The sequence below is a fragment of the Bactrocera neohumeralis genome, chromosome 4 (genome assembly GCF_024586455.1).
Source record: "Bactrocera neohumeralis isolate Rockhampton chromosome 4, APGP_CSIRO_Bneo_wtdbg2-racon-allhic-juicebox.fasta_v2, whole genome shotgun sequence".
Taxonomy (NCBI): Eukaryota; Metazoa; Arthropoda; class Insecta; order Diptera; family Tephritidae; genus Bactrocera; species Bactrocera neohumeralis.
In genome coordinates this window covers 70899194-71005702 of record NC_065921.1, presented here as the reverse complement: position 1 = coordinate 71005702, position 106509 = coordinate 70899194, and the positions used below count along the sequence as shown (strand labels likewise).

General features: G+C 40.6%; 2 protein-coding genes across 2 annotated transcripts; one reads left to right on the top strand and one right to left on the bottom strand.

Annotated features, from left to right (window-relative positions):
* Window positions 1–30087: 30087 nt before the first annotated feature.
* On the top strand, window positions 30088–95500 carry LOC126756082 (uncharacterized). Its single transcript, XM_050468907.1, has 10 exons — window positions 30088–30641; window positions 41789–42212; window positions 86348–86433; window positions 86738–86969; window positions 87090–87286; window positions 87382–87626; window positions 90352–90591; window positions 90653–90786; window positions 91194–91331; window positions 93211–95500. The coding sequence occupies exons 2-10, from the start codon at window positions 41905–41907 to the stop codon at window positions 93386–93388; spliced, it is 1758 nt and encodes a 585-aa protein (XP_050324864.1). The 5' UTR covers window positions 30088–30641; window positions 41789–41904; the 3' UTR covers window positions 93389–95500.
* LOC126757438 (uncharacterized) lies at window positions 66426–74267 on the bottom strand. The gene is made up of 5 exons (XM_050471352.1): window positions 74099–74267; window positions 69276–69352; window positions 68279–69214; window positions 66901–67837; window positions 66426–66835 (listed from the first exon to the last, which is right to left on the bottom strand). Exons 1-5 carry the CDS (start codon window positions 74265–74267, stop codon window positions 66426–66428), a joined length of 2529 nt encoding a protein of 842 aa, XP_050327309.1.
* Window positions 95501–106509: the final 11009 nt, after the last annotated feature.

Below are 106509 nucleotides of genomic sequence, written 5' to 3'. Positions count from 1 at the left end.
GTCGAAAAAAGTTGGCTTTTCGGGTTGAATTTACTCAAATCAGCCGCATCGGATTCCGAAATAATTTAGAAAACAAATAGGTTAGGTAAATCTGGTAGGCCAATAAGCCATGCATAGACCTGTTTTGATCCTTTACGTTACCAGATGGAGTTCAGTACAACAGGTACAAGAGGAGTAGTCATCGTTTAGAATGCCTGAGTTTGACGCGAATTTTAACAGACTCTGACACCTCAGTATCGATACCACCTGTATCACAGTGTATCATACCGTAGGGTCCCCAGATGCTTACAGCGTGCCCTTGACACTGCGGTATAAGGCCATTTGTTTACCTGGTGCCCTGCTTTAGACATTTCCTGCAGTCTTCACCATTTGTCAGCCTCAGCCTGCGAGCGTGTGTCACCACCAGACAGCGACTAGTCATAATTCCTATCATGTACCTACAGTCTCATCTATCGAGTGCTTATAAGAATTTTGTGTACTTCTGATCTACCGTTTTGCACATGACTTTAGCAGTTCCATCGGGTTTTGATTCTCTTTACCATGCTTCTGTCGAGATAGTCATATAGACTGAGTGGGTTTCCACTATTTCATTGCCTTCGATTCTTTATCTTTATAAAAAAAGCGAAATTCTTGGCTTTAACGTTAAATTATTTGCCTGAAAACCGGATGTCTAAAAAAGTAACCTTTTATATTCCTTATGTGCCAGCTTAGGTTTATGTGAAAAAGTGATTTGCAACAATCTGACGCTGTTCTTGCTTCCCACCTTTCCACATGTTTCGTCTTTCCTGTCAAATACATAGGCAAACTTAACGTTACATTTCAATTAAAAAAGCTCCAAGGACTCCACTGTGCTCTTTGCTATTTACATATGACAACTAAAGAATGAATGCCTGCATATAAATGTAAGCACACACACACATACATAAAGACTCATGCAAATCTGTACCATGAGCAAAGCATCCTCGTAGCTTTCATTCTATGCCAATTGCCACTTGTCTGTTATTAGAACACATAATGGCTTAAATGATGTCTATAATGAACGACAACCGGCCTCCTGCCAAACGAACTTAGTCTGAGCTTTATTAAAGTCTCATACAAATGAGTTTAGCCGGTGAGCTGTCTCCTCACACAAGAGCACGTGGGTGATGTTGTTTTGACTCAACGAGCGCTGTGCCATGCCGTTGTATGTATGTACATATGTAAGTAAATCATCGTCGTATTTGCCAAACAGAATGCTGTGTACGTGGAAAATCTGCTGAAGAATATGCACAAAGAAATCATGAGGTGTATAATTTGTAAAGCTTGCAGTTTAAGCTCCAAGGGATGTGCTGCTGTTAAGTCAACCGAAAAATCGAGCACAACTCCTCACACCTGCTAATTTGCATTCGTGATGATGTAAGCCGGCCTATACACGACAGAGCATAAATCTTTTCTGAAAGCATTGTAATCTTCTTTCGTATTCTTGACAGATTTGCATGAGTTCATATTCAGCAAGTTGAGAGAAGTGTCGAGTTTATGTCGGAATCAAATTTCTTAAATACGAAAAATCAGATTTATTTGTTATTTAACTGTCATAATCCAGGTATGATGTGACTGGCTTGTGATAACTGAAGTGCGATACACTCATTTCTGAACCTTCAAAAACGTCTGACCAATTTGACGTTGACTGACCAAAAAAATCACAAAAATCTATTGAGAAATATGTAGGACAGAAATTTTATTAAACACGCTCGGCGGGTATTTATACACAAGGAACGTTCCAAAGTAAACAGGAATTTTAGCCCGCAGGGGGCGTTAGATTAAAAAAGTCCTGTTTACTTGTACATATGTACATTGTATTAATAAATTGAAAATTTTATACAGACTATACTTTTTCTATACTGGTTATAGCTGAGTTAACAACAGCGAGCCAGTCGTTTCTTCTGTTGGCGCCAATTGGGGATTCCAAGCGAGGGTAGGTCCTTCTCCACCTGGTCTTTCCAACGGAGTGGAGGTCTTTCTCTTCCTCTGCTTTCCCCGGCGGGTACTCGTCGAATACTCTCCGAGCTGGAGTGTTTTCATCCATTCGGACGACATGACCTAGCCAGCGTAGCCGCTGCCTCTTAATTCGCTGAACTATGTCAATGTCGTCGTATATCTCATACAGCTCGCCGTGGTCAATACGCAAAGAACCATAAATCGACTCATCAGTTGTTGTCATCGTCCAAGCCTCTGCATCATATAGCAAGAAAGGATTAATGAGTGATGTGTAGAATTTGGTCTTTGTTCGCTGAGAGAGGACTTTACTTCACAATTGCCTACTTAGTCCGAAGTAGCACCTGTTGGCAAGAGTTATTCTGCGTTGAATTTCGAGGCTGACATTGTTGTTGGTGTTAATACTGGTTCCAAGATAGACGAAATTATCCACGACTTCGAAGTAATGACTGTCAACAGTGAAGTGGGAGCCTAGTTGCGAGTGCGATGACCGTTTGTTTGATGACAGGAGAAATTTCGTTTTGCCCTCGTTCACCACTAGACCCATTTGCTTCGCTTCCTTATCAATGTCAATATTGGTTGAGGCCAATGTCAGTGGTGTACACCAGCAGCTATACACTCTTATAGAAGATGCTACCTTCTCTCTTTAGTTTTGCAGCTCTTATTATTTTCTCCAAGAGTAGATTGAGCCTTGTCTGAGAAACCTCCTTTGGTATCGAACGGCTCGGAGAGATCCTTTACGATCCTGATAGAGGTATTGTTATTGTTATGGTATTGTTTTTTCTGCACAGAGACGGGTGCGTATCTTGGTTGCAACAAGAAGTGGCCCGAGGCGATGCTAGGACCTCGGAACCTACGCACATCTAAAACACTGGAAACGTGTCTTCCGTCTATCGCAACATGATCGATCTGATTAGTGGTTTTTCGATCCGGAGACAACCAGGCAACTTGATGAATTTTCTTATACTGGAATCTAGTACTACAGATAACCATTTTTGGGGCCTCCGACGAACTCGACCAGCCTCAACCTATTTAGGGATGTTTCATCATGGAGGCTGAATTTACCGACTATTTTGCCAAAGATACATTCTTTGCCCACCCTGGCGTTAAAGTCGCCAAGCACGATTTTGACATCGAAGGCATCTTTGGTCACATCGTCCTTTTCTTCCGACGAGGCATAGGCGTTAATCAGCGATATACTGAAGAACTTCGCCTTGATGCGGATTGTGGTTAAGCGTTCATTCACCGGGGTCGTGAGCTGCTTGAGCCATATGTAAAAGAATCGCTTCTGGCCACTCCCAAGTGAATGGCAATCAGAGCCCTTTCCTCACTTGCGTGAACTTCTACACATGACTCCATCCTCTAACATCCTTCTCAAAACATTTTTAGTTATAAGATTTTTCAATTACAAATCCCTACATTTCCAATATTTTTCTTCTTTTTCTTGCAAAATTATGACGTCACATCTATCACAGCCAAGCACTGCTCTATTCGAAATAACGATTGCTTACTTACATAAGTATGTATATTTTGACTAAAACCTTCATGTTAAGTAAAGCTGCGTTTTAAATTTTGGCTCCACGGTAGTCGGTGGAGGAGTGCCAATATACGAGTATAAGTATGTATGTATGTATGTGTATATGCAGTTATATTTTAGATTGTATTTTAATTTGTTTTCAATCTTTTTTTCACTTACTTAATTGGAAATAAGTCTACATATATCAGCTCGTCGTCATCGTTGTTGTTGTTCTTGTTGTACACAGCATGCTAAAGTGTGATGCGCAGCGCCACCCAGAAGCTCAAGTTTAAATGCCGAAGATGACGCCACTAAACGAAAACAAAAGGAATCGAACGCACCGAAACCGAAATTGCAAAATCATCAGCGGCGGCGAGCGGTGCGAGTGTAAAAAGTAGTTCATCATCGGCATCATTGACAAGCAGAAGCAGAAGTAGAAATAAACAACCAGAAAACGGCATACGATATGAAGACGCGGCAAAAAAGAGCGCCACAATGCGTCGAGGAACGGTAACAAAACGAAAGTTAAGGCCTGACAGCCGAAAAGGTTAAAATAGCCGGCAGCCACAAAAAGGGCAAATTCAGCGCTGAAGCTCAACGTAAACGCCAAAGGCCACCAATGAATTCCGTAACCCATTAAGCAATAGACTGCGTCCACCCCTCCCCCCCACACACATATGTATGTATGTATGTATGTACTGCTGCAGCACCTTGGACGCCATCTAGACATCTTGCGCAGGTCCTATGTTTACGCCCATTTAGAGTACAATGACCACAGCGCTACAGTTATGGTGCGTCGAACAGTTAACACAACATCATCATACGCGGCAACAGCAGCATAAATAACAACAACCAACAACTGCGTATGCAACAATAACAAAAACGTAGTCATAAATAACAATAACGGTAGAGCAAAAAAATTTTGGAAGTTGCCACATAAATATGCGCAAACATACGGACATAAGTACATACATAAGTACTACGTGTATATGTATACATATTGTTTAATGTTTGTATCGACTCATGTGTACTCATGTATGTATATATACATATATATATATATAGGAATGTGTGTTTGTATATGCTCGCCTCCGTAGGAGCAAACAAACAAAGAAGCCACCTCAGCGATGGACAAATGAAATCAAAGTCAAACTAAGATGAAAGCGAAATTTTTGTGGACCCAAAACTGTAGTACGAGTGAACATTAGGGTGTGGCGCACTGAACAAAATTTGAAGAGTGCAAGAAACTCGAAGATTTGAGTTATCCTCGATTCTTTCTGATACTGTGAAACCAATATTTTTGTTCCGATCTCTGTCTCTTTAGATCGTTAAACCATCAAATACATCCACAGAGGCTCCATGGATTCAAATACCGGTATGAATGTTCATAATGGCTGTGTTCGACCCGCCAAGCGATGAAGAGTAGTGAATCGAACAAACCAGAGATGTTGTTCAAACAAATTGGCTCATAAATAAGTTTGCAGATCTACTGCTCCGGAGTGCAGCCTCCTTCCAAAAAATGACCGTTCACACTGATAGCAGAGCGGCGATACTACCCTTGAACTTATTAACAGTGCGTTCAGGGTTGGTCGAGGAGTGCCTAACCTCATTATTAATAGCATCGAGTGTCTCTGTGATAAAACTGGTATGAGTGCCAGGCCATAGCGGAATCACAGGAAATTGTAAAGCTAATGAGCTGGCAAGGAAAGGCTCCCTAGAACCGCTATCGGTAGAATGGGAGTGGGTCGGTACTCCCGTATCTTCTTATGTTCCACTACTAGACAGCTAGGCTTTGCGTAAGCTTGGCCAGCGCTGAGCCACCACTGGTACATGCGATGTCGCAAAAGCCTTTCGGCTCAAAGTCGATCGCAAGAGATCTAGTGATCTTTTTGCCCTCAGTAAGGCTAGCCTCTCCCTATGTATATGTATCCCGCCTTCACCTGCTTTAATATTTTTCAACGATTAAGACGATACAATCTAACCTACATGCCAGCCGTAATGCTCTCCTCTTAAGTCAGCGGAGTAATTTTCCATCTCCCAATTGTTGATGAAACGCGACAAAATCGATCCATATCCGAAGTGAATGGTTACTGATGATGGATGGTGAGCCACTTACGGGAACGGGTGGCGAAGACGTTCGTGGTCGACCGTTCGCACGACAGTCCTGTCTACGTAACCGGAACGGACCCGGATTCTTTATCCGGTCAAGGACTGTCAACACGGCAGAATTCTGCCGCTACAACAACAACACGTTCGTGGTCGAATTGTGCTTAGTCGGGGTAATAGATTAGCAAGCCCGGATTGACGATCATGAAGGTTTTGCTATGTGTTTGGTTGGATTGGCAGGGAATTCTCTGCTGTGAGCTGCTCCCCTGTGGCCAAACCCTTAATTTGTATTTTTAGTGTACAAATTTGGACCGTATGAAGGAAGCAACCGCTCAGCAATAAAAGTGGAATCTCATCGATAGTGACTCAACTGAAGTTTGTAGTAGACAAGATGGACAAGCGACTTCACATAACCTCACAAAAAATATTCAGCGGTGTTAAATTACACGATCTCGGGCGCCACGATAGGTATAATGTACTTACCAAGACTTGATTGTTTTCGTGGGCTGTATGACATGTAACATCCTTGATTAAATTGATTGTTTTGTTAGATGAATGACTTGTAACCAAATGTCACTCACAATAGCATCATTCAATTTTGGTGCGAAAAAGTCATTAATCATGGCTTTAAAGCTTTTCCATTGACTGTAACATTTTGGCCAACTTCATTTTTGAAGAAATACGCACCAATAATTGCCTCTGTCCATAGAGACACCAAACAGTGACGTTTTTAAGATGTAACGGCGTCTCAACAATGGCTTGTTGATACTCTAAATGCGACAATTTTATCTATTATCCAACAAAAGTGCGCTTCATCGTTGAACGAGGTTTTTCTATGAAAATCGGGATCGGGAGCCCTTTCGTTTTGGCCCATTTTCCGAACGTGCGACGCGAACGACCATAAAGTTCGGCTTCAATTTTTGTACGAGTTGAATTTTGTAAGTCCGCAAGCCAAGAGTTTTACTCAAAAGCTTCCATAAAGTCGAAAGACACAGCTCTAGTTGTTGCGCACGATGACGGATTGTCTTATTCGAATCTTCTTCAATACTCTGCTCCACAGCAGCAGTTCTTCGGTGTGCACTGTACGGCGTCTCTAAGGATGCAAATTATTAACTAGTGTAAACGTAGTGCGAAACCGATCCTTGGCTGAATATGAGACGCAGCGCGTGATGTGCCGTCCGAACCGAGTATAGAACAGCGCGCCAGTCTTTCTTCCTTTTCGCTGTTTGGTGTCATTTGGTTATTCCAAGTGTAGGCAGGTCCTACTCCATTCGGATTGTATGTCTTCCTCGTCCTCTGCTCCACCTGGCGGGTACTGCTTCGAATACTCTCAGAGCTGGAGTGTTTTCATCTGATCGGACGACATAACCTAGCCAGCGTAGTCGCTGTCTCTTAATTCGCTGAACTATGACAATGTCGTCGTTTATTTCGTATAGCTCATCGTTCCCTTGACTGCGCTGTTCCGCAGAACCTCTCTCTTGACAACTCGTAACGTCGACTTATTAAATGTTGCCTCTGCTCTGGGACGACGAGTGACTTATGGCATTTTGATTTTGTTCTAAATGCCGACATAATTGCAAACAAATCGCAACAAAATTTAGTAAAATAGCTTTAAAAATATACGGTACTTATTTGTCTAAGCTCTTATCATGAGAGTTGCTGCCACCCCGAAGAGCTCTACTGGTTTTATTAAAGCTTGTTATTGTGTTGTGTTTATAATCAGACAAGACTTGCACTATCAGCCGCAACTTAAGTCGCACAAGTCGAAAACAAATTACGATCGGCATTGTTGTTCGGCAAAAGGAAAATGGCGACACATTTTGTACACAGAAAAGCGCTGCGCTGAAGTGGGAGCTGAGGTGGCTAAGCGCGTTGAAAAACTTCTGCACCACAAATGTTTTCTTTGTGTGAATTCTCTGCAGAGCTGAGTGTCGCAGCTCGAACTGCTGGCGCACGGACACGTGATTGCGCCAATCCTTTGTTATGCGCCAGCCGAAGTTAGCAAGTACCAAGTGAAAGTGGCACGCCGTTCTAGAAGGGGGAGTAAAGTGTGGCAGCGACGCTGGTGCGATAAAATTATTTGACAAAAGAGTTGCAAACACGGGCAAAACAACATTGCCGAATTCGGCAGCCAAACAGGGTGTCACCGAACTGCGGGCCAAACAAATTGTAATGACAGCGACTTACAAAAAACACACGGCAACAACAAAAGTAACAAAACTTTACATAAAATTTGTCGAAAAAGAAGTGGCACTTCGTTGCCGACAACGGCGAATGCAACGGCATTTGCCAAATAATAACGAGCAGTCACCAGCGACGTTCCCCGCCGCCGTCTGCTTACGTTATGTTACGTTTGCAAGTGTGTGTATGTGTGCATATGTGTGTGTAATTGCTATGCGTTGTGCTTGCTGAATGTTGCACAAAGCATATTGTTGCTAATTTAATGCGCTGTTGTTGTGCATTTCGAATGCCACTTTCAAATTGATAAGCACACACAACGAGCGCCACAGGACGAGGGCGCGGTTGGCGGTAGACAAAGGTGAAGCTCAAATACTACATAATACGCATTCGTTAACCGTTGCCAAACCGAAAGACGGCTCCTGGTGAACCGTTATGGGGGGAGCAGTGTTGTTGAAAGCTCTGCACAGCAGCCACGCAGCGCCTGCTATGCAACAGCGCGAAAGCTTAGGCGGCGGGAGTGGAAGTTTTGGTAGCAGCGACTACGGCAAAATTGCTTTGTATAGCTGTAATCAGCTTAGTCACCCAAAAGGTTTGGGCGTCCTTTTTGGCTTTTATTGCATTTTAGTTGGCAGTGTTTGTGCGGCGCTTTGATTTACTTTTGTGCTTAGGCATTAGGACTAAAGGTGAGTTAGCGAAAAATAGACGCGCTGATGAAAATACTAATACGTAACGGTATTATACACCAATTCCATGTATACGAACGTAATTTAATGCCTTTCGTATTTTACTGAAATTAAAGTTTGTGGACTAACTCAAGTGAGTACACCTCAATTTGCCACCAAGCAAAGGCACGAAAATTGTTCAAGTTGGCGTAAAACTCACAGCTTTTAAAGCGATACTCGCTAATAGAAGGAAGGATAAACTTTTGTTTAACTTTCTGAAGATAATTTGTCAACCAAAACAATTTGGCATACAAGAACTTGAACTTAATCGATCAGTTTGTATGACAGCTATATGCTATAATTGTCCGATATTGGCGCTTCCGACAAAATATCAGCTTCTTGATGAGAAAAGGATGTGTGGAAAATTTTAGATGGATATATCGAAAACTGAGAGACTTCTTCTTTATAGCATAGACACCTCTTGGGCAGTTATAGCCAAGTTTACAACAGCGCGCCAGTCGTCTTCCTTTACGCTGTTTAGGGCCAATTGAAGATTCAAAGTGTAGTTGGGTCCTTCTTCATCTGGTTTTTCCAACGGACGACATGGCTTAGCTAAGCCGCTGTCTCCTAATTCCGTGAACTATGTCTTCGAATATCGTGGAAAAATGACTGTTAACATTACCATATAATAAATAATACCCTTATCGCAGCAGAATCAAAGCTTCAGATCAATATCAGGCCTTGTGGGATTCAACCAGACTACTGTAACGGATTTTATTTCGAAAGACGGGTTCTTTTGCCAGGGAAAATAGGATCTGGTAAGGTCGGAGAGACAACAGTTGCCCAAAACAGGCTCACCTGATTTCTTGTTTAATGAATCGCTTTAAATTCTCTCTACACATTAAAAAGAACCTTAGTGATACGACAGGAGTGATAGCGGATCCATCAACGGTTCAACGGAGGCTCATAGAAGTGGGTTCAACAGCTAACGTCCTGCAAAAAAACACTCTGAGCTAATGAATGAAGATAAACTGCTATGTATAGAAGAAACAACCTGAAGATTGGTTGCTGGAACAGAGTAAGTAACTTTAATATATTAGGTTGTCAAAAAAGTCTTGCGGTATTTTCGCTACTTGGCGCTGAAAGCGCGTAGTTCTAGTTTTATTCGTCGCATCGGGTCATGCTATACCTTTTTGGAAAGCTCATTTCACGTGCTAACACGTGTTTGATTGATTGTCGTTTCTTTTAAGTCGTTCGTGAGTTATAGCGTCGCAAACATGGAGCAAAATAAAGAGAAAATACGCATATTTTTTACTACTACGATAAAGGCAAAAATGCATCTCAAGCCGCCAATAAAATTTGTGCAGTTTATGGACCCGATACAGTTTCCATTTCCACCGCACAACGATGGTTTCAACGTTTTCGTTCTGGTGTAGAGGTGGTCGAAGATGCGCCACGCTCCGGAAGGCCTGTCGTCGAAAATTGCGATAAAATCGCTGAATTGGTCGAAAGAGACCGGCATAGTAGCAGCCGTAGCATCGGTCAAGAGCTGGGCATGAGTCATCAAAAATTCATTTCAATTTCAATAAAAAAAAAATCAATAAAAATACCGCAAGACTTTTTGACAACCCATTATTTGAATAAGATGGTATCCACTACGGAGGACAAGCGAACGGTTCAGCGGAGAATGCCTAAAAGGCACAGTATGCCAGACAGTCAGCAGGATGGTAGGAATTGTTTTTCTTATAAAGGAGTAAAAGGGAATTCATTTAATTGAAGAAAGAGTCAACGGTGAAGCCCATAAAAAAATCCCAGAAATCCCGGAAAAATTGGATACCCTGCACCGAATGTATCAACACCAAAACGACGTTCTCTTTCATCACGACTCTACGTTATGTCGGAGGGCGAACTTCGTAAATAAAGCTTTTTCAGTTCTACTACCTTATCAATCTCATTCGTAACTAATTTTGATCTTCTACCTTGGTTTTCTAGTTCGGGTTTTTATGATTGAAGAAGAAATAAAACACTTGGCAATGCAGTTTGATCAAATTTGAATAAAATTCCTTCCTGAAAAATTTTACAAAAATATTTTTTTTGGCTAATAATTTATTTTGTCGCTTATTAAAAACTCTTCTTTCTTTGCTTGAATTAATATTTAAGCTAATAATTCAATCGTTTCTACTTACCGATTTTATATGCCCAGTATTTTGTAATATAATAAGACGTGCTTCTTTGAGTTAGTCTGATCTTTACCCTATACTACTGGCATTAGTTCTTAGAGTTAATTTTGTATTAGACACGCATCGACTCTTTCGAGTAATTGCAGAAACCCAGTGAATGAATTCGTGCTTCAGAAGATGTTCGTAGGATTTCGACCAAATTTCATACAAAATATTCTCCTATGTGATAGTCCGAAATTAAGGCTCAACTACGGCTGCTTCTGAAAAATTTGTGTTCCAGCAATACTACAATTGAATCCGTGTGTTTTGGCGTCAGATCTACAACAATTTCGAAAGACTGGTGTATAAATATAAAAATAACATGTCGGTGAGCTAACTAAACAGTAGAATTTTTCAACTTTTGAATTACCAAAACATGATCAGATAAAAGCTGTGACCAAAAAGTCGCCAGTAAATGTTAATGGTATTCCAAAAAGCCTAATGAAGCTCTAAAATATTGCTCTAGCAGTTATCTAATCTAATGTCTTGAATATAATGTTGCGTTTCGGATACTATTCTATATCAAGAAAAAAGTCACAGGTCCTTATGAGAGGTAAGTCTAGGAGAGTGGTATGACTTAATAATTGGTCTATAACTGTATTCGGATTCTTTGAAAGTTTATTTATTAAAAACATGTCAAATAGTATTATTATTATTTGTATTATTCAAAGTATCGCTTATTTGTGGCTATAAAATGTTACCATATTTCAGCAAATTTGATGGATTCCATCTCATCGAGACACGTTTGATAGTTTCTGACAATTTCTGATGTGAACAAGTGGTTGTCAAAGGGGGATTTTGGTATGTAAGATGGATGAAGCAAATCTTCCAAGCCACTGTTTTCGAAATAATTTTGAAGCGGTCTTGCAACATGACGTTGAGTGTTGTCTTGATGGAATATTTTTGTTCCATGTTTAGTCGAAAATTTCCGGCAAACGTTCGCTTCAAATTGATTAGTTGTTGCCGGTATCCATCAATGGTTTCATCCGATTTTAGAAGCTCATAATACAACACGCTCTTCTGATCACACCAAATACAGAGCATTATCTAGACGTGATGCATATTCAATTTTGCTGTTAATTTGGCTATTGGCCAGTTACCATTCGATGCGAAAAGAAGAAACGACTGGTGCGCTGTTGTTAACTCGGCTATAATCGCGTAAGCGGTGTCTACGCCAATTAAGAAGAAGAAGGAGATGCATATTCGATGATTGCAAAATCGTCTTTCATTTCTGATATGTAAAATCGTCTTTCAATGTGTATAAGCATCAATTCCAATGGAACCCTATTTCCTTGCTTTTGAATATATCCGACTGCCATTGAACATTTTAAGCGTTCGACTGCTTGTGTGACTCTTAAAGATTCTACCAAATCATTTGTGTTTGGAAACAATCTGTGTAGAGTTTTGTTTCCAATTCCTCATCTTCAAATTTTTGATCGCCCAGGACGTTCCTCGTCTTCCAATTCCCCACTTTTAAATCGTATACGGCACGTTCGCTCAGTTACATTTGGCTGCGATTTTCTTCATATTAAAGTAATGAAGAAGAACTCCTAACAAAAACACTATTTAGGCACAAAGTTCGACACATTTAAGTGAAAAAGTAACAGTACTAGTACATTGACCGATATGTGCGTCATGAAATCGTCGGACAGAAATCAGAACATGCATTATATGGTGGGCTCGAGGAACGCATCCACCAATTTCATAAATTTCTGCCATCTGAGCATATTGCAAAGTGTAAAATACGCAAAAAAAAATAATCCAACGAACTTAAGGTTATTAGCCGTTATTTTACTGTGCAACCTTTTAAGTACCAAGTAATTTATGTTTATTTGTGCGAACAAAAATCCATAAAATTGCAATAATACTGCTGCAAGTCACATTCAACGCATGCCTCATCGCATTTCATCGCACGTCATCATGTCACCAACAGCGCCACCATCATCCACCACCACCACCAACCACGGCCACTGCCAACATCTGATGCCAGAACAAGAACAAGAGCATGTAGAATCACAGTAGCTGTCACAACATAAATGGGCATACATGATTGACATTCTTCGTTGATTGATTGAACAATTCGCCGGCGGGAATGGAGGATCATTCAATCCATCGCTTCCACCTGACAACCGATTACATCAGTGATCGGACCAATGAACGATCAATCGTTGCCTGGCACGGCAACACGGCAGCTGCTTGCTAGCTCTTCAATACTGTATGCATTTACATATGTATGTGTATGTGCATGTGTGTATGTGTTAGTGTGGGAAGGGCGCAATTGTAGGGCAATTTTTTCACGAAGCTGCAAAGCGTAGATAATTGTTGGCAGTACTTTGACTACAAGTACACAATCGCCGGACACGATCGCAATAATTAACGAAACGAAATCTACCGTGGTATCCGATTGCTGAATTACGCAACAAAATTACGAAGCAGTACGCGATGGAGGATGGAGCCACGTGTAAAAGTTCACGCAAGTGAGCATAGTTCTCTGAGCACCATTCACTTTGGAATGGCCAGAAACGATTAAAGATCACGATTTAAGGGCATGCACTCGGAACGTCCGGTCCCTTAATTGGGAAGGTGCCGCTGTCCAGATGGTTGAGGGGTGCGATGGACGGGATAAGGATTGAGACGAGTCCTTCTGGCATTTACTATAGTGGCCATACAAAGCAGGGAAAATGTGGGAGGTGTGGTGGTGTGGGATTCGTGACATTTATCCTCTTTTCTAAGAAATCTAACGCAGAATAACGCTTGCTAACAGCTGCTACTTCGGACTGAATAGGCAATTGAGAAGTAAAGTTTTCTCTCGACGAGCAAAGACCAAATTCTACAAGTCAGTCATCACCAGCATCCTGCTATATGTTGCAAGGGCATGAACGATGATAAAATCTGATGAGTCGGCGTTAAGGGTTTTAGAGAGAAAGGTTCTGCGGAAGTCTTATGGTTCTTTGCACATTCTTCTTCTTCTTAATTGGCGTAGACACCGCTTACGCGATTATAGCCGAGTCAACAACAGCGCGCCAGTCGTTTCTTCTTTTCGCTACGTGGCGCCAATTGCATATTCCAAGCGTAGCCAGGTCCTTCTCCACCTGGTCCTTCCAACGGAGTGGAGGTCTTCCTCTTCCTCTGCTTCCCCCGGCGGGTACAGCGTCGAATACTTTCAGAGCTGGAGTGTTTCCGTCCATTCGGACAACATGACCTATCCAGCGTAGCCGCTGTCTTTTAATTCGCTGAACTATGTCAATGTCGTCGTATATCTCGAACAGCTCATCGTTCCATCGAATGCGATATTCGCTGTGGCCAACGCGCAAAGGACCTTAAATCTTTCGCAGAACTTTACTCTCGAAAACTCGCAACGTCGACTCATCAGTTGTGTACATTGGCAACGGCGAATACCGCAGTCGATGGAACGTTGAGCTATACGAAATATTCGGAGACATTGACTTCGTTGAGCGAATTAAAAGAGCGTCATGTGGTCCGAATGGATAAAAACTCCAGCTCTGAGTTCAGTTTCTTTTATGGTAAATGATCCCTGGTTTTCCTGACTTGACCACCGATTGCGCCGGCTCACCTGTAATGTTTAGCTCCTAGGCAATCGAAACAGTGCTTACCTTCCAACGGATTCGACGATTTCCATTCTTTGTCGATATTTTCGTTAATTGATCTTCCATAGCATGATGGTTGATCTTCGATATTACCGAAACTGAGGCGACGAAATCAATATCGGGTATAATTGACTTACTGTAACAGTACCATAACCAGAAGATCAGAACCATAAAAACCGAATCACATTTTTTTATGCAGAAAAAATTTCTCATTACTGGTAGCCATCTCTGACGCGTATTGAAACAATACTGAGTAAAGTAATCACAAAACTCTCTTAAAGGCTTTTTAGCCCGAAATCTTAGCTTTATAATGGCGTATAAGGTAACCCGATCGCATTTACACACTACGAGACAGCGACTAATACTATTTCTATATGGCTTTCTAAAAGGCTTTCCCGGGGGATGTTCCTGACTTTTCCAACTATTTGTCTCAACTTTAAAATTTCGATATGTGATACCTACTCTTTTTTCGTGAGAGATCAAAAGTAAAGCTTCAGTTTATTTCGGTTTACAATACGGATAAGCTGTCAGCCAAATGTTATGGGAAACATACCTTATAAGGTCCAATTTGGAGCGCAGCCAATTCTCAAAAAACTTTCTGGGGACCGTCTAAAAACGTTAATGTCTAATGTAGTTTGTAGGCCTAAGATATTATTGGTTCAGCTAAGGCTTTGCCACTTTTTCGAGCAGTTTCCTTTCATCCCTTGAAATTATTACTTCGTCGTGAGGAAAGTGCTTCTTGTAGATGATTTGGAGCCCAGTACTACTACCTATTTTTTGATCCCATCAGGATTCGATTGCTGAAAGAAGAACCCTTTGCTCCTTAAAGTACTAGTCAACACCGAATTTAAGTCCTTGAAATCATTGCAGAAAAATGTCGTAGCCTCACTATATGTGGAATGAGGTTTACGGCAAATGATTTTGGATAACCTATGCGGAGGACGTTAGTAACCTATAATCTATGAATTTCATAAAGGAATTGTCAGACTCACTGCAGAGGCTCTTATTTATCGATCTTATGTCCGATCTCGACTATAAAGAAAATATCTCAAGCATTTTAAAAACAATTTTGAGTTCAGTTACATACCACAACTATAAATAAAATACTAAAAGTACCTTTAAAATAATACCTACATACAAATCCTTCTGCGTGAAGATATTCCACTGTGCACTCTTTGTAATTAATGAGTTCAGAAAAATAAAATCATGTAAGTTTGGTGCACACATACATACACACCTAAGTGACTTACATATATTTTTGTCTTGTGACATGGTGACTTGTAAATATCACTCATCAAAGACTTCCCCAGGGAGACAACAAAACCATGTGAATGGCAGTACCTCGCGCATCGCCAAACACCGGATCAGTGAGAGTGATCATTACAAAACACACAACGTTGACGTTGAGCAAGTCAAGTTTGCTATTTTTTGTGTGTGCGTCTTCGTTATTTATTCCTGTTAATATCGGTTTGTTGTGTGGCTGACTGCCGGTGGTCGGTGGTCGGTGGTCACACAAACGAGTGCCATGCGATTATTTGTTTACTTGCATGTTAAGCACTCATCATTGGCGCTTAAATGGTTGCGAATCTATCATCCCAGGACCTAGGGCACTTTACAACACCTTAATGCTGACCAAGTCACATGTGCCACCACCTACTGATGAGTTGCGGTTTGCGCAGGGAATCTGGAGCAAAAACTGCCTAAGGGTATGGGCTCTTAAGAGATCTCGAAGATAAGTTAACGATCAGTGAGAGGAAGTGTGGCAGGCGGGCGGAGCTTTGGAGTTGCAGAACAATATATTTATGTATGTGTATGTGTTTATAGATAGGAATACCTATACCCGTGGGTATAATATGAGTTACAATGGAGTCTTGGAGGTAAGCAATTTTAGTGCTACGACTTAGTTAGTAGGTTTTCGAAATCGTGACTGAAGATCGTTCGACTAATCGACTAAAAAGATCAGGATCGCAACACAGATTGATTTGCAGATGCCTGATTGGCATAGTATATGACCGGAATCGGTCCTCTGCCTCATTTTGGTGAATATAATATGACCTACATTGCGCCAAACCACCGTACAATTTGTTAAATCGACCAAAAAGATCCGGATCGCAAGACAGATTTATTCTCGAATGACTGGTTGCTACTCGTATTGCATATAACCGGAATGGTCCTTTGCCTCATTTCCTTGAATATAAAACGAGCTACATTAGACTAAAGCATGAGATCATTATTCAATCAATCAAAAAGTCGGGATTTTGGGATGCCTGGTTGGCATTGTGTATGATCAGAATTGCTCCTCCGCCTCACTTCGGTTAATATAATATGAGTTTATTGGACCAAACCATCGAACCATTTGTTCAATCAATCAAAAAGATCGGGATCGAAGCACAGATTGATTTCTAATTGGCATCGTATAAGGTGGGAATCGGTTATTTGTCCCATTCCTGTGACTATAATCGGAACTACATCGGATCGAACTACGGGATCATTGCTCAATCAATTAAAAAGACCTGGATCGCAGAATAGAATGATTTTCAGATACTTGGTTGGCATTATATACTTGTATGATCGGAATCCGTCCTCTGCCTCATTTCGGTGAATATGATATGACCTAGCCTGGACCAAATTATCGAACCATTTGATCAATTAATTAAAAAGCTCATGATCGCGATCCAGCTTCCGAATGTTTGCCAATGCTTATGGCCAGAATCGGTCGGTTTTCTGGCAAACTCACCTACAACATCTGTAATAATCATGACCTTTATTAAGTGGCATTGTAGGGGTCATCACAGATCAACTTCCGCAAAGATGCCACGTCCAGTAACTTGGTAAAGTAGTATTTGCAGAAAGTCAGAGCAGGCGTGGAGGAAGGTGAGCGTTAGAATATTAACTTTGTGAATGTCCAGTCGATGGAGACAGGTTATAGTCCATGGCTCTCAATGTTCCAACTTAGAAGACATTAGCCAGTTGGGGTAGAAAAAAATTCAGGCATGTTATTACATCCGCTGGGTTGCTGCCCAAGGCTTAATTGATTACCACTTCGGAGTACACTAGGCCTAATGACAACCTGAGTGCGGCTGCCTGCGCTCTAGCGCTCCTGCGCCTCCCTTTCAAACCCACCAACTTAACAACTAAGTTTTTCTCCAAATACTTTTTGAATTATTTAATTTTTGATCGCGTGAGCTAAGCAAAAATTCGTTAAATGTCTTTAAATGAACCTTCACGGTTCCTCGATATCCCACACTGAGTTCAGTGAAGAAGCATCATACACCGCGACTTCAAGCATACTTACTTTGTTGCGTTTACCGCTGCGGGCTTTTAATATAATGCGGTAATGATATGCTCTTTAGCATCTAATTATATACTTAAAACTCGGCTTCGTCCAAAAAGTGCAAATCTTCAAAAATATTATAAGTTTTGATTTTTTATATACAACAATTTGCCTCGCAAAGCAAAACACATAATTACAGTTGCTGGTGTTAAATTGCGGCAGCTTAACGGTAACTAACTACGCAGCCGAATTTTATATTGAGCGCTCTTTAATTTTAGCGCCGACGAGATTTGTGGGTCGCATGCGAAGAGGAGGAACGTGGCATTCGTAGAGGAGGAACATGGCCATTCGCAGAGGGCGAGTGTGCGACGCTGTAGGCAGCATATCAAAATCCAAATGGGTGCATAATTAAATTGTAACTGCAAAAGGTAGATTGCGGCGTTCGAACCGGTGATAAATTTGGAGGGTATGACATTGGAGTTTTAAGCAGCAAAATTGCAAAAAAATTTATGATCAAAAACTACTAAAAATATTTTATTTAAATTTCGGTGATGTACGATTCCTATGGTATCGGACGAGCGAAGGAACCATAGTGATGATTGTTCGCTTTGTTGGTGTCATGTGACTGGATACAACTAAAACTACAAGCTTCCAATTTCATACCCAAATTTGCAAACAGCTACTTCTTCCACTCCTCATAGGACCGAAATATCAGTGCCCAAACAGCTTGTTACTTTGGAAGACATTCCCAGTACCGAAGAGGATGGTGCAGTAACGAAACCGGATGAAAAGTCAAGTTTTGAGTTTTTAGAAAACAGCAATATGAAATTGTTTTCCCAGGGTGAGCTAAATGATTTGATGAGAGATCCAGAGAGAAACTCTTCCCAAAAAAGTAGCTGAGTGGCTTGGATCAAGGCTAAAAAGCAGGAACTTATTTCTGTTGGAAATGTTTTCCTCTCGCTGTAGATATCCTGAGAAACAGTCCACTTTCTCCTTTGCCCAAAAGAAAGAGATGTTTTATTGAAATAGTATTGATGGCTATATAATAAGGCTATATTTAAGAACTTATTCAATCCACCACAGTGACGGATTTTCATTTATTCTTCAAAAAGATGCGTTAAGGCTTTCCTGTTGGATATTGTTGTTGTTGTTATAGTGGCAGAAAACATTCCTAAAGTAATTTCGAGGAATAATGCCCAGTTAACTGTTCTTCCCCGGAAAAAATCCGGGTGCGGGTCGTGGGAACGGATCTTGTTACTGTTGGTCATCTCATAAACTTCAAGGAAATTTTTAAGAAGCTGAAATTTGTTCCTTGCAAATTAAAATATTGGGTAGTCGAAAAAGTCTTTTCGTATATTCGTTAGAAAAAAGTTACCGGTGTTCAAAAATTAGTGAAAATAATGAAGAAATTCGTTATATTTTAAAATTTTTGTAAAAAAGGGAAGAATGCCACGCAAGCCATCAATGAAATTTATGAAGTTTACGGAGACGATGCTGTACCAGTTCGTGTAGCACAACAATGGTTCGATCGATTCCGTTCTGGAAATTTCGATGTCGAACTATCGTTGAAAAAGTCGATGAAATTATGGAAAAAATTGACCAGGACCGTCACATAAGCAGCCATGACATCGCTAAGGAACTTAACATTCATCATCAAACGGTTTTGAACCATTTAAAAAAGGCTGGCTACAAAAAGAAGCTCGATGTTTGGGTACCACATGAATTGTCTGTGAAAAATTTAATGTACCGAATTAACATCTGCGATTCTTTGCTGAAACGAAATAAAATCGAACCATTTCTGAAGCGAATGGTAACAGGAGACGAAAAGTGAATCAAATACGACAATAATGTGCGAAAAAGATCATGGTCCAAGCGTGGTGAAGCTCAACAAATGGTCGCAAAGTCAGGATTGACGTCTCGAAAGGTTATGCTGAGTGTTTGGTGGGATTGGAAAGCAATCATCCACTATGAGCTGCTTCAGCCTTGTCGAACCATTGATTATACATTTCGCTGTCAACAACTGATAAGTTTAAAGCAAGCAATCGAAAAAAACGGTCAGAACTGATCAATATAAGGGTCTCTTCTATCAGGAAAACGCTAGATCACATACATCTTTGATGCAAAAACTGAGAGAACTTGGCTGGGAAGTTTTGATGTATCCACCATATAGCACTGGCCTTGAACCATCGGACTATTATTCGTTTCCGTCAATGCAGAACTCTCCTGAATTGATAAATGGAGTAAAGTTGGCTTCAAGAGAAGCCTGTGAAAATAACTTGTCTCAGTTTTTCGCCGAGAAACCAGAAATGATTTACACTGATGGAATAATGTCTCTATTGGCGAAATGGCAACAAGTGGTCGACTAAAATGGCACATATTCAGTTAATTTAAGAAATATAGTTCATATAAGAAATAAAAAAAAAATAAGTTGAAGTTTGATTAGAAATACGAAAAGACTTTTTCTTCCTATATTTATTATCATTCGAAAGACATTTTTTGAAATTTTTTCAATTACTTTTTTAATATTATCTCTTTCCAATGTTGGCCGCGGTTACATCTCAGATTATTCATCCATTGAGGCCAAATTTCGCTGACTCGTTCGAGCATTTCGATGGGTAACTGGCGAATGACACACGTCATGTCTTGCTTCAAGACTTGAATCAAAGTGGCTTGTCCGCATTGATGTTTGACTTTACATTATCCCTCAATTTAACGGTGTGATATCACAGGATCTTGTTGGCCAATCGACTGTCCCATAACGTGAAATTAACTGCTCACCAAACTGTTCTCTCCATAAATCCATTGATTGATGAGATGTGTGGGAAGTGGCGCCGTCTTGTTAAAACCAAATAACGCCGATATCACGAGCTTCAATTCCAGGCATCAAATATACTTAGATCACCCATTAGTATTGTCAAAAGAATGTTAAAGGCATTTCAAGCTTTATGTTGCTTAATGAGTCACACGCTATCTTTTCTTTATTTTGATCTCATCTACTCTGCAAACAATTTAAGAGTTCTGAGTGAAGAGGTGAAGGATTTAACCACGTTATGAAGGATATGGTAAAGAGGATAAGTGAAAATATCATGTTAGGGTCATACCCCTAAACGGCCTTTATGTACTGTAATCGTATGTATGTATGTGTGCACTTTATTTAAATGATCTGCTGTTAACATTATGCCACTGCCTGTGTTCGTTCAAAATTACGTATTTAAAAAGTGCCTAAAATAATGTTGATGTTGCATGAATTTGGCTTTGCAACACTCCCACATATATGTACATACATAAAAATATCTGCAAATATACAATATATGATCAGCAAAGTGTGCCGGCCAGCAAATATATGAGCGAGCGAGCGTATTTGCTTTTGCTGACATGTGCAATGGACATTGTTCGAAATGTCATCAGCAAATGCAATCACATTTGACCAAATGGAAACCACTTGGATTGATTGGTTTCACTATGAATTTCGCCATTTCCTCCCCCCACACACACACACACACATTTCCACGCGGCAATTGCATAATCAACGCGTGACCGCATCATCAGCAGCAACCGCAACACACCCACACAGACACACAGGTATGTATCTCTATCATAACGGTTGGCTGACAACGCGAGCCGTTTTGGCTGCCGCAAAAGCGAAAATTGCAATTGACACTAGCAAAGTCAGAGTCGAGTTTTAATTTGTGTCAGAACTCAACAGAACCCAACAAATTGGGGTAGTCGAAAAACGACAGCGGACAGCGGTCGGCGGCCGTTGACGCGCTGATGATGGACAGGTTAGCAAAGCGTTAATGATAGCTGTAATAAAAGCCCGAAAAAAGTGCCGAAAAACCGCAACAAACTTCGCAAAACACATAACGACGAGTAAAACGCGCGGCGCGCTGAGAGGCGAGTTCAGCGGACGGACGGATGGACTGACTGACGAGCCGGAAAAGCCTACCAAAATATTTTGTTTAGTCCAACATTGTGCAAATATCAACAACGAAAGCAAATTTGTACATATGTATGTATATATATAATATATATGTACATATATGCATACTTATATATTCAAATATGCCATGTTAAAGCGCCCGTAGCGCTTTTTTAAGTCGACCTGTATGTGTATCTCATATGTTTGATTGTCTGTGCCGGCGACTTTTGGAATTCACCTGCAACGTAATCATTGTGCTGGAAAAAAGAAACGCCGAAAAAAGAAGAACACCAAATAAAACTGGGGAAAGAAGGCGCAGAACTGCTGAATTGGCACGTAGAAATTCCAGGAAATCCCTTATGCAACGCACGCCCAAGTAAGCGATAGCCAACAAAAACACTGGCTGACTGGGCTGACCGCAAAAAAGGTAAAATTCATTTCAAACACTGTCGCTCCGAAGGTGGCAAATACAACGGAATCGTGTCTGACCGACAGACACATGCACTCGCTTCAGCTGAACTGTAAAATGAGAAGGTGGCAAGTAAGAAAACTCCGAACATGATTAGAAACATATTTAGATACTCGAACATACATACATATGTATATGCGGACAAGAGTCTTTAAGCAACAATATACATATATGTATGTACATACATAAATATATACTAAATACATATATATAAAATAAATAAATAAATATATTTTTTGCATAGAAATATTTTTGCCGAATTTCTAATATATTTATTTAATACCTTTTACACATACGACTGCACTGTTATTACTTAATGTACTTTGTACGCTAAACAGGGTACATTAAGCTTGCCATGAAGTTTGTCAGCAGAAGCTGCGCATTTGTCGGAACCGCTGTTATAGCACCAGATTTAGGTTTAAGGCGCCTCAGAAGGTTAACTCAAATTAGGAGGTCGATCCTAACAGGGATCTCACTTGGACAGCTTAGAACGCTGGAGCGCTGTGTTACCTAAAACTACTATATAACAGCTCATAAGACCCTTAATTGACAAATCGCTTTGAGTCTATCACAAATTTGTTGAGACGGCTAATGTCTGTTTCGGCTTTGTCACTTAGTTCACCGAGATGTTTCATTTTCCCTTGAAAAGTTTGAACAATGGAGAAATAGTGCCTGGATGTCTCAACTTAGTCCTTTCAACTTAACCTTCAAGACTTTTAGACTCATTGTATTAATGCCAATTAGAGCATGTCCAGTATGGGGATTTAAGATTGCAACAAGATGAACTTTGCTAAGGGCAAGTAGTTAAGAAGACCTCCAGCGTTGTGGTCTAGGTCAAAAGCGTCTTGCAGTCGTAGAGAAGTGAGTTGTCGAACCGCTCAGCGCACGCGAGGTCTATTGGTCCAAAGCTAGAACACAATATGCCAATGGAGATCCAACTCGGTCCCATTTCAATGTGAGGGGAGTCCAGTAACCTAAAGCTAAGATTGATGTAGCGATTCATATTGAAAGCTCGACTCCTAGCTTCGACACATGCGTAAAGAAGATCACTGCACCGCTTCTCCAGCGACTGCTCCCTCCTGGGTTTATGAGCAGAGAAAAAGTCGCCACGAATAGCCTCTGGGATACTGAAATCCAAGTTTTGAAGGATTGCAGTTGAAGGAGGGAGAATTTCGGCGTGTCCTTATTCGCACACAATTATTTCTGGTCCGCAGTTCACCTGAGATGTCTATCAGAGCCGCTCTTTGGACACGTTCAAACTTCTTAGCACAGGTAGGTAGACTTTTCGAGCACCCTCCACCAGACGAAGACAGCACAGAACATTAGCTGTATTGGTTTGACTATGGTTTCGTAGAGCCAAAACACCACCCTTGGTTAGAGTTTCCACCTTCCATACAGCAGTTGTATAGCAATCTAAGGCAATCGATCCCTTTCTTACTCTCTCCTCAATATTTGGCTTCCATGAAAGCTTTCTATCAAAGATACTAGATAGATCGCTTTACCAACAGGTTTAAGGCGTGAGTTTCTGAACGAGTGATGAAGCTTTATGGTAAATAACACCTTTTTAGTTTTACTTGGGTTGACGGATAAGATAATTTCACGTTTTAGGCCGATCAATTGGTCAGCAAGATCATGTGATATTCCATCGTTAGACTTTTTCCTCTGGGGTTATGTAAGGTCTGAAGTAAATGCGGTATATCCCGCTTCGATTCACGCCTTGGAGCAAAACATTCGTCAGTTACCAGTCGCTTGAACGAGTCATCGAACTTGGGCTTAGGAGATGGACCATCTGAGACGTAGCCGCGGCCAACATTTGAAAGAGATAATCTTCAAAAAATAAATGCCAAATAATGTTCTTTCGAATGATAATAAACATAATAAACATTCCACATTAAATTTGAAGCTTCTGTGTTATTTCTTTAAAAAAGTAGGGAATCTCGAAATGGATCACCTTCATAACATTGTTCGATCAAGCTCACATGTCAGACGCAACAAAAAGGGAATTTTTGAAAAAAATAAATAAGTTTTATATATCTAATAATACTGGCTAAATTTTAAAAACGGATAACATATGTACATATACATTTAAATTATATTAAATCGCTAAGAGTTTGATTCCAAACTCAAGTATCTGTAATTTTCGTCCGTCGATCGATTCGTTTCACTTAATTATTCTTAGCTTTATATTTGACAAACCAAAATATCTTAGACTTAAGAGTAGATGTGTCTGCATACTTTGTTCTCCAGTTAAGCTATCATCTTACCTCTTAGCGCTACTGACAGACAACTCAGAAGTTTCGTTCATTTGTTGTGACTTTGATGATTCAGTTTTTCTGCTTTTTGGTGTATTGAATTTCATTTCACATTTGCTTGATTATTCGTGACAATTTGGAGATCGCTGCTCATGACAAGTACGATTCTGTGCTGAGCGGAATATGATTCATGAAGTCGAGAGCTAATATGCGTATATGTAGCTGGTTACTTAGGCGATCCCGTTGCTAACGACGTGTGAACATCCGCGCATTTGGCGCTGCACTTACAATAGTGTTGGAATGCTTAGGGATTCTGTAACCGATTATGAAATTTAATTTAATATGGCTTCTAGATTGAGAATCAGTTTATTTATTAAGTATTTATAAAATGAAAAAATTTGCTTGGTCGAACGATTAATATTTAAGGGGCAATTTGGAAATTTTAAAAAGTCAAATTTTTTTCAATTACTATGATTCTTCTTTACTGGCGTAGACACCGCTTACGCGGTTATAGTCGAGTTAACAATAGCGCGGCAGTCCAAGCGAAGCCAGGTCCTTCTCCCCTTGGTCCTTCCAACGAAGTGGAGGTCATCCTCTTCCTCTGCTTCTTCCGGCGGGTACTGCGTCGAATACTTTCAGAGCTGGAGAGTTTTCGTCCATACGCACGAATTCGTCATACAGCTCATCGTTCCATCGAATGCGATATTTGCCATGCGCAAAGGACCATAAATCTTACGCAGAACCTTTCTCTCGGAAGCTCGTAACGTCAACTCTGCAGATGTTGTCATCGTCCATGAATCTGCATATAGCAGGGCGGGGATGTTGATTGACTTGACTTTGTTCGTCGATGACTTCACTTCTCAATTGCCTACTCAGTCCGAAGTAGCACCTGTTGGCAATAGTTATTCTGTATTGGATTTCCAGGTTGACATTGTTGTTGCTGTTAATGCTGGTTCCAAGATAGACAAAATTATCTACAACTTCGAACTACGACTGTTGGATTTGATGACAGGAGATATTTTGTCTTGCCCTCGTTCACTACCCGACCCAGAAACATTATGATAAAACGATTTATGTATAAGGATTGAAATTAGTTTTGGAGTTTAGGTGCCGAGAGAACGCAGCCGGTAGAGCCTTATCTTAAATCTTTAAACGCGTTTATCTCGTAAATACTTTTTTTGATGCGATTGTCACGATATCTTGAGTTCTGATTAGTCAATTTACTTCAAATTTGGCAGGACATGGATTTAAATATTTCAGCATCAGCTTCCATACGAAAGACATTGTCTAACCAGCGCATTCGTTGGATTTTTAAGCACTTAACTATATTCATCTTATAGTATAGCTTTTACAGTTCGTCGATCCATCTTCTTCGATATTCATCGCTCCCGCGGGCGGCTCCTAAGTCTTACGAAGAACAGTTCTCTCGAATGTTTTAGGTGCTTTTTCAGCTCAGCTCTTCATCATCCATATTCCTGCGCCGTAAAATTGGACGGAAATAATGAGAGACTTATAGAGCGTAATTTTATTCGTAGAGAAAGGGATTTGCTCCTTACTTGCCTACAGATCCCAAAGTCGCACCTGTTGGCAAGAGGCCTTCTGCGCTTAATCTCCAGGCTTGAATCGTTTGTAGAATTTATGCTGTGTCCGAGATTTATAAAGACCTTTCCAACTTTATAGCTGCCAACGGTGGCGTAGTTCTCAGACGCGAGGAATCCTTTGTGTAGCCAGGTACTTTGTCTTGCCTTCGTTCGCCACAACACTAATCTCTTTCGCTTCTTTTTCCAGGCTGGAAAATGCAGCACAGATGGCTCTGCTTTTAAGGCGAAGTCAATATTATCTGCGTACCCCAATTGCATTGTACTTTCAAAGTAGAAAGTGCCTCTGCGGTTCTAATTAGTGGCTCGTACCACTTTTTCCAGCATTGCATTGAAGAAGACGCATGAGAGGGAATCAGTCTGCCCAAAACCCCGTATTGATATGGAAGACTCGTAGATATTCTTACGTATTTTGACGGATCTGATGGTTTTACTCAACGTCATTCTACGTAGACGTATTAGTGACGATGGTATACCAAATTTAGACATGGCGCCAAATCAGCGGCTCCTGTCAGTGCTGTCGAAAGCGTCCTTGAAATCGACAAAATTTTGATAGGTATCGAACTGTTTGTCAAGGGTTTTCTCCAGAATTTGCCGTAGTGAAAATTTGGTCTTCGGCGGATTTGTCAGGTTTAAAGTCACACTGTTATGGTCCAATCAGTTTATATACAATGGGCTTCCGTACAATACTGTCGGCAGAACCTTATTGTTAAGAAGGCTGCTCCTACGATAATTTGTACCGACTAAAGACTGCTCGAAACTCAGCCTTCTAGACTAGAAAACTTGAGGTATATCGCTTCATGTAACGGTTTCAATTGCTACAATACAAAAACGAAGATTTGAATAAATAATTTCCAGGTTTAAATTAAAAATATATTAAAAACAATAACGAAATTTAAATTAGTGGCATCTTTACATACATACATACCTGTACATATAAACATACGACCTCTACTTTCGCCTTCGGCCACAAAGCCAAAATATCCTCAACATTATTAGCCTTCTTTAACTTGGCTTTGTTGCTGGTGTTTTTCCTTCAATCTCCTTTTTCGGTTTTTACTACTTCGCGCTACTGCCACTTCGTGACAGCGCTCGAGTTTTTCCGATTATAAAATAGTTTGCAATTTTCTTCATATAAGCCATAATATTATATTATATACATATGTATGTACAAATATGTAAATATACATACATACATGACGTTTTTATTTGCTTTATATATTTTGCCGAATTCGCTCGATTTGCTCGATTGTTGTTCTTCGCCTTTTTTATTGTTTTTGTTCTTTTGATTTTAGCTTTTCTCCGGCACTTTTTTCTTTTGCGTGAAGTCAAAAAACATCAGCAAACACTGCAACGTTGACCGCGCGGTCGGCGTAGACGGCGACAGCCAGCAATGACTTCGGCTGCTGACGCTGCTCAGCCAAAGTTGACGACATTGTGTGCCGTTGTCGATTCGCGTCTTTAGTTTCCTCTTTGTGTGGGACTTCGTCTATTGTTTTGTGTCTGATCTACTTGTGTTTCAATTCCGTACGAGTATTTGCGCTTATGTTGTGCTTGTGTTGTTTGCTGCCACTGTAAGTGGGGACAATGTTATTCCTTGAGTTGTTGCCTTGCACAGTGGTCAGAAATGTTCAAAATTAAAGTTAAATTTCTATTATCTTCTTAATTTAAAATAATAATATTTAAAATTAATCCCCTTTCAATTTGATCACAGTAGTACATCTTACCTGGTACCTGAATCGCTTTCTACAGCCTTGAGGATAGATTCGTAAATCTTACAAATATTATTATGGTAGGAAGTTTAGAAATCGAAAAAGGTATAAAAAACTATACTTCTCCGGTAGTCGAGCGGCTATACTGACATTGAGCTCGCGGACTGAGCGCTCAAAACTAGTAAAGGAGTGTATGACCTCGTATGCAGTATAATCCAGCTACTTCCATATTAGACTTGTTTGAGTGACCGGTCACAGCGGAAACGCTTGGCACTGCAAAGCCGAAAAGCCTGCTACGGATGGCACCCTTATTAAGAGATCTTACTTGATACTGTGACACTGCCTAAGAGATACACGCGTAGTGCTCTTAGCTTTGATGATAAGCACTCTTTGCCAAAGTTACATGGAAGAAGGCGAGGTGGAATCATTTTGCAATTTTCTCATCTTTTGCCCAGCTTTTGTAAGACTGAAATTGAAATATTTCGGTAGATATATGTGTACATATATTTGAAGAACTTAACCAAGTGGCTGGAATTGATATCGAGCGTCTTATTAAATTGGGAATGATGGTGAGTTTGATGAGCTCGAAAGGCTTTGACAATTTATGAGATGATGTACTCCATGGAGGTTTTGGTCCAAGTGAGGTCCATCGATTTTTGCATCAACCTTAAAACCTACCTTTACTTATGTAAGTATGTTTGGTTTATATATATATAAATATGCTATAATAGGATCCACATATTCTGCAGAACTCCATATACATATCTACATACTTCCACTTACTTGATATCACATATGTGTATCTTAAAAAAAAATGTTATGGGAAAATGTGCTGGATATGAATAATTTCTTAGTTTTTGTTTCCATACCAAAACATATCGGAGTCATTAACATTCCATATAACCCAAAGTATTGAAATCATAAGGAATGCTGGAATAATTTAGTCAATGGGAGAGTATCCAACAAACGGACAGATGATAAATAAGATAACTTCAAAAAGTAAAAAATATACATATAATCTCTAACTAAAGATTTCTTGGTCGATTCGGCGCCATGCGCGGCAACTCGGGCTGACGTATGGAGCGACTTGTCGCATTTTACGTCGGAATTCTAAATTGAATGCGTACAAAATATTGTTTAGGCAAGAACTGAAGCCGCTCGACCTTCCCAAGCGACATCACTTCGCTCTATGGGCTCTTGAAAAGTTCCAAGAAGATCCGACGTTTTCGAAACAAATTTTGGTTAGCGATGAGGCACATTTCTGGCTTAATGGGTATGTAAACAAACAAATTTGCCGAATTTGAGACGAAGAGCAAACTGAAAAGATTCAAGGGCTGCCATTTTATACAGAAAAAATAGTGTTTGCTGTGGTTTGTGTCCCGGTGGAATTGGACCAATGATTCCACTTCGTTTCTTCAAAAATGATGCCGATGAGAACGTAACCGTCAATGGCGACCATTATCGCGCCATGATAACCGGCTATTTGATGCCTGAAATTGAAGCTCTTGATCCCTGCGTTTCAAGAAGCCGGCACCATTTTCAAACACATCGCATCAATCAATCAATTTCTTGAGGGAACACTTCGGTGAGCAGATAACTTCACGTTTTGGAGCCGGTCGATCGACCAAGATCGTTTGATATCACATCATTAGACTTTTTCCTGTGGTGATTTGTAAAGTCTAAAATCTATGCGGACAATACCGCTTCGATTCAGACCTTGTAGGAAAACATCGCGCGTCTCATTCTCCAGTTACCAGTCGAAATGATCGAACGAGTCAGTGAAAATTGGACTCAACGGATGGGCCATTTCAGACGTGGCCGCGGCCAACATTTGAAGGAGATAATTTCCAAAAAATAAATGAAAAAGAATGTTCTTACGCATGATAATAAACATTCCCCATCAAATTTGAAGTTCCAGTGTTTTTTCTTTAAAAAAGGAAAGCTAACCTCGAAATGGACCACCCTTAATATTTCCGAAAATAATTTGAATTTTAAAAAGTCCTTTTGTAGACATAATTTTGAATATTTAAACTATGAAAATATGAAGAAAATCATTTTTTGTATTTCTAGACTAGAATACCTTCTTAAAGTTTTAAATAAAAAATACAGTTTGTTTCGGATAAAAGAAGTTAAGTTTACACCAATTAGCAGTTGATTTCCTTCTTCTTAAGAAGTCATCCGCTTACTTTGTTGGTACTCGTTCAGCTTCCCAAAAGAAAAAATATTGAACAGTTCTTTTAATACTTACAACGAGCTGTGGAAGCGCTCTTTATATCACTACTCATTTCGCAATATTAGAAGAACACAGGCCACTGTACTTGCTAGCGCCGTCAGCTGCTGACTGGATGCGTGCTCTAATCGCTTGTTGGTGTTTTTGTTTGTGTGTGTTTTGGCTGTATTCGTTGCCGGCGTCATCGACGTCGTAGTGGTTGTCGCCGCTACGCTGCCGCTGTCAATGGGGCGCGCTGTAGCTGTCGTTGCCGTGGTCGATGTCGGTGTCGGTGCCGTCGTAGTCGTCGTCATTGTCGTTGTCGTCGAGGAGCAGAAATCAAAAAGATTTCGAACGCAAACAGATGCAACGTGCCGCTCACAGCAACTGGTCGCACGTTTTCCCTTAGCGCGAATTATACACACTCGACATTCGTCACTCGACAAATACAGTCGAAGAGTCAGACCGAGTGCGACGTATTGTTGCCGCCTCGTCGCATTGACCAAACGGTATTGTGCTCTGCAGTCGCTTAGCCGCATAGTCTCGTAGTCTCATAGTTGCGGCAGTCGCAATCGTATCGGAAGTGTGTTTAACGTGTTTCGTGGATTTCCGCTCTAACGCGACCACATTGCTTGGCAGCAGCTGTCAATCGAAGTTTCGCGAACTTAAAAGTCAACTACTTTACGGTTTTGTGTATTAATTAAAATTGTGCGTATGGCAAAAGCCTAGAACGTGGTAAAGTGCGAAATAGTGTTGCGTCCATTGTGTGGTGTTTGTGTGTGTGTGCGGGTATTACATTTTGGGCGCGCCGTCATCAGTGTGTCGGGGAATCTGTGTCACCTACCCAGAGGAGTGACGTTTGACGCACGGTCGCCAAAATTGTTGACAACAGAAAAAGAAAGAAAGAAAGCGCTACAGCCAAATCAATGCGAAAACATTGAGGTACGAGAAATCACATTAAGCTGCACGTCAAGTTGTTTTAGGCCTCTGTGAGTCCAGCACTTGCCACCGGTGAACCGTTAAAATCGCCATTCATTAGTGCAACTACTTAAAAGGCGCTGTATGTGTGGTCTTTGTGTGTGGCTTCGTCGCTAAGCCTCGCTCATTAAACTCAACGCTGTAAGGACACATGCACGTATATATATTTCTCCGGTGTGGGTCGGCAGTTGCTCGGTTTGTAGGTGTTCTCTGCAAAGTGTCCTTGTTCGTGTGTGTGTGTGTGTGTGGTTGAGCGCTTGTCGTTTATCACCAGTCATTAGAGTGTACAGTAATATAACCGTTAGTGTAACGTTAGTGTATCGTTAGTGTTGTTGTTGGCCAGTGTTGTTAATTGTCGTTGTTTCTGCTGTTTTACTATAAGCGTTTGTTGTTTGTTGGTGCACAAAATGCAATGTGTCGTTCCGCCAATTGCCACAATTGTCATTTACTTGTGGCAAGTGTTGCATGTGTGACAACGTAATTGAGGTTAATTAGTTGTAAGTTGCGGCAGCCACAGGTGGATGTGCTCTATGTTTGTATATATATATGTATGCAGAACATGGGAGGGTGTATATGCTTTAATTGCTCATAAACATCTTCATACATATATACAAATATATATAAATAGAGAAAAAAATGTCCGAATATATTCACAAACAATCATAAACAGGTATCATATATATAAATATATCAGATTTACCTCTTAAGAGTGTTGTTTGAATATCTGAGTTCACGGCATGGTCCCTTTAGTAGCACTACTCTTCATTGGTTTAACGTCTGTTATAGTCTTTATACCCTCAACGTTCACGTTAAATTGGTCCCAAAGTATGTAACATTCAGTAGAAAACATTAGAGACCCTACATGTAATACTATATATAATACTATATATATGTACATATATATTGTATATACATATAAATGATCAGCGTGATGAGTTGAGTCGATTTGCCCACCATCTGAGTATTTATAGCTCCAATCAGAAACTTTTTTTGAGATAGCGACTTGAAATTTTTTACGCGTTCTTTTCTCACCAAGAGGCTTCTCATTTGTCAGAATTGCTAATGTCGGATCACTATAACTTATAGCTGCCATACAAACTGAACGATCACAATCCAGACCTAGTATAGCAAACTTTTTTATTCGATGAGATAGATTCATGAAATTTGGCACTGATTATTTTCCAAAATAAAAGTACAATCTGCGAAAAAATTGTTGAGATCGGTCAACTATAGCATATAGCTGTCATACAAACTGAACGATCCGAATCAAATGCTTGTATGTAAAACTTTTTCATTTGAAGAGATATCGTGACTAAATTTGGCATGCATAATTTTCCAAGACAACTCTATAATATAGTCATAAATTGTTCAGATCGCACCACTATAACATATAGCTGCCATAGAAACTCACCGATCAAGGTTCTTGTAAGGAACCTATTCTATATATGAAGGGTATCATAGCTTCGTTGCAGCCTAAGTTAACGTTTTTTTTTTCTTATTTGCCCTGTTTAGCACATGTAAATCTACATAAAAGTCTTTAGTACATACATATTTACATGTACGCAGCAAACGCCACACGAGTGTGTGTCTCGTTGCAAGTAATTGGGCGCGTAAAATAGTCGCAGTCGCTTGTCTACCGGCGAATTCGGGTCTATTTTTATGCTTTTTAGTGCTTTTTGTTTTTGGGTTGTTGCTAAAATTTCGCATTTTTGTTGCATGGATTTTACGCAGTTCACAGCACTTGGGCTATCTCACATTGAAAACGCGCATTTCATTAATTACCCAAACGCACTTGACTAAATAGTATTTCTGGTCTAAGATGATGGATTTCAATTTAATTGCACTTGACTGTAAGTGTCGTGCAAAATTATTTACTTGTTCGCAAGCATTCAAATTATGTTTAGATACAAAAAAAAATATATAAATATATATAAATCGATCATTCGATCGAAATAAAGGATCAAGTATCAAGAAACCCATATTTTTGCAATAACTTGAAGGGTTTATTTGGCATAGTTAGAATGATTCGATTTAGCTCATAAATGTACCGTATTTTCAATAGCTTTTTGTTAATTTCTTAACGGCATTTTCGAGAAACCTACGTCTCTATTGGCAGCCAAACTGTTATAATCGATTTTCGCAAGCTTCTCTAGAGACGAATTTTTCATTAGCGAAATCAGTCACTATAGACAGGAACAGCTAGTAATCATTTGGTGTTAGGTCTGGGCTAGAAGGTGGCTACACAAGAACCTTCCAATTCTAAAAAACCTCTCAATCAAGCTCCCGGAGCTTCTAGCGAGCCAATGCTTCTGCTATTAGCCAAAGCTCGCCACGTCTGGACGATTGCTTCTTTTGGTTGGTCTAATTGTTGTCAGTACTAAGCCGAATTAAATGTTAGGTAGTTCGAGCTCGTCAGGTCTAGACGATTAGTTCTTTGGGATAGTCTAAATATTGTCAGTATTAAACCGAATTAAGAGTTAGGTAATTGGTGCTCGCCATGTTTAGACGATTCCTTCTTTGGGATGGTCTAATTGGTGCCAGTATTAATCCGAATTAAGAGTTAGGTCGTTGGAGTGCAACTTACAGTAAATGAATCACTGCCAATTCCACCAAACACAAGGAAAAACCTTCCACACCTTCTATTCTGACCTAACGACCTTGTGAGTCGGCTTATCTCGATTCGACCACGACCGTTTTATATTGACGTAGGCGTAACTGACCCATTCTTCATCACCAGCAGTCATCCGTTTCAGAAATGGTTCAATTTTATAACGATTCAGCAGCGATTCGAAGCTGGAAAATCAGGCCAAGCGGTTTCCTGCCTTGACTCGAGTAACACCGATACAACGAGCTTCCCTTTGTATTTTGTCTTATTTAAATACTTTTAAACGGGTTTAGCTCCGTGACCATCGACAAGCTCTTACACTGTTGTACTCGATGATTTCCTCAGTTTTCTCCTAGTTGAGACATTTTTCTGGTGTTGGTGTAATATTTTGATTCAAGATCGATGTATCATTTTCGAGAGAACTCTCAAAATTAATCCTTAAAAGTGGTGAAGTTTTGACGTTTCGTCGCTCATCAGTAGGTTTTCTAGACTGCTGCCTATGGTCAGTTGGTTTTTCGTTTTGTAATGATACGATGTTTCTGTGATTCGTTGTATGTTCTAACCTAATAACGATCCAGTTTAGAGTAAGTAACTAATATAGTTAACAACAGACGGTTCCCGTAAACTATATTGAGCATTTCGGAAGAGAACTTCACTGGCATATACGAGAATACAACAATTCCTCAGGGAAACAGCACTGCTTCTTCTTGGCATTTTTTCAGTCGCTTTGGTTAAGCGTTTATCTCAACCTTTCGAGAATCCTTCGTATTAAACTAAAAATACCTCTATGCTAAACACTCTCCATGCTGGTGTTGCCAGGGTCTCCTTTTATGATAATTAAAGCGTGGATTGTGTAGTTTAGTCTGTCGAAAAAAATGTTGAATTCTTACATATAAAATATGCGTTTTCCAACCATAAATATTTACCATTTGTATAATTGAAAGTCAGTTGCAATCGTGAAAGCATTAAATATCCGTGTAATTGAGACAGCATAAAACCCACACCCCTGCCACTCCACTACGCTAAATGCCGGGAAAACAGAGCTTTATGCAATAATTCGCATTTAAAACTTTTTCAATAAAAATCTCTCAACTTATCTAATGGAATAAAATAAAAAAATAAAGAAAAGATGGACAAAGTAGGTAGTAAAAAACATGCTGCTTCAATCGCATCAAAACTACGTGGAGCACATTTCACTGCAAACGTTTTCATATGGACATATGTATCCGTATACATACACCCAGCAGGTTAAGTTGGTTTGGTTTAGGGTTTTTAAAATTGGTTAGAGTATTGAGTAGTGCTGAGGATAAAAAGTAAAATGCTTCACTGAAGTATGGTAAATTTCTGGTTTAAATTTCACCGAAGCCGTCCTTAGTTGTTTCTCAAATATTCAAACTGCTCACTTTGAATTTGAATGTTAGCTTAGGTAAGATTAGGTCATAAGGTTTATCTTAAATCGGTTGAAAGACGCTACAGTAATCAGGTAGTCTGCTCCCAACAGAAAACTTCACCTTCTACCTGACTACTTAACTTCGATTAAATTTGGCCGTAGCCGTTCTTTAGCTGTTTTTCAAAAACTCAAACTGCTCACTACGAATTTGACGCTTAGGTTAGGTTAGATTTGGTCGCATGGTTGATCCAAAATTGTTGGAAAGATAGGTAGCCTGAAACTAGAGTTGATAGAGAGCGTCCGAAAAAAGGCTCCACCTTCTACCCTTCCACGTAACTTCGATCCATTCGCGAAAAAGCTCCCTCTAGCTCTTCTCTACCCGCTTCGCCCGGCCACTGAATCCATCGAAGTAGGTGCCGCCAGTTGCAGGTTTCGCGTTGATTTAGATTGTAAGGAAGGCAATCGATAGTGGATAATTTCAATTTGTCTTGCCCGGAGCCCTTATATACACCGCTTGCCTAAGGCTACTGGCAGCTTTCGCCTCAAAGCTATGTCTACTGGTACGCAATTTGACTCTTTAAAGACTGTTGAATAATATTTTCGAGTCTTTCGTACGTTCTAACTTCGTTGGTGTCTACTCAGTCAATGTAAATGTTATGGAGTTGGGTTTTAGGTAATATTCATAATATTGGATTTAATTATAGAAAACATATTTTCTCTCAGTTATCAAATTCTTCTTTATTCTTATTATCTTCCAATTATGATCAATAAGACGGGATTCATTTAGAAGGTGAAACAATCTCCTTCTCATTTGCCGGAACGACCGATATCGGATTGATATACCATATAGGTGCCATAAAAACTGAAAGTCGGAATCAAGTTCATATAGAAAGCTTTTTTATTTGATGAGGTATCTTCACGAAATTTATCATAGCCTAAGACAATGCTGCAATCTCTGAAGAAATTGTTCAGATCGAACAACTACAGCATATAGCTGTCATGTAAACTGAGCGATCCGAATAAAGCGAAGCTTAACTACATCGCACCAATGTGGTCGCCTGGATGCAGTGAAACGCAGACGAGGAAGCTTTACACTTGTCAGAATACTGCACTCCGAACTACAACAGAATGCCTCTTGATGTCTCCTATCGAACATCTACACAGTGAGGCCTGTATGCTCCCAGTTAAGAAGCATAGTGAACTCCTCTCCAAGCAGTTACTGTGAGGTGCTTTTGTAGAAATCATCCCTGAAATCACTTACTTGCAGCGGAACCGCTTCTTAGAGGCATAAAGAGATCATTCCTAAACTACGTCGACGACACCAAACAATACACCGACCAGACTTCGAACGCAACTTACTTCCGACAAGTACTGACCGCGCCACTCACAGTGGAGCCATCAACACCTTCACCGACTCCCTGTCAGTGAATGGCGTACTTGGAGTCAAACCACTACCCATTGTAAGAGCTGGAGTTGCCGGGAGAAACGAGAGTGACCCTTGCGCAGCTTCGTTCTGGATAATGTAGCAGGTTAAACTCCTTTTTATCCAGAATAGACCCCGATATATCTATTATACGTCTTGGGTGCAATAAGTCTCCGCATGACACTGGCGACCTCCTTGCATCCGCCTCTAACCCCACTTATCTGACACCCCTCTCCTTTTGGTCAGACTCCGTTGAAAAAGCACGTTTCTTGGGCCTACCGTTGGAAGACGTCGACGACAATGGTGATTATGCACCGAGTCTCGTTTCCGCTTCTTGCTTTTCAAACACGCACTGCTTTTATACAGCATCTCAGCATTGTAGAATGGAGCTCATTTCGTATCCGTCCAAATGAAACCAGTTGAGGACTGCTGCATACTTAGTAAGATTACTAGGTCTGGCTTATCTAGCCGCTAATGCGCAAGCACACACATACGCGAGTATGTCTGTGTTTAAGCAACCATTTGGCAAATAACTTTTTGCGGCGATTTGAAAAGAAAAACCCCAAATTTAACGCATCAGCAACGGCAATGCACCATTAAAAAATTTCGGTAATTTCCATTATCAATTACAACTGCACACACACATACACACACGCTCAGCAGTGCAAACATGCTCAACTACAACCGTATGAGATGAGTAGAAGCATTCATATGTGTGTTGGTGTGAATGTGTATTTGGCTTGCGGAAACGCTAAAAGCCAAAAGCGGATACAACTTTTTCACGAATTGGACTTTTTGAAAAAGTTTCTCGCAGCGCTGACGCAAAAACGAGCAGCAAGTTTGGGGCAGCTGTGCTAGGTGCCGGGGCAGCGCGAGACGCCGAGGCTAAAAAGTGACTGAGTGTTGCAAGTGCTGCTAGCGCATGCATGTTCGACGTTTCAATTGTTGGTTTGCGCGGTGGAAGCCAACCATGAACCCCGTTTGCCGGTTACATGTGTGACACACACATACATATGCATGTAAGTATGCATGCAGTTGTGCAGCTGGAAGCATGTATGCGGTTACCAAATTACATCTATTGCAAGCATGCATTGAGCGGTGAACTGGCCGCACATGGCCCAAGGCGCAAAGGATTGCCACTTTTAGGGCGATCGGGTGTATGAGCAGGAGGGGCGGCAGGTGGCTTCGGCGTTGGATTCGCAGGCAGCCATCAACATGCTCGCCTTAGGAGCATAAACGATGACACAGGAATCAGAGCAGATGCTGCAAGTATGCAAGTATGCCGCAATTGTTGGCTTCGTGTCGGCCATAGTGAGCCATAGTGATGAGTTCAGCTCCTAGGGGTTAAAGGGTTGATGGATTGTGCCGAACAAATAACTGTAATGTACTTCAAATGGTTTTGTTTGTTGATGCTTACACGCTACTTATGCCGTTATGCATTTTTCCGTATGGCGAATTCGAAGAATTTTTCTAGTTTGGTCTGGAATTTGATACCCCTGTTTATGCTGAAATTGACAAAAACTAAAAGGTTTATCCATTAAGGTATTCTTATGCAAATCACAGCATTGTTATATACATATATGTATGTAAATAGCTGTACAGTTATGAACGTGAATGGGAAAAGGTTTAGTTGGTGTGGAGGCTTTAATCTCTGGTATACGGACGGTCCAAAATGGCTTGAGGTGGAAAGATGGAGGTATACTCCCAGGCTATTGATATCTCTCTATATTTTCGTCAACCGAAGTCAGTCAGCAATTTTCAAGCGGAAATTATAGGTATAGAAATTATAGGTACAGAGAACAGAACAGTGTTCTATTGAACAACTGCGGCAGGATACGGAAAGCCAGGCTACATTATTAGTCTAAACGTCGCCCAAGATCATTTCAAGCTTAGCAAACAAATGTAGAAAAGCATTAAGCTCACTGACTGGTTAACTCCACTTGTCAATAATTTATGTTTCCGGTCACGGCAATGAAAAAACGGACGATTTGGCTAAGAATGCCATGCAGAGATATTCCGCGTCTGCTAGGAACGATCAAGAGGGAGCTCAATACACAATTTGAACAAATAGCTGAGATTAGTTAGAAAAAAGCAGCTTAGCGAAAGTGATATGACCCAATTCTGACAAGGCAGAAACTAAGGAGTTATTATATAGGTCCATAAAAAGTATACACAGGCTTACAGCTACCAACGGGGTATTGGCGGGAGATCTTCCTATAATAACATGCCAAACTCGGTGGGAGTAAAGAAACGGTGCTGCGCTACCTCTCCACAAAAACTATAATGGAGATAAGTAGTTTCATTAAGGATGCTAAATGACCTGAAAACAACAATTAAACGTGGTATCAATATATAAAGGTAGCATGATAGACTATCAAACTGGCGCATCTTGCACGAATTGATCCCGAAGAGGCTGCACTCTTACCTGACCACCTGAACAGTTATGAATAAAATGAGCAGCTGTATATTTTGATAGAACTTGGTGCCCGTGTTTCTTAGCAGTTGGAGCCGATGGACAGAAACTGAGCATTACCACGCCTGCAAAATACATTAAGTGAAACATTATTAAATAGTTAAAAGAGAGAAAAAGTTGTTGAAGTGGACGAAGGGGTTAAAGAATTTATGCACCCATAATTTGGCGAAAAGCACACAAAGGATCAATCCAGTATGCGACGGTGCGTTATCGTGGTGCAGAAAACAAGGGTTGTCGGCCCGTTATTCTGGCCTCTTTTTACAAGTAGCTTCGCGCATGCGACGCATAACACTTAAATAGTATTCCTTGTTGACATTTCGGCCGGTCGGAAGGGCCGGGGGTGGACCATTCCTCGATAATCGAAGAAAATTTTCAAGTTAACCTTGATTTTTGACCTGCTTTGAGTTATTTCGTTCATTCGGCCGATTGATCATCTGTTTCTGGGTCATAAGCATAGATCTTGGATCTCATCGCCAGTAATAGTTCCATCCTGGTAGTCGGTAGGCGGATTTCGCACACGACCTTCTTTTTCGAAAAAAGTTATTGATTTTGGAACCAAAATCTTAGTCTCAAATTATCTTACAAATTGGTTTTCACTGATCCTTTCGATAATCCAGCGATGCCAGTAAGACCTCTGACTGCCAATCATTTATTTTCAGGTAACAATTTCTTTACTTTACGTGACGTGGTTAGTCATCAATGGGTTCTTGACGTTCTTTGAGTAATTTTTACCAATCCAAACACTTGCTCGCGACAAACAATTATCACCGAAAGCCTTTTCCAACATTCTGACTCTTAGAGCTTTTGTGTGAGTTTCTATCGCAAATATTGGTCAATATATGAGAACGGTTTCTTGTTCCAAGTATTAATAAAATCGAGTGGGTACTACCTGTTGGCTCTATACAACCTAATATAAGGAATTTTAAACTTCCGATGGGATTCCTACCATATAGATCGACAAATTGTCTGATATCATAGCAGAGCAAACATAAGATCTTCTACTAATATAGGTTAGAGTTGAAAACTGGTGAAACCGATTTACGAATTACCCCATCCTAAATAGTATAAACATATGTACATTCTGTCAAGAAAGTATCGGGGATTCTTCATTTTTCCCTTTCATCTCTCGCTTATATGGAAGACAGGTACATCTTTTTTCTGGGTTTGTATAACTGTCCTTAATTATGATGCCAAAAATTAGCGCAATCTGTCAACCAGTGTGTTTAAAGCAGCTGTTTATGTCAGTCGACCTCAGTAGTGTTTGTCGAATTTTACAAAATTTTCTAACGTATTTGTGTTAAATTTTGGCCAAACACTCAACAAATATCATTGAATAGGTACCAATCTCCCTGATTTAGCTCCATGTGACTTTTACTTTTCTTCACACTGAAATATCCACTTCGGGGAATACGCTTCAACTCAATTCAAGACATCAAAACAAATTCGACGCGAGAGTTGAAGGCCATCCCGGAAAGTGCCTATAACAAAATGTTTTGACGATTAGGAGAAACGTTGGCACAGGTGCATCGCTTCAAATGCATGTTACTTTGTAGGCGATAAAATAAACTTGGATAATGATTGAAAATTTTTTCGCTTTATTTATAAATTCCCGATACTTTCTTGACAGGAGTAAATTATTGTTGTTACTGTAGAGCACTTTCTGTGTACATAATATAATTTAATTGAGGTTAACACCCCCACCAAAGGTCTAATGTGCTCTTCTGTGTAATATTTATGTATGTAAAATTTGGAGTTATCTTAAGGCATCTTTATCGTCCATCTCTTCCAACGGGGCGTGGGCGAAAATTAGTGTTATGTCGAAAAATTTTGCTCTGATGCGGATTATGGCTTGAGGCTCATCCACCGAAGTGAATGCCAGGATTCGACAGTTGAGTCTGTCTCTCACCACAAATCCCACATCGAATTTAGTAGATGTCAGAAGGACCTACTATCTCCGTTCTTCGGTCCATAGTATCCAGGGTTCGCTGCGAGGACGCAAGAGTAGAAATTGGTAGTCATACAACTGTAACTGCTTACCCAGAGGCATAGAATATTGCCTATGGAATTAGTTTAATTCCAGAAGTAAATGCAGTTAGCTCAGATCTTCACATAGTTCCAATATACCAGATGTAGGGAGTTCTGAAATTTCTGCAGACTTTCCACCACTTATATAGGTCATACCTACTACCAAATACCGTACACCCCCATCTCCTTCTTTTGGATCCACCACTGAGTTTTGTATTTCTTGGTTAATTAATATACAATACAAAAATTTTTGATGGAAAAGTGGGTAACTAACTTTAAGGAAATGTTCAATTAAAATGTAATGCCCCAAAAAATTGCTGACGAACGGACAGTGACACAACTTCGCACTGCCACAACGAGAGCTTCTATAGCAACTAATACAAATAAAGCTCGCTTTATTTCGCAAACTTTATTTATACATCGAAAATAAAAAATTTCTAATAGCTCGAGCAAGCCATTACCATCATCAAGCAATCAAGAAGCGCTCGAATTGAACCCGAAAATAGATTGCTCTCTAAAGTCGAGTTAATTAATTCAAATCGAATTTCAAACTAAATTTGCGCGATTTGTGGAAGCCACAATTGATGTACCGCCCCCTCACCCGGCCGACTGCCGTTTTCGCTTCAAATTATTGTAGAGCGCGCACTAAAACTACCCGCCCCTTTTCGAGGTTTTTCGATTGGTGCCAATTAAAACGCAGGAGGGCCAATTAAATATTTCGAGCGCAATTCGCATTTCGCATACGGAAGGCCAATTTGCATGCGAAGCCAATTAGTTAATCTAACAATTCGGGGAATTAGCAACAACTTTTTTTTTAGAAAAAAAGCTCGGAAAGCTGCAAAGCTTAATTTTAAAAGGCGCCAAGGCGAAACAAAGGGCATTGTAAAAATGCACTCTGATTTCGCTGACAAGCTGCAATTCATCTCTGACAAAGGGAGATGTTAACAACTGGACAATGTCACCATTTGACAGCTGTCCAATCAATTGTTGGCAATTAAAAGCGATTGGCAAAGCCAAGGACACACACACAAAGACACATACTATATACGCACGCCTACAAGCCCACATACCAAACACGATTGTCTAATTGTTGGCAAATGCTGGGCTCTGCAATTGGCTTGACTAATCCTGCAGAAAGCCTCACTCTTTCTGTTTGTTGCTGTGAAACAATTCGGATTTTGCATCGTACGAGCAGCATTGCCTAAATGCAATTTTACTAATTCACAAAGCGCATAAATTACACTTGCCAACGAAGCGTTGAAACTAATTTGAACTCTCGCACCGAAATTACGAAGGTCGTACACGTCGAAAATGCTGTTGCCAGGCCGAGGAACTCTTCACACGCCGCCGCTTGCATTGGCGCGCTTGCCGTTGCTGCTGCTTTTTGTTGGAGCCGCATTGTCAGCCCGTTTTGTTGGCGCGGCAATCGCCTCAGCCACGGACGATGCGACGCAAATTTTCGCTAATAGTTTGACGAGGCGCGTGTTTAACGCCGACAGCGGTGGAAATGGCTGTTCCGCACGCAAATTTCAATCGATGGCCAAAGCTATCGATGACATCGAGGATCTGGAATTGGATGTGCCGGTTAACATCGCTTTCGATAACCATCAGAAGAAGAGGTAGGTGGGATTTTTTAATTACTTTCAAAGCATATATATTTCATATACGTACATATGTATTTATTTGATTGTTATTTATTGGTTATATTGTTACATTCTTGTGCTTGCAATGTCTTGCTTCAAATTTTGAAGATAATTTCAAAAGACCAAACTTATAGAAACTCAGGTCTTTACTGTATAAAACTGGCAACATCGATATTCAGAAACCCCTCTTGTTTGTTTTTCATCAGCAAAATTCTTCGCCGTAAATAGGCACCGGTAGTAATCACTCGGTGCCAAACCGGACTAGAAGATCGATGGATGAGAATTTACCAATCAAACTGCCGGAGCTTCTATCGAATCCCTCTCGTTGTGTGTGGCCTGGCGTTGTACTGACGACCACAATTCCTCTCCTTTTGGACAAAGCTGGCTCTGCTGCGCGATTATTTCATTCACACAGTTCAATTTTTGACAGTAGAGGTCCGAATTTGAAACATGGCCGTAGGGGAACAGCAGTGGATGTTTCCACGAAAGCCGGTTCTAAGTAATCAGAACGGACCATGATTTTTATCCAGCCAAAGACTGTTTTACTCGGTACCATTTCTCGAAATTACTGCAGGGATGCTTTTAGTCGAGAAAACAACAACAACAGCCGTAGATGATTATCTGCCAATCTCACCAAACACCTTCTTGATTGTCGATACTGTCTGGCCACCGTTTACATTGCCTTTACGGTACCATGACCGATTTCGTTTCACTATGTTAAGTGATAAATTTTGTTCATCATTTTCCTTAGGGATCTCCTTCAACTAACAAAGCAACGATAATGCGATTTCGGTCCTCATCAGCAGTGGACTCCTTGATTTCCTTTGTAAGCTCCTCATTCGTGATTGTTGTACTGTTACCCATCTTAGCAAGTACGCAGTACAAGGCTTCTTGGCAAACCTTGCCTTCGCTGGGTCATCGATCTTCTCTGCTTTGTAGCCATACTTTAGTTACAGGATTTGGTTCCGGCTGCTGGTGTTGTTGCCTGCCTGGAACTAAGCTTAGCATCAGCTCCAGAGTTAGTGGCAACCTTAGCTTCTAGACCAAATTTAACTCCTGTCTTTGTGAACTCGTTGAAAACCCTGTCCTTTTCTCGGAACAACTAGCTCCATCCGGCTTTTTACCAGGACAGCTGGGCTCCTTTAATATTTTATTATTGCTGTCTTGATTTAGCTCTTTCTGTACCTCCAATCATAGTAAGACTACCCATCTGCATGCTGTCTTATTTAAGAGTCGCGAAAACGCAGATATAAAAGATCTTAGTTAGATACCTTTCAACTGCAATAGGGTCGAACTGTTAACAGACACACCCTGTCTTCGTCGTAATACTGTCGTATCTATTACCAGGCGGCACCCTCGGGAAGTATTCAGTGGAGGAGTTTCGCCAAATTTGCTTGTTATCGCTATAAAACGTGAGATACAGTTTACTAAGGCAAAATAATGGATAATATTTAGTAGAACTTACATTATCTCACTCAAGACCGCTCCGCTGACGAAGCAGCCAACGTAATCGGACACTTCTCAGTTGTCTTTGAAACCAAAAAAAAACTCGGTTATATAACAATTGTGTGAACTCTACTTTCATATTTAACTCACCTCACCAATTTAACCGTCACTTAGTTCAGATATATTATGGAATCCTGGATAACTTTTACTTTCATCAAAAGATTTTCACTTCTCTTGTGTTTTCAACATCATCTTTATACAATAAATTAAACATTTTCCCTTTAAATTTGCCACTTAGCCAGCGTGCCCTCTTAAGTATAAACAGCGCAGTGGCCCAATAAGTATGTAGTAATAAAAAGTTTCGGTAGTAAAAACTTTTACCGCAACCTGAAACCGAAACTAATAATTTCTGCAATGTGAAACATAAATCGAGCACTTTGCCGCTTATTTTGGCCATTCTTCGTTTTGACAGATACAACAACATGCATGCCATATATAGCAGTTCTAGACGCACATGTGAGCACGTAATGCGGATGCATTGCATTGGGACTGGAAAGTATGGTACTACTTATTTACAGTTACGAATTCTGGCGGGTGCTTCCAGCTGTGCCGCGGCTGACTGTAAAAGCAATTGAATTTGAAAAATGGCCGAGCGACGTGAGTCAACAACCAGCAAAGAAAATAATAAAACAAGAAAGCAGACCAAATTTTTAAATTTATAAATAAGAAAAGTTTAGCTGAGTTATAGTCAGTCTACAACTACTTACGATTAGGTATCATAATAGTTTTAACTCTCTGGTTTTTCTAGTTACTCAATGTGCTTAAGTTTCTTTTACTACTTGCTGATCAAAGCAGGCTTAGATCGCCTAAATATCGGTCCTTTGCCGGATACCATATCTCGCGGATATCGCTTCCTCATTTTGGTAGCAATGTTGTCCTTTACCGGATAAAATCATAGTCGATTTCGGTATCTTAGAACCGGTTGTTGTGGAAACTGCTTAATTTTTTATGGAGGCTTCACAACTTTGGCTGCATTGTTAGCCCTTGACGCCAAAGATCTTGCGAAGAACAGTTCTCTCGAAGGCTCCAAGTTCTTTCTCATCTAGGGTTCTCATCGTCCATGTTCATAGGATATAATAGTACGGGAATATTGAGAGACTTATAGAACGTAATTTTTATACAGCGAGAGAGATCTGATTACCTACTGATCCCAAAGTAGCGCCTGTTGGCAAGAGTTATTCTCCGCTTGATCTCCAGGCTAGGATTATTGGTGAAATTTATACTGGTTCCGAGATATACAAAGTCTCTAACTTTTTAAAATTTATAGCTACCAACATTGCTCAGACGCGAGGAAAACCTTTTGAGTGGAGAGGTACTTTGTCTTGTCCTCGTTCACCACAAATCCAACCTATTTGGCTAATTCCAAGCTTGAAAATGCTGTTCTGTCGGCTCTGTTGTCCCTACGATGTTAATATCAAATGCGTCCGCTGTAGCATTGCACTTTTAGAATAGACACCGCCGCTGTGGTTCAGATTAGCGGCATTTATCACTTTTCCAGCGATGTATTGAAAAAGTCCCACGAGAGACAATCACTTTGTCTAAAATCTGTTTTGGTATCCAACGGCTTGGAGAGGTCCACCCCGATTCTCAGGGAGCTGATGGTTATGCTCAATGTCATTCCGTACGCTCTCCTTTTTGGGTGGCGATCTATTTGTCAAGACTCTTGACAGGATTTGATATATTGTGAAAATCTGGTGGCGGATTTGCCAGGCTGAAAGCCAAACTGATAAAATCAGTGTATTTACAATGGTCTTAAGTCTGTCACACAATACTGCCAAAAGAACCATTTAAGCGAAATTAACAAGGCTGATTCCAAATGCACCTTTCCAGCTCCTCGCCGGAGCTTTAAACAGCTGAGCCGGTAATCCAGTGGCTTAGAGCTGATTTCACTTCGTCTTGGTCGAGTGGCGGGACGACAATGTTGTTGCGGTAGATTGTTGGTGAGGCTTCTTCTACATTCGTCGGAGCACTGCTTCTGTCACTTAGCAGGTCCTGGCGTTCGCATTAATGAAAACACTCCAGCTCTGAAAGTATTCGACGCAGTATCCGCCGAAGGAAGCAGAGGAAGAGGTTTACTCGATTGAAAAGACGAGGTGGAGATGGACCTGGCTCCACTTGGAATCTCCAATTGGCGCCAAACAGCGAAAAAGAAGAACGACTGGCGCGCTGCTGTATATTCTGCAATAACGAGCGTAAGCCGTGTCTACGCCAAAAATATATATTTCAAATTATATTACATTTTGTGCCCAAATAAACTTGAAGCGCCACTTAACGTATTTCACTACCTGACACTCACCCATTTCGAAACGCAAGACACCGGCGTGTGCGCCTTCCTGTTATTAGCTGTCAAATTTCTGTCACCACGACGACAACAGTATTAACGGTTTTGTGTCGTTGTTTGACTGTCTAGCGCCTTGCTCGCAATTACATTGACATTATTTCCAACTGTCAAAATGTTTACGACAATGGCACCTCAAAATCCCGCCACTACCGTTGTAAATTCCAACCCAACCATGGTTTTTGTTTGCCTCAAATTCGTTTTACTGTCAGTGGCGCACGTAATCTTGGGTCATCAACCGCCTTCTCGACCTTCTCCACCTTTACTATTTTTGTTGTTTTTTTTTTTATTGCAACATACATTGTCTGTGCTTCACTTCAACGAAGCTCGTTCGTCTCGTGTGCGGAAATTTCGGCGCAGGTTTTATGCTGTCAGGCACACGCACACAGGCACACAAACAATCGGAAGCGCCATCGACAAATAATCTTTTATGATCTTTCCGGTACGTGTGAACATTTTCCTATTTTCATGCATTCTATCTTTTTACTGCGTGTTTGCTTTTCCAATTCGATGATTTTATGAAATGTCGATAAGGTCATAGCGGAGGGCAATAATAGCAAAAGTGTAATAATAAAAAGTGTCAAATGTTAATCATAAAAGAATTTACGAGTGCGATAATAAAAGTGGATCCAGAGTTAAAGATGTGTCCGTGAGTAGTATATAAAGGCAAAAAAATCTATTTTCTCATAATAAAGGGAATTAAAAACTGTTGTGTGAAATTCATTAAAATATATTAGATCGAGAAAACTGAAGGAAATGTCTAGAGCAGTGCAACAGGGAAACAATGGATCATCTCTTGTGTCCGCATTGGCAAGACTACGCTGTAAGCATCTGGGGTCCCCACAGTATGACACACTGAAGGAGATATCGTCAGTGATCCCGCAGTGTCTGTTAAAATTCGCGTCAAACGATGACAAATCCTCTTGGACTTAGCAACTGAACTCCATCTGGTATTGCAAAGGACCAAACTCGTCTCTGCGTGGTTTATAGGCTAACCCCACTAACCTCAACTAACCTATTAAAATATATTATAAAGCTCTACAAAAGTAAAAGGGTTTGGATCATTTTCATGTCAATGAAATGGTAATCTTCGAGTTATATTCACTTATAAGTCATAAATTTCATCCCTTTCTGGTGTACTGTTTGTATACAATATATTAGACGGGAATATAACGGCATGCACAGTGATTTGACAAGATAGATCGCCATTGGACACATTTTCAGTGCAACAAGCTAGTTCTAAAGTGCACAAAGCTTCTTCGCTCTCCTGAGAAGGAAACCGGGTGTTCCAATTCCGGCAACGCGAGAGGGCCCTGCGATAGCCAAGCAAGGAAGGGTTGAGAACTAAATGCGATATAAGGCGGCGGTCGAGATATGATCCTTACCTAACGGAATAGGAAGTTAAATGATTGGCTTGCGCCAGAGAGGAGGTGAAAACCGGCCGGGTACATTTAGTCACACGCAATTGTTGCAGTGCCTCGATTCCAGCGTCGTGCAAATCGCATAGAGGAGCACATCGCTAAAAAAGAAGCAGCGTTGATAAATAGCGAAACAAGGGCACCATTGAAAAAGAGAAAGTACAAAGATGTTGAAGCTGAACGTCAAGAAAACGGAGGATAAGCCGACAACGTCCCAAGCAGCGACAGCAACCAGTGGGATTGTAAAACGACATCTGATCGTGGCGCCCATGTACCGCAGTAATCCGCTGAAACAGATGTCACTGGAGCGGTGGAAAATAGTGGAGATGAAGCTATTGGAAGCTCTCTTCTCGAGAATGGACTCAGAACTAAACGTACAGTAGTATGATGGAGAGCTTATAAAAGTAACAACCAATGGAAAAAGGTTCAGACGCTCGCTGCATTGTGCACAATGAGAGCTCATAAGAATCATACTAATGACTGCACTTGAACTAGTGCCAAACTGGCTACCAATCACATATAGAACCTTCGGGCATAGCCTAGAGGGCAATGGCGGTTTGGCAAGCAACGACTACATGTTTCCACTTTTCAATTGACAAAAAAAGGCTTAAAGCAAACATAGAAAAAGATGGTTGGCGCAAGGGTATATTAGCTGCTCGCAACATATTTAATATTTCTATGGATGACTCGAAAATGTTGGACGGAGTTGGTGCTTTCATAACCTATTCAGTGATAAGCATAAGACAGTCTTTTAAGCTGCCGGATCACTTAGTATACTTCAAGCAGGGGACATAGCTACAGGAAAAGCCACGGAGTTGGCCTTTAATGAATCAGTGGACAATTTTACAGTCAACATTTTTATGGAACAGACAGCAATCAAGACTTTAACCTCGTTTTCTTATCGGCCAGAAGTGTCTTGGAAAGCAGTGCAATAGTGGAAAATGTCGCCAGCACCAACTGACTTCACTTCTACTGAGTGCCAGGTCACAGAGACATCGAGGGTAATGTGATAGTGGGCGAGATTGCCAAGAGTGTTAAACGACTGCCATCCGAAAATGTGATCACAATTGGAAAACGCATGCATTTTCTATACGTCAAACTGGACAAGAGCATGGTTGGGAAAATACAAATACGATTGAGCGATCTACCTGGGTGTAGAACTGTAAAAGTCATGTGTAAATGCGTAGCTCTAAGCCTACCACACCAACCTACCTAACACCAAAGTTGAGCTCCAGAAGGATCTCCAAAAAAGGTGACTGGTGGTGTGAGAAAGGTTTTTCTGAACAAAATTATTTCTAAAAACAAAGAACTATTGTAATTATTAGGGATGAATACATGTAATGATTAAAGGATTACTCAATATTGTTTTTTTTTTAACAAAGTTACGTTTAAAATTGAAATTATTATCAAAAACCTTATAACGGGTATCGCTTCACTCTAAGGGCTCTTTAAAAGTTCCAAGAAGATTCGAAGTTTTCGAGCCAACTTTTGTTCAGCCATGAGGCACATTTCTGCCTCAATGGATATAAGTATAAACAAGCAAAATTGTGTATTTGGAACGAAGAGCAATCTGAAAAGATTCAAGAGCCGTCATTTCATAAAAAATAACGGTTTGGTGTACTTTAGGGTCCGGTGGAATAATCGGCCTTTATTTCTTCACCTTAATTGTCTCAGTTAATTGACCAAACTATTATAAGTACAACCCAAGATCTAGCAGAACAATTAACAAAGCTGTAAAATTTTCTCCGTGCTATAAATACCAAATATGTAGTTGCCACCTTCATGTGAATATAAATACAAAATTATGCCAAAAATTCAAATTAAATTTAGGCAAGCATAATTTAGCGCAAGGTTAGTCAATTCCACCTATACAAGCTGTTATTAATACCCATAGTGGAGAACGAGCAAGGCAGTGCGTTCCCTGATGTGTCAGACACTAATTCACTCGGCTATAAGCATTTGTCAAAAAACAAAAACACCAAAAAAAAAAACCAAAACTAAAACTAAAACTAATAATAAAATAGCATCAATTACAAGAATGATAAATTTCGGCGATTTAATTGAAACAATATTTCATTTTTGCCGCCCACAAATCGCGAGTCATTGTCAAATTGCATAGACGCTGCTCATCAAAATATTAAAATTGTACATATTTAATTGCTGTGCGAACCATTTGGCCAACATGCCATGACGAATCAACATTTTTGTGCCTTTACTGTGCACCAGACCAAAAGAATCGATTCAGGCGCCCAAACTAAAAACGTGTCAAGAAAACCAGGCGCAAATCTATTTTCGTGACAACAACGAATTTACAACCTTACCGAAATAATTAGCGAATAAAATCCTGTGTACGCCACAACATACTATACGATATAACTGTATATGTGTGCATTGACATTCTGGCGAATCGAACTAGTCAATTCGACACTACACGGTGGAGCAATTTGAATAATGGGTTGTCAAAAAAGTCTTGCGGTATTTTTATTGAATTTTTTTTTAATTGAAATTGAAATGAATTTTTGATGACTCATGCCCAGCTCTTGACCGATGCTACGGCTGCAACTATGCCGGTCTCTTTCGACCAATTCAGCGATTTTATCGCAATTTTCGACGACAGGCCTTCCGGAGCGTGGCGCATCTTCGACCACCTCTACACCAGAACGAAAACGTTGAAACCATCGTTGTGCGGCGGAAATGGAAACTGTATCGGGTCCATAAACTGCACAAATTCTATTGGCGGCTTGAGATGCATTTTTGCCTTTATCGTAGTAGTAGTGCTGTAAAATATACCGTATTTTCTCTTTATTTTGCTCCATGTTTGCGACGCTATAACTCACGAACGACTTTAAAGAAACGACAATCAATCAAACAAGTGTTAGCGCGTGAAATGAGCTTTTCAAAAGGTATATCATGGCCCTGAACTACGCGCTTTCAGCGCCAACTAGCGAAAAAACCGCAAGACTTTTTTGACAACCTATCATATTTTTTAGTAAAAATATTTTAATATTGAAAATTTTGTTTTCTATGGTTAGAACCTATTGAAATGCGCGTCTAGCGCTGGCATCCTCCATTCTGAAGGATGATTATTTCTCATAAACTACAGAACGGCACTCCATCTGTCATCGCTAAGGACCGAAACTGGTCTATGCGTGGCTCACGAGTATAAAAAGCGGTATCGATACAAAGTTATAGTATGAATATATTAAACAAAGGGTGATCCATTTCGAGGTTCCATACTTTTATAAAGAAGAAACACAGAAACTTAAAATATAATGGGGAATGTTTAATGTCATTCGAAAGAACGTTCTTTGGCATTTATTTTTTGAAGATTATCGCTTTCGAATGTTGGCTGCGGCTACGTCTCAAATGGTCCATCCATTGACCCCAATTTTCGATGACCCGTTCGAGCATTTTGACTGGTAAATGGCTAATGGCACGCGTGATGTTTTGCTCCAAGGCTCGAATCCAAGCCGGATCGCCGCAGAGACTTTATATATTCCCACAGGAGAAAGTCTAGCAGTGTGATATCAGACGACTTGGATGTCAATCGACCAGCTAAAAACGTGAAATTATCTGCTTCTTCTTTCAATAAATCCCTTGATTGATGGGATGTGTGGCGCCGTTTTGTTGAAACAAAATGTCGCCGAGATCACGAGCTTCAATTTCAGGCAACAAATAGTCGGTTTTCATGGCGCGCCAGCGGTCACCATTGACGGTTACCTTCTCACTGGCATCATTTTGAAGAATGATGATTCCACCGGCCAAGAAACCAAACCGAAGCCGTTTTTTTTAATGAAATTTCAGCTTTTGAATCTCTTAAGGTTATTCTTTGTCCTAAATGTGAGAATTTTGCTTATTAACATACCCGTTGAGCTAGAAATGGGCCTCGAAAATCTTGAATATTTTTGGAACTTCTCAAGAATCCATAGAACAAAGCAATATTTGTACGGTATCTGGGTACTCGCAACCTTACCCTAAACTAGACTCGGCTACAGCATACCGTTAATGGCATTACTATGTATTTGATTGCCTGTTACCACTGTGCGGCGGCCAATAGCCAACCGAGAGAGACATGTCGCGACATCGAATGCGTAGTGAATGAAATCACAACAATCAACAAATGCGAATATGCTCGTAATATTTGCACTCTACATTTCAAAAACAACAAAAAAAACTAGCAAAAATGCGAAATAAAATTGATGCCAATAATAAAAATGCGCCAAATAAAAATGCCGGTTTAATGAGTGGCCGAAATAGGAGCGCCAACTGCAAGAACAACAATGGAGCCGAGCAAGCATATCAAAAATGAACATATCCACCGACGCTGTGCGTATGTGCATGTGTGGCTTATGTAGCTCATGGGTAAATGCGCTCATACAGCGCGTGGGGAGGGGCGTGGAGCGCACCGACGCCCATCTGTCTGTGATGCGTAATTTTAGTATTGCCACGTAATTGCAACAGAAATGGCTGCAAAAAAACCGAAAACTGAAACAATAAGTAAGGTAGGGCTCGATACGAGTGCAACCGAGTACTTAATACTCACACAATTTACAAAGAGCGGAGCCGAAAACTCAACCAAAGGAGAAAATGTAAGATGTGGATTATAAAAAAAAATCAATCAGAAAATCGGAAATGTGCTAACATTATATTAGGAATATTCGGTTTAGATCAAGGTAGGCAACTGGTCTACCCATATGCAGCTCTGAACCATATTATTTTTTATTGACCGACATAAATTACTTTTGGAAGATCTTAATTGATTGCTTTAACCTTTCTCATAAGTCAAGAAGATGTCTTCATTTTAGGAAGATAGCTTACACATTGACCGATATATTCGATATAGGTTAGGTGACGTTAGGTAAATATGTTGATTCTTTCTGAGGCCACGGAAATACTACTTGAACAGCTAGAGACGCCTGTTCGTTGTGATCCCCAGAGTATGTAGTCTGCTGAAATAGCGGAATTCTTTACATAAAGGGTCGTCCTTTTGGAGGTTCCCTACATTTTCAAAGAAAAACACAGGAACTTCAAAATTTAAGGGTAAATGTTTATTATCAGTCGAAAGAATGTTTTTTGGCGTCCATTTTTTGAAGATTTTTTTTCGTTTGCCATGGGGTCTCTCATCCGAGGCTGGTTATAACTATTCACTGGGGGTGTTTTTTTACGTGGCGGGTCCCAAACCCAGCGCACAACCCTATGTAGGGGATGTTTCGCCATCTCACTTTAGCTCGCTTTCGAACGGATGTTCTTAGGCTACCCAGAGAATACTTGGTCAAAGACCGGAAGTAGTGAGCTGCTTGAGCCATGTGTAAAAGAATCGTTTCTGGCCACTCCCAAGTGAATGGCGATCAGAGAACTTTCCTCACTTGCGTGAACTTCTACACATGACTCCAAGATTATCTCTTTTAATTATAGGCCGCGGCCACGTCTCAGATCTTCGATCCCTTGAGTCCAATTTTTGTTGACTCGTTCGAGCATTGCGACTGGTGACTGGCGAATGACACACGTGATGTTTGCTTTCAAGGCCTGAATCGTAGTGGGATGGTCCACATAGCCTTAGACTTTACATATACCCACAGGAAAAAGTTTAATGGTGTGATATCGTACGATCTTGGTGGCCACCTAGCGGCTTAAATCGTGAAATTATTTGCTCACCAAAGTGTTTTCTCAATAAATCCATTGCTTGATGGGATGTGTGGAAAGTCGGTTATTATATGGCCATAACGGCATCATTTTTGAAAAGTATGAACCAACGATTCCGCCGGTCCATAAACTTTTCTGGATGAAATGCGGATCTTAATTCTCTTCGGATGAATACGCTCCAGTACTCTCATACCTGATTTAAGTATGTGAGTACTATGTAGGGCCCTAATTTTCTTTGCATTTCATTATGATATCTTATGTATTGACCGACCTATGTATGTATGTGGAATAAAGTATATCGAAACTTTAAAAGTCCTTTTATTTATAAATAGTTATAAGATTCTCTAAGCCAATGACCCGATTTCACCCATTTTTAGGAAGAAGCTATAGTAATAGGAGGAAAATACGTTCTCTAAGTTTCATTGTTCTATCTTAAAGATTGAACTATTTCTGTCTCTATTTTTAACAAAAAGTTAGGCATGGGCTTTGAAGTCCAAATATTCGATATCAGGGGGTCGATAATTTGAGACGTTAGATGTCATATCTTAGATGTACAAAGTTTTCTTCCGATAACTTAGCTGGTGTTTGATTTGTCGACTGTAAAATAAAGGCGTTTGATCGAATTTAAAGCTTTGTTAGTAGGCAAGTAGGCGTGGTTGTATAGTATTTCGATTTTGTTCATTTTTACACTGTGAGATACATTATAATGCGAAATTGGTTGAATGCCTGCTGAGATATGGGATATCAACTGAAGGTGGACGGTGCCACGCTTATTATCCAATTTTCATACCGACTCCAATGAAGTTCTTTCGCGCCATATAAAATGTGAAATTTAATCAATTTTAGTGAGTTATCTGAACTAAAGATGCTCGACTTTCCCAAGCGATATCGCTTCGCTTTATGGGCTCTTGAAAAGTTCCAAGAACATCCAACGTTTTCCAGCCAAATTTTGTTCAGCGATGAGACCCAGTTCTGGCTCGATGGGCATGTAAATAAGCAAAGTTGCCGCATTTGGGTTGAAGAGCAACTTGAAGAGATTCAAGAGCTGCCCTATCATCCAGAAAACTTACTGGTTTGGAGTGGTTTGTGGGTCGCTGAAAACATCGGTCTATATTTCTTCTAAAATGATGCAGGTGAGAACGCAACCGTTAATAGTGACCGTTATCGCGCCAATGATAACCAACTCTTTGATGCCAGATGATGATGATGGTGAATAAAACTATTATACTCTGCGGCAACATGTTGCGAGAGTATAAAACCGAATGCAATGCCCAATGAAAGAGTTGAAAAAGGCTCACACTAACTGGCCCATAAGGTGGTGCTGCACACACACACACACACAATGCAGAGTATTAAAATAAATTTCACAACTAATGATACGAAAATAAAATACAATGCGACGCATTTAAACGGAATGCAGGCGCTTTTGATGTTTTGCTATTTGTGCGCGGCAGGCGGCAGGCGGAGGGCGGTGAGGTGGCGAAACATGTGCATCACATGTAAATACTTTGTGTGGCCAACGGCGATTTCCGCGTTTGCTGTGTTCGCACTTTGCTAAACGCAATCGCTAGTTCGTGTACAAATATATGCAATATATTATACATATATACACACATATATATACACATACATACATACATATGTACATATATATATTTAATACGACTATTTTGACTATGGAAAGCGCGCTGCTTGCCGCTGCTGCTTGGCTCGGTGGCCGTATTCCTGGCTAAACAGTTTTACTCCAACAACCCAGCTCCTTGGGGCGCTCGCAAGCTTTATGCGCCTCCCGGCAGCAGCGCAATGGCACAGCAACAACCATTAGCGATGAATCGATTCCTGGAATTATATAAATAAATATTGCACAAAAGAGTTCAGACGTTTAATTAGTCAAAACAAAACAAAAAAAAAAACAAAAAACAAATATGTGCCAACGCACCAGCATACACATATGTATATACTTACATATACATATGTACATATGTGTGTATGTTCGCTCTGCTTATGCTTGGTGCTGGAGCGTTAAATATGAAACATAATTCTGGTAGTGATTTTTATGCAAATAGAATTCTGCCGCGTGTACGAATTTGTAGCGGCTCAAATTACACACAACAACATTAACACAAAAGCAACAACATTTTACGCGATGTTGCAACATCCATATGTAAACACATATGTACATACATATGTATATACGATTTTTTATTCGAACATAGATTTGTATGTTCCTATAGGTAAATGTATTATACGACAAACACTAGTTTAAAAAAGTGGACTTTAGGGCTAAATCCAATCGTTCGTTTGGTGTCACCGAACATTTTATACTCTCGCACGATAAAGTGATAATCGAGATTTCATTATCCGTCATTTACATATTTTTCAAATACCGTATTTTTGTAAAGTTTTATGCCCTATCATCATTGATTCCTAATGTACATATACTCGTATTATACAGAAAAGGCATCAGATGGAATTCAAAATAGCGTTATATTGGAAGAGGGCGTGGTTGTGAACCGATTTCACCCATATTTCGTACATGTCATCAGGGTGTTAAGAAAATATTATATCCCGAATTTCATTGAAATCGGTTTAGTAGTTCCTGAGATATGGTTTTTGGTCCATAAGTGGGCGGCGCCACGCCCATTTTCAATTTAAAAAAAAACCTGGGTGTAGCTTCCTTCTGCCATTTCTTCCGTAAAATTTAGTGTTTCTGACGTTTTTTGTTAGTCCGTTAACGCACTTTTAGTGATTTTCAACATAACCTTTGTATGGGAAGTGGGCGTGGTTATTATCCGGTTTCTTCCATTTTTGAACTGTATATGGAAATGCCTGAAGAAACCGACTCTGTAGAGTTTGGTTAACATAGCTATAGTAGTTTCCGAGATATGTACAAAAAACTTATTAGGGGGCGGGGCCACGCCCACTTTTCCAAAAAAATTACGTCCACATATTTTCCTCGTAATAATGCGATCCTTTGTTGCCAAATTTCACTTTAATATCTTTATTTATGGCTTAGTTATGACTAGAAACTTTATAGGTTTTCGGTTTCCCGCCATTTTGTGGGCGTGGCAGTGAGCCGATTTTGCCATCTTCGAACCTAACCTTCTTATGGAGCCAAGGAATACGTGTACCTAGTTTCATCATGATATCTCAATTTTTACTCAAGTTACAGCTTGCACGGACGGACTGACGGACGGACAGACAGACATCCGGATTTCAACTCTACTCGTCACCCTGATCACTTTGGTATATATAACCCTATATCTGACCCTTTTAGTTTTAGGACTTACAAACAACCGTTATGTGAACAAAACTATAATACTCTCCTTAGCAACTTTGTTGGGAGAGTATAAAAAAATCCTACGATCAGGCCGGGGATTATCCTTTTATAAAACTAATTTTTTTTGTCCGATTGATTTTAGGTGAATCTCCAAGGGCTTATGGTTGTCACCACCTTTGTTTGGAACAGGTTCAACACAAACAACTATAACTTTGAAAATTAAATTTTTTTTTGAAATTTTCGTGGCTTCAGGTTAACACATTCTATAATAATGCGATTACTTTTATAAAATAACACGATTTAATAGTAAAAAAAAATACTGAAAATTCTCATTTTTTCGTGCCTCTGACTACCCCTAACCCCTTAAGTCTCGACCTTCCAAACGCTGGATAATCAAGAAGGAAGTGATGAGTTGTTTTCGCCGTATCTTCTTCTATACAGCCTTTGCAAATGACGTCTGGTAAGATTCCCAAACTTACAAGATGGACGTCAATATGGCAATGGCCTGTTAAAAGCCGCACAACTAGGGAGAGGCTAGGCTTACTGAGACTGCGACCGATTTTTAGCCAAAAGGCTTTTGCTACAGCGCATGTACCGGTGGTGGCCCAGCGCTTGCCAAGCTTCCGCGAAGCCTATTTATTTAGTAGTAGAACATAAGAGAATACGGGAGCATCTACCCCCGCTTCCATTCTACTGATAGCGGTTCCAGTTTGCCTGTCCTTGCTAGCTCATCAGCTTTACAATTTCCTACGTTTTCGCTGTGGCCTGGCACCCATACCAGTTTTATCACATAGGCACTCGATACTATTGGTAGTGAGTGTAAGGTAGTCCTTGACCAACTCTGAAGGCACTGTTAATGAGTTCAAGGCTAGTACCGCCGTACTGGTATCTGGCTGGATGGTCACTTCCCTGAAGCAGACTGTATATCTATTGCTACCTTAACGGCTGCAAGCTGACTTGGAAAACACTGCAAAGGTCAGGAAGTATGAAGCTGGAGTTAATAGAAAGATATAGGAGGAGATAGGACGTGCTAAAAATTTTAAATTGATCTACCAAAAACTGAGGACTACTTCGCTGGATTAAAAGGTGAGAGCTCATGGCGCTTCTGATGAGTCATAATCGATGTGTATGGCTTGACTTTGTCATGATAGAGCATATTTTCTTTCCTATTGGCCTAAGCTGACTGCTTCCGGGCGATTGGTTACTTCAGAAATCCAGTTGGACCAATCGATCCTTCTGATCATCAATCCTAGCTTGACTACAATTTTTACCGCCTGTAAGTGACTCACTTTTCGTTATCAGTCTCCATTCGCTTCAATGGAAAATTGATCCATGAGGTTTACTGTGAGTTTGCTAGTGGAGCAGCCTTATATCGAGCTTCCTATACCCACGTAAGCGGTGTCTACTCCAATAAAGAAGAAGAAGGGCACTCTATCGTGGGACGGTCTGGGTCAAAAACACAAAATTTCGCTAGTAGCCTCTATCCTTTGCGAGGTCACACAAGTGCAGATAAGTCGTTATGTATTTAGACCTTGTATTTGATGCTTGGGCGCCCTTGTTTTCATTGTCCACCCACGGGTCTGTAATCCAATGAGCTTTTCATTGGAGTATCTTCTTCCATGTGGACGGCATGACTTGACCAGCGCATTCATTGGAATTTTATGCACTTAACTATACCCGTGTAGAGCTCATACAGTTCGTGATCCCATCTTCTTCGATATTCGCCGTTAACACAGACGGCTACAAAGTTCTTGCGGAGAACAGCTCTCTAGAATGCTCTAACTGCTTTGGCATCTTGGTTCATCATCGTCCATGCTTCTTTGCCATATAATAGAACGGGCATAATGAGAGACAATAAAGCGTAATTTTTGTGCTGCGAGAGAGATCTGCTTCTCAATTGCTTACCGACCCAAAATAGGCACAAGTTGGGAAGAGTTATTCTGCGCTTGCCCTTCAGGCTTAGATTATTTGTGGAATTTATACTGGTTCTATAAAATACAAAGTCGTTCCCTTTTTCAAATTGCTGCCTACTGTGACTTAGATCCACAGAGGCGAGGAATCTTTGTGCGTGGCCTCTGGTTACTTTGTCTTGTCCTCGTTCACCACAAGACCAACCTCTTTCGTTTCGTTCAAGGCTTTAAAAGGCTGCGCTGACGGCGCTGTTGATTTCAGATTTTAATATCAGCTGTGTATCCCAGTAGGATTGAATTGTAGAGCAACTAGACTATGTCATTGTGGTTTACATTGGCCGCACATATCACCTTTTTCAGCATTGGCTTTAGCATAACCAGCGTAGAAGAAACACAGACGGCTGAACTTGTCGATCGCTTAAACATAAGCACTTACGAACATACTATATAATTACAGATATGTATGTACATACACATATACCACTGTATAACACGTTCAAGATGATGGAAAATTTCCCGCGCAAAATGACACGATTTTCTGCCATTAAATCTTTGGCGATCAATAACAGCAAGCATAAATATGTATGTACGGATAGCGAACCGCGTCCATGCGGACTTGCGTACGTCGAGCTGACGATCAACTTACTGTTCGAGTGAGTTGACCGAGTGGCATGAATGAGCGTGTCATTGCAGTCTTGAGCTCTGCCGATTGAACTGCGTTTACTACTAATGAAGTCGTAAAATTAGGTTTTACGATTTGTTTACAAAATATTATGGTTTCGTTTTGAAGTGCCGGAGAGACCGATTAGTTGATTTTATTATACACATACATACATATGTATGTATTGGAGGTATCTATGTAGATTTCATGGTAAATATATGTATTTATTTTTGCTTGTATCTAAACACTGTATGCGGGGTCTGTGACCCCTTACAAAAAATAGGGATTACTTTTTATGGCACACTTTCCCAAAGCTCGACAAAAGCCGTTTGGATCGGTTATATTGATAAGTTTAGGATGTATTACAATCACCTCGAACGTATTACAATCAAACGAACGCATCCAACCTATTGACCTTCTCCGACTTGAGTGGAGGAGTGAGAAGGATGTGGCTGGCAACCACGTAGAGTGGAGATCCTTCAGTCGCAAAGGCTTTTCAAATGCAGAGATTATTCTACGAGAAGTACAGATATGAGAATTCATCTTTCTACATTGTATGGAGTTCATTGAATAGTAAGACCGTAAAACAGAAACTAATTGACGTATTGTGCGTCCTCAATACGAATAGCACACCTTAAGGTATTCGCAATTGTTTAGGCTTATGCTTTCACAGCGATTAAGTCAGTCAAGATCTGATCAAGATTTCCAATTATTTGCTGTAAGCCACACATACTACTCATCAAGTACGTTTTTGTGAATTTATAAAAACAAAATATATTCGGTTGTCGGTCTCCTGACTAAATTGGACGCCATGACCTAGATCACAATATATTACAATTGTCCTTTCTGCCTCGCGGTTAAGAAATTCACCGAACGTCAGTTATAGAAACTCTTCGAAAGAACACGTGGTTTAAACATCGCAATCTTCCTGTCAATTACTGTCCCGTCTTTACGAGATCAAGGTGTAAACACCTCGAACCTCACATAGTCAGACATTGGTAAGCGAGTGGGAAAAGATATAAAGGGCTGAAGCCAATTTGTATTGACCATAAGGCGCTTTGTCGACTTATATGAACTAATTACAAGAGTTCTTTTTTCAGCTACACAAAGGGCTGTATATAAAGTGGTTATAAACAGTGGTAGACCAAGGAACTAATTTATATATATGTATATATATATTTTTCCGTAGTTCCTTGGTGGAACATTGGGCCTCAATAAACAACTTATAATTAATTTTATTTACAGCTATAAATTTAATTTCTCTCCAAGAATAACCACTTCTCTGTGCTTCTGCTTCGACTTCCCGTCTCCAGGTGTTGGCGTCTTCGGCTTCCTTGCGGATTCCAATCTAGCGCTGTTCTGCTAATGTCGTCGTGAGGCTTTCGCAGAGTGTGACCGATCCATTTCCATTTACGACGTCGAATTTCGATATGGATCGGTAGCTGTTTGGTTACGGTCCAGAGGTTAGCATTGCTATTAACGTTAGGCCAGAATATCCGCAAAATTTTTCGAAGACATCGAATAAAAAAGAATTGCAGCCATTGTAAAACATTCGCTGCAATATTAGCGGTTAAATTCTTTACAAAGTTGCTGTAGCTTAGTTGGTTCTAGCAATGAACGTACATTCCAGTTTCCTAATCGTAATCTATTTTTCATGCTGAAGGTCTTCATCAATTTATCGTTCTTAATCTTAACTTTGTTTTTTTCGGTTTCGGTAATCAGAGGGTTTAAGATGAGTAAGTGATTATCCTGCTGCATCCGAGCCTATTTCCGGGGCTGCCGGTTTCGTCTCTAGGCAGGTAATGGCGTGGGAATTTCTTCCTCGCAGGTGCTGAGGTTATACCGCCTTTACTTGTCGTCAGAGCCTCGTTCGTAGTGAACAGGGGATACCGCGCGAAGGTGAGGTTGACGTTTGGGAGGGATATTCTATATATTCGCATCACCAACCCCATTTGCCCACTTTTGGTATTAGCTGAATGGCCCCCATAATTTAACGTATCATAATCTCTTGTACCTAGCCGACTGACTGATCACTTGAAAACTTATGAGCTCTGCAGGTAAAAAAGTACCCCACTTAAGGAAACTGAATTTCGAACGCTTTATGGGAAAAGAAGACCGGATATATGTAAGTAGAGTAGGTGTTCCAGCGTCTCTATTATGACTACTTCCCTGCACTTTCTGAATGTAATGTTGTTTTGAAGTCCCATCCGGCTGGCATATGATATCAGTAGGTTGTCATTTGACAGTCATTTCGAGACCATGTCTGTAATAATCCTCCCCAACATCGCATGTAAGGATCTATCGAGCTCTATTATCTATTCTGTAAAAGATTAAAGCCCACCGTCAACAAAACAATTGGACTTTGTCAGTGGGGCTTGGTTTGGAAAATCAATAACTGGCAAGATATTCACCTTACGACCGGGAAATAAGGATCGAGATTTATCACCCCTTTGTCCATGTCGAAACTGCTTTTGACAGCATGAAAAGGAGCTGCCTTTATGTCGTTATGTCTGATTTTGTGTATCCCTACAAAACTAAAACGGCTGTGTAAGCTGACGTTGGACAATACCAAAAGCTCCGATAGGATCGATAAGGACCTCTCCGAGCCGTTTAATACGAAACGAGGTTTCAGTTTCCCTATTGTACGATTTCTTCATTCTAGTAATGGAGAAAATAATCCGAGCTGCAAAGCTGAATCGAGAAGCCAAAGGAAGAGGAAGACCTTCACTCCATTAGAAAGACCAGGTGAAGAAGGACCTGGCTACACTTGGAATCTCGAATTGGCGCCAAATTACGAAAAGGAAGAACGACTGGCGCGATGTTGTAAACTCGGCTATAACTGTATAGCGGTGTCGTCTACGCCAATAAAGAAGAAGTGTGCAAAAATCATCCGTGTTTTCTTCGGAGCTTTTGCATATCTTACATACTTGTATTTATCAGCTTAGTTTTAACAGTTTAATAGAAATTTTATTACGAGACATAAAATTGTAACTGTACATACCAGATAATTGCCTAGGTTATTACAGTGTTCGACAAATTCTGGGTCATGTACATAAGTACAGTTACATCTACAATAGTTTTTGTTTTTGTTTTTTTTTTTATTTTTTTTTTTAATTTTTTTTATGTGATGCGTGATTGCCGAAAGCGTTGCACTGAGTAAACGTTTTCCTGCTTCGAATTAAACTCTTGGCGCTGCTTTTGTCGCTGGTCGCATTGCTTTTACGGCAGTGACTTGATATTACGTCTTTTTTTGTACATTTCCATAGCACCGTTAGTAAAAACATTTTGCGATTTTGCCAAATATTGCACCAGCCATATTCGAGGACACACGAATCTGCTCCTCATAACGCAAATACGTATTTGGCACGCGACACGAGACACTGCCGGCCGACCGGGGAGGAAGTAAGGAAGTAATGCGCTGCAGTTAGAGATAAATTTTACGCATTGACACTGTTGAGGTTATTTGAAAGTTGCTACATGTAGATGGACTATTTGATAAGTGTTGTTATTTGTAGAGATTTCAGATTTCTTGTCTCCACATCAATATGCAATATGCGAACATATTTTGCTGATAAACATTTGAAGAGTCACATGTAGCGTTTCGGATGTGTAAATATGTAAACGTAATTCCACTTGTACTTTCATTGTGAACAAATTTTAACCTTTACATCTCAACCTCATTAACTTCTAGGAAGCCGCTATTGCGGCGATAAGAATAAAACAATTGGGAGGTTGGAATCAGCAGAATTACGGACATAGTGCAATACTAAACAAGCTCACCATTAGTAAATCAGACTACATTCTCCCAAAGCTAGATTTGAATAGACACTTCCAGGTTAGGATACCATATAGACGAGAATGGAGAAGAGGTTCAATAGGAGAGGAGGATACCATCTCAGTCTATACCGACGGGTCCAAAATGGACTGCGGAGTAGGCACGGGGGTATTCTCCGCTGATCTAGGCATATCTCTCTCTATACGTCTACCAATCTCGGCTAGCATCTTCCAAGCAGAAGTACTAGGCATAGAAAAAGCCTGCGAAGTTCTATTAGAAAACCACGAGAATATACATTAAGCAACTATATTTACGGATAGCCAGGCGACGCTCCTGGCCTTGTCTTCACCCATGACAAATTCCAGCATAGTTGACAACTGCAAGAGAGCACTAAGCTCAATAAAAAACAAGCACCAACTAGACTTGATCTGGGTTCCCGGCCACAGGAACATTTTCGGTAACGAAAAAGCAGACAAGTTGGCAGAGGTAGGAGCTTTCCTCAACGCATCCGAGGCGGAGCTAATACCAAGCCCGCTAGGATCGGTCAAAGGAGAGATCAGTAGACAATTTCAACAAATTGCAAACAACAGGTGGAAAAACATTACAAAATGCGTCATAACCAAACAATTATGGCCAACATATGACAGGAAAAGAACCAACGACTTATTAAATAGGTCAAGAAAAAGCATCTACAGAGTAAAAGCTACCACAACAGGGCACTGGCCATTTGGGGACTATGTGTCCAAAATGGGTATGCCCTACAACGACATCTGCCGAGGATGCGGAGTAGCATGGAACAAGGAAACAATTTTCCACTTTCTCTGCGAATGCCCAGCTCTAGCACAGATCCGACACAAAACACTTTGAATCCATCAAGCACCAAACCTTGAATGGATTTCCACTAAAAGCATATCAGACATAAGTAGTTTCATCGAAACCTCAAAATGGTTTGAGAGAGAAGGTGAAACGTAATAGCAGATACAGGAGGTTCTACGAATAGTGATCAAAATGGCACATCAAGTGCTAATTGAGCCCGATAGGGCACACTCCTACCTACCTAGCTACCTAGAAAGTGTATGTGGAGTACTGCCTATTTTGTGGAATTTATGGGTTGAGAACAATAGTTCCAGGCACGGTAGAGCAAATAATCTTTGCTCAGCCTTATCCATCTACAAATAAAAGACTGTTCCTACAGCGACTTGAGTTTGTTCGTTTAGTTTTTATGGTTAAATACTACAGTAGTCCGTTCTGAATCATTCACTCCACGATTGTTACTGTGTTTAATGGGTCGAAGGAGGGAGGAGTTCTTCGCCAATCTTAGCTTTAAACTACCGGACCACTGTAGTCTACTTCATCATCTGACTCGTTTGAGTGCCTGGTCATTGCGTAATCGCTGGCAACTGCAAATCTGACAGGTTAGCCAGAGGAGGCACTCTTGTCACGCTTATATCGGAATGCGACAGAGTTAGATCTCCAATGGCTTCTTGCGAGCTATGGATCTTAGCAGGCGCTGTTTGACAGACCCACTCCTGTGAGACTGCAAAATCTTTTTGGCCTAGAGTAGAACGGAGGAGATCTTTTGAAATACTTGCCTTTAGCAAAGATCACCTTGTCGCAATAATAGAAGTTCTTACTTGACATTGTCCAATAGTAAGGTTGCACATCTTGACAGAAGCATGTTGTCGAAGTTGTATGTAGGAAGGTGAGGTGGAAACATACAGGTGCTTTCGTCTCCAGGGTCCGTCAATTGCAAGACTGAGAATGAAAAATCTGCCTAACCTTCTACGAAACGAGCTTTAGACATTTTTTAGGTAACACAATGGCTCGGCGTTCTGAGCTGTCCAAGTGAGATCTCTGTCTTAATCTAACCTAACCTAGCAACGTCGGTCTTAATAATCTTTGTCAAATTTCATGAAGTTACCTTGACAAATAAAAGAGTGTTCCATAAAAAGTCGAAATCTAACTCAATTTTAGGACGTAACCTAAAACTACATACATATGTATAACTTGTGGAAACTCAGCAGATAGTTTTTAAGAGTTACACTCTCACCTGTTTCTTTTTTAAGCGTCCAAAGTATTTTTCAATATGATCAGATTTCCTCTCTAAAGCATAAATCTTCAAAAATCGCCATCTCACACGATTGAGCACTGTTGCCTTGGCACCGTCCCAGGTGATTTGGCTTCGACCGACCTTCTGCTTCCTTGCGAATTTCAGTTAAGCGACATCATTGAATTTAGCTTCACTAAAACTTACTGATCCAAATGAGGTTAGATCACCGAAAGTACAGCCAATGGCCGGATAAAATCCGGTAGAACTGGCTGATGTTGGGACTGCTACTCCCGACCTTCAAGCACCACCTAAATCTATCAAACCACCAACATGGCTTCCGAAAAGTGCACAGCACCATCACAGCGCTGTGCGTCATCAACGATCAGATTGTTCATAGCCTCAACCAAAAACCACCTTGCGAGAGGACTATCCTTGTAGCGTTGGACTTGCCAAAAGCCTTTAAAACAGTCAATCAAATAACGCTACTTGAGGACATGGAAAAATCGACGCTCTCTTTAGGGCTGATGAGGTGGACTATGAACTATCTGAGCGGTTGACAATCATCCGTACTGTTTCGAGGTAAATACTCTAAATTGGGAAGAATTAAACAAGGGCTTCTGCAGGGTAGTGTCCTCTCCCCGTTAATGTATAACTTCTTCATCTCGAAACTCCCGCAAGTACCAGAGGGAATTTCTATTACCTCGTTCGCTGATGATTGCACGATAATTACTTCGGGCAATGGAATCGATAGTAAGTGCTCAAACGTAAATGGCTATTTCTCCGACTTTTTCGCTTTCCCGCTGCATGGAACTCAACACGCTCCCGCACTAAATCCACAGCGACCAGTGAAAACTGAACGAAGAAGTACAGACTTGATCTCTTGATCTTGCAGTCGATGGCGTTAAAATTCCAACTGTCAATAACCCTAAGATTTTAGATGTGATATTTGACAGCCACAGTACAGAGCCTCAAGTCGCTAGTCGGCAGCTTATGGGAGGGGAAAAAAACGTAGTTGTCAATACAAAGCAATTGCCCAGCTAGTCCTTAACTACGTCGTACCACGGATATGGTCGCCTTGATGCAGTGAAAAGCAGACAAGCACGCTACCGACATGTTAAAAAATTGCACTCCGGGTTACAACAGCATGCCTGTTGATGTCTCTCATCGAACATTAATACAGTGAGGCCGGTATGTTTCTAGTTAAGGAGCATAATGAACTCCTCTTCAAGCAGTTTCTGTTGGGGTGCCTTCGCAGAAGTTAGCAATCTCAAAGGACCGACTTGATTTGACTTTAACAACTGTTTCCAGGATAGGGAAAAAACGTTGGCACAAGTGTATTGGATCCAAGGGGTATTACATTGAGAAGGACGACATAGATTGTGAAGAATAAATAAGAATTTTCAAATTACGAACAAAGTCTTGTCGACGAAAATAATAAAGTACATACATATAGTCTGTATACCTTCGTCCAGTTAGTAAATAGGGTCGCAGTTAACATCAATTTAACTAAATTTTTTTTTAAGTTTTATTGTAAGCTACCACTCAGACCTCCAACTAAATCTTACACTCTTGTCTATTATCATTTTATTATAGAAAATTTAAAAGAAATTAGTAAAAGACACGCAAGTCGACATATCTCCGTTTGATGGGAGTAAATCGTATATCCCTTACAGCATTCACTTCGTAAATTTGCTGACCAATTTGTCGATTATTATTGGATTTTATCTTTCCTTGCTGTCTTACGCTATTTTTCTTTGCCTTCCTAAAGCGTTTCTTCAGTGGCCACCAAGTACGCGCAGATTTAGTTTTAGTTTTCGAAGACTTCTTTGTACGCTTGGAGCCCTTACCTCTGGGCGCTTTCTTGGACTGCATCGTAGTAGTATTCTTATTCAAACAAGTTGCTGCTATCCAGTAATAAACGAGTTCACATATAAATAAAATTATGCCAGCCACAATACCTATAATTAATATGGCGAAGGGTCCTTTCAGATGATCGGTGGTGAGAACAATCGTGGACTCTGGAATGTAAGATATTTTAAGCATATTGCTGAATAAAGATGACTTAACATTTTCTTAATTTAACTTTTAAAATCCGGTCGCATGCGCGATATTCTATTCAGGTACGTGTTGTTGTAGTGAAAGTCTTGCTCAATCTTCTGGAATATGCCGTGATCTCGCATAGCGCCAATCAGCCAATTAAAATCCGGTATCAGCGGAAAGCCGGCCTTTGTTATGATTTGTAGTGGTGTTGAGAAAACATTTTGTGGGAATGCGAAAATCTGATCGGCCAGCCTGTCTTGCAATACATACATGCGGCTTGCTAATAGCACACGCTTGCCATTTTTTACAGCACGAAGATTGGCTGAATTTGGTATGAATAAACTGGAATCGTTGTATTTTTCGAAGATCCACATATCCTCATCATTTTCAAACCAGTCCTGGTTCTCATCCGGCCCGCCAAACGGTATATCAGCTTCGATTACTTCTTTGAGAGTGTCTATTTGATGCAGGAAGCCAGGATCGGTGAACACAGAAATCAGCTGGGATGTGTAGACCGCAACAACGTTCATACCATAAAAGGTCAAGGCGAGAAAGAAAATACGTGAAGCGTAACACTCAGGACGCTCTTCAACCGACACACAGATGGAGACCGCCATGGCATTTATACCAGCTAACGACAAGTCTTTGTGATCTGACGGTTCCGGTAATACGTTAACGAAGAAATACCAAAATAGCCAAGTTAGTAAGAGCAATGCCAAGAAACACATCCATGTTTCGTCTTGGAAAATTTGATAGAGTGCTATCCATGCTGGTCTTGGATCAGCTAGCTTTACGTACCAAGTGTAACTATCGGAGAGGTAACAGGTGGAAGCCCAAAAGTCTTCATTAACTTCGTTGTCTGGATAGAAGCCGCCCAGTATGAAATCGCAGTTACGGTCGATCAACTTGCCAAGTAGGCCAGTCCATGTGCCATTTTCCTCGCGTACTCCGCGGTTATCACGCTTGCATGATTGCTTGATCTACAAGTGAAAATAAAAGAACTATATTTTCTCTCATGACGGCATAAACTAGCTAACTTCAACGAAATATTTCAAGAAACTGATCAGGATTGCGGGAAAAGCTGCACTCGGGACGTGCGTCCATCTGTCGGCCGGTCTTTTATTAATTAGCTACCTCGTGGACCTCAGTTTTTGAGATATCCATCTGAAATTTTGAAAACGTTCTTTTCTCTCCAAGAAGCTGCTTATTTCTCGGACCACTATAGGACAAGCTGTTAGACAAACTGATCGATTATCATCAAGTCTTTGTATGGAAAACCTTTTTAGATGACAAGATATATTTAGATTTTGGGAAAGTTGTACAGATCGGACCACTATAGAACATAGGATAGCTATCCACAAATTGATCCATCAAAATCAAGTCCTTTTGTGAAAAGCTTTTTTTTTATCGACAAAACTTACTTTGAATTTAAGACGATTGCGCATGAAGGTTATAATACGCAACTCGATGCCCGCGTGACAGTTCTTTTCCACAAACGGCGCTGCAATGGCCGCACACATTAGAAACGTACAGTTTTTTATCTCGATGTCTCGCTCGAACTTGCGTAACTTTCTCTTTACCTCAGCCGTGCTCGGTTGTGGCTGCCCATTCGTGCATTCGCCTATTTTGGACACACGAATCGTGCGACAGTTCTCATGGTTGTAATAGTCCATTACCAAAAACGAGTAGTCGAGATCGGCTGTAGCATAGAGCAGTGCGATTTGATGCACATAATATTGTTTTTGTAAAAGTGTGAATAGTTCCATTGCCACCGCGTGCTCGCTGTCTCGTCGTGTTGAATTATTGTACAGTAAAAGGAAACGTGCGCCCGGATTCCATGAGTTCATTCTACTAATGTAATCTCTCATGAGCTGCCGCAGTAAGTCCGCGCTGTCCACAATAATGATGTAGTAATCAGTGGAGATGACGGCGCTGTCGCTGATTTTCAATTTCACGTATTTATTGTTGTTGTATACAGTGCGCAGCTGGTAGAAACGGCGACCCCGTTCATTACTTTGGCTAATAACCTCATTCAATAGTTTCGTGATGCCGTCCTGTATCTCCAAGCCTGGCGAAGATATGTTGTAGCTGTTCGTTATGAGCACGTTATAGGCACGCGTTAGATGCGCTCGACTTATAAAAGTAATCTTCGTGTATGCTTCTAGGCACTGTACACCCGAAAGCCATGGTTTCTCATCCAATTCGGCTTGTGGACGTAGAAATATTACACTATTAGCTGTCTCCTGGTGCTCGTTCATGAGCGCTTGACAAGGCCCAGCGCTGAGTACTTGTAATATCACAAATGCGACGCTCTCAAGCATTCCCACGGTTTGCGCTGTTCTCATCGCGAATTGCAACTGTCGTGAAATGACACAGAATTTGATTTTATTATGGCAAAAATAGTTCGTCGTCTGCTACCATTGCATTGTGGCATGCAACTGTTGCATGTATGCGAAATTTGCATGTGACATTGTTGACTTTAGGCGCTTGTTGAACTGAAATGAAAAATTCACAAGATTCACATACAAACCGAATGGTTTTCAAATATATGATACTGATATACATTTATATAAAAAAGTATGTATTAAAATTTACTAACCACTTGGTCGGTTAGCTTGGTGAGAGTACTCTCTAAAGCATTAGGAAAATGCCTAGACTCTCTTTCTGTGGCCTTACTTCAGCTAAGGTTGGTTTGAGTGCCTGACCTTAGCGTTATTGCAAGAAACTGCAAGGCTGAAGATCTTATCAGGTTAGGTTTCTAAATCTCTCTATCTTATAGAGTGGAAACGAGTAAGCATCATCACTTTATACTGAGTCTCAGGTTACAAAGAAATCCCAGAGAAAATAAATAGCGAAGAGATTGGTAAAATTTCCATCCGTCTGATTACCGTACAAGTACACGGAATACTAAAGTTACTAAACAAAATTTACAATGAAATTTCCGAAAAGGCTGATAGCCAATCAGGCTAATATATAATGCCTTAAAGACATGCTGAATCACTGAGATATTCTGTAAGAGTCTCGAAGGAAAACACGCATTTGGACACACGGTTTCTAAATAACCGCAGAGCGGTTATTGGCCCAATGACAGGTCACAACTTAACGGTATTACATACGAGCCGGACGGTGGAACACCTCCTATTCCTCTGTCCAGCATTATCTATAACTCGCGTAAAATATCTAGGAGTTTCAAAGAGCTAGAGGAAGTATCAAATATTTACAAAGGAGGTCTAAGTACGGCGTGGCAGGTGGCCAGTATAACGTAACCTTAACTCGGCAAACGCAGGGTAAATCGGGGTAAGAGATCCAGTGTTGGAGTTCTTACTAAACTTTTATCGGATGCCTGGTCTATGAGAATTTTTGTTCAATGGTTTGTCTAATATAGATATCAGCGAGTCTCTTTGTGATAAGGCTAATACCATCCATCAGGCCACAGCGGAATCACAGCCAATTGCAAAATGGATGAGCTCATACCTTAGTACCACTACCAACCGTTCGGAGCAATCGATCTCTTCGTGCGTTTTACTACTGGATGGTTCAGCTTCGCTGGAGTCTCATCAACGCTGAGATATCATTCGTTCTTGTGCTATCGCAAGATCCTTTTGGTCCAAAGTGGATCGCAAGCGGTCTAGCGAGCATCTCGTCCTCAGCAAGGTTATCTCTTTTCTCGTAGAAAAAGTTCTAACTGAACATTACCCTATCGGTGTTCACGTGGCAAGATTAAGAATATAATAGGATGCCAGTGGTAGAAGCTGTTTCGAAACAGACGCGGTTGAAACATCTCAACACTTCCATTTTGATTGTAACGCCTTTGCAAGATCAAGGCTTAAATATTTGGGAACTCAGACCTGCAAACGTCCTGAGCTGGTGAGAAAAGAAAAACAACGTTTTGTAACTTATAAGATCTGATTATAGCAGATTTTGTAGTTTCACAGAGGAAAGGACTGTACCTGGTAGCCTAAGTGCGATCATCTCAATACATTCTTCTTGCATGTCCAGCTTTTACCATATCAAGGTTAAAATATCTTAAATCTCAGGCTTTTTGACACAAGGGAGAAGTATCTGAAGCATAAGTAAAACAAATGAGCAGATTTGTGTAGGTTCAAGGCGCTTGGGCGAAATATAAAATATCCAACTACAGCAGCGTTTATCTGACTTTACAAAGGGCTGCTCACAGCAGTCCAACTGTATTGAACTCGCCATATAGGGGATCAGATTAACTCTCTTAACCTCATAGGGTAGATAGTTAGGTAGGATTGCTGACACCAATGAAATTACTTATATCCGTTATACTTTTGTGAACAGCCATTCAATGTTTGGCGCCTGATGGGTTCCAAGTATTTTGTGACGGATTTTTGATAAAGCTGAGCATGCACAGTATGTGGAAGAGAGTTTCCGTATACTCTTCTAGCTTGAAGGTGCGGCAAATATGGTTATAAAGTAGGCTCATGTTGGTTCATGATCCGCAAGGCATCGCAGTGTTCCGTTATGTTGGTGTAAGTCTGAATATTATTATTTATTTAAGGTAGTAGTCTGGACTTTGAAAAAAAAAGTCCCTTTATTTTAGCAAAGAAAGGGTTGTAAAATAAAAAGTTGGCGGTGAAAAGAAATTCTCGTTAATACCGACGAGAACTATCAATCGGTTCAGTAAAAAAAAAGTTAGGACCCGGGCCGACCAGAAAAACAATTTTTTGAAAAAACGCGTTTAAAGTTCAACAACTTCGAGAGAGAGGACGCCGAGGTGCTCTAGGAAACTCATTATAACTCCCGAAATATTTCGAATTTTCTGTCCGAAATTTTCACAGTATATTCTCAAGGCATTGTACTTTCAAATTAAGCAAAAAAAATTTCGATTATTTGAACCCAAGTTACCAGACTACTACCTTAATAAGCCGTTCGCTTTATTCCTCTCATACTTGAGCCATTTCTGCTTTGTTATCTTGTAGCTTTTTATTTCCATATTTGATCCCTCTTGGCCATTTCTAAAGAGGCTCCTAGCTTTGCCAACTCGTTTGTCTTTTCATTACCGATAATTTTCCTGTGACCGGAATCCCAAATTAGGGACAAGTCGTGTTGACATCACTATGCTTAAAGCCTTCCTGCATTTGTTCACTTCACTTGAATTAATCTTTGTCGTCGACAATGCCAGCAACGCCACCTGGATATCCATGTATGAGGTTACTTTCTGTATCTTCTCGAAGTTATTCAATAGAACTCTACTGGTCTTTTTTATACATAGCACACCTTGGAAGCTGTTGGCCGCGTTTGGTAGACGGATAGAAAGAGAGACATCAAGGTCATTGGATTACAGCCCTGTCTATACTCAACAGCCCATTTAGGACCCATCGCTATAGTTAGGGTAGTACCCTCCTCATCTACTAAAACTCTGCTCCATTGATGTCTAGAGGGTAACCTAACCCGAAAGCGACTATTGAAATCAAATCTTGGTACTCCCAAGTTTTATAGTCTGTAGTCTGATTTACTTAGGTTTAGCTGGTTCAGGTTGGCGGTTTAACGATGAAATCAAAATAAATGGTAAGCGCTTTCTTCAGCCTTAATCATTTTTGATGAAACGAATAAAGGAGTTCCAGTCCTATTGTGGTTAGTCCATTTTTCCTAGTTCATTTGTTTCCTAATATTTTTAAACAATTTTTTTTATAAAACATATAGTAAAATCTCTCAACGAGGGCAAGACGAAATATCTCCTGTCATCAAACAAACAGTCGTCGCACTCGCGACTTGGTTCTCACGTCACTGTTGACAGTCATAACTTTGAAGTCGTAGATAATTTCGTCTATCTTGGAACCAGCGTAAACACCACCAACAATGTCAGCCAACTGCGTGCGTCTTCGGACTGAGTAGGCAATTGAGAAGCAAAGTCCTCTCTCGACGAACAAAAACTAAACTCTATAAGTCGCTCATAATTCCCGTCCTGCTACATGGTGCAGAGGCTTGGGCGATGACAACAACCGATGAGTCGACGTTGCGAGTTTTCGAGAGAAAAGTTCTGCGAAAGATTTATGGTCCTTTGCGCGTTGGCTACGGCGAATATCGCATTCGATGGAACGATGAGCTGTATGAGATATATGACGACATTGACATAGTTTAGCGTATTAAAAGACACGATCATGTTGTGTATGGACAAAAACAGTACAGCTCTGAAAGTATTCGACGCAGTACCCGCCGGGGGAAGCAGAGGATGAGAAGACCTCCACTCCGTTGGAAGGACCAAGTGGAGAAGGACTTGGAATATCCAATGGGCGCCACGCAGCGAAAAGAAGAAACGACTGGCGCGCTGTTGTTAACTCGGCTATAACCGCGTAAGCGGTGTCTACGCCAATAAAGAAGAAGAAGAAAATCTCCCAGTCTTTCTGTACGGTTAATAGTCTTGTCCGCTTAATAGGTTGTGCTTAATAAACATCAAAAAATGTTGGGATCGGCCAATAGTACGGCTAATGGAGATTTCCGCTTAATAGAGCGTCCATTTAATAGAGCTTACCCAGTATGCCCAAACATTCTAAATCTTTAAATTATTTGCAACTTCTCGAATCGAATCTACATTACCATAGATACATTTTCTATTTCCGCTGACAATGTTAACATTTCTGAGTGTTGCTTTAAGATTGTTGCTTGTAGTTACCCGAGTATCTTCTGCCATCTCGTTAAAAAGTTAAAATGTCTGCCAATCGCGGAAGTCATAAAACAAACGCGTCAACTTATTACATTTTCCATTCACTACGCAATTTCTGCCACTGTTGTAATTAAAGTTAAATTTACGAGCAATTGTCATAGGAACACACAGAGCAGCATACAACGAAAGTTAAAGCTCAGCTGAGAGACGAGTTCAGACAATGCCTGAAACCCGCCGGCCAGACGCGTCCACGCATCGTTTGGGGCGCATAAATAAACGAAGCGAGGAGTAAATCAAGTGGGCGACACAATCGGACCACCGCCACCAGCACCACCAATCATCTCGGAAGCACAACCAAATGGCTTTGCTGCTTGCATACAGCATCAAGTTTAACTAAGCCATCAAAGACGAGAAAATGGTTAAGCATTTCGTATGCGTTCGCACTTAGTAAACATCACAAAAACAATGCATATGTTTGGCTAAGATTGTTGCCACTTCTTTCCGGCAGTCGAAAGTGGTTTTATATGCGAGTACATGGCAAACATTTTTGGCGTTCTGGCTCGCTTCTCTACAGCTCACATCACCGCAGCGCCTCAGCATTGCTATGCACGGGCCGTTAGTGAGTGTGGCAATGTCGGGAATGACTCATTCGCCACAGCCACTTGGTGGTGGTGATGACCGCCAAAATGACAAGTGGCGTCCGGCAGCAACATTGAAATTGTTGCTGTTGCCAGTTTAATGGCCGCCTCAGCTAATGGTGTTGGTGTCATAACATTCATCTTTTCGCCGTCGTAATATTTCTTAAGCGCCCTGCTTAATTCGGGAAACATCGCATGCGTTGTGGTTGGCGGCCGGGCGCAAGTAGTTGGCAGTTCACACAGCAACTTTATACGGTTTTGTGTCTACTTGCAATAAATGTTTTAATGTTGCCGACAGACGATTCAGCGATAACAATAACGACTTGATGTGACTCCCAATTCGGGCCTTTTATGGGTGCTTGCATTAACAAGTGCTTGCAGTGTTGTGCCATTTTTGTTGCTTTCTACTACTGGCAATTCGAGAAAAGCAAATGTTATGTACACACTCCGATTATTGTTTCCATATTATCCTTAAAGTTGTATTAAATGTAATTAAAATTTAGTAACTGTAAAGCATTCAGAAGATAATTTAGCAGTTATTTGCGTTAAATTCCCGTAAACCCTCTTGGTTGCTTAGTAAGTTGACAGGACATTTATTAGCTGAAACGCCGATCTGTTGTGATGCCCCGAACTCCTAAGTGATGATCAAAAAGACTTTCGCATATCGGCAAGGTGCCTTGAACCTGCAAATAAATTTGACGGCTAACATGAATTCGTCTTGTTCGTAGAAGGTATGCTTGCTTCAACTTTAGTCAAGCACAAACTGGACAGTAGTGCGAAAAGTTTCGACCTCACTATCCTCCATGGAGTTTTGACAATTCTTCTTCTTCTTTATTGGCGTAGACACCGCTTACGCCGTTATAGCCGAGTTAACAACAGCTCGCCAGTCGTTTCTTCTTTTCGCTACGTGGCGCCAATTGGATATTCCAAACGAAGCCAGGTCTTCTCCACTTGGTCCTTCTAACAAGTGGAGGTCTTCCTCTGCTTCACCCGGCGGGTACTGCGTCGAATACTTTCAAAGTGAATGATAGTACTCGGCGACGGAGTCTCTCTCCCACCACGAATCCCACACCAAACTTGCGCTCCTTTATATGGCCACTGTAGTAAATTCCACAAGGACCGTGTCTGTCCTTGTCCCGTCCATCGAATTTCTTGGACGGCGATGATGTCAGCCTTTATTTTCACGAGGACATCAATCAGCTGAGCAGCTGGGCAGCGGCACCTTCCCAATTAAGGGACCGGACATTCCAGGTGCATGCCCTCAAATCGTAGTAATTATTTCGGTGGCCATGGTCGTCATCAAAAGGGGGGTCTCTCATCCGAGGCTTGTTGCTTCCTTTCATTGAAGGTATTTTTTTACGAGGCGCGTCCCAAACCCAACGCACAACCCTGAGGAGGGGATGTTTCGCCTTCTCACTTTAGCTCGCCTTCAAACGGATGTTCTTATCCTACCCAGAGGATACTTGGTCAAAGACCGGAAGTCGTGAGCTGCTTGAATCATATGTAAAAGAATCGTTTCTGGCCATTCCCAAGTGAATGGCGATAAGAGAATTTTCCTCACTTGCGCGAACTTCTACACATGACTCCATCCTCCAGTTTTGACAATTGCCTTCCCCAAAATATATGTGTACCTGTTATACAATGTAATCCTTACTTCCACTCTAGACCAGAATAATCTCGCTGCAGCACAGAAACTGGTTGCTAACCAACACTTAGAGAGCTCACACGCGATGCACAGATTCGATGCTAACAGACAAGAGGCCAACAGCGCACCGACTCTTTACCAGTCTAAAGAGATTCGGGTAAGGCTTCTTGCAAGAATATCAGTCTTGAAATTTCCTGCGATACCCGCACCAGTCTCGATAACGAAAAAACTTGAGGATACAGGGTCCGGCACTCGTTGTATCCAACTTCAGACCGTTCGCGCAGCTGTTGCTCTGGAATCAGCTTTTTATAAATTTGCTGAATGACAGTTCGGAGTATTGTTCACAAGTGTACAATAGTGATGGAATTCAAAGGTAATAGTGTGATTGCTTTATATTTAGCTGGAAAATCACATGTGAGCTCAAACACCTTAATGTAAATAAAGTTTTTGTTTATCGCACCATCACTCGTTACAATGATACTGGTAGCATCGCAAAACGCCATGGAGGTGGTCATCAAAAGACTGCAACGTCACGTGAGATAGTTCGGAAAGTGAAGAAGCCTACGACGCAGCATCCGACGCATATTGAAAAATGAGCTCAAGGTCAAGCCTTACAAGTTCCAAAAAGCCCATGATCTCACACAGAAGCAGCAACAAGTAAGACTTGAGAGAGCGAAACAGTTGCTTCGCTTGGCCGAAAGCAGTCAAATTCCGAGCAATTCGTAAACTCTCAAAACGATAGGGTTTACTTGACCGACCGTTCATACGAGAATCTAAGTCATCGGTTGGCCACCAGGAGGCAGCACCCGCCACAAATAATGGCTTGGGCCGCTGTCACCACAGATGGACGCTCTCCAATTGTTTTCATCGAGCCTGGCGTCAAAGTAAATGCGACATATTATCGGGAAAGTGTTCTGAAGGCTACTTTGAAACGTGGGCAAACAAACATTTCGATCGCAAACCATGGACGTTTCAACACGACTCAACACCGTCTCATAAAGCGCGAGTGAACTAAGAATGGCTGAAAAACAATGTTCCGAACTTCATTACGACCACACAATGGCTCTCGAATTAACCAGATGCGAATTCAATTGATTATTCTCTCTATCCAGTTTGGAGAGCAAGGTCTGAAGTAAAAAATACAATAGCCTTGAGATGCTGAAGAAAGCCATTGTCCGTGAGTGGGCCAAAATACCGGCAAGTCACATTCGGGCAGCTTGCGATTCGTTTTTTGACCGTCTCAAGGCCATTGTTAAGGCAAAAGGTGGTCATATCGAGAAAAAGTGAATTGGTCCTGAATTTATGATTTTTGTTAAAATAAATAAAAATAATTTTCCAAACCGAATTTATGGCTTTTTTAATTGGTTCGAGTGCCGGACCCTTTATTGCTAGTGAGGTCGGGCACTCCTTGACTAACCTTCAGCGCACTGTCAGCTAACGCGAGACCAGTATTGCCGCTCTGCTATCGGAGTGAATGAAGCTGCACTTCAAAGCAGTGTAACTTCTGTTTATTGCAGCCATTTCTGCTTAAAAACGTTACAGGCATATAATATTTAATAGAGAGCTCTCGACAGAAATGTTTCTGACAGAAAACTTTCACCTCCACGTTTCCCCTAAGCATCGACCCGACCGTAAAAAACTCACAGCGCCTCTCCTCCAGCGGGTTGACCCAGTCCGCATATTCCTTGTTGGTATGTTCGCAGAAAAAAACACCACCACACAGCTCTGGACCAGCTTATCGAGGATGCAGCCGAATCTACAGAGGATGTCGGCATGTTCTGCAACTGCTAAGCCTAAAGAGTTTCCTCCTAAAGAAAAAGTCACTTCATAAATGACTTATAGAGTGGACTACAATTGGATTTAAATACAATTTTTCTATGCAACCCTGATATAATGCTATCAAACCTGTTTTTAAATAAAGAAACATTTTTTTAAAGTGTGGCAAGCAAAACAACGGTGATTTAGACATCTTCGATTTATTGGTATTCTTCTAACGTCGGTGCGCAAATCTCTTAGCAAATTTGCTTTACGTTTTTTCCTCTTCCTCAAATAATTTGAGAAGAAAAGTAGAGATAGAGAAACTCATAGAATTTCCGTGGAATTTTATTGGAGTTTAAATTGTATTTGTTATTCTGTTATGACAGCTGCTTCTAGCAGCATATTGCTACTAGCGAAATAGTAAACAAGGGAAAGAGCAATAATGCCATCAATCGAAAGGTGAGTGGGGATGATGTATCGAACGGAGTACCGCTCTCAGGCATAAGCGCCCATCTGCGCACATCCCGCTGCTGCTTATTGCGCTACAAAAAGGTATCGGTTATTATTTCTTTAGGACATTTAGGCTGGCATAAGATACTGCATCTTAAAGTTGCTTCCTAATCTATATTGTGGCCATCCGTATTGAGACACTTGCATGAGAACATTCGTCGAAAACGGGCAGAATTGTGGAAGAACAATTCCTGAATTTTACCCGATGATAATGCATTATCGCATCGAGCTGCGATTGTGACCGAATTTAAAGCCAACAAGTAAGGAAGGGCTAAGTTCGGGTGTCACCGAACATTTTATACCCTCGCATGATAAAGTGATAATCGAGATTTCATTATCCGTCATTTACATATTTTTCAAATACCGTATTTGTGTACATACTATTATATAGAGAAGGCATCAGATGGAATTCAAAATAGCGTTATATTGGAAGAACCACGCCGTGAACCGATTTCACCCATATTTCGTACATGTCATCGGGGTGTTAAGAAACTATTATATACCGAATTTCATTGAAATCGGTCTAGTAGTTCCTGAGATATGGTTTTTGGTTCATAAGTGGGCGACGCCACGCCCATTTTCAATTTTTAAAAAAGCCTGAGTGCAGCTTCCTTCTGCCGTTTCTTCCGTAAAATTTAGTGTTTCTGACGTTTTTTGTTAGTCGGTTAACGCACTTCTAGTGATTTTCAACATAACCTTTGTATGGGAGGTGGACGTGGTTATTATCCGATTTCTTCCATTTTTGAACTGTATATGGAAATGCCTGAAGGAAACGACTCTGTAGAGTTTGTTGACATAGCTATAGTAGTTTCCGAGATGTGTAGAAAAGACTAAGTGGGGGGCGGGGCCACGCCCACTTTTCCAGCAAAATTACGTCCAAATATGCGCCTCCCTAATGCGATCCTTTGTGCCAAATTTCACTTTAATATCTTTATTATGGCTTAGTTATGACACTTTATAGGTTTTCGGCTTTCGCCATTTTGTGGGCGTGGCAGTGGGCCGATCTTGCCCATCTTCGAACTTAACCTTCCTATGGAGCCAAGGAATACGTGTACCAAGTTTCATCATTATATCTCAATTTTTACTCAAGTTACAGCTTGCACGGACGGACGGACAGACGGACGAACGGACAGACAGACATCCGGATTTCAACTCTACTCGTCACCCTGATCACTTTGGTATATATAACCCTATATCTGACTCTTTTAGTTTTAGGACTTACAAACAACCGTTATGTGAACAAAACTATAATACTCTCCTTAGCGACTTTGTTGCGAGAGTATAAAAACGAATTGATTACCATGGATTAACCACAGCATTCACCAGATTTGGCTCCGTGTGACTTTTCCTTGCTCTGCAAACTGAAATTGAAACCCGTCTTCGGTACATCATTCAGATGACACAAAAATCGCTGAAGAATCTGAATGTCATTCCAAAACGCGCTTATGAAAAATCGTTGGCATAAGTCTATTACATCTGCTGGGGATTACTTTGAAGGCGACAAAATATTTGTTGATGAATATTTATATATTTAGCGTTTTCTAGATTGTTAGTCAAGTTTTATTCAAATTATTTGACATCCTCTAAAGCTACAACGTTTCATCCCATAATTACTTTATAACCGAAATTGTATGCTAACTATGGCTTAGTAGGACAGCATGGTCAATTGTGGCATGCCACAACGCTACTAATGCGGCCCACAAAGCTCTGTATTTATATTAGCGTCATGTCTACACCAGTGAGTTCGTTAGTTCACCGCCTCACCTACCATTCGAGCATAATTTATATATGCCGCCACCCAAATGCCCTTATCCGGAAGTTAAGGTGAAGCTGTTGGTGTTCCATAATCGCATTTTCCTCATTTAATAATCTGTGAATGTAAACAAATCTTTTGCAAAATAAATTGAAATACTTTGGCGTTGCTGTTGCTTTTCAGAGCCGTGAAGTAAATGTGAGAGAGAGCAACACACAAACCGCTAGGCTAAATGTATTTGCTCTTTTATTTTAGACGGTCATTTCCCGTAGACATTCCTAGGTATAAATTGAGTTTCTGATTTCATGAAATAATAAGAAATATAAGTAGTTAGAGTAAGGGCAAAAGGAAATGGAAAAGCAGCAGGGAAATTGGAAACCAACCGACCTACTAGGTTGCTATTATGTGTTTGCTAAATTATTTACAAAGTCGAAGGTTTACGGGAATGCAGTTTTCCTTGAAGGTAATACAATTTGCATGCAACTTAAGGAAACTGTAACGGTATTATGATAAATATTATGTATAAATTCACACGAAAACCGAATTATTTAAAGATAAATGTGTTGAACGCGATCATTTAAGATTGAGACGGGCAGAGCCGAAGTACTGGTTTGATTAGAGCCGCCAGTGACGACTACCTAGATACACGTCTTTTACTCTGCTTTTATAATAGCCAAGCAGCCGTCAATCCCATTTTCCTGCCTTTAAAATATATTCGTATCTTTTTTATCTGTTTCTTATAACCAGAAAGGTGTACATAAAGATAGAGAAGAAGTTTCTAAAACACAGCAGGAAATGTCAGAGACTTTATAAAATATACTTATAGCCCAGAGCATCTTAAAATTATGGAGGAAACACTCCCAGCCCGCTGAATGGCAATGAAAGCAGCACACCAGGAGATGGTGAACCCGTTTCCCCATTTGATGACAATAGAGCGGACATTCCATTGCCTGATCATGGAAGAGTTCGAATAGCAATTACCCATCTGAAGAACAACAAACCGACCGACCGAGCTTTCAAAATCCATCAGCTTCTTTGTAGAATATGGTGGGACGAAAATATACCCGAAGATTGGAATTTATATGTGCTCTGGCCAATCCACAAAAAGGAAGATCCCACAGTCTACGCTAACTACCGTGCGATAAGCCTTCTCAATATCGCATATAAGCTTGTATCGAGCGTACTGCGTACTAGAACCTTATAAGTATGGCTTCAATACTGGCAAATCAACAACTGACCAGATATTCACCATGCGTCAAGTCTTGGAAAAAACTTGTAAACTGAAGTTGAGCAATACCAGAAGCTCTGTCAGGATCGGATAGGACTTCTCTGAGCCGTTCGGTACCAAGTGAAACCTCCAAACCTCTGAGACAAGGCGACCCTCTATGGTGCGACTTCTTCAATCTACTGCTGGAGAAAATAATTTGAGCTGCAGAGCTGACTCAAGAAGGCACAATCTTTTATATCAGCCTCGAAATCCAACGCAGAATAACTCTTGCCAACGGGTAGTAAAGTCCTCGACAAACAAAGACAAGTCACTCATTATTCCCGTCTTGCTATTTGGTCCAGGGTCATGGACGATGACATCTGATGAGTCGGTGTTACGAATTTTCGAAAGAAACGGGAAAAAGAGGAAGACCTTAACTCCAGGTGGAGAAGGACCTACACTTGGAATCTGCAATTGGTGCCAAACAGCAAGCAAAAAGGAAAAACGACTGGCGCACTGTTGTAAACTCGGCGAGTTTATCCACTTAAGCATGTTCGCCAGCCTGTTCGTCTGTATATATGCGCACTAGTCCATTAAATTTGACAAAATAAATTAATGAAATGTGGCATGGATTATTGCTCAAAGTGACAGTACAATTTCCGAAGGAGTTGTTCAGGTCTGCCTGCTATGGCATAAAGCTGTCATACAAACTGGTCGGTCGAAATGAAGAAGTTGTATGGACAACCGTTTTATTTCACGGAAAATACTCACGAAATTTGGCATGAATTATTCTCCGAGGCAGTGCTATAAACTTCGAACTATTGTTCAGATCGGATCACTATAGAGTAGAGCTGCCATACCAAAAAACAAATTCTTCTTTAGAACCGTTTTTGATTTGTGAAGCGTATTACAGCTTCGGTGCAGCGCCGGTTAACTTTTTTCATGTTTTTTTTTTGGTTTTTTTTTATTACATTATGTCTCGTAATTCGCGTGCTTACTATGCCACAATAGCCTGTCAAAATCTTTGACACAAAGTCATCAAGCCGCAGGCAATGCTTGTACCAGAGTTGATAGCGCCGAGTAAGAAGTGCCACGAGTCGGCGAAAAAGTGCAGTGGCGCACATGATTGAGTATTTTACGCGCTGTCAACTTGCAACAGTGTTGCAAATTACGGCATATGAAATTATAATATTTCAATTTTGCCTTTTATTGTGTGTTGTTGCATGTGTAAGTCAGACAAATATGGTAGGACGGGGAGGGGAAACTAATTGCTTGCATATATTTGTCAGCCTCGCGTGCAAATTGAAACATCAAAACAGCAATTACATGCACATTACACATTACATGCTGGTTACATGCCCATACCACCATATATAGATACATATGTATGGTATGTATGTATGTATGTGTATCAATATAAGTAAAAAAGCAACGTGTGGCACCTCAGCGCGTGTTAATTAATGTTATGGTTAAGTTAATGATGCCGTGTGACCGCTTGCGTTTATATTATTTAATTTCTTTGGTTGTTGTCTTGGGTGGGGTTAGTATGTTAGTTATAACGGACACTCTCTGAGTCTCTGTTGGAGAATGTAATTAAATGTAATATGTATTTTAGTTATAAATTCACTATCCAATGAAGTTGTTTTTTGGTTTCCAATTACTTTTAATCATTTTAGAAATAATTTTTGTGCTTTAAAACTTTTGTATCAGAATGAAGTTACAAAGAGGACAGATACTTATAAAACAAGAAAACCCGTTGACTTCAAAGTAATCCTCAGCAGATTTAATACACTTATGTCAAAGATTTTTCCAGACCTCGAAACACTTTCCATAACCACTTTTTTGGATGGCCTTCACCTCCTTCAGCGAATTTTGTTTTATCTCTTCGATCGACTGAAAACGAGCTCCACAGAGCGGCAATTTCAGTTTGGGGAACAAGAAAAAATCACACGCGGCAAATCTGGTGAATACGGTGGTTGATGGATAGTATTCTTTGCATTTTTGGCTTTAAATTCGGTCACAATCGTGGCTCGATGCGATGGTGCATTATCATTGTGTAAAATCCGTGAATTGTTCTTCAACAATTCCGCCCGTTTTCGACGGATGTTCTCACGCAAACGCCTCAATGCGGCCAAATAGAACATCTTATTGACCATTTGGCCCTTCGGAACAAATTCATGATGCATCAAACCACGAATATCGAAAAAGCAATGAGCATTACGCTGATTTTTGAGTGGCTTTGGCGTGTTTTTTTTTTTGGTTTGGGCTCGTTTTTTCACTCCATTCCGTTAATTGTGGACTTGTTTGCATGTGAAACTCATAAACTCATGTCTCTTCGACAGTTATATCGTTTTCCATGAATGCGGCATTGGAATTCGCACCATCAAGCATGACCAAAGAGACCTGTTTACGGTACTCCTTTTGTAAGAAGTTCAGCTTTATCGGGACGTATCGAGCAAGAACGCATTTCATAACCAAAACATTTACCAAAATCATTCGAACGGGCTCTCAAGAAATATCGTGCTCTCTTGCCGCCGTTCTAACACTTGCCTGCCGGTTTTCAAGCTCCATGTCCTTCACTTTTTTGCCTTTCTCATTAGTTGAAGAGGTCGAAGGTCGTCCAGAACGAAGCATGTCTTCAACGATGGCTTTGTACCACTCGTAGGCTTCTGCTTTTGATAAAACTGAATCGCCGTCAGTCCTTTCTAACATTTGCAATGATTTCCCATAGGAAATGTGTTTACAAATACAAAATTTGAGGCAAATTCTTTGTTCGATAATTTTATCAGTTGTAAAAGCCGCAACTAAAATGAAAAACTAAGTTCTTTCTAGACACAAAGACCTACTGGTCCTTAGTAATGGCAGATGGAGGTTCAGATTTAGAAGAGCTGCCGACATTAATGCTTTTCGCGAAGTTTAATACAGACTTGATAACTGATTTTAATACATCAGCTAGCCCCTTGAACTGTGAAGCTCCTAGACTTCCAAGTCGAGTCAAGAAAAGCTTGGACAGAATCACTAGAGGTGTTCCATCCTCTCTATCATACCTACGTCTATGAACTTACTACATGTATCGTAGTTATTTATGCCCATCAGGCCCCCATGTGATGTCAGTAGGTTGTGATCTGACATTAGTAACAACAAACGTCCTGCAACCCTTTCGAGTTTGTATAGAAATCTTACGTGATTTCCTTCCGCCCCTTTGCAGAGGATCTTGGCAATCCTGCATGTCCTTAAGGCATTCCAACTCACCCTTATCCTTCTGTCAGAGCATCAGGAAATTTTATAGTGTATCGTTTTTAGTGCCTTCCGCGTTTCCTGTGCGGGTTCGATAGCATGTTGAATAGCATTTTTCAATTTCATCAGCTATTTTGTTTCCGGAATTGCTTTGAGGTCTTAACCCAGTTAATATGTAGCCGCTTAATACATTTGCTATCTCCTTGCTTCTAAGGATATTCACTGACGTAGTGCGTTGTGATATTATTGTTTTAATTGCTGTTTGGCTACCGACGTATTTCTTCTTTAAGTTAGTTCCTGTGTTGTTAGCTATCTTTTAACAGTACTGCGGTATTCCAGAAGCTTGAAACGTCGCCTAAAATACAGATCCGAGCAATAGACTCCGGCACTCACTCAATTAGCCGTTTTTGAATCATCTGTATAGAACTTGTAAGATCCGCTGATTCTCGTGTGACTTGAAACTTTCTCTCCCAGAGTTTTCCATTGCATTTCGAATTGGTGGTTGTACAACCTTTCTAGAGATGCCGTTGGGATGATTCTTACCATTACGCATAGAACAGCGAGCATCCGTATTGACCGCAATCACAAACTTTGATTGATTGTTTTAAAGCAAGAATTATTATAATATTATGTTAGGTTAAACTGATAGGCAAATAAGTGACGCATACTTGTAGATCAGTTTGATCCTTTGCGATACTAGATGGAGTTCAATCCAAGAAGAATAGTTATCGGATGCCTGCGCTTGGCGCGAATTTTAATAGACTCTGCGGCCTCTCACTGATATCTCCTCCAGTGTATCATACTGTGGGGTACACCGGATGCTTATGACGTAGTCTTGCCAATACGGGACAAGTGCACAAGAGATGCTGCATTGTTTCTCTAGTGCCCAGCTCTAGACATTTCCTGCAGTCTTCTCGATCTGTCAGCCCGATCCTGCGGACGTGTCTCGCCACCAGAAAGTGACAAATTAGTATTTCCATTATGTTCCTGCAGTCTCTTCTATCGAGTGTCAATATAAATTTTGTGTACTTCCGATCTACCGTTTTGCAGATGATTTTTGCAGTTTTGCACCCAGGTAGCTCGTTCCATTCGTCACGTGAGATGGTTCGGAAAGTGAAGAAGCGACTTGAGTGAAATCCACGACGAAGTGCCAATCAAATGGCTAAATCTGACCGCAGCATCCGACGCATATTGAAAAATGAGCTCGAGGTCAAGCCTTACAAGAATCTAAGTCATCGGTTGACCACAAGGAGGCAGCACCCGCCACAAATAATGGTTTGGGCCGCTGTCACCGCAGATGGGCGTTCTCCAATTGTTTTCATCGAGCCTGGCGTCAAAGTAAATGCGACATATTATCGTGAAAGTGTTCTGGAGGCTGCTTTGAAGCCGTGGGCAAACAAACATTTCAGTAGCAAACTATGGACGTTTCAACAAGACTCAGCACCGTCTCACAAAGCGCGAGTGAACCAAGAATGGCTGAAAAATAACGTTCCGAACTTACGACCACACAATGGCTCTCGAATTCACCAGATGCGAATCCAATGGATTATTCTCTCTGGGCCATTTTGAAGAGCAAGGTCCGAAGTGAAAAATACACCAGTCTCGAGACGCTGAAGAAAGCCATTGTCCGTGAGTGGGCCAAAATACCGGCAAGTCACATTCGGGCAGCTTGCGATTCGTGTTTTGACCGTCTCAAGGCCATAGTTAAGGCAAAAGGTGGTCATATCGAGCAAAAGGGAAATGGTCCTGAATTTATGATTACTTTCACACATTTTTTACTTTAAAATAAAAATAAAAATAATTTTCCAAACCGAATTTATGGCTTTTTTAATTGGCAAGTGCCGGACCCTGTAATATCAACCACTCATATTGAAAATAGAATTGGGTTTTGGTTATCAAATGGTTATATATTGGGTATATCTGACAGTGGAAGCTGAAAATCGTTTGTTACATATATATGTTATGATGTAGTGAATTGTAAGCAATAAAAAACTAATTTTCGATTTTTTTGATGAATCATGCGTTACGCATTTTAGGTGACGAAATATCATTTCTTATACATATATTGTATATATTCTGTTATAATAAAATATTTTCTTCTCTCTTTGTAGATTTTTGCTCAACATCAACAACTCCGCGCCGTTAACCATCACTTTTTCGCAGCAGGTCGTGCGTAAGCTTTACTTCAATCAAACAAGTGAGTAGCACAATTAGGTACATTCGGTTAGTTTGCCAGCAAGTTAAGTTACTCATACGCCACGGCGTTCATTTGCACACAAATTTGGTTTCCTTTAATTTTCATGCCTTGCTGCCAAACTACCGTTAATTTCACATTACAAATTACACATATTCTCTGCATTTTCCACCATTCGCAACTGCAACTCCGCATTCATGTATTTTCATCACTTTGACGTGCCCATTTGCATTAATCTTTGCCTGGCAATGCTCGTCTCCTCCGGTTTATCATGCATTCAACGCTTCACTTTGACTTCCGTCGGCAGTAAATTTATCGCGTTCACTGAAATCGGATCAGCGCACGGTGGTGCTGCCCTGTGCGTTGCGCGGCCACTACGATGTCTTCGTGCAGGCCCGTCAGCGCGGCTCCATCAAAATCGAGGCGCATGCAGCACATCCGCAGTCCGGCTGGCCGCTGCTCAATCGCACGCATCACATACGCATACGCACGCAGAATCTGGTGCGCAATCGTCAGATGATAGTCAAGTGGGACAAGAGGTGAGTGCAACACACTAGCTACCATACTTATTTACATAGGCAACGCTTTAACTGTAAAATATGCATTGATCACTGATTGACTTTCTTCGTTCGGCTGGGCGCGCTCGCATTGCGTTGCAGTAAATTTGATTTCCATGCGGTGCATTACTGTCTGGTGGTGAACACACAGCGCCGCCAATTGAATTTCTGCAATGCCGTCAATGACTACTTCTCGGCTGCGACCGCGCGTGAAACTGTTGCTGCGCCTGCCAACTGCTATCCCGGCTCGTTGGTGGACCACATATGGTTAAGACCACCGGAGCGTGCTAAGAAAATTGGTGAGTTACCGCACAACGTTGCGGTTGCTTCTAATTGCATTGCGGACATATCTCATAAACCATATACTCGTATATATATTTTTCACTGCCGCTAGATGTACGCAACGTCAACATTATCTGTACGGGCGCTCACACGCAACAGCTGCTGCGCGGTGTGCTACCGAATCTTACCTATTACTTGGATATATTTGGCGTTCACACACGCCGCCAAAATCTCACCTTTCACATTGCCTCGACACAAGTGGATTATAATCGGACGCATCCGGTTGCGCTGAGCGACAATATGCTAACCATGCGGAAAATATCGGGGCTAAATGGTGTGCAGGTCTTCAGTTTTAAGGTAAGTGAGAGTCGCAAGGAAATTGATTTTTAAAGTAAGCGTAGGTTGGTCCTTGGGGCTCAATTACCGCTAGATGCGTCATTTTGTTACACTATCGTGAGACCTTTATATCTTGATATCATGCTTCACTGGTGTGTTCAACCCATTAGGTGCCCTCAATGAGGCTACTTATCTCCATTTTGCCTGATAGAAATTCAAGGTTTGGTGTCTGCTGGATTCCAAGAGCTCGATGTATGGTTTGTGATAGAGCTGGGGTTTCACAGAGGAAGAGATTGGAAGTCGTGAGCTGCTTGAGCCATATGCCTTGCGTGAACTTCTACACATGACTCACAGTAGAACACCAGTAGAAAAGAACACGTTTGTATCTACTTTTCGTGAACCTATGTATGTATGTATGTAATAAGATCTCAGTTCTTATCTTGTCATAAGTTGTTCATATCTATTTCGCTATCATGATTTCCATATATTCTGAGCTATTTATTCAAATTGTGTATTGAGTTCCCTCTTGTTTGTTTCTAGTGGTCACGGTAGTATCTATATCTCGGTTTCATTTAGAGAAGCTCCTGAGTTAGCCAACTCGTCTGCTTTTTCGTTCCCAAAAATGTTCCTAAGACCGTGAACCAGTAGAGTTGACCTTCATTTCTTTAAAACGCTTATCTTTGGCGATGACAAGGCGAGTAGTATCGCCCGGATGTCTTTGTAAATGGTCACCTTCAGCATTCGCCGGTAGTTGTTTAGTAGAGCTCTACTGACCTTCCGCTTGGAAGATGCTAACTAAGCTTGGTATACGGAAGGTTAGAGCGACATATAATTTCTCGAAGTATACGCCCGTCCCTACACCACATTTTGGACAGTATACATTGAGGTAGTATCCTCCTCCTCTACTAAACTTCTTTTCATTCACGCCTAGAGAGTATTCCAACCTTGAAGTAACTATTGAAATCCAATTTTTGAGAATATAGTCTAATTTAATTAGATCAGTTTCGAGCAGGCTCAGATTTTCGCTATGTCCACAAAACTTTCTGTTTCAATCACCAATATCCTTGATTCTTATAGTAGCCATATAAGTTTTTCTACTAAGTGTCTAAGTATGGAAAATAAATACTTAGAAACTTAGTTCAGTTTAGTATCCATCTCGTCCCCTAGCTATTTTGCTGGGGGACAACGAAATTGTAGTACCACCGAGTGATGGAATATGAAATCGAGGTACTGCGCTTTTATACGGGTATATCATCAAATCCATATTGCTAGAGTTAACTCCGACAGTTCTTTTCATAATCTCACTGATTGTGGAAGGAAACAGCACTGATACCATTAACAGTATATATATACACATATATCGTCTTATCTATTCGTTGAATTGAAGTGGCATAACGAATTTAACGAATTTGAGACGAGTTTTTCAGCCGCAAAGTAAATCGCCATAGAAATGAGTAGTGAGTAATGGCGTGATGCCAAGACCGGACTAAGCCGTGGATGTATGAACACCTTTCAATAAAGCTGCCGGAGCTCCTGGCGAGTCACTTACGATGTGCATGGCCTGACATTGTCTTAATGAAATACAATTCCTCTCCTATTGGCCAAAGCTGACCACTTCTGAACGATCGATGTCTTCAGACGTTCCAATAGTTGATAGTAGAGATATGATAAGAGTTGGGATGTAAAAGAGCTGCTGTTGTTGTTGATGTAGCGGCAGCAATCTGCCGAGTTGATAGTCCTTGGTCGAATAAAAATTCGGGTCCGTTCCGGTTAAGTAGACTAGACTATTGAGCTGCTCATACTAGCTGATTCTATGCCAATCCCAATCCAAATATATAGCAAAACCTTCTTGATCCTGTCAACTTTAGCGTGAACCCCGTTTGTGTCGGCTCACAATGATTCGAACGCGACCATTTTCGCTTGATGTTGTCCTGAGCGACCTAGTTTTCATGACCAGTAGCCAGCCACTTCATAAATGGGTTGATTTTGCTTTGAATGAACAGCGATCTTCAGTTGAAAATTGGAACCATCAGGTTTTGTCGTATGACACGCTTACATCGAGCTTCTTTCTGTGTCGAACCTTATTTAAATTGTTCTGAAGGGACTTTTCTGCAATGTTTAGCTTCGGTGGAATCGAAACAGTTGGATACGGCGAACTCGATGCCGATATTTTCGACCGTTGGCCTTCTAGAGCATGATGCAGGTTTGACGTAAAGATTTCAGGAGAGGAATCGATTCAAGCAAAATTTCATGTCATTGGCTAAAGATTTCAGGAAATGAATCGACTCAAGCGAAATTTCATGTCATTGGCTATTGAGGTATCAGGAACATAAGCACTATTCACCTTCCCATCCGCATGCCTTCCGTTTTACCCTTTATCGAAGAAAGACTGTAATATTCAAGTAGTATATGGCTCTTTTCTGGTGTCCACCTTTAACGAGAGCTCAAGCAATACTGAGTCAGGCAATCACAAAACTGTTTGAAAAATTTCTTTAGTACAAAGTCTAATCTTTCTAACGTCATATAGCGTAACCTGATTGCACATATAGAACGCGAGGTAGAGATTCCTAAGTTCATATATTGCCAAAAGCAAGAAAAGCGTCTCTTTTTAATAACCTTGTCTGCCAAATTTGAACTGTGGTATCTCAAAATAAATTCCTTTTCTCGTTATGATCAATTTGAATATTTAAAAATAGTTTTTATCAAACACTTTACAAACAAAGTTTGTGATTTATTCAATTCGCAGGTTCCTGGAAGAGAAACCATACTGCCAACAACAGCGCTGCAGCTGCGCTATCTCATTGTGCCGTGCGGCGGTAGCGAAATCGATATAAAAATTTTGCGCAATCGCACGCTTATGGGGAATGCGACCGGTATATATAGGCCCACTTACATACGTTTATCAGAGGTGCACAAGGGTCAGCGTTACATAGCGCGTTTCACGCCCAGCAACGAAGACGAGACGCTGCGCGCACACAAAGTGGGAGTAAGTAGCCACAGATTTGTATTGAACTAATGTCTAAGATATTCTAACGCGCACCAAACAGCTGGCTGTCACGACAACCGGCATCTTTCAGCACCTGCCAGAGCTGCCGGCTGATATAACAGTTTTCGATGTGAGCACACGCTGCTCCTTAGCCACCATTGCATGGTACAGTTCGCCGGACAGTCGAACAATAAGGTGTGTATACTAGCGACTAGACTTGATTAACCTTCCAACTCATGTTCCACGCTTCTAGTACTTTAACTAATACTTAAACGAACCGTATCTGTTTCTTTATTACATTTGCAACATCATCAACAACGAAAACCACATAATTGGAATGCGCATCTCAATCTATGCTGCGGTCTCGACTACGATATGCAACGTGCCACATGCCCCTTCGTGCTGCATGAATTTGAATTGCGGTTTCTGTGGCCTGTTTAAGCCATAATGCTTTGCGAAATACGTATTTCTGTTGTTGTAACATCCGCATTGCGTTCGCTGTGTGTGGACCTTGGTGTGGGTCGGATCGTATCTGTTCGGCTTTCTGGATGCCTACAACCGTCGCTGACTGTGTTAATTGCACGTGTGTTTGTGGCGTTCAGGTACTGCATAATTGTGTTCAATTTGCCGCAGCGTAATCGGAGCTCCATCGATTACACGAACTACTGCCTCGACTTTGGAAGGCGCGTGGTGCAGCATCCGCTATTTCAATCCATTAAATGCGTCGAACGTTCAAAGAGGTGAGTTTTTTCCACATTTTATGTGTACTTGTAGATAATTTTCGAAAGTAAGCTAACACCACTTGGAACACAATTATAAATAAAATAATCACTTAAACCCAAAAGGTTAATCCAAAAGGTGTTTCACTCATTAAGTCATAATTTTTGAAATTAACAGAGAAAAGTTTATGTATGCGCGAATTAGTACCTCAGTTTTTGAAATAACTTTTATATTTTTTTTGATTTTTTATATCTTTTGTGTTTGACAAGATATATTCACGCAATTCGGCATGAATGTCCATACCAACGCTACAATCTCCAAAAAAAATTGTTCATAACGAACCCCTACAGTATATTCTTCTTCTTCTTTGGCACTACAACCGTGGATAGGCTTGGGCCGAAAAGACGAAACTTCGCCAGTTGCCCTTACCCTTTGCTAGGTTGTACATTCTAAGTGCAGGTAGGTCGCTACGCTCTGTCACCTAATATTGGCTTTGTGGGTGCCCTTGCTTCCATTGTCCACCCATGGGTCTCGAGTCGAAGAAGCTTCTCGTTGAAACAACAGCTTTCAAATGAACGACATTGCCTAATCAGCGCATTGCTTGGATTTTTATGCGCTTAACTATATCCCTGACACTGTAGAGCTCATACAGTCCGTGATTCCATCTTCTTCGATACCCATCGCTCACGTAAACGGCTCCAAAGATCTTGCGGAGAACAGTTCTTTCAAAAGCGCTAAGTGCTTTCTAATCTCGGTTCGGCATCGTTCATGTTTCAGTCTCGTAAAAAAAGGAGAGTAATAAGAGGCTTGTATAACGTACTTTTTGTTCGTCTCAATTGCTTACCGATCTCAAAATAGCACGTGTTTGTGAAATGCTTCCTTCCCTTCATCTCCAGGCTTGTTAGAGGAACGTATGCTGGTCTCGAGATATGCAAAGTCCTTAGCTTTTTTAACCTTATAGCTACCAATATTGACGTAGTTCTTCAGACGCGCGGAATCCTTTTTGTGTTAACCACGTATTTTGTCTTGTCCTCGTTCACCTCAAGATCAACTTTCTTCCCTTCTTTTTTCAGGTTCGGGAAAGCGGCTTTGACGGCATTGTACTTCTAGAGTAGACAGCACCACTGCGGTGCAGATTAGCAGACTTGCCTTTTTTCAAGCATCTTATTGAAGAAGACGCACGGTATCGAACAACTTGAAAAGGACCATCCCAATTTTGACAGAGCTATTAATTGTGGCCAAGCGTAGACACCGCTTACGCGGTTATAGTCCAGTTAAAATAGCGCGCCAGTTGCTCCTCGTTTTTCGCTGTTTGGCGCCAATTGGAGATTCCAAGTGTAGCCTGGTCCTTCTCCATCTAGGTTTTCCAACGGGGAGGAGGTCTTCTGCTTCCACCGGTGGGAACTGCGTCGAACACTCTCAGAGCCGGTGTGCTTTCCTTCATTCGGAGGACATGACCTATCCAGCGTAGCCTTTGTCTCTTAATTCGCTGAACTATGTCAGTTTCGTCGAATACTTTTCATTGATAATGTTTTTTTACGTGGCAGGTCCCAAACCCAGCGTCCAACAGGGAATGTTTCGCCTTTTCACTTTAGCTCGCTTTCAAACGGTTGTTTTTTTGCTACCCAGAGAAACCTTGGTCTAAGACCGGAAGCGGTGAGCTGCTTGAGTCATATGTAAAAGAAACGTTACTGGCCATTCCCAAGTAAATGACGTTCTGAGAGCTTTTCCCACTTGCGTGAACTTCTACACATGGCTCCATCTTCCATCATCAACGTCATTCTATAGAACCGAGTTTCGCAAGTCTACTATTATTAAATACTTATGTATATAGCTAAAGACCGAAGACATTTTTCTAATCCGCAACTTAACTAACCATCCATATACATTTCATTACAGTTCGCCACTCGAAACGCACACCATATTCAATCTGACACCAGGTGAAACATACCTCATCTATGTAACGGCGAATCTCAACGAGGGCAGACCGCTGCCATACCAAACGCTGCGGATCACAATGGGTCGTCGTTGCAGCAAAGACCTACTCGATTCGCGAGAGCCCACCACCTACTACTGATTGCGCGGCCACCGAGGTTCCTCCGCTCCATAACGTGAGCGACAATGGCGTGCAATTAACTAAGACACGGTTGCAATATGCATTTGCTAATGTCTACAACTACAACTACAACTATTTGTATTCAATTATGTGCAGCTTCTGGCCGGTTGAATTCACTTGTAAGTGAGCTTTAACGTATGCCAAATGAAAATCGCACAATTTCGCTTGTAAAATATATACAAATACACCCCGCCCGCATAAATAGTATATAAGTGAGTATAGGTTTATTTATGAATATATACCAGACAGCAGGTAATTGCCAGTTCAACAAGCTAAGCGCTAAAAGACGTAAGCCTCCGCCATTGAAATATTGCTAAATATATTATATGTACATGAATGTAGTTATTAGTATGCAGGATAGTTAACGGTATGTGTTGCCTACATTTAGGCGTGTGGTATAACTAGTGGGAAAATATATGAATTCTAGTATATGTATTATTATTTTTTTTTTAATAAGTAGTGTTTATTATGATTTTTTTTTGCGCTTATCACCGCAAGAGCTCAACCTGCCGCCGAAATATATATAGATCTGCTTCTGTTTATAGATTATTTTTTGAGATAACGGTAGTAATTACTACAATACTGCAGAATGTCACCCAAATGCGGTCAGCCTATTATCTATTGTGTGATATTCGAGATATCCAATAAGACAAAAGTTTATTTTGCGGAAAATTTTGTATTTCCCTTTATTCATAGTATACCACCAGGCGCCTTCCATAAGATCTGTATTTGAACTTTTTGAATACAGGTATTAATGCTGTATTTTTTGAGATATCGAGCTGAAATTTTGCACACGCTTTTTTCTCCACAAGTGGCTCCTGATTTGTCAGAATCGTTTTTATCGGACCACTATAGCATATAGCTGCCATACAAACAGAACCAATGGCATACAAGTTTTGTATGGAAAACTTTATCATTTCTTAAAATATCTTCACGAAATTTGGAATGAATTGTTTTCTATGGCTATGATGTGGTTTACGAAGAATTATGCAGATCGGTTTATTATAACATATAGCTGTCATACAAAGTAACCGATCAAAATCTATTGCTAGTATGGAAAACTTTATTATTTGAAGAGGTATCTTGACCAGATTTGACACAGCTTATTTTCTAAGATAACAGCACAATTTACTTAGAAATTGTTCAGATCAGACTACTATAGCTTATAGCTGCCATACAAAGTGACCCATCAAAATCAATTGCTAGTATGGAAAACTTTTTTATTTGTTAAGATATCTTCACGAAATTTTGCTTGGATTATTTTCCCAGCTAAGGGTACGATATCTGCAGAAATTGTTCATATCGGACTATTATAGCATATAGCTGCCATACAAACTAACCGATCAAAACGAATTGCTTGTATAGAAAACATTTTCATTTGAAGAGTTATCATGTCCAAATTTGACACAGCTTATTGTCCATGACAACGATACAACCCCTGAAGCAATTGTTCAGATCGGACCACCATAACATATATCATAGCTATATATAGCTGTCATACAAACGGATATTTCAAAATCAAGTTCTTGTATGAAAACGTTTTCATTTGTGAAGGGCTCCACTATAGCTTCACTTTTTTCTTTTTAAGCTCTCTTAGGATTCCAAATATTGGCATACATACATACTAGATTTTCCCACTGGGTACCCACTCGAAATAGCCGCTAAGTTATATAAAATGTAATGTAATATTTCAACTAGTTTAGCTTTAGCTATTAGTTAGCTTATTAGTAAAAGAGAATCGCAAGTCCACTGCGGTACCGCGTACCGTACCACTTTGCAATCCTAAGTTCAAATTTGTTTTGTAAGCCTTAGCTTGGTAAGCAGCATAGTTTTAGTGCAGGCCTTTGCTATACTACTTCCTAAGCTTGTAGTGTTAGCTACTTATTGTGATGTGTTAAGTTTAGCTCTTTATAATGTTGTTGTAATATTGTAACTTTGTTAAGCGTATTTTATATTTGTGTGTGTTATGTTGCGCTGCTGAATGTTTAAGTTCATTTTTTACGTAATTAAACTTAGCTGAAACGTAATTAAGTAATTTAAGCTTAAAACGATAAAATTTTCAATGAGAAAATGAAAAAAAAATTTAAAAAAAAATTTAAAAAAAATTTAAAAAATATTTTATAAATATTTAAACATGATTTTATTTTTTAATATTTTTTATCAAAAAAAAATTTAAAAATTCAAAAATTTAAAATTTATTTTTTAACATTTTTATCAAGAAAAAATTCAAAAATTTAAAATTAATTTTTTAATATTTTTTTAATACATATTTTTTTTTTAAAAATTTAACTTAAAAATTAGAAAAAAAATCAAAACAAAGTTTAACTTGAAAAAATAAAAAAAAAAAAAAATATTATGGAAATAATAAAAAAAATTATGGAAATAAAACAACAAAAAATTAAAAAAAAAATCCATAAGCCGCAATGCATTCGTACGCCATACAAATAAACTGAAATCCTCTCGATGCACACATTGACAATAACTTGTTCATATATTTGCTAAAATTTACACATACTAGTATGTCCGAAAAAAACTTAAATATATATACATATATGCATAGAGCATAGCAATATGTACATACATACATAAGTAAATTTTGTTTCCATAATCCAATCAGCTTTCGTATGAATAACTGTGTATTTACCAGCATTTACCCAACCGCCGAAGTCAATCGGTTCTATGCTGAAACTGCCAAACAACAAATAAAAATAAAACAAAAAAAAAAGATTACTATACTATTCATACAAACATATAAAAACGTAAAGAGTCTATAGCGTATTTGTGGAACGTAACAATTCAGTTGAAGTTTGATCGCATTATCGCAATTTTCCTGTGCCCGTCCTCTCGCCAATGCTAAATAATTAAAATAATAATCAATCAATTACAAGCGACACTTGGGCGTTTCTATGCAATAATAAAAATAAAACGATTTAAACGACGAATTGTTGTTTTATTTGGGGATAGCGCTTGGGAGCTTCACAGCATTCGCTTCATTTTGAAAAAAAATGTTATTCCCTTGATAATGTAGGTCTCCTGTAAGAAGACCCCCGAAAAAGTTATCTGGCTGTGAGAAAGACTTTTTGCTTAAACTATCTCAAATCTTCTTCTTCTTCTTAATTGGCGTAGACACCGCTTACGTGATTATAGCCGAGTTAACAACAGCGCACCAGTCGTTTCTTCTTTTCGCTACGTGGCGCCAATTGGATATTCCAAGTGAAGCCTGGTCCTTCTTCACTTGGTCCTTCCAACGGAGTGGAGGTCTTCCTCTTCCTCTGCTTTCCCCGGCGGGTACTGCGTCGAATACTTTCAGAGCTGTACTGTTTTTGTCCATACGGACAACATGACCTAGCCAGCGTAGCCGCTGTCTTTTAATACGCTGAACTATGTCAATGTCCTCATATATCTCATACAGCTCATCGTTCCATCGAATGCGATATTCGCCGTAGCCAACGCGCAAAGGACCATAAATCTTTCGCAGAACTTTTCTCTCGAAAACTCGCAACGTCGACTCATCAGTTTTTAACATCGTCCAAGCCTCTGCACCATATAGTAGGACGGGAATTATGAGTGACTTATAGAGTTTAGCTTTTGTTCGTCGAGAGAGGACTTTACTTTTCAATTGCCTACTCAGTCCGAAGTAGCACCTGTTGGCAAGAGCAATCCTGCGTTGGATTTCCAGACTGACATTGTGGTGGTGTTAATGCTGGTTCCTAAATAGATGAAATTATCTACAACTTCAAAGTTATGACTGTCAACAGTGACGTGAGAGCCAAGTCACGAGTGCGACGACTGTTTGTTTGATGACAGGAGATATTTCGTTTTGCCCTCGTTCACTGCCAGACCCATTTTCTGTGCTTCCTTGTCCAGCCTGGAGAAAGCAGAACTAACGGCGCGGGTGTTGAGGCCGATGATATCAATATCAATATCAATAAATTCCAATCGTTGGGCATGCTTTCGTCCGACCACATTTTACAAAGAAGCTGATGCATGCTCCCTATTAGTTCTTCGCCGCCGTGTTTGAATAGCTCGGCCGGCAGTCCGTCGGCCCCTGCCGCTTTGTTGTTCTTCAGGCGAGCAATTGCTATTCGAACTTTTTCATGGTCGTGTAATGGAACGTCTGCTCCATCGTAATCGATTGGGGAATCGGGTTCTCCTTCTCCTGGTGTTGTGCGTTCACTGCCATTCAGCAGGCTGGAGAAGTGTTCCCTTCATAATTTAAGTATGCTCTGGGCATCAGTGACTAGATCACCTTTGGGGGTTCTACAAGAGTATGCTCCGGTCTTGAAACCTTCTGTAAGCGGCCGCATTTTTTCGTAGAATTTTCGAGCATTACCCCTGTCGGCCAGCTTATCAAGCTCTTCGTACTCACGCATTTCGGTCTCTTTCTTTTTCTGCCTGCAAATGTGTCTCGCTTCCCTTTTCAACTCTCGGTATCTATCCCATCCCGCACGTGTTGTGGTCGATCGTAATGTTGCGAGGTAGGCAGCCTGTTTTCTCTCCGCTGCGACACGGCACTCCTCGTCGTACCAGCTGTTCATTTGCACTTTCCGAAAACCAATGGCTTCGGTTGCAGCTGTACGTAAAGAATTTGAAATGCCGTCCCACAGTTCCCTTATACCGAGTTGTTGACGAGTGCTCTCAGGGAAGTAGAGAATCGTTCGGCTGTCTGTTGTGATTGCAGCTTCTCGACGTCGAACCTTCCTTGTGTTTGTTGGCGTGCGTTTTTTGCTGCACAGAGGCGGGTGCAAATCTTGGCTGCAACAAGATAGTGGTCCGAGTCGATGTTAGGACCTCGGAGCGCACGCACATCTAAAACACTGGAGACGTGTCTTCCGTCTATCACAACATGATCGATCTGGTTGGTAGTTTTTCGATCCGGAGACAGCCAGGTAGCTTGATGAATCTTCTTATGCTGGAATCTAGTAGTACAGATAACCATATTTCGGCACCCCGCGAAGTCAATCAGCCTCAACCCATTTGGGGATGTTTCATCGTGGAGGCTGAATTTACCGACCGTAGTGCCAAAGATACCTTCTTTGCTCACCCTGGCGTTAAAGTCGCCAAGCACGATTTTGACATCGTGGCGGGGGCAGCTCTCATAAGCGCGCTCCAAGCGCTCATAGAAAGCATCTTTGGTCACATCGTCCTTCTCTTCCGTCGGGGCGTGGGCGCAAATCAGCGATATGTTGAAGAACCTCGCTTTGATGCGGATTATGGCTAGACGTTCATTCACCGGAGTGAATGATAGTACTCGGCGACGGAGTCTCTCTCCCACCACGAATCCAACACCAAACTTGCGCTCCTTTATATGGCCACTGTAGTAAATGTCACAAGGACCTACTCGTCTCTGTCCTTGTCCCGTCCATCGCATTTCTTGGACGGCGGTGATGTCAGCCTTTATTTTCGCGAGGACATCAACCAGCTGGGCAGCGGCACCTTCCCAATTAAGGGTCCGGACATTCCAGGTGCATGCCCTCAAATCGTAGTCCTTATTTCGTTTGACATGGTCGTCATCAAAAGGGGGGGTCTCTCATCCGAGGCTGGTTATATCTATTCACTGGGGGTGTTTTTTACGTGGCGGGTCCCAAACCCAGCGCACAACCCTATGTAGAGGATGTTTCGCCTTCTCACTTTAGCTCGCCTTCGAACGGATGTTCTTAGGCTACCCAGAGGATACTTGGTCAAAGACCGGAAGTAGTGAGCTGCTTGAGCCATGTGTAAAAGAATCGTTTCTGGCCACTCCCAAGTGAATGGCGATCACTTTCCTCACTTGCGTGAACTTCTACACATGACTCCATCCTCCATCTATCTCAAATCTAAAAAAGCAAAAAACTATGAGAGTTTTCTCTTATATTTCGGTATATGCGAACAAGAACAAATTTACGGTTTTTTTTTTTCAAAAAGAGCGTTACAAAACAAAAACGGTTACCCGTTTTGAAATGTAAATAATTGATCTTGTAAGGATGTAGGCTTTGTCTCACTGGCATGGCAACAACTGTTGTTCTGACAGCACGATTATGATGACGATAAATTGGACGTAGCGCTGTTAAAGTTGAAACCACTAATTTCGACTCGTTGTCGGATCGTATATCTTTCCATGATGAATTCGGCGAACCTTACTGATGAGAAATGTCAAAAGAGCGGGAAAAAATATGGCGTCGTTTGCTGTCCCTATCGTTCTACTTTTGTAGCGTCCCCATTGAAAACCCCGTTATCAATCATCGAAATCGCTTTATTGTTCTCCAAAATATACTCCATTAAGATCTATACACTTTCGCAAGCGTTTCAACTAATTGTCGAAGTACTTTTGCCACTCTGATTGAGGTATCTCCAAAACATATATTTGGAATGCATTAACCGCCTCTTCAGGTTTTTCGACAAGGTTAACGTTGTTCCTTAGTTTTCCTTTAACGTACGGGAATAAAAAGCAATCGTTCGGTGCCAAGTCAGGACTACATAGTGGATGATTCATAAAATTGAAGTTTACAATGCACAAAATTGCAGTTGTTTTAATCGATGTGTGAGAGTGATTCGTCTTCGGCGGTTGTTTTTCCTGATTTCTTGAAAGACAAGTGGCAAATAAATGGTTGTGTGGCACTCTTACTCTTCCGCGTTGTTCTAGTAGTATGGTTTTTACGGTCAATTGTCCATGTAATGTACAATGTATGCTGAGCCCACTAATGCCCATAGTTGTCTCAATTTCAAAATAGGTCATATGATGATCTTGCAATATCAGTTTGCGCACAGCATCAATAGTTTTCTGAACAACTACTGATTTTGAACGACTTTCACAAAAATCGTCTTGAACTACAACCTCGTTTGAATACACCATATCGTCGACGCACTGTTGCTGAGTTAATCCAGCTGGATGGCAGACAACTCTTCAAGTCAGGAAACATCATAACAAGGATAAATATACCATATACGTCATTAACTTGGCGACTATTAAGGCAATAATTCTAAATCCCATTTCGTCAGAGAAAGTCCTTAGATGCAGGCAGGCAGTAGATGTAAGGGCTGCTTATATAGTGGGTACCAAGCCATAATGGCGTTTCAGCAAACTAAATATCTAATGAGATTGCCAAAAGTGTCATCCGATTGGCTACCGAACAAGTTGAGAAAATACACAAGTCGCTAAAAACAATACGCAATGAAATTTCCGAAAGGACTAACAGATGGTTCAGAGTGGAATGAAGTTCCGTATCACGTCCAAGAGCCCTGAAGAAAACCACACATGCTTTTTAGTCGTATGGTCTCTAAAGGACTGCCTAAAGACAGGACACAACTTAATGTCATCATATGCGAGCCGGATGGGCATAAGTACCGACAATGCATGCAGAAAGTGCAAGAAAATGCGTCTGTCCAGCCATATCGAGAGTTTATCTAGATATCTAGAAGTTTCGCAGCTTAAGGGACTAGATGAAATATCTAAATTAGATCGCTAGAAAATTAAGTCGCTCTCATAGTTCGCAAATACAGTTGACATCCTATGTGACGAATGCTTGAGCTCAAATTAAACTAAACCTCCATCCGGAGTATTACTAAAGAGCTGTAGGTTCATCTTTAGCGTGCCGATCAGTATAACCAACCTACAGGGATTGTCCGGAAAGTAATAGGACTGAGTCAATTTAAATAAATTTATTGAAGCACTCTTTAAAAACTTTCGAAATAGGCTCCTTCTGCGTTGATGCAGCGCTGCTAGCGCGATTTCCAAGCTTCGAAGGCGTCACGGAAGGCATTCTCCGGAATATACTTAAGAGCTGCGGTGCATGCTGCTTGGATCCCCTCTGTCGTCTCTTTGGGCTGTAGGACGGCTGTGGAAACGTTGGGATGCTGGCCTTGGTTAGCTAGCTGTTCACAAGAAAGGCGTGTGGGCGTTGTCGTGGTGCATGTCTTGTCGGACCCGATTGTCCTTCATTTGATTCTCTTGAGGATTTCGACGTAAAACTTGGCGATGACGGTTTGTCCAGGAGGAAAAAACTCATAGTGGACGATGTCTTTGAAGTCAAAAAGTACAATGAGCATGATTTTTACTTTGGATTTGCTCATTCTTCCGGTCAGCGACCTCTTTCCGGCCTTCCGAAAAGGCTTGGTGCCACCGGAACCCACCACTTCTTGCTAAAGCAACATCTGGGTTAGTCTGCTTGATCATATCAAACGTCTTTGTCACAGATTTACCGAGTTTCACACAGAATTTAATCGCGTACCTCTGCTCTAACGAACGCTGCGTTTCGGCGCGCGAAAATGTTTGTTCTGACTCTCCAGGTGCTCAGAGACAACTGACCAGCCGCTCGTTCGTTAGCTAGGAACGCTCTCTACCAAATCCAGTCGGTGCGCGCACGTTTCGAAGTACAGTCGCGGCGGAAAAAAATCAGTCATATTACTTTCCGGACAAACCCTGTATGTAATCTATACTATACTACACTTCGTTCGCGAAAGGCGCTAAATTCGTTTGAAAACTTTAATTCCAAATAACAATGTTTCTGTAAAGTGATGAGGGAACCAGATCTATAAGAGTCCAGATTTCTCAACCGCCTAGTTTACTTGGTTTTTGTAATTTTTGTTAAACGGCTGATAGGCTTAAGAAATAGTTGCTAGGAAAGAAAATTGTTTTGGGATGATATCAGAAAGGAGTTTTGGTGACTAGTTATGATCTTATATGAAAATCTATTGGAACCACTTTGGAATTTTTATTCAATGGAGTGATATGAACAGAATTTATATTACATACTGACACTACCTTCATATACTACTTCGTAAAAGTCTCAGGTTGGTAAAAACTTTCCCGATATGAAATTATAAAATAACAATCCATCTCTGACAGTTTGACTTCATTGAAAATACTCACAATTTGAATAATTTTCATTTCGAGGCTTATAAAAATATGATTCTTGAAAAATTACAACCGAAATTGTATCACCAATTCACTACCAACAAACCAACACTGCTTTTATTTTGATATTTACACGAACAAGTAAAGTGTTAGTACGAACGGGAAATCCATTTTAATTATTGATTTTAATTTTTCGACGGATATAGTTTCCAATTAAAATGCAATTCTTTACCTGTGCCAATGAATACATGTCAAAATTTTCCAAAAAACCAAAACTCGGAAATTACACGTTTCAAACCGACAACAAATGTTACCGTTAGCTGTCAATGATACACTACACGACCGACGCAATCGAACCGACCGCAACAACAGCGGTACGAGCAACGAACGCCGCCCTTTGCTGCTGCCAAGTTAAACGAAATTCCAATTACCATCAACTCATTTCGGTGCAAAACATTTTGTGATTAATTTCGCCAATTTTCGCCGAGCGCATCAAAACATGCAAATGTAACGGAATGGATCCCTGAAATTGCCGCAAATGGAAATGCTTTTTGGGTGGGTGATGGATGTCGGTTACACTAATTATTATTACGGTATTACATTTGTAGGTATTTATGACAGATATTTGTAAAATACTGTATATTGTATGATAGATTGGATGTAAACGATTCATGGTAGGCGTTAAAAAGGGGCAAATGGTAAGAGCAGTTACAATGTGTGAACGAAATTACGAGGGCAGCTATATATATTCTGGCCTAGGGCAACACTAAGTGTGGCCAGGTACAATCTGACATTTCCATTGGAAAGTTTGACATTTTTTAGCATAACATCACTCAGAACGTTTTGTCATTTAATCGTGAATTGTTTTATTTACAGGGAATTAAAAAATTCATCTCGGCCAAAAAATGGAATTAATTGAACATTTTCGTGCGAATTTTTCACAACTTTCGACGTGGATTTTCACGACAAGAGTGCATCGATGAACTAAAATCTTTGTATGGCTATGAAGCACCATTCTATAGCACAGTGAAAAACTGGTACAACGAAATCAATCGTGGCCGACGCTCGCTCAAAGACAAATTCCGTGAAGGTCGTCCAAAAACAGCCGTTGTGCCAGAAAACATCGATGCCGTACGTGAACTGATAATGCAAGACCGTCATGTAACATACCTTCAGATAGAGGCATGCCTATGCATTTCTCCCACCAGCATACATTCGATATTGCATGAACACCTGGCCGTAAAAAAGGTTTGTTCTCGTTGGATCCCGCACAATTTGACAATCGCTCAAAAAAAGGCTAGTGTGGATTGGTGTAAAGAAATGCTGAAAAAATACGATCGCGGTGCTTCAAAAGACGTTTATAAGATCGTCACAGGTGACGAATCATGGATCTATGCGTATGAGCCCGAAACAAAACAGCAATCGACAAAAAAAAAAACATTTTCGTTGATAAATATGCCTATTTACATCATTAGGCCAGAAATATATGTATATAGCAACCTACGTACATGATTATTTGGCTCAAAAGCCATCAGCAAACGGCAGATTAATGCCACTAATATTGTCACAAGCTTTCAAGATCCTTTAATATCCAGTCATCAACTTCACGCAGGTCTTTCAGACTCATGGTAAGCTCGTTCTATATTATTAATGAAGCGTCCTCTTTCTTCATGTGTTCTAGTAAGTTTTGGATGGTTGCGCTGCTTGGGAGCTTAGCCAGCACCTCGCTACGTTCTTCCTTAGTTTATTATAATAGTTTTTGCGTGGTCACTGGGTGGATTTGGTTCAACATACAATGAGCTCTTCGTCCTCAGCTCAGGTAAGCTTTTTTATAGGGAAGGGGTTCAACTGGTCATTACACGATCGGTGTTCAAATCTCAGAAGCTGCCTGGAAGGCAACAATGTACCTGTAGAAACATCTTAATTTGCCTTTCTAATATAATAATACCATCTTTGAGCGATCAAGGGTTAAACAACACGGAATAGAGATAATAAAGATTTGTAAAGGCACCAAAACCCTTGTCGGCTGATTGGATTACAGACGTTATTTTTATGAGATCACAAAGAACTTTCAATAGTGAGCGAAGTGGGATCTCCAACTTGCAGATCAACCATCGAACTTAAACTAACTTGTAAGTATTTGGACACTCAGACTGGTCAAAGGTACCGTTATTGAAAATATGAAGTTGAAATCCCGTAGGTATTGACGATCAATGCAATTTCCAGCATCGGCGCTGCATATTTACTCTCGCCTATTCTAGACGCCTATATTTTATTGCATTTATACTCTACTAGGACAGGAGCTCGCGACCCACCATTAGGAACTTTCAACATCTACACGGACGGATCTAAAATTGCTAATGGATTTGGCGCAGGTATTTATCAGAGTGAGTTTGTATACTACCTTAGAGGCATGCAGTTTCGCCAAGATCATCTGCAAAAGCTCTGAAGAAAAATACGTACGTTTTCTCCTCACACGGCTTGGAAAAGACTGCAGGGCTGTTGTTGGCCTAGTCAGCGGTCAGAACTTACTGGCTTCACATGCGAGTCATTATTAGGGATGACGCTGAAACTCATATTCAGTTCGGCCTTATGTAGAACTCGTCTTAAGGGGATATTCTGGTTTAGAAATTCGAAAAAAAAAATCGATTTTTTGCATATTTTTATAGTAAACCCTTCAAGAAAATGTCCCTAAGAGGATTTTTCGAAATTCAAATCATTTTCCGAGTTACAGCTCATTTTGTGACTCCGACTCCGACTGCGCGCGACTAGTTTCTCAAACTTTAAACTCGTTTTTCTCATAACTACTTTTTTTTAAGTTTAATTTTTTTTCTTATATTATTTATGTTTTGTATTCTTAGAATGTCAATAAAAAGCATGTAAAAAAATGGATAATCAAAATAATTTTTGATTTTTTTTTTATCGCGTCAAAAAAAATACCTAAAATTCGGGCTTCTGAACCAGAATACCCCCTTAAATATCGATGAATTTCGCAGTTCACGCGGCTGGATGAAGTATCAGAATCAGATATCTAGTCTCTTTTAAACTACGCAAAAAGCTTTGATGTCCGGCACGACGAAAACTTCAGCTCGTCTTAGAATGAACCTCCATCTGACATTAAAAAGGTCCTGTGGGTCTATATATGGCCTGACAGCTGGCCAGCATAACCTCACCTAACTTATACCTTAATACATTTTAATTGATTTTGCAAGCTTATTCGCTTTTCCATAAACAATTAATATTGCGGGCGAGAAGACTGATTAAATATGCATGAAAATACCTGTAGATAAGCAAACAATTAGTAAGGCACATTCCTATATTAATCGCGATTATGTCAAAAATCACTGATAAATCTCCGCGCTGCATTTGACAGTAATTGCGTCGAGAGTGACTGATAAAGTGACACAAGAGACTCTAAAGAGGCGACGTCATAAATTTATGTAGTAGCTAAGCATCTGTTTGGCTATTTATATTAATATTGCAAGAGTTTATTTCAGTCGACAACTACCGCTTGGCCATAACGGTGCTTTTAAACGGAGAAAATCAACATTCGAGTCGGAAAATGTTTGGTTTGTTAAATTTTCTTTTCTGTTGAATGTTCAAAAATAGTTTTGGAGACTCGATTATAATAGATTATGGAAAAAATTCGAAAAAAAAAGAAAAAATGAAACCTTTATATTATTAATATCAATTTATATATATATTATATAATCTAAAACCAAATAGCGATGAAAGAAAATCAAGTGATTTTTATTATTTTTTGGTGCGTGTTTACAAATCAGATTCCTTAAAATAGGAAGCGCAGTACTAAAAAATAAAATGTGTTATAAAAACAAGAGAATCTGTTCTGAACAATTTCTTCGAAGATAGTGGTACTACCTTGAATCTAGTTTGTGACAAATTTCGTGAAGATGGCTTGCCCTTGATACACCGATCAAGACTCTATTAAACTATCCAACTCAGACACTTTATCTAGTCCCTTGAACAGTGAAGCTGTCCAGTTCTAAATAAGGCTCGAAAATTAGCTTAGAAAGTGTTCCAGCGTTTCTCTCATGCCAACTTCTCTGCACTTTCTGCTGCATCTTCGTTATTTATGTCCATCCGGCTCGCTTATGGTGCCTGTAAATTCTGACCTATCATTAGGCCAACAACCGTCCTTTAGTGTTCAAAGCATGTGTGTTTTTCTTCGGAACTTTTGCAAATTATCTTAGCGATCCTGTCCTTATGGCATTCCATCTTCACCTGATCA

Coding starts and splice junctions, on each gene's coding strand:
- LOC126756082 (XM_050468907.1), top strand. CDS start 41,905: ATGCTGTTGCCAGGCCGAGGAACTCTTCACACGCCGCCGCTTGCATTG. Junction 86,434..86,737: donor GCTTTACTTCAATCAAACAA/GTGAGTAGCACA, acceptor TTCCGTCGGCAG/TAAATTTATCGCGTTCACTG. Junction 91,332..93,210: donor TGCGTCGAACGTTCAAAGAG/GTGAGTTTTTTC, acceptor ATTTCATTACAG/TTCGCCACTCGAAACGCACA.
- LOC126757438 (XM_050471352.1), bottom strand. CDS start 74,267: ATGAATGTTATGACACCAACACCATTAGCTGAGGCGGCCATTAAACTG. Junction 69,353..74,098: donor GCCACACTCACTAACGGCCC/GTGCATAGCAAT, acceptor TTTTCATTTCAG/TTCAACAAGCGCCTAAAGTC. Junction 69,215..69,275: donor TTGCATGCCACAATGCAATG/GTAGCAGACGAC, acceptor ATTTCACGACAG/TTGCAATTCGCGATGAGAAC.